Source organism: Juglans microcarpa x Juglans regia, chromosome 5D (genome assembly GCF_004785595.1).
Source record: "Juglans microcarpa x Juglans regia isolate MS1-56 chromosome 5D, Jm3101_v1.0, whole genome shotgun sequence".
Classification (NCBI taxonomy): domain Eukaryota; kingdom Viridiplantae; phylum Streptophyta; class Magnoliopsida; order Fagales; family Juglandaceae; genus Juglans; species Juglans microcarpa x Juglans regia.
In genome coordinates this window covers 6,084,665-6,191,327 of record NC_054602.1, presented here as the reverse complement: position 1 = coordinate 6,191,327, position 106,663 = coordinate 6,084,665, and the positions used below count along the sequence as shown (strand labels likewise).

Genomic DNA, 106,663 nt, shown 5'->3' with positions numbered 1-106,663 from the left:
AAGCATGTCCACGGATTGTTTGGGGGCAAAATCCACTATAACAGGTGATGATTTTACAATGTCTCATGACCTCACATATCGCTCAATATAATAAGAGAATTTAGTCTCAGGAGAGTCCCTCTAAAGAATTGGTGGAGAATGCATGGAGAGTCTCCGAAATTTGTGAGGGAGCTACTCCTTATATAGAGGTTATTTCCTTAGAGTGATAGGATCCAACTTGACTTGTGATACCATTTCCTTTTAGGAGTCTGAGTCAACTTATTTGCTTTATCTTTTTCCTGCCTTATCTCTTGGATTTACCTCTTCCCTTAGTGATAGGTTTCCAAATGGTTTGACCCAATCAATTTAGTCCCTCGCAGATGCCTCGATTCTTAAGGTCAACTTGTTTATCAAGAAAGCCTTGAGAATCTTCAAGTCAACCGTGGTGGAGGTAACTTGCAAAAAAAGAAATTCCAATAGTTGGTTCGTAGTTTTTCACTATTATGCAATGGAGATCTCCATGAGTGGTCCTCAAGAATAAATTGACTGGGCCAAACATTTTGAAAACCTATCACTAAGGGAAGAGATAAAGCCAATAGATAAGGCAGGAAAGAGATAAGGTAAAGAAGTTGGTTCAGACTCCTAAAAAGAAAAGGTATCACAGGTTAAATTAGACTTTATCACTCCAAAGAAATAACCTCTATATAAGGAGCAGCTCCCCCACAAATTTGGGAGACTCTCTCCATGCACTCTCCACCAATTGTCTATAGGGACTCTCCACCAAATCTCTAGAGGGACTCTCCTGAGACTAAATTATCCTATTGTATTGAGCGATATGTGAGGCCATGAGGCCTTGTAAAATCATTACCTGTTATAGTAGATTTTGTCCTCAAACAACCTGTGGACGTAGGATTTTATGCCGAACCACGCAAATTATTGTGTCTCTATTTTATTTATTTTTATTTGCTTATTTATTATTTATTTTATGGATGAACGCGAAAAGCACCATATCGACGTTCGAATCATCTCGTGGATCAGGGATGACTCTTTCCTCCATTCCGATCTGTTGTGCAATTTTTTACATTAACATATCCAATGTAAATTTACAAAAGACTTTTTACCAAGGACTTGTGTACCTCTGAAATTAATTAGAACTTTGTTCTAAACACCCTATGCCTACTTATTCTATACATCAGCCATTGTTCATTAACCCCATACCCCTGACGTGACACTTTTTTTTTCCTTTACTTGAATGAAACGCTCACTCTGTCTTCCATAGAATGAAATTTTGAAAAGTCTCGCATGACCCGTGTTCGCACCTCTGCCCTGCGCCCCACATTTGCCCCCCGCGGCGCTGCTCTGCCCAGCACTCCTATAGGCCCCCACGGTCCTCGCACGATGCTCTTCGCACGAGTTGAAGGTTGGGGACCTCTTCTTCGTAGTTGAAGTTTGGGGACCACTCGGCCCTCGTTGCACGGGTTAGATATTTCCACAGAGAATAGAGAATGTCTTTGCGACAACTATAGGGTAAAATCAATGTTGTGTCATAAATCTTAACTAGTTGTTGAACTCATAATATTGTTGGTTTACCGCTTGCAGGTTCAGCAAGGCTGCATTGCTTGTAGGGTTGTAAATGCACCAGTCTGTTCGATAGCACACTCAGTACTCATTCGGTTAAACTCGAATTGCACTCGACTCGTGAAAAAAAAAACCCATTCATGAAAGCAGATACCCGCTCGATTTTTAAATGATACATACCCGACAAAACTCAACTTAGCTAAGGCTCGTTAAGGCCCACTTGTTTATACTCGAGTCGACTCGTTAGCTCGACTCGATTAAAACTCATTCATATATTGATAAATATATACATACACCTATGTATATATACATATATATGTGTTAGTTAATAATATAAGCATATCACTTTTATAATTAAATATATAATATGTAATCTAATTACTTATGTTTATATAGTGAATATACTTCACAGATATATTTTATAATTTGTATAATATTTAGTCGATAAAATTTAATAATTTCATATACTAGTATGTGAGAACTATATATGAAATAGATATATACTATCATATTAAATGTATATATTAATAATATATATAGGCATATAATATATTGTTATTTTGAATAAATATCACAAGTTAGATATTAATTATTTATAAATTTTTAAAATTTTAAAGTTTTATAATTCAATAGAAGTTCTACTTGTTAATTATATAAATTTAATATTAAATCTTTTATTTATTTTTATTTAATTTATTAATTATTAAATCTTATTCAAAAAATAAAAAATAAAAAATAAAAATAAACAATTTGAGCTCGAGTCGAGCTTGACTCGAACTCGTTTGTGGGATGAGCTCGAACTTTAGTTTATCGAGTTGAGTTTGAACAAAGAATAAAAAAAAATCTCGAACTCGAATATTTCGAGTCAAGCCGAGCTTGACAAGTCAAAGACCGGGTTGGCTCAGCTCGATTACAGCCCTAATTGCTTGCTTTAACAAGGGGTTAAGGAATGTTCTTCCCTTCTCTTTTTAGTATTTTTCTTTTTGGCTGGATCAGATCGGTCCTCCCAAACAACCCGATGCTCCTCCCAAACAACCCGATGCCTTGTCTCTCCTTCGCCCTCCCGAGCAAAATGCGGTTGAAGAAAGTAAAATTCAAGGGGTTTGCTTCCTTTTAGTAAACCGACAATTCAACAAAAGGGTTGGTCAATGATGTTAAAGTTTTATTTTATTTTTATTTATTTTTTATTTTTATTTTTTTGCATAATTTGAAAGTTCCCGAGGACTGAAGATTACCCAAAAAAGAAAAAGGGCAAAGTTTACGATACTTTGGAAAAGCTTTAGGTAACCATCAATTCCTGTTGTAACATTCATAATAATGTTCTCGTTTAATTTTATTACATCCTGATTGAATATATGGAGCAGAAATTGAACATAAAAACTTGTTGCTAGTTCTTTATGGAGAACACTTGTCTGCACAGATCTGAGAGGCAAAACACACGCACACACTGACACACACATAGAGAGAGAGAGAGAGAGAGAGAGAGTGAATTTGTAAAGAGAAATTAACTTTTTTTTTCTAAGAGATGATTTTGGATACTATGACCATAGAAATTAATCAGAGTGGATATCTCATTGCGATATTGATTTCTTTGGGTTTATGGCATTTTGTGGTGAGATACCATTATGATTTGTAGCAGAATATTTCCTTGTTTTTCATCCTATTTGAATGTAATCGTCTTTACATTTTGGTAGGATCATTTTTCTTGAAATCCAAATTCTATGCTTGACTAGTCCTCTTATTGGGGCTCTCAATTTCAATATCATGATGGGGGAAGAGGAAGATAGAATGCCACCCATGCCTTCAACGTCGATTTCACAAACCCAGGAATATTATGGTCCCATAAATCCATAGTACCCGCCATTTATGACTCACCAAAATATATATTGAAATCCAAACTTCTACCATGTGGGTAGCCAGGTTGTTGGCTTGTATTTTTTGAAAAAGTCTGTTTGGCTATAATTGTAGCATCCTTTTGAAGTAAACATGTCGTACCCTCCATGTAAATCTCGAGAGAATTCCAAAGATACGCCACGTCACGAACATTTAATTAGCGAGATAAAGTATACACTGCAAACGGTGAAATCAATATGCAAATATAAGATACACTTAGTTTACCGTGTTATACTTTGGGCATGCAAAAAATTTCATTTCAGAATTTTTCTTAGTGTGACGTCTTTAGTGGTGTTTTCAAACCACACCAACAAGTTGGTGATTCCATCACAAAATCATCAACTACCCACGATGATGATTGGGTTGATGTTATGCATGATTCTGAAAAACCAAATGTTCAAGATTTAAAAGTATAAACTGTATGTACGGGGCATTGTGAGAATTTTGAAGAAGATTCTCCAAAATTTTAATCTGGTCTGTGTTGATAAGCACAGTTTGTGAAGCAAAGTATAAACTGTATGTATAAACTGATAAGCATAGTTTGGTAAGCAAAATTGATAACCACAATTTTTATCTCAGTTGATAAGCAAAGTATAAACTGTATGTATGCAGGGCGAAGAACTGCATATTATCTCGAGTGTAAATCTGATCTGCGTTGGAAAGGGCAGTTTGAATCACCATCTGTACAATTTATTAGGAGAATAAGTGAGGCCTCAAAACGGGTAGCAACACTAACGACAAAAAAGAAGTCATCTCGGTCTTGAGCAGTCTGCATATCCTAACTTACACTCTTCAATAAAAAAAAAATAATAATATTAATGATAATAATAAAAAAGCCTTATATAAGGTGAAAAATGAAAAATGATATGAGATCATGCTGCCCATTCTTGTTTCACCAGCAACAGCTGCTATATAAGAGTCATTCCAAAAGTTCTTTTGAGAGTCTTTTGAGATGTTTAATTTATCTAAGTGGTTCCCTGGATCTCAGGTTAATTTAATATTTTTAAAGCACCAGATTTATTTTCAAAACTCAGTTCCCTCTCTAGAGTACAAAACCAAATATCATTTTATGTGACATGTTTTTAAAGCACCTGGCTTTATATATTTAATGTTGTTTTACAAAATCAAATATTTTCATTGTACATGTTTTCAAAACTTAGTTCCATTTCTAATGGGAACCCATTTTTTGGACCTGTTTTTTATGGGCTTCTCTGAGAAAGAGGGAGAGATTGTTTTCTTGTTTTTTTTTTTTTTTTTTTTTTTCGACCAATCGCTGATTCACCAAAATCTGGATCTAGAACTTCTTCATGATTATTTTCGTCAAAACTTGCAGGCATCAAACCCTGCCATGGGCTGTAGCAGTCTACTGTTTTCTCCCAACTCTAATGATAAACGAGGGGAAAAATGAGTTAGTGCACAAAGGAAGAGCAACATACCCGCCCCCAAGTTAAGAATAACCTAATGAAAACCATCTTGCAACCACAGCCAAACCCCACATACAAATGCTCAAAGTTCACAACGGACCCACCTCAATCGCCAAATGGTGTAGCTTTAAGAATACTAGTATCTGATTTCTAGTGAATTTGAAAGCAAATATTCGAAGAATTATATTATCCTCCATCGCAATCATTAAATGAAACCTCAAAGCAAAAAATGGATACCTATTGAATTCAATATAACCTCAAAGCAAACCTCAGGTAGTACCAAAACAAATGTGCATGTATTTATGAATTAATAATCAATCACCAATCAAGATACGATAGGGTGAATATGTAGTGGGTTATTTATATACCTGCAATTGCAAGAGGGTTTTCGTATGGAGATTCTTAATGATTTCAAGAAGCTTGGCGACGATTAGAGAAGAGGGCTATGATTTGCAAATATTTCATATGAAGAGAGAGATTATTTCGGGAGAAAGAGGGCAACAATTGGAGGGTTTTCATATGGAAAAGAGAGGTTCGGGCAAAAGAGGTGAACGGTTTACTTGTTAGTGAACCCGGTTGGCCACCTAAGGTGTGGGGTGCGAAATAAGAAAACACGTTAAGAATTTATTTTTTTTCTAAATGCATCTTTGCAGAGCCTGCAATTCCAAAGCGGGTTAAAATTGAGCATGCATTCATCTTCAAGGCAGACTTTCAGATGTTTGGTGCAGACTTGTAAAAGCGTCTAAAAATTTATTAACACAACTCAGCCGACCAAACATGCTTCTTTACACATGGCTTAGGGCCACCCGTTTTATAGTTAAAAGCATATATAAACATGAATCGCGTCGGTATGAAGTAACAATTCCTTCTTCCCCTCTCAAAAAAGAAGGGGACACTTTTAACTTTTAAGAGCTATGGTCACCATTCGAGCGATATAGTACAAACCTCATGTAACACCTACTCAGTTCTCACCGTTACAAAGAAATAAAAACTACGCATATATAAGCCTAAAACTTCTCGGAGTCCATATCCTAAAACCAACATCAAGAAGAGCAGGTTTTCTGTTAATTAAGGCACTTTATAAACAGAAATCAATCATGCTGGCAGCTCATTCGTGACTGCATAGTTTCTCAAGATCTATGATTACGATTCCCATATCACGATACCTTGTCTTCATCAACGTAGCACTAGAAGGATCAATGGTCTTCTACATTAACGAGAAATCTTCAAGGCCCAAGGCTAGCTGATACAGGCCATACTAAATTCTTCCCCCTCAGATCCTATTCCTGAATGACTCCAATAGCAAGATCACTGACCAAAAGAGTTCTGCCCATGGTGCTGGTAAAAATGTGGAGCAGCCTCTATTAACCAAGAAGGATCAATGGAGATGACATTCCGCATGTACTGCCGATCAGTTGAGACAAGAGAATGGTATACGACCCACTTCGGGTTTACTCTGCATACAAACAAAAGCTTCAAGATAAAACGTCACAGCTATAATATGTGCACAACCAACTAAATACCGATCAAATGATAAAACATAGTAAGAGCCATAGAGCTGTAGCATGAATAAAAAAACAAACACAGATGAAATATATATCTAGACCAAAAAGAAAAGGCATCGGTTGAAACCAAAGAAAAACCATGAGTGAAGGGGTCTCCCAGTAATTTTGGCACCTTAGCCCAAATAAATGTCAGAGGAATTACTATATTTGAAACAGTAGCAGTGTCTGAGAAGAGAGAATCAAGAAGACTAGTTTCAGTGCCCTATATTACTTTTCACAGTAGGTTGCTGAGACAGGTAATCAAATAGGGATACCTATTCCTGATACTGCAGAATTAAACCTTAACTAATTATGGAAGGAATTATGCAATGACAAAAGATGGGAGTTTCCAACCAACCAATAAACCTAAACGAAGTTATACTACCTACTTCTACCCACCAAATGAGAAAGGCAAACAACCAGCAAAAACTCAAGGTCCCTACTAGAGTAAGGGCATACTCTATAGAAACGGAATGCGTTGAATACAAATTCACAAATATGCATTAACTCTAACATATCTCCCAAGACCATCAGCCCTCTTCCCTCTTCAACTAATCACACAAGTCTCCATCCTGAAAGGTAATTAATTATCAGGTGAAGAGGAAGCACAGACATTTAAATATACTTCTATCAAATTCCATATCGTATAAATCTATTAATTATGAAGATGAAATATAAAACAATGTATAAATGCTTAAAATACAGAAAAAAACTTTAATATAAAAAATGGAAGGAAAAAAAAACAAAAGGTTCTTGCTCACAGTATCTAATCAAATATCAATCCAGTTTCTGTACCAACCTGAACAATACAGATGATGGGTGAATATAAACTTCATGAGAGCCTCTAACAGTCTTGTACATTCCACTGTGACTGAATGCCTTTACACGACAAACCAAAAAATATATCAGGGCATTAGTCAGAAAACTGTTAAAAGGCAACATGAGAATGAATGTGAGCTTCTTCAAAAAGAATGAAGATAAATTCATTTTTTTTTTTCAAAAATATAAAATTCAAGGGGTCAAATTGTGATGCGGAAAATACTCACTTCTAATCGACACGCATTTGCAAAAAAACCAGCAGTAACTGCCTTTCTTACCACCTGGAAGGGATGAAAAATAAATGAAAATTAACCATCACAAACTGCTCAGGATATAGCAAAACAAGTTTTTTTTTTTTAATCCGAAATCAACTACCATTTCAAAGATCTAAGGAAAAAAGTTATGAAACAAGCAATGCCACGGAAGAATGGGGCAACCAACATTAGCAATCCTCATGCACAAACATGCAGAGATGCATATATCTCTTTATAGCTTCTAATCATGCACGGTTAAGGATACCAACAGGATAGGGATTGAGGAACAAAAACGCAGATTTTGCTTAGGCCATGGATGGATTGAAAATGAAATATTTCTTGGTTCTACTGACAATTTTACACTGAGCATAAGACCTCATTTGGTTACACAGATAAGATAAGATGAGATGAAAGTTGAATAAAATATTGTTAGGATATAATTTTTTAATATATTTTTGTTTTGGGATTTGGAAAAGTTGAATAGTTTTTTGTATTTTGTTTGGGAGTTTGGGAAAGTTATAATGATTCGATGAGATGAGATGAAATGAGATGTGAAAACAAACCAGGCCTAAATCTTTTAGAGGGTAGTATCATTACACATCCAGAAGAGTTAGAACTCACCTGCATATCTCTTGCACAAGATTTCAACACGATGCCTAATCTCTGTGCTATTCTTCTTAGTTGTTCTCTAATTTCAACTACTTTTTTCTGCACAACATTAACACCAATATCAACAAAAACAATGCACATGTCGTGTACAGGGCAATACTATTTTAAAGCATGTACAACTAAGTTGGTACGTTGAACCTAGAGTGTCAAATAGTAAACCATTTCTTAAAGAGTGCTGCTAGGGTGCCTCCCAGCAGTAACCGCTGCGCGTGCCCCAGGAAAAATTTCCCTTTTTTATTTTTTCATTTTTCTTATTCATATTTTTTTAGTATTTTTAAACATTTTAAAAAAATATAAAAAAAATATCAATACACTAATAGTCACTTCTTTAATCAGTTAGTAAAAGAAAAAATGTAAAAAAAATTAAATGCATGAGCGGTCAAAATGAGGGTGCAAAATGGGGCAGCATAGTAGCATTATTCTTTCCTAAATTGGCCCCCGGTCAACCAAATGACATCTCCCTGTCCCTTAAATCCTGGGAAAGTGTGAGGTCACAGGTTAAGAGCTTATTGGTGCATGAGCTACATTACCCATAAAAAGACATCTCTTAAATTTTCTAAAGCAGCTAAACAGAGATACGCACCATGGCATGGTAATTCACATGATTCTTATGACACCATTGTGAAGACTTTCCAGATTGAAGAAACCCTTTGTAAACATTTAGGAATGTCACATGGTCACCCTGCATTTATTACTTGACGATTACTGAGCAGAGAAAGATATCATATCCAACCCTCCCCAAAAAGGGGAATTATTGATCCATTCATGGAAGATGTTAGATGCATTGAGTAGAGATCAGTAGTACCATCACACACATGCCAAAGCACCATAAAATAAGCAGATTTAACAAATCTGCACTCATATTTGAGATCATCATTTCAGCTATACTTTAGAGGGTAATATAACCAAAGCATTTGCGAACATGCAATTACACTCGGGTGTAAAAATTTTCAGATTGTTTTTTCCGTCCGCGGGGGGGGGGAAGATAAGATTCGACAGACTTCGTTGGACATGACAGATCAAACAGAGGTGGATTTAGTATAATATTTATCCAGGATAAGAAATTTAAAAATCCAGCAAGGTAAACTTAATCCAGCAATAATACTTAAAGTTGTCCTGGAGAATTGAAAATTAAAACCAAATACCTCAGCAGCAGCAAATCTCAACTTGGCTTCATCCAGTTCCCTATGTACTCCCCTCCCGTACACCCAAATGGACTGTAAAAATAAATGTTAGGTGTGAAATAAAAATTGCATCTTACCTTTTTTTCCCTGTATTAGCTGTAGGGACATCTACTCCTCTATTTACAAGATGCCTCCCTCTGGCCGAGTACTTGGAGGTGGGAAAGGAGTAGAAGGGGTCATTAAGCATAAGCCCCAAGCTCACTCCAAAAGAGTACTCTTAACTCTATGATAGCTTAGGTACTTAATAAAACCATTATCCAATTTCTTCCTTAGCAATATGGACATGCTACCGAGCATGGTTTTTTTTTTTTCCCCTCATTCTTTTGCCACGTGATCAGAGGAAGGAAAAGAATAAATGATAGCTATTATGGCTTCCTCAATTAGAACATTTTTGCCCATGTTTCTAATTCAAAATCCAAAGCCCACCATTAATCATCATAGAGCCTGAGAAAGTGATAAAACTATCAACTCACTTATTAGCGATAAAATGACTTACTTGGACAGAGAGAACAGCAGCAATAGTAAGAATCTCCTCTGAGCACCCAAGTTCATTTGAAGAAAGGATCATTTTCGAGATCATTGGTTCCTACAAAGTACAAAATTTCGACATTTTTTATATACAATGTGAACCATAATAAATGCTAGATTCATAAAGAGATTTCACAAAAGTAAATTCAGAAACTGACGTGGCTTGATGTGATACGTCATATCTACTTTACAGTAGAAGGTACTTTACAATCAATGTACCACATCAAACAATGTCAGTTTGGTCTTTTAATTTTGTGAGATCTCTTTATGGATCTAGCACCTCTCTAAAGTAAAATCAACAAAACCTTGGACATATAATTCAAGAAACACAGGTTAAAAAATGATATTGTAAGAGAATAAATATGTTGGACAGATACGAACAATATATTTCCAAGGCATTTGGCTTCATCGTGTTATTTCCAAATTGATCAATAAATACATGATTCGAATAACAAGAATCAAGAAAGGATAACAGCAATAAAATATTTGACATTAAACAAATGAATAGGCTTTCTTAATCTTGAGGATAAAAAAGAACAAAATAACCAAAACATAACGAGCACAAGATCATTTGACCAAATAAAATCATGAAAGGAGTTATAATCAAGTTTTTTTGACAATTTTTTTAATTAAAAAAAAAAAGAAAAAAGAAAAGAAGGAAGAAAGGAAGGCTGTAAAGTACCAGAGATCTAAGGATTACATGGAGTGCTTATGGGAAAGGTATTACTTTCTTCTTCTTTTTGTTTTTGTTTTTGTTTTCTTTTGGGGGGGAGGGGGGGCCGGGCGGATTTTAGAGACACTATCACATCCATTCCCAAGTCCAGCACTCAGAAAATGCTTAAACGATGTAGAAGAATAAATGCATGAACATTTATATGCCTCCGCTACAAAAAATTAATGTATTGGAAACATACTAATGGAATCTCTGCTACTTGAAACCCAGCTGGTGAAGTAAGCTTGGCATCATCATCCAAGATTCCAAGTGAATAAAGTATTTCAAGAGCTCGAATCATTGCTTCAGGAGATGGAGATGCTGGCCAATCAAAGCCCAGGATATTATCTATACCCAAGGCTTTTAGCTGACATATCAGACAAAATAATTAGCGACTTAACTTTAGTTAAAAAACACAAGCTATCTTTCAATTTTCATCCACACCAAATTAAATACCCTGACCTCAAACAAAGAGTTCATGATTAACGATTACCCTATTAAGTTCTTGCTTGCAGAGAGGCATAAAGACAGCTCACACCAAAATATAACCTACTAAAACTATTTACATGCTTACAGCCATCATAACACCTTTCATTTCAGCCAATTACAAACATTTTTTTTTTTTTTTGAATAAAATCTCTATACAAGTTTCTAACGCAGCATATTTCACAATTCTTAATGAAACAATCCATTAGGAAAATGAAAGGTGTGAACAGATGCCAGCCCTGTAAGATTTGCCTCTTCCTTCCACCATTTTTCATGCTGCAATTTGTGACCTCTACCATAAATCAGATGAATATCATTTTAAGAAATGTAAAAAATGAATGCTTTAAAAAAAGAAAGAAAAAAGCGACTGTTGCAGATACAAAAGTCCATCACCTCATTTGTTTTGGCACCATACAATGGAAGGAGGAAAAAGGTCAGGAGAGGAAACAAATTGCATACACCTTATGAAAATTGTTTCAACAAAACTGCATACCTGAATCACACAGGAAACAAGATTTGATCTTTGCATCTCCGGAATACCCTCAGCAGACATTTCTTTGGAGAAATACTCTTCAGTATATAGCCTGGTTGCAGCCATAGAAGACAATGTCACAATGCAACTCTGTCATAGGTATTTTCTGATAAGTTTAAAAAAAAAAAAATAGGATGCGTGCATAAAAGTTCCCAAAATGATTAATTTCAAGGAAACAATGAATCGCAGCAAAATAGATGTTACAAGTCATACACCATTGTAAACAAACTATTGCATCTTGGGAAAAATGCACAATAAGATGGTTATTAAAGATAAAAAAGGAAACAAACAGTGGGAAATTTAAAGATTACATGGTAAAAGGCATGTGATGTTATGCAGCAGTTTACAAATTGTAGTAAAATGAATTGCTAACAGTAAATTGATGATATGGTTAAATTCTCAAAGATTCAGAGATTCATGAACCAACAAACTTTGTTTTTGATCGGTGGCTCATGAATCAACAAACTGATACAAAATGTGGTTGTGTGCAGTTCAAAATGTGCACCTACAAATCAGAATACACCCATATCATTACAATATGCTCAAACTTTTATTTTAAAGTTCCGTAATGCCACACTAGAGCTGGAAATCAGATATGGATCACTGGACCAAAACTTTGCCAATATGAGAGGTCAGCACCAATTACACTACTGCTTGCACTTAGCAAAGGACAACATTGTTTGATTGGTAAAATAACATTTTATTGAATAATGTAAATAGGCGAAGCTTGAGTACGAAGGAAGTATACAAAGAGAAGGACAAAAAATAAGGTACATACCACATAGTATTTGGAAAAAAAAAAAAACATTTAAAAGGCAACAAAATCAACAGATCTAGCTGGTCAGAGATAACAAAAAAGAAATTTTGCTGAGATAAGCACAATTCACACATACAGTAGTTTCTACAAGTGAAAACTACAACTGAGACACATTTTCAATACTACATTCACAAAAACATAACTGCACCTTATGCATAATATTTATGAGTTTTTGGCATTTCTTCAACGGAAAGGAGATCATTGTTTTTATAAAGGGGATAAATCACAATTTTTGGTAGTTTCAGAGGGTGATTGTCAAAATGATAGTTTAGAGTGATTGTAAAATTAAGTGATAATTTGACTGAGATTTTTGTGTTTTCCCTTAAAAAAAGTAGTAGCCCTTAATCTTAAATATTGCATGTTGGACTGTACCTGTAACACTTCCCAGGTCGAACTCTTCCAGCCCTACCTGCCCTTTGTCTAGCAGATGCCTTCGATATAGGTGCCACTACCAGATTCTCAATGTCTGAAATCTGCAGTGAGGTGAAGAAATGATTAAAAAGGCAAAACATTTGGTAATTAAAAAAAAATAGATAGAAAAAATGAATTAGATGTGAACTGAATCAATAATTATGGACTCAAAATTTTATACGCAACCCATTATACAGGGTAAAAGAAATTAAAAAAATATGATATTGTAATGGCAACTGGCACGTTTAAGAACAATTCAAATTATAGAGAAGATCTAATCCATTTTAAGGACCAATCCACTTTAAAAAACACACTAAAAATAAAGAATAATGCTTGGTCCACAAAAAAAATTACAAAAAAATCATTTTACAAGCTGTGATACCCCATTCCGATAAGTGATAAGGGTAGATGGTGTATGGGATCCCACATTGCTTGGGAAGGAGGAGTTCTTTCTTTTTATAATGTTCCCATGGGACTCCAATTATATCATTGAATAGTACTTTTGGAATATAGACCATGTGACTTGGTCCTTCCATTGGGGAGTTACTAATGGTATCAGAGCCTATCTAAACCATAAATGTGAGACTTAAGCCATGCCACTTACGACAAACGGGCCCGACGAGGACACCGGGAATTTTTTTTTTTTTTTTTTTTTGGGGGGGGGGGGGAGATTGTGATACCCCATTCCGACAAGTGATAAGGGTAGGTGGTGTATGGGATTTCAAATTACTTGGGAAGGAGAAGTTCCTGCTCTTTATAATATTCTAATGAGGCTCCAATTGTATTATTGACTAGTTCTTTTGGAGTATAAGCCATGTGGTCTGGGCCTTCCATTGGGGCGTTACACAAGCTGATGTAGCTTGATGTGTTATGTCAAATTTACTTTACAATCTGACGTAATACATCAACCCACATAGTTCATAAATTAATATTTTGTAATTCTCTTAGTAAACTCAACACTTCTCAAGAATAAAAACAAAATCAAGGGAGCAAATAATACATAGTAACTTGTATTGCGTGAAATTGTTAGGAGATCAACTCTGTAACCAAGAAGTATACCATAAATCTAAGGAAGTATTTTGACGTCAATGATAACATTACACAAGATCAGTATATTTTCAAGAAACAATTTTGGATGGCAAAAACATTTAATACAACATTTGAATATGGTATACAATCATACTACTATATATATTTTTAAGCATCAGACGACAAAGACATTACCGGATTGTAGAATTTCTGTTTTGAGAAGCCACTATCAACAAGATAGACAATTCCCTGCAAGTATCAGAGAAGGAGGATTGGATGCAATGCACTGACTGGTTCCTTTTAACCACTCACACCCAACAAAAATTGCTCGAATGCAGAGATGTTACCTCCAAAGTCAAAGATGTCTCCGCTATATTTGTTGATATCACTACTTTCCTCTTCCCTCTAGGAGTTGGAGAAAAAACCAGCTCCTAAGAGGAAAGCAAGCAGGTGGTCAGTAAATTACAAATTTGATGAAATAAAACTCTGCAAAAAGATCAGTTTAATGCACCTAGATATGATATTAATATATCATTAACCTGTTCCGCACGTGGAAGTCCCGAGTACAGAGGCAAAAGAATCAATCCTGAAAAGTGAAGTTATTCTCAAGATCGTGTCAATACTTTTCCTAACAGGTAAGAATACACCAAATAAAATATGTTGAACACTGCATTGCAAGACAAACAATTTCAACAATTTAACACTGAAACGAGAAATATAGGATCTCAGGTCTTTGCTAATACAAATAAATTAAGGTGGGCCATGAGACATTACATTGTATATGGTAATATCATCATACGAATGCCCAGAAACTAAGAAAAGGGCAGGAAAAAAGGGGACATGCTGACATAGGATCTAAATGAAGTGGATCAGTTGTGAAGTTATCCCACAGAACGTTCAAATACAAAACCAACCACAGACTGGGACCTAATACATCACAACATGCACAAACACGTGCATAGCTATATGAACGCATATAGCCATCAACATATACATGTTACTCACTATAGCAAATTGCAACTCCTTTTGGATGCATGAATGTAGAAAAGTACAAGTCCAGATATAATTGCTTTGTCAGTCAAACCTGAAGAGTGCTTTCTATTGGTTTGAGCTTCTTCATTTAGCAAGTGAATAGCAGCATCAATATCGTCTTGACCGGTAAGAAACACCAGAATATCGCCCATGGGTTCCTATAGGCCGTACATATAACATATGATACATGTTCATGAAACCATAAAACTTGTTTCATATTTAAGCAATGAAAGAAAAACCGCCCAAAGATAGTCTTTGAATTTTTTTTATTTATTTTTTATTATTATTTTTTTTTTTTTATGTCGGGGAACCTCTCCAAGGCAGGGCCCTTCGGACCCACCTCTGCAGAGTAAACTCCGGTCTCGTGCACCGCGCTTTCAAAAGTTTCCCTACACGAAATTAGTTAAATCGTTGGCTTTTCACTAGGGGGCGTGGCCCCAAAGGATTGTTTGCACCCATGAGGTGTTAAACCTTGAACCTTGAACTTTGAAGGGAGTGACACCCCAAGACCATGTAGTCTTCGAATTTTGTAAATAAAAAGGGTAGTCTTACATGAAAGTTTGCTAAAAAATCAAAACATTGTCTATTTGTCTACAAGATCCGAGGGAAAAAATTGTCAAATCACATAGCATTATCCACTTCGTTAATTGCCATGAAAAACGGGTAGTAAGGAAACACACTGACACCAAAAAAAAAAGCAAAAAAAGATGAAGGTAAACTTTCAAGAAAGACGACATAACACCTCAATGTACATCTCGTGCAACCATACCACAGCGGCAAAAATGAAAAGCTCAGAGGAATTATGACCACTTGGTAAAGAAGTCAATCAATGTATCCTTGGTCATGAAAAATAACACCATAGGCACAGTTTATTTTAAGAATTAAAGACTCGATGCTTTTCCTGGAAAAAAAAAACTTGGTTCCTCCCCTATACATTTAGTTATGAACTTACTCATGTAGTTCTTACCATAGGACCATCGCCCTAAGCATGTCACTAGCATAGGTGCCACGTAGATCCAACTTCATATGAGATGCCATGATGAATGCGAGATAAAGCTAATGTCTGAAGAAGCAAGGGTTACACCATATATATTTTGATAAGTTAAGACATTTATTAAAAGAAAAATATGCCAAGGGGGTCACCACCAATGAATGCATGAAGGTAGAAGCAAACAAGGAAGATGCGTAAAAGGCATCGGAAGGGAAAATCCAAAGATAAAAAATGCAAAGAATCAAGGAAATCTAAAGAAAAAAGAAAGATGGTCCAACATCTAAATTGGAAATGTTCGTTTTTTTTTTTTTGGTAACTAAGAAAAACTTCCTTACTAGAAAGAGACGCTCTAGAACACACAGGTGGAAAAGAGATCCCCTTAAAAGTTATAAGTACCTGATCATGAATTAACAATACTGTTGAAACAGCAGCCTGGACATAGTCCTGGACAGGCTCCTCGACAAAATGAATCTGTACATGGAAGCCTCTACCCTGAAAGTTAGGCAGATTACAATGATTCCCCAGATTTGTAATATCCATGTTACATCGTAATGTTACATAAATAAACTTCTATCACAAAAATAATGAGACCACCTCATAAATTTTGAATTACCCCTAATGGAGGGAGCAGAGAGGGAGAGAGAGAGAATTGGCAGAAAACCTACCTCAACTGATAGGATCGCGGGGTCCATCCTTGGTCCAAGCTCCTCACCTTCCAGTGCTCGACGCCTTTTGCTATTTACAATAAAAAGGAAATTACACTAATATTTGACATTTTCTACTGATAAATGGCATTAGGCTGTAGGCAAACTCAAGGTAACAGCCAAAGGAAAATCAAGATAACTTTTACTGGATTCGTAAATGGAAAAAAAAAAAAAAAAAAAACAAAGCTATGCAATAATTAAAAGGTCATAAAGTGAAATCAATTAAATTGAATAAATAATGACAATAAGGGAGCCATGCTTTAAGATAGTGACAATTTGCATGATTATATAACTTTTTGTAAAAGCAAACTAAAATACAATTAAAATTTTTTTACACCAAACATCCTTTCAATTTTCGAAATAATTATTATTTTGTGCCTTTTTATACATGAGAATCATAACATCCAGGAGGAACAGTGCAAAGAGCAAAATTTCCCATTTTAAAAAATAACTCGAAACAAAATTATTTTAAGAAAAAAATTTGATTATTAAATATAAGTTCAACATCAAATTTTTTGTGCCTCAAAAAGAACTTCCACAGGGTCTGCCAAGACCAGAAACATGCCAAAAGGATAAAAAAAACAAAGAAAGTACACAATCCAACTTCCCTAAGAGGCTTGGAAGAGAACCTGGTTTGGAAGAAAGCAGACATTGATTTCGCTTCAATTGTAGCAGAGGATATAATCAGACGCAAGTCAGGCCGACGTCGTTGAATCTAGAAATAAGTGATAAGAATATATACAAGAAGGTCGGAATTAAAAATTTGAGAAAGGTGAAAAAATACATTTCTTTTGTTTCCCAAACCATCTATAATACATCCTGGGGTACCTTTTTTAGTAGGCCAAGTAATATGTCAGTTGAAATAGACCTCTCATGAGCCTCATCAACCATTACGACACTAAAACAGTAGTCAAATTTAAGGAGAATATGTTATAGTTGCAAAGTAATAGAAATCATAATAATGACAAAACTACACTTACAAAAAAATTGACAAAACTACTAGTAGTGGTAGTAACATTAGTATTACTAGTAATAGTATTAATAACAATGACGATGACAGAAAAACAATTATAGTTTCGCAGAATCAATAACCTAACTCTATGAAAAAAAAAAAAACAAAAATAAGTGAACTTACTTTTTGGTCTAAAAACTTAAATTCAGACTACATTGCTTCTTTTAATGAATGACCAATTTGCATGCATGTGCTTCTGCAGACCAGCTAAAACTGAAAAATCTAGTTGGTTTTTAAATTCTTAAGTTTCCAACAGCAGCAATAAAGAAAGAACAAAGGAATGAAAGCAATCAATACCTGTACTTGGTCAAAAGAGGATCATCCATCATTTCCCTAAGTAACACTCCGTCTGTTAGAAACTTTATCATAGTGGTACCCTGTGCTGCCAAAACGGGAAAATTCCCCGTATTCATGATAAGGAACTTAAAAACAATAGATGATGTCACACAAATACTGGCCTATGACAAGAACTCCATAGACATATGATATGTCAATGCTCACAAGTATTCTGACGTAGAATAAGCCCTGACGACAAGAGAAGATATCCTATAAATGAATGAACGATTGATAGATTGAAAAGAAAATAAAAATCTCACCGAATTCGTAAGATCTTCAAATCGAATCGTGTAGCCAACTTCCTCTCCAAGCGTGACCCCCATCTCTTCAGCTACTCTTGCAGCAACTGCCTATGCAGTAATACAGCTATTATTTCTTAGAAAAATAATACACTAATAAGAAAATTGAGCATAGGTATTTGAGACAGAATCAACAGCACCATTGGAGGCTCAGTATTTCTCATCAAAAAAAAAAAAAAAAACAACGAAAAAGGAATACAACTGATATTTAGAATCACCATAGGAAATTCATAACCCCATATCTGTGTCCCAGATGATTACTTGGAAATGTTACAAATCCCTTCCAAAAGGTAAAACTGATAAATCCAATTTTTTTTTACCATAACGTGGACATGATGCAAGTGCACAAAATAGAAAGTGAAAGAATTACTCTTAATGTTATGTATTTGGGCTTACAAGTTCCAATTTATTTATTTTTTTCTCTTTTGGTAAGAAGAACAATTTGGAATAATAAACAATGATACACTATTGTCCTTGAAAGCCTTCCGTTAAAATGGATGCAAAACTTATTTTAGCCTACTCTGCCCATTGAAGCTACTTTGTTACCTCCCACCAGCTGAAGCACATAGTTTTTTTTTTTTATATATATATATATATATAACTGAAGCACAAAGATCAACAGCTGCAATAGCATAATAAGATTAATAGTTTACTCTCCTCTTTAAGTGAAGAAATTATTACTTTTGTTAGTTTTCTCTCCGTACACATCTACGATAGGAAGTTGATTGAGCTGAATTATTGCATATTTTATACATCTAGAACTAATATATTTCAATTATTTCATGACATTATTATTGGTTTTAGATGAAAAATTGGTTAAGAGGCATAAATCCAAGTTGTGATTTAAATTGGTTCATAGCATGGTTTATTTTTTTTTTTTTTTTTTTTTTTTTTTAATGTCGAGGAACCTCTCCAAGGCAAGGCCCTTCAGACTCACCCCTGCAAAGTAAACTCCGGTCCCGTGCACCGCACCTTTGGAAGTTCTCCTATATGAAACTAGTTAAATCGCTGACTTTTCATCAAGGGATGTGGCCTCAAATGATTGTTTGTACTCATGAGGTGTTGAATCTTAGGCCTTAAAGGAAGTGATACCCCAAGACCAAAGCCTTCACCACTTGGGCCAACCCTTGGGGTTAGTTTATGCTTAATTTTTTAACTTGTGATTTAATTGGTCAATATTTCTTCACATGCACAACACATCTTTGATATTTTATTCTTCCTTTTAATTTTTTTCTGGTTTCTACTTTTTTATATAGGCCAAGACATGCACTGATGCTTAAAGACAAAAAAAAAAAAAAAAAGACAAAAAAAAAAAAAAAAGGCTCAGCACCTATCCTCTCTAAAACGCACAGCATAAGACATTAAGAAGAAAAAAGAAAACACATGCACGTTGGGGAGAAAAACAGAAGCACGCAGGGGGGAAAAACACAAGCAGCGCCACCAGCTTTGAAGAGCTCCTCGAGGGGTCCAAACCGCCGCTGTCCAGCCTTCCTTCGCTGCCTGCCGTCTCCATTCGTTTTAGTTTTGGTTTGAATTTTATGGTGTCTTTTTTAGATTTTTGGCTTAGAACCATTCGGTTTTGGGTATTCTATTTCCTACTTATTTAACTTTGATGTTAGTTGTTTTCCTTGCTCCTTTAAGCTTCCGATTAACAGGTATTACAATTGTTATGAATTGATTTTGAGAATTTTATGATTTGAATACAAGGATGAATCCTAGAATCTTGATTTTAGGGCTTTTCAATTTCCAGCTCTTTTATCAATTATTTTCTAATCTAGCTTAGTTCTTAGCTTAGTTTTGTTAATCTCTTAGTTCCATTAGACATTAGATTGAGTAAGGGTTAACTAGGGCTTCATTAATTTTGGTTTTGTTAATTAAGATTGTTTGGCTTAGTTGGTTTCTTGATTGTTTAATTTCAATTTGTTAGATCTAGTTGTTAATTTTGAGTCTTGCAATTAGTTTGGCAATTTTTGTTGGTTAGTAGGTGGGTAATTTAGATTTAATTTTCTGTTTTGCCTCGTTAGCTGGTTAATGTTAGATTAGTTAGCTTGCTTTATAATTTGGTGTTTAATTAGTTTCAGATTTACTGTTTAATGTGCTATTAATTAAATTAGTTTAGTAAGTTGCTTCTTGGTTAATTAATTTCAGCGAGTTTAGTTTAGTTATTAGTTTACTCTTTTGCATCTTAGTCTTTTACTTTTCCTTGCAATACTCAAAAATCCAAAAATATGAACCTGGTCCACGACCAGTGCCCTTTTCATTCCCGTTGCATTCTTTCATTCATTACACATATCACCACTTTTATTTCTCTTTGTGAATATTTTCACCATTTATTTTTTTAATGTCGGGGAACTCTCCAAGGCAGGGCCCTTCGGACCCACCCTTGCAAAATAAACCCCAGTACCGTGCACAGCAACCTTGAAAGTTTCCTTACACGGAACTGGTTAAATCGTTGGCTTTTCACAGGTGTTGAACCTTGGACCTTGAAGGGAGTAATACCCAAGACCAAGGTCTTCACCATTTAGGCCAACCCCTTGGGGTTATTTTCACCATTTTACACGAGTTTGATTTTAAGCAACTTTCCCCGAGGAAACGATCTAGGAATTTTGATTCCTAATTATTACACGACACCCTCCTGCACTTGGGACAGCCTTTGTGCTGCTCATTTTTTAGTGAGTCAAGTTTTTGGTGTCTTTTCCAGGGAATGTTGCTTGACTTAAATTTAAACTCTTTTTTTTCTTTTCATTATTTTTATTTTTATCTTTTTTTTTCTCAATTGTTTCTCGCTATCTTTATCTCTAATTGCACATTTCACTTGTCACCTACTTCTCAGTCGCTTGAACCTTACTTCTACTATTTAGACTGATGTTTCATGTCTTGTGTGAGAGAAAGTTCAAATAGGTTGCTCAGAGTTACATCGAGCACTGAGAATAGTATACATAGCTCAGACATAGATAGCTCTTTTGTATCTTCTACAAGCGAGAACACTGAAACTGAACAATCCATGGCTGCACCTGCACGCACTCTTAAAGATTATTTGCAGCCCACTCGCACCACTACACCTTCACGCATTGTTTTACTCGATAAGGCACCGAATTTTTTTATTAAGCATGGCATGATGTCAGTATTACCTCAGTTCCACAGGATCGATTTTGAGAGTCTTACAAGCACCTGACGAACTTTGAGTTGGCCTACACTACTTTTATCAATAGAACCATTACTAATGAATTTATTAGACTTCGTTTATTTCCTTTCTCTTTAAAGGATAAATCGAAAATTTGGTTTAATTCTTTGAAACCTAATTTCATCTCTAGTTGGTCTGATATGCAGCATGAGTTCTTACAGAATTTTTTTCCTTTTCAGAGGACTCAATTTTTACAAGAGCAAATCAGTCAATTCAATCTGAGACCTGACGAGACTTTCCAGGCTAGTTGGGAAAAGTTTAAGGATTTGGTAAACATCTGTCCGCATCACGGTTTCGAATCTTGGAGTTTGGTAAACGATTTTTACACTGGTCTCACTCCAGAATGCAAGCAATTTGTTCAGACTATGTGCCGAGAGCGCATAGCAATGCAACACTCGGACTAATCGCATTTCGATGACAGCACAGCCACTGAGGGCTATTACTAGTGGGGTAAATATGAGCTAAAGGAGGACAATCTCTGAGGATAGGGAACCACTGGTCAAACAATGGTGGACTTTTTACAATTTCCAAGGCTCTCCAATTTTCATAATGGCAAGAAAGTTGAAAGCGTTGAAACAAGATCTGAAGCAATGGAATGAACAAGTTTTTGGCAATGTGCTTCAGCAGAGGCGCTCTCTCTCGGAGGAGCTACAAGGTTTGGAGGGCGAGAAGGAGGCAAGAACACGCTGAATCTGAGAAAATTCTCAAGAGTTAGGTAGTCGCTGAACTTGAAAGAATAACATTGATGGAGGAGATTTCATGGAAACAAAAATCAAGGGCGCTCTATCTCAAGGAGGGAGATAAGTGTACGAAATTCTTCCATAGGGTGGCTAATTCTCACAGGAGGAACAATGCTATTGATATGCTAATGGTAGATGGGGCAGTTCCTTCAAATCAGATGGTCATCAAGAACCATATCAAGCAGTATTATCAACAACTCTTATCTGAAGAGCCCAACTGGCGACCGAAAGTAAATGGTTTAACATTTTCAGCAATAGATTAGTAGAGTGCATGGTGGCTAGAGAGGCCGTTTGCAGAAGTGGAAGTGTGCAAAGTAATTAGAGGCATGGCTAGTGACAAGGCTCCCAGTTCGGACGGGTTTACTATGGGGTTCTTCCAAGCTTTGTTGGGAAGTGATAAAGGAAGATCTTATGCAGGTCTTTCAAGATTTTCATACTAATGCAAAATTTGAAAAAAGTCTTAATGCTACCTTCTTAGCACTCATTCCCAAAAAGATGGGGTCTGCAGATGTTAGAGACTATTGTCCCATTAGCCTTGTCAATGGGGTGTATAAGATTATTTCCAAAGTGCTAGCGAATAGATTGAGCTCGGTAGTGGAAAAGTTAATTTTGAAGTTGCAAAATGCATTTGTCAAAGGTAGACAAATCCTCGATCCAGTCCTTAGTGCAAATGAAGTTTTGGACGTACGGCTTAAATCTAGAGAACCCGGGTTGCTTTGCAAATTAGACATGGAGAAAGCATATGACCACGTCAACTGGCAGTTCTTACTTTATATACTTGCAAGATGTGGCTTTGGGGGGAAATGGCAGAAATTGGTAGAATTTTGCATCTCTACAGTTTTATTCTCTATCTTAGTGAATGGTTCACCAGTGGGTTTCTTCAATTCCTCTCATGGTTTAAGATAGGGGGGACCCGCTCTCTCTACTTTTTTTATTTGTCATGGAAGCTCTCAGTAAGATGATTGAGGACCTAGTGGACGGTGGGCTACTCTATGGTTTTTAGGTGGGGAATGGTGATCTTAATATTTCTCACCTGCTTTTTGTTGATGATACTCTCATCTTCTGTAGTGCACATCTCAGGCACATTCAATCCTTGAGGGCTCTACTCCTTTGTTTTGAAGCTACATCGGGCTTGAGAATTAATCTTTCAAAGTCTGAATTAGTGCCAGTGGAGGCTGTCCATGAAGCGGAGAATTTAGCTTCACTCTTGGGTTGCAAGGTATCATCTTTGCATCTGAAGTATCTTGGCTTACCATTGGGTGTTTCCTTTAAATTTGAAAGGATTTGGAATGGCATGGTTGAAAAGGTGGAGCGAAGATTGGCTTCTTGGAATAGGTTATATTTGTCGAAAAGTGATAGGTTGACTTTGATTAAAAGTACTCTTTCAAACTTACCCACCTACTTTTTGTCCTTGTTCCCGCTCCCCACAAAGCTCCCTCTCTTGTGTCAGATTTTGGTATGACAAATGGTGTGGTAACCATAAGACACCTTCCTTGCCATTTTTGAGCTCACACGAGAAAAGGATGCGGCAATTGCTGATCTTTTGGTCTTTTCCAATGGCTCCCCTCAATGGAATATTGATTTATTAAGGCAGCCCAAGTTTGGGAGTTGGAGACTATTATAGAGTTCTTTGCAGCATGGTATTCAGTAAGTATGACAGGGCTCACCGGCGATAAGATGCGTTGGAGACATTCCAAGAAATGTAAGTTCACTGTTAGATCATTTTACCAAGTTCTACCAGGTCCTGGAATGAACATGTTCCCGTGGAAGAGTATATGACAGACAAAAGCTCCTTCAAAAACGGCTTTTTTCGTTTGGATAGTATCATTGGACAAGATCCTTACCACAGATAACTTAAAGAAACATCTAATAATAGTGCTGGATTGGTGTTGTATGTGTAAGAAGCATGGAAAATCAGTAGATCATTTGCTTTTACACTGTGAGGTGGCCAGGACCATGTGGAATGACTTTTTCACGAGAATAGGATTGTCATGGGTCATGCCTCTTATATTGGTGGATTTTCTCACAAGCTAGAGAGGCCTTCATGGTACCTCACAAGTGGCGGCCATCTGGCGAATGGTTCCTATATGTATGTGCTCGTGTATTTGGAGAGAGAGAAATACTAGAAGTTTCGAAGATCAAGAGAGAACAATGGATGAGCTAAAAGTTTTCTTTTTTAGGTCATTGTTCTTATGGGTGGGGGCCATAGTTGTAACGGACTAAGCATCCATGACTTTCTATTTTCGATTGTAACCTCTAACTAGGTGCTACTCATGTATACTACTTGTGTACCTTGGTTTTGCCTATTTCTATGAATAAAATTTCTTGATTACCTATAAAAAAAAAAATTAAGATAATCATTCCTTCCTTAGCCCAAAGAAAGGACAGGATGTTATAATGCACTACACACTCTATGTCTCCATTAAGCTCCCTATACCCACCCACATAAAATCTTTATCCAGTTCCTAATTAGGTACATTCTCTTGTATATTATCAATGGTCCTTTCTTTTGTATACTCATTTAAATGAATTGTGAGTCATCTTGTTGTATATATGTGACTGAATCTCCATGGGTTCAACAAGTCAAATTTCAGCTAGAAATCAAATCAATCACCAGGACTGAAAATTACTTGATTCCATTGTAGATCATATCACCACATGGATACAGATTATTAATTAGTAAAATGACACAGGCAACAAAAAAAAAAAACCATAAGCTCAACCCAAGTTATATTCAGGAATCTAATAGAAGGTTCCCAACAGCCATCCCAATTGTTACCCACCCCTGCTTATCTTGTTACTGATATAGAATAAGCAGCCACTGTCAGGACTACACCATACTAGCAGCCCTAACCAGAAGTGCAAACAGAATGCTGAAAGTCAGCATGCGCTGGTTTGATAACCTATTCCTCAAAGGAGACAATAAATATAGATTGACACCATAACCTTTGCTCTTCAATTAATTTGATGCTGAAGAAAAGGTTCAGACATCAAAACAGCCGTCTTTTTTTTTTTATAAGAAAGACATTTTTATTCATCGAATGAAATAGGCGAAGCCCATGTACAGAGGAAGTATGCTCAAAACAGCCGTCTTATGTTTCAGATAGTTGAATAATCAAACATACTTTTCTTTTACAAGTAAAAAGCTTATTAATACTGATAGAAGAATAAGCATAACCCAAGTATACAAGACATATACAAGAGAAAACACAAGGTTAGGAAGAATAAATGGATACAAGGAAATCATGAAACTTAAGCCCATTAAAATCTATAGCTATTGCCCAAAGAAAAAACATATTGAGAAAAAACTTCTAAGTTCCTCCATAAATGACTGGAAAACCCAAACTCACTCAATAAATATAGACTACGAAGATTCCTATCACATCATTTTGGATGGAGAAGGCTTAGGACAGCATTGCCCCAGATAATGGAGTTTGATATTTCCCTATTCTACACTTAGCAGTAGCATAACTACAATGCTCTACCAGATTCCTTTCAACATGATGTCTCCAATAAATAATTGTACTAAAAAGTCACTATCGAAACATAAAAACTTAAATTAGCAATTTTGTAATACTCTTTAATTAAAGTGTGTTTGAAAACATCACAAAAGCTATTATAGCAAGCAAGTTCATATTCAGAGCACTAGAAGCAACTTAAAATAGAATGCAATAAAAAGACACAAGTAAATAAATTACTCTGTCAATATGATGAGGTAAAATTTAAAGCAACAAGTCCTCCTGTTGCACCCCTCTTTTTTACTTATCCCAAAAAAAAATCTAAAGCAGTAGCACAGACTAGAAATTCACCTGAACAGCCAGTCTTCTTGGTTGAGTGCAAGCAATTACACGCCCACCCTCCGCCCAACCTGCTTCTTTGAGGTACTGCAGTTTCAGCAAATAAGGGTCAACATTTTGATTTATTGATATGCTAACTCATTAAAAAAAATCTTAAAATGCTGCCCAAACAAAATCTAAAACTGAAAACACTTTTTTTTTTATGAGTAAGAAGATATTTTATTGATCTAAAACTGAAAATACTTACAAACCCAAGAAGAAAAGTATTAAAGCACATCCAAAACGATTATCATTCAATGGGGTAGGTATCTCTTGGTCATTCAATAGAAATAAACTCACCTATTATTCGTATTCCTTGGAACTGGAAAAGATCAAATCCAAAAAATATCATTTCATGATACGATAATTAGACATGCTGTACTCAAAGAAATCAAGACCTCACTTTCGGTGCCTATATGTTAAACACATTCAAACAACCTAAATTCCACCGCATCAAAGGCACGCCAACGCTTTGTTTGGTTGCCAAACTGCTAAGAAGGGAATTGAGATATAAAGTAAAAGGCTGGAAGTAATTATTAAAAAAAGGAAAAAAAAAAAACCCTGAAAATTATATAGTTTTAACTTTCTTTTCTTTTCCCTTTTTCCGCTTTCTCAGCAATCAAACAAAAAATAAGCAAGTGATGCAAATAATACAAAGACCAACTCCAAAATACTTACAAAATAATAACGAAGAATAAAGTTTACAGGCACTCGGCACCAATAGAAGCATGGTATAGTTTTAAAAAAATAACATTTTCTATAGCTATCTCTCATTTTTCCGAAGAAATAAATAGGTTCGCTTGAGTTTAGAGGTAAGGGAAGTGTGCCTGAGGAATCTGGGTGGTCTTGCCGCTACCGGTCTCGCCAACAATGATGGTAGTTGCGTGATTCTCAACCAAATATAGAATCGCAGTACGGTACTTGTACACTGGAAGCCTCTGCCTCTGCTTCTCTATACTCGCATACCCAAATCTAAACACGCCTAAATCAGCGACAAGAAAAACGAAAATCGAAATAAAATCATAACGAAGAAGAAGAATACCTAGAAGAGGAAGATGAAGAGGCAGAGGCCGAGAAGAACAGGACTCCACCCTCTTCGTCGTCGACCAGGCGAGGCTTTTCGGTGCCAGGCTTCCAGAACTGCGCCATTGTTGCTTACGCGTAACTTTCACTCACGCCGTCGTATTGGACCTATTGGTTCGGTTTGCTGCTACTGCCACTCTTCCAAGTTTTAAGCCAGTTCGTGCTGTAGGTGAGGTAGACTGCGAGAGTCTGGAGACGCAGGATTTTCTGATTAACTGAAGCTATGACCCGTCCCCAACTGGAGTGGGTGTGAGGACAAACGCCAGCCCGGTTTGCAAAGCCTGAAACAGGCCCAAGCTCATCCTTTGTATTTATTTTTTTAAGAAGAAAAATTCTGATTATCATCTTCTTAATCCTATACTACACATCAATATTGACAACATATAATTTATTTTTTTATTTTTTATTTAAACACACATATTAATATGTAAATAAATATATTTAAATAAAATAATAAAAATAATAAATCACATATTAATATATAGTGCATAAATGATAATAGCATCTCTCGAGATGCTTAGAAAAAAAATAATTTTACAAGTTATTTATTTGACTTTATATCATATTATAAATTTTTTATTTATTTAAAAATAACGTTAATTATATTAATTTATAGTTTTGGAATGCAAGCTGGTCATTTCATTTGCAGCACCGGCCATCAACCTCCCTCTACTGTCATTTTGTTAGGTATAAGTGGTATGGTGTACCAAAACCGTATATTAAATTGAAATGATTTTTTTATTGAAAGAAAAATATGAGAAGAAAAATTTTGAGAGAATAAGAAGATCCCGTCTCACGAAAATCATTTTCGTATTTAATTCATACCGTTTCATTAAATGAATACCTTACATGTCAATATTGATACTCGGTTTGATGCACGAATTGTTATAGACTTTTCCAAAAATGATATCAAAGTCATATGAAAGTGATTCCAGCATGTTAGCACTTTTATCCGACGCTCCCCAAAATGTTGGTTCGGAGATTGAATACCGTTTGGTTCTTCCACCTTTATCTTCTGTGTCTGATCCCAACAGTCTTGTCCAACAAGAGCTGATTGCCCTATTCCGAGATTGGCAGTTCTGAATATCTAGATTTCTATGCACAGTTCCGGAAAATATTCAGCCTGAATACCCAGAAGAAGATAACTCCGACCCTGGAATATAATTAGAATTGTTACACAAGCAATATTAGAGAGAATGACTACTTCTCAGGTTTCAGTGGCAAAATACATTTTGAAGAAGGCCAGCTCTCAGATACTCCTATATTGAGTAATGTGGACGTGGTCGGAAAGAGATGCAAAGAAATAGACTTGTGGACGCCAGAGTTTGGCTTCTCGGCTAGCAATTCCATAGATAAAGGTCTGTCCGGTCCAATAATTTGGCCTGGAAACTCAAAACGGAATCCAAGAGGTTGGGAAATGCCTACTCTAACAAATGCGACGGCTTTCGCAATCGAGTTTTCAATAAGGTCCGAGGTCTTTTAGACTATCATCTGCCTTACAAATTTGAGGCACATAATGGCACGTACGATCAGCTGGTTTCGCTTGTCTATAATGAGGTAACAACTTTTCTGTGCCATTTTTCCCAAGTACTAGTTTAATGAACCCCATTCATTCACTTCACCACCATCCACAGTACTTCCAGAGAGACAGAGGTCCCTTAGAAGAGCAACAAATCAATGACTTAAAACTAATCTGACAAGCTAATATTAAACCTTTCCTTTTCTCTTTTACATGGGTACAATTATTTATTTTTTATTATGATTCTATTGTTGTCATGTGGATGGAATACTACGATGCTGTCGTTGGCTTACTTGACCATATTATCCGACCGGATGCAGCAAAACCTGGGAATTGAGTTTGGTGACTATAGTTCCAGCAAAACCTGCAGGGCCAGAGTTGATGTTTACGGAGCCTTTCATCTGGGAATTGTCCATCTTGATTAGGGATATAACCGGTCCGGTCCGGTCTAGTTTTAGACAAAATCTAGGACCGAACCGATATGTACCGATATTTTATTTTTCAAAACCAATTACGTCCCGGTTACCCTCCTAAACCGGTACATCCGGTTTTACTAGTTTCCGGTCCAGTTTTCCGATTTTTTTAAAATGTAAAAAATATATAATAAAATGTTATTTCTTATGATAAAATATTATTAATAATTTAATATATATATTATGTTTAAAACATATGATCAATTAATTTTTTATCTTTAAGATTAAACTTTTATTTTATAAATTATAATAACATGATCTCATATATAATTATATTAATAACATATGATCAAACAAATTACAAATGTTCATATTTAATATTAACATTTTATGTTATAATTTATAAACTATAATATGAAATTATTTCATATATGATATATAACTATATATGATATATAAAAATTTAATATATAATTATATATTATATATAAAACTTATATATATATAAATATTTTGTATAATATATAAAATTAATTTATATATATATTTTCCAATCAGTCCGGTTCGGTCCAGTCCAGTTCTGGAAACTACGGAACCGAAACTGGACCGGTTCTGTCCAGTTTTCATAATATAGGAACCGGTTCCGGATCGAACCGGACCGGTTCAAAACCGGACCTACTGGTCCGGGCCGGTCAGATTTTCCGGTTCAAATTTACACGATTCTTGATGTACACAATGCTGGCAGTTTGGTTCTTGGAACGCTTTATCCAATCCAGAAATTAGCAGGCCCTGGAAGAATCAGATTAGCACTGATCTTTGGTTTACCTTCTCCTCTCTGTCCTTTGCTCATAGTAAGCAATCAATTTCAGTGTAAAAGCTAATGACATTCTATAATATGTTGTGTATAACTAACTATGGACAGCAGTCGTTCCAACACTGTTAGGAGGCAATCTCAAGAGAGTTTTTGGTTTTGCATTACTGGCTTCTGTCCCTAAAATCATTCACCTCACTGCATTACTTTCTAAAAAACTTACAAGAGTTCTCAATTTCATAAGGATGTTTCTGAATGGCTGAATAATCACTGAATGTTGCAGGGCAGAAAATCTGCAACAACTACCCGTTTGGTGATTGTAGTGTGGCTGTTTGTCGTAATGGTCCTAACCTTTTTTTGTCCCTTAAACAAGAGGCCATACCCCAAGTTTTATTGATGTGTTCTTGCTTTTGGTATAAGAATACCTCAGGTCATGCTCCTAACCTAAGCTACGCTGCTAGTCTGTCTTCAATGCTCACCATGCAACAACTAGAACCAAATGTTACACACCTAGTGGTTGAAAAAGAACTTGAAAGCTGGTTGTGGTGGCAATTCGTTTACAAAGAGATATCTGGAGAATAGGCTCGAGTTTAGTCCAGCGAATATCATAAATGTAAGCGATGTATACACACATACCTAGAGGAATTAGAAACCAAACTACAGCTGCGGCCTTTCTGGAACTCCCATATAGGAAAGTCTTCCCGAATAAGTTCTTGCAAGGAATACAATACCACCAAGCCCACCAACAGATATGGAAGATTTGGCTTTGTGAGTAATTACACCACACCATCAATTTCACGAGACTGACCATCCCAAATTGCTGCTTTATTATATTACTAGGTTAAAACCTAAAGAGAATTTTCTGTTGTTTCCCCACCCAGGCCTTCCAGAAAGGGTAGCCAATTGCCAGGGATTTTTCTACAGTCATTCTACAGCTGTCGGAGAAGGGAGAATTTAAGAAACTGGGGGAACAATTGCTGACTCCCTCACATGAGCGCTCAACCAACATTACTTCCAACAAACCCAATAGCCTAGCATCCAGAGCTTTTGGGTTCTATATCCAATATCATTTTTCTACATCTACCATATGTCATCTGCTATCCCTGATTTGTTGTCGAAATCTAGATGCTTTCCGAGGAAATGTTGCTACTCATGATACTCCGAATTGATAAGAGCGTCTGGAAGAAGGCCATTGAACTAATCACAGTTCCATACCAAGAATCAAAGAACTACAAATCTGGCAAGACACATCCAGTACAAATGAAGAAGCTTCAAATCGGATGTAAATGAATACTAGCCTGCCGTTCTGCTATCCCCAATCCGTCACCCCTCGCTTGCATAAACCGAAGCCATGCATTCCTGAATGTTCAAAAGCAGCAAAGAGAAAATTGGCTGAGATCAAAGCTGCGCTTGTTTCAATATAAAGCTTTCTTTCGGACTGTCTTAGATATTCCTTCTCCGTAAATGTAGGCCACGCATGTTATATAACAATTAATGACACTCATCAGAGCAGTATCAGTTTTCTCAAGTTCTCATTCAACCAAACAATTTATATTCTACAAATTTTCAGAATTGTAAAATCATTTTTTCAGAATTGTAAAATCATTTCTCGGAATGCAAGTTATTATATGCATACACGGAGTAACAGGCATGCACAGATTCCATAAAATCCCAGCTGCTGCTTTCATCAGTTGAATTAGAAACGATTAATAACTTCTTAGAGGCACTAAAAGCTACTAGATAAGCTCCAGAGCAATATGATTCCTAGTGTTAGACCACAAAGAAGTCTCCAGATACTCAGCTTCCTCTACGAATCAAATCTAGCTCCAACAGAGAACAAGAATAAACAAATGGCTTCTAGTCGTATACTTCCCGGTGGATGTTGAATTTGTGAATTCACGTCCAGCAAGCACCTAGGCTACCGGTAGCCTCTTCCTCTTCCACGTCCAGCCCACCCCCTGCCTCTGCCCCTAATCCCACCTCTCCCACCATGAGACAAACCTTCTAATGCTCTATTAACTAGCTGGTTTGGTAAACCACCAGCTCCACGGCCCTTTTTGGATGTCACATTGCTGGATCCGTTAGTAGCATTAGCAGGTCGTTTTCCTCTGCACACAAAGTTCATGAAAAGATAAAAATATGTCCACCATCGAAGACATAAAATCCATGCATGCTTATTCTGATTGAATGAACCCATATAGATCTTTCAGCAAAGACAGGAAGATTATCAACGCTAGAAACCATATAATCAAAGGAAGGAATAAAAGATCAAACATTCTATTGTGTGAGAAAAGATGAGGGGGTGACAGAGAGAGTGATGAGAAGAGGAGAGAAGAGGAAGAACAGAACCAGAAATATCTATCCTACCCAGTTGTAGCTGTGGCAGTGGGAATAGAAGGTTTTGTTGCTTCTTTCCAAGACAGGTTGATGCTTTTATCTCCAGTAAATGAAGGTGTTTTTGAATGCAACGGCTGGATATAAGTCATTAAAGATCAGCTTTACATATATAAATAAAGGCCTGTATATTAGAAACACAAAAATAAATCTTTTCCTTTCACCTTTGTCATTGCCAAAATGTTATTACAGGTCCGCAACCCAGTTGTAGTATTCTGCTTTTGAGTTTTCTGTACATTACAGGGAAATAGTCAGAGTAAAATGTTAAGAAAATCAATAAATAAAAGCTCCACCAGAGACTGGGATCTATTGAGAACAGACTCACAATGCCTTCCTTTGCTTCATCAGATTTGGCAGCAGCCATAGCTTTGTTGTGCTCAGCCATCCCCTGAGTTAATTTCTTCATGGTAGCCCTGGTTAACTCCTCGACATTACTCAACCTGAAAGAACAACATAAATTTTCAACAAGCAAACCACACAGTACACACACAACACAAAAGAAGAAAAGAAAGAAAAAAACAAACAAACACAAGACCAAAACGAAAAAGGTTGCAAACTCTAGGGCATGGCCAGTACAGAAATTTTATATTTGCTCCCCATAATAGAGAATGAACCCTCAGGAAAATAAATAGTAAGAGCAAACATCAATTTTAGCTCTCAGAAAATACACGAATTTGGTGCAAGTTCAAAAAGTTACAATCAAGATTTCAAGAAAATCAAAACGCCGTAAACAGGTCCTTGTGTGTTTTTTTTAATTATTACTTTGACGAGTACAAGTAGGTCATTTTGCTAGAGAAGGCTTTTTCTTTTTTTGGTAAATTTAATTATAAAAAAAAAAAACTAAAATGAAGGAAAAAAATATCCACCTCCTCGCTTCCCATAGATGAGGTAACACTCATATGTGTAAGTTGAATTTCATTTTTCATATCAACTGCTGCATGAGAAACTAACATGACACTATCAATTTTTTTTTTATCAGTAAATAAAAAACACGACACTATCAATTATTACTAGTCAAATTGATGCAAGAGTTTAGTTACACTTTTTTAGATTGTTTTTATAAGTACATTTTTTTCGATCATTTATGATACAATCAGAACTTCTTAAGGCCCGGTTTGGATACACAAAGCCATCTCATCACATCATTACAACATTTTCAAACTCCTATACAAAATATAATAAACAATTCAACTTTTTCAAATCTCAAAATAAAAATTATATTGAAAAATTATATTCTAACAATATTTTATTCAACTTTCAACAAAAAATCTCATCTCATCTCATCTGAACTATGTAACCAAACGAGGCCTAAATGTTAAAGGACCAAATCAGAAACTAATGTATTTTACAAGGACTAAAGTGAACATTTACCCAAAAGCTAATAATTTGAAGAAGCAATTTCTTTGTAACATATATAGAAGGAAATAAATTAATAAAAATAAATCAATTACCTTTCAGTGAACTCCTTATATAACTCTGAGAAGTCCTCCCCAAGCCTATCTGATGGTTGACCAGTCACTATCTTATAACCGCATAGACTGTTAGTGGCATTGGGAACCTGAAGAAGAACAAAAAATAGGGTAAGTATTGTCCAATAGTAACAAACAGAAGAGTATTTAACAAAGGTGCATCACTGGAAATCAACCTTGTGAGCTAGATGGTGAAATGTGTACAGCAAGCACTCAACATAAGTAAAGTTCATCTCTTCCCCTGTCTTCCTCCGGGGCATGTACTTCTGAGAAGGGAGAAGGAACATATTATGAGATTGAGGCAAACATATTCTCTAGTCCAAAAACATATTCGTGTACTTCAAGCAAGGCTTCAACATTTGGTACATCGAGTAAAGACAATCCAAGCAGGTATAAACAACAAAAATTCTTGTGTGAATGAACGAATATCAATTCTCTCATTGCCGGTCATAAAGACAAACGCATACATGTATATGTTTTTCTGTCATTTTAAATGTGTACCTTTAATAGCTGAACAACATTAGGAAGAATCTGACGAGAATCCTGTGGTGTTGTATAAGGAGAAATTTCTGCAAGGGCTTTGAGCATGTCTAGCTTTCGCTCCTCAGGAAGCTGGAAGAAATAACTACCAATGAATTAAAAATACAGCTGGTATAAAAGACAATTAGAGCTCATGTAGACATTTGAATTAATTTAAAACAAAAAATAAAATAATGCTCACAGAAGTTATGTAGCTTAAGATCAAAATATACTAGAACATGGTTTATATCTTCAAACTACTTATTTATTTATTTATTTTTATTGGCACTGGGTGTCAGAGAACAAAGCTACGACTAATCCCAGATATCTTGACACTACTTATAAAAAATATAGCTGGTATAAACGACAATTAGATTAAGCATTAGCAAACGCATATTAGAACTGAAAGCAACAAATTTTTAAATGAAAATATCCAAAAGGCCAATGAACTTGCGTCACCTGCTTACTATTTCAAGACAAGGAAGTGATCATTACCTTATCAAATACAGGTTTTTTCATAAGTAATTACCTTATCAAATACAGGTATAATGTGTTTGTTCAAATAATTGAGAAACTTGCTGCTTGAAGCACCCCTCTGTGACAAATTAAAGTCATGGGGTAGTCAGAAATACATACAATGAGCCCTTTAAATTGGAAAGTAATATCACACATAGTCCATACCACAACAAGTGGAAGAGCCATGTACAAGCACGATATCAACCTGTCAATATGGTCCGCATCCGAAACCTGTTTTTTTTTTTTAAATCCATTCAAACAAAATTGTTACAATTTATTCATAGAGCATAAAGCAAAAGATATTATTTACCAAGGCTAGAGGATACAATAAAAGGAGGAAGAAACAAACATTAGTCACAAATACAACCACCAGTGACTAAGTACTCCTCAGAATGATTACTGCAAATTTGGGACAAGAATATACACTACTTGCCATTCACAATATAGGATACTACGTCCCATTTTCAAGATTATAACTGTCAACCTCTTAAAATCTCAAGCAGTACTTATAAATCCCTTGAGAACAATGCATGTCTCCACTTTTGAATCCTTGAACTCTTCCAACATTACATTCTCAAAGCCTTAATGTACCTCTAATACATCCTGGACTTCAAAAGTTACTTCTCTTAAATGCCCCCAGTGTCAACACAAAGAAACAAGTACTCACATTGAACTGTGCATCTAAATCAGCTTGTCCTTCAACAATTCCAATTAATTCTTTCATGCGTTCTGGGGGAGCTTTTTCTCCAAAAGTGTTCAAACTCTTTAAGAAGTCCATAAACATCCTGAATTCTGCGCCGGTTACATCTTCTAAACTCTGATAATGGAACTCAAATCATACTAGTCAGACATATTCCAATTGAACAACAGAACAAAAACTGAGATTAAATAAATTCAAAACTTTGAACTGGGAGAAGGACAAAATGCATTGATCAAAGTAGTAAAACCAAGAAAACACCTTTTTTATCAAATCAGTTATATGTCTTTCCATTTCTTCCTGAGGCTTTAATAGTTCAGCCTTAATGGGAAAAACCTGCAGACCCAATTAATTATCAAAATGAAATGCAGTAAAAAGTTACAATTCAAATAATATGAGTGAGTCTTCTTACCTTATCTCTTATAAATGTTAGAACTTTCTCACGAATAACTTCATCCGTACTTGGTTCATCAACACTCCCAATATGCTTAAATAAGGCCGTCAAAGAAGCTACATCAACAAGAAGATTTAATTACACCAAAAATTAACCCTTAGAAACGCATGCTATAAATAAGACAAGGAATATGCACAATGAATGATATGTATCACACTAGAAGCACATTGACTTGAGATGTTCATACAAAGAATTACTAACAGAAACACATATTTATAAACATTTTCCAGTTGTTATGATTGAATGATACATGTTAAAAGCTCATTCCTTCTGCACATAACAACAGATAATATCTTCCATCGCAATTGTGGCAAAAACTTTTCTTGGACATACTCCAATAGTTTAAAAAGGTATACAAATAAACAAACACATAAAATTCCGGTTTCCAAAGGAATAAAGCTTATGCACTAACTCCTACATGGCACAATTTGCACTCAGGTACCATCACCAAACCAGAAGATAAAGCACAGTACCTTTCACATCCTGCGTCAACAGGGACATAAGGGCTTTATGCACAGCATCACGCTCCACAAATTCCTCTAAAAGACGAAATCTAGTATCAGTTTCATATTAACCCCGGGGAGGAGCCACATGTTGAAATTCTATAAACATAAATGTTTAAGAAAGCTCTAATGAGTGTACTTTCTGGCCCCAGTCCCCCCACCCGAACCCAATCAAGTTTTTCTCCATAGAATAACCATGAATTTATTTCTTTTTAAAACTACAAATTCCTTTTAGTACGTCCCAAAGCATTCACTTTCATTTAACTAAAGTCACAATCCAATTAGTACCAAGCTGTTATCATTTTACTTATATTGATTTTTCACCAAAAAAATTTCCATGACCACCTTATCACTATCCGAATTTTTTTTTCTCTGCTTCTGGGCTTCTCATCACATGGCAAAGAGATAACAATGTTTCAATCTAAGAAAAGGTAAATTGTCAAGGTTTATCTATCTTCTGTAATGGTTTTTTTTTCAAAATCATCGCTTAATTTGATTATGGTTTAAATTCGTTGGCGATATTTTTTTGGTACTAGAAATAGCAAAATAAATAATGTGCATATTTATCATTTTAGTTTAATTTTCCCTACTCTCCCAAATAGTTAGATCATTAGCTCCAATACTGTGTAAAACAAGAAGAATACCAGGAGAACAAGCAAAGCAAAATCCATAATTTACCGGATGCAAGGAGTTGCACAAGAATGTCTACAATCTTTGCAATATGTTCTGGTGTATCCTTGCAGAAAAGGGGAAGTCCCCTAATTGCTTGCACCCGAACCTGTACAATAGATGAGCATTAGAAAACACCATTGAGATTGAAAAATAGTAATAAAAATAAAGCATCACTTCCAACAAATAGAGAGGCGCAAATAAATGACGTGACAATCATGTTCTTTGCTTTCCTTTCTCACATTATATTAGCAAGTAAATAGAACTACAACATATATAAAAAGTCAATAGATAAATTACTGACCCCGAGTTCTTCTTCTTCGATCAAATCGAGATGCGTGTCGATGGCGGGGCCCGAGAGAGTGGGGAAGAACTTGAAGAACCTGGGGATGAACTGAGCGGCCAATTGCTTGGCCTTGATGCTGGACTTGGCAGTGTCGATGATACCCTGGTAGTCCTTCACATTCTGCAAATAACCGAAAAACGAGAACGATCACACACAGGAACGCCAGGCAGGTTGTGGCTGGGGTAAACCCTAGAAACGCAGAAAAGGAGAGTAGAGCGGACCTGGGACTTGTCCGTGGCCTCGTTGAGACGCTCAACGTAAAGGTAGAGCTCCTCGATGTGTTTGGAGTCATCTACGGCCGAGTCACTCATTGTGATAAAGAAAAAAGAAAAATTTAAGAAGGATATGGGAAAGGGATTTAATGAGGGTTTTGCTTTACTAAGTAACTGGATATTGGTGGATTTTGAATGGAGAGAGAGAGAGAGAGAGAGGGCTTTGCGAGGAGTACTTCTACTTCAAGCTCTACTTCTACTTGAACTTGGAAGGAAAAGAGGGCTCTCGTCTCCGCTCCGCAAGGGTTTCGATACTTGGCCAATCGCCAGGAAGAAATAAGAAAAAAAGGACCTTCTTTACAACTCATGTAATCTCATCGCCTGAGTCACGTTTGGATTGAAATCAATTCATTTTATTTTATTATTATAATTTTTTAAAATTTTTATATAAAATATAATAAATAATTTAATTTTTTTTTAATTATAAAATAATAATAATATTAAAAAATAATATTTAATAATATTTTTTTTAATTTTAATTTCAATTCGACTCAATCGACAGTTAAACTTTAGACTTTGCTGTCCCCACTCCCAGGGTCGTCGTGAGTTGCATATTCTTATCCGATCTTCCTAAAACGACGTGGTATTTGTGTTTTTGTCGTGAATTTCCACTCAAGCTTAATCTTGGCTTCCCTCAAAACTTCGCTTGATACGTCGTGTTGAAAAAAATGCAAACAACTGAGATGGATGAAAAACCTTACTTATTTTTTCACTTTAAAAAATCTAATCCATTGCCAACAACCTTTGGGTTTTATTGGCATAATTTTCAGTCTTCAAATAGAGATTGTGGAGTTCGAAACCTTTATCTCCCAACTCAAAAAAAATAAAAAAATAAAATATAATCCATTAATTTTTCAATTGCATAAATCCAATAAATTTTTAATTTTTAAAATAAAGTAAGCCAAACTCGCACCCTCGAATGACTCGCTCTTTTTGAAGCAAGCAACCATTCTTCAAAATCCTTTTTTATGTACAGTTTAGAGCTTGTTTATTTGAGAAGATGAGTTGAAATTAAAGTTAAAAAATTGAATAAAATATTGTTAGAATATATGTTTTAATATTATTTTTATTTTAAAATTTGAAAAAGTTGAATTGTTTATTTTATTTTGTATTGAATGTTAGAAAAGTTGTAATGATTAGATGAGATGAGATAAGATGTTTTTTGAAAACAAATGAGGCCTTAATCAAATTGCACCGCCCTCTCTATTAGGGGTGCTACCCGCCCCCTGCCCCCCGCATGGGAAGGGGGAAAGGATTTCCTCCCCATCCCCCCCTTTAGAATGCGGGCGTGGGGTACCCCGTCCTGGATAATGGGATGCAGGTGGGGGGATCAATCCGTCCACCTCCTTACTGGGCCTTTGGCTCGGAAAATCGCTGAAATAGGCCTAACATGGCCCAGAAGGCTTTTCTTTAAGGCTCAGAAACAGCAAAAGAAAAAGCTTCTGGGCCAATAAAATTAGAAATAAAAAAAAGTTACATAAATAAAAATAATATATACATGATATAAATTCACTAATTTAGAAAAAATAAAGTACTATTACAGACTACTAGTCTACTACCTAATAAACTATTAATAATAACTAAGCTATTACAAAATTACAAACATAAAAGTGTCCAAGAGACATTGTATCAACATTACAAATCATTGAATACATAATACGTACAAATGATTCAAATTTTAATATTCTAATAATAGAGTTGTTTGAGTTTTTGACTGTGACATTTAGATCGGCTTAGGCAGGTAATCCTTTTATTAACTCATTGAGATTTGAGGCTTGAGCACATATTCATATTGCAGCGGAGGTAGACGTTATTTGTGTCGTCTCATATGTTGCTACAACAATTAATACTAAAATTAATACCGTTGAAATCGAAATGAATATAAATAAATCAAAATAATAAAATAAAAATAATAATTACCAGGTGGTTTAGATCCAAACTGATCACCATCTTCCTCCTCGTCGGTCTTCTTAAAATCTAAAATATCTGGAACACGAATATAATTTCCCATCGTCCAACTCTGTGTGCATATCAATGCCTCCATAATTGTAGGAGACAATGAATTATGGAAATGATTTAATATGCGCCCTCTGGTACTAAAGGCTAACTCTAAGGCAACGATGCTAATAGGGATCACCAAAATACAGCGGGTCATCTCAGAAATGATAAGATATTTCTTTGATGCCTCCTTCCACCATCCTAATATATCGAAATCATCATTATCTTGAATAAGATCCATTAACAAATAGTTGTCTAACTCAAAAACCACCTCCGTAGATTGACGGACTAGTGTGAGATTTTGTGCGATGATCTTAGTCCACGCCAATCTATACTTCTTTATTGGTCCGGTGTCTGGAGAAGACGTTGGGGTAGGTGTAGGTGTAGTAGATGCAGTATTACCCTTAATCGCATTAAACTCTTCATACAAGTTAGCCAGAGTATCTCGGGCGATATTACCAATAAGATCAACCCATACCTGATCGTGTGTGAGTCCCAAACCATATAACATGCCTTAAATTTTCAGACGGAGACCGAGAATAACAACCACATAGAACAAAATATTTAGTCTACTCAAATCTCCTAAATACTTGTCATATTTTACCCTCGTGGTCAATGTCATCCCCTTCATCATTAGATTGGAATCCCTACACATGTCGTCTAATTCTTCTTTCATCATACATATTTGTTGACAAAACTCGTGGGATGTAGGGTACAAAGAAACCAGATGACTTCAATGTGACATCGTAAAAAAGCTCGAGAAAATCAACAAAAGTAGAAACTACCTTCCAATCATCATCATTAGGCTTTCCTAATCCCGTACTCATCAAATTATTTGATATATTGAATGTCTTCATACCCAATAATTCAGAGGCTACCTTATATTCTTGGGCCGTCTATAATATTAAGAAGGTTGAGTTCCTTCTAGTAAGAACATCAGTACAAAGACCATTATTTGATGTTATGCCCGCAGTCTTCGTAGCAACCTTAAATTTCTCCAATGTAGAAGAAGAATACCTCACAAATTTCACAGTCATTCTAACTCATGCAACCGAGTCATCAACATTTTTCATCCCCTTAATCGCTATTATATTCAAGATATGTGCAACATATCTAACATGCAAATATTCACCACCATAGAATGTATTATTCTAAGATAAGTTTTCAGATATCCCAAAGCGACATTATTAGACGATGCATTATCAACCGAAACTGTCAAAACCCGTGCCAACCCCCACTTTTATTGTGGCCTCCAAGGCCTTCCCAATCGTCTCACCCTTGTGATCAGTTATTTGACAAAACTTAATAATCTTTTTGTGAACAATCCAATTAGAATCAACAAAATGCACAATTAAAGACATTTAATTCATATTTTGGATAGAAAGTCCAAGTATCGAAAGTGAGGTAAACTACCAAACCCGCCAATTGGCCCCTTAAAACATTTTTATCTTTTCTGTACATCTTTTTAATATCCTTTGGCGGGAAGGAAGCGTAAATCTAGGTTCTAATTCTTGGACAAGTTCTTAGAACCCTCTCCCATCCACAAACTGAAAAGGTAGCTCGTCTATGATAACCATACAAGCTAACTTCATTTTACACTTATCGAGATTATACTTCGTATACCCCTTCAACGTTGGACCCTCATTACTCCTATCCGCCATATGTTTTAGTCTAATATCTATCCTAAATTGTCTCTTCTCCTGTAAGGATCTTAATATTTGACTCTTCTTGTATTGTTCCTCTAAATGAACCTTTAACTGGGATGTACCATATTTCCTATAATGACAATATATAGTTTCCCACAGTAATTATATTTAGCTTGGGGGTTATTGGAGTCATCACCCTCTAGTTTGGTAAAATGAGACAAAACTATGGAAAAATGTTTCTTGCCCTGTGTGGACTTGGGGGCGGGGCAAGGTGTACTCCCAGCGGTTAGAGTTAGGTTCTGGGGCAGGGGTACTGGTAGGTGTAGGAGAGTTATTATTGAAATTCTTTTGGGAATACATTCTTGATTCCCCAACACAATAAAAAATTATAAAATCAAGCAACACAAGACATTAGGAGTTCAATCCGAAACCCTAAATTGATTTAGGGGTTTCGAATTTGGACCCTAAACTAATTTAGGGTTCCAAATTCGAAGACCTACAAACTACAAAAAAAATAAAATAAACACAGTGCACACGCCACACAAATTCATTCAATTTCAAACACATGCACAAATCAGAATCCACAACACACAAATTCACAATCATTCTCATCCTCCATTTCCGATTCAACCCATCATTCCTCCAATCTCCAATCCAAAACTCAAAAGAAAAAAAAAAATCTAGGTTCCAATCGAGGTTCGGAGTAAGGAGTCTTACCTTTGGCGCAGCAAACGACAGACAAAGCGACAACGAGTCTCACTCTTCAGATGTCATGGTCGAGAGAGAGAGAGAGAGAGTATGAGAAAGAGTTCAAGAAGCCAGAAGGATGAACAAGCCAAAAGGGGGACTTAACAGGTAAAATGAAATAGCACCGTTTTGTCATGGACAAAACGATGTTGTTTCACTTATAGAGTGTTTATATATATATAATATAAATATATTATATATTATGCGGGGTGAGGGAAAAACGGAGCGGGACTAGTGGCTTTCGTCCCCATCCTCTGCTGGAGGCCTTTAGTGCAGCCTCTGTTAGCCAAACCGACGCAGTGTAGTGTTTTTATCTTGGAATCTCCGTATTTAAGTTCTAGCATTTTTTTTCTTTTTCCCACAAAGTCGATTCCAAGCAAAGAAATCTCAATATTGAATTCTTGACACTGAGGCATTGAATATTATTTATTCTAAGCTAACAAACAGCAGTATTGTTCGTGAATATTAAGGAAAAAAAGTATGTCCTAAATTGTTGCTCACCATAATCTGTGAAAATGCTAAATGAAACTGCGACTTGTCCCCCTTGCGACCTCGGCGCCTACGTGGCATTAATACTAAACGACGTCGTATAGTGTTTGTTCGGTTCTCTTCTTCCCCCCTAATCCCTTCCCCCGCACACGCAGGAAACCCTAATCTACCCTACCCTTCCCCCGCATCCCATCCCTCTCTTCTTCCCCCATGCACAAACCCTAACCCCTTTCCCCCGCATCCCTTTGTTTTGCACGAACCCTAACCTTAATCAACCCTTCCCCCGCATCCCATCCCTCTCTTCTTCCCCATGCACGAACCCTAACCCCTTCCCCTACATCCCTCTGTTTCGCATGAACCCTAACCCTAATCAACCCTTCCCCCGCATCTCATCCCTCTCTTCTTCCCCCACGCACGAACCCTAACCCTTTCCCCCGCATCCCTCTGTTTTGCACGAACCCTAACCCTAATCTACCCATCTTCTTTACCCTTGAGGCCGCGAACCCACACGAACCCTATTCTTTGGATCGAAGAACCCACAAACCATTCTCTCTTCTCCACGACCCCGCAAAGCTCCATCCCCGTCATCCTCCCTCTCCCCCGAACCTCCATCCCTTTCGTCTTCACCCTTGAGGCCGGGACGGTACACGGTCCTCCCTCTGCTCGATAACCCCCAGGTTTTCTTTGGATTGTTGCTTTTACTTTTATGAATCAAATTTGTGCTTGTGATTTTAAGTATTGATTACTTGATTTCGAGATTTTATTTTATTTTAATTCGGTTTATTTATATATTTTGCAATTTGAATTTTTTGCTTTTTTATTTATCTTTTTACCTTACATTTGTATGTATATAACGTGCATATACATTGCAATTTGGTGATGATCATAACAAGATATTGAATGAAAAAATTCAACCAGTATTGGATGTTTTGGTCTTTGTAAGAAACTGTAAGAGACCATTGACATTCCAATGAACAATAGACCACTAACATTCCAATGAATAAAGCCATCAGTGATTTCTTTATCTATTTACTTTAGCTAATCTTCTTAATGATGTACATGGTTACACATGAATTCTATTTCTTATTTAAATATTGCTGAGAGCTGATTGTGTACATGGTTACGCGTCTGATGATGTACCCCACTTGTACGATGTACCGCACTTGTATGATGTACCCCAACATGCAAGGTGTCTGATTCTGCGCCTTGCATGTTGCATGATATTTTCATGTTAGGGCAAGGCCAGTTAAAATACTTAATTAAAACTTGCTGCTATTCAATTTTATTCCATGATTATTCAACTGTTATTCAATTGTTTTATGGGGGTTCATCTTAGAATGTCATCATCAACTTCATCAATATCTTCTTCACCTTTTCCCAAACGTACTTTGGGAAAATCATTGTGCTTCTGAGAACTCGAAGCCACATTGAAATGGTCAACTACTGCAAAAAATCCTAGACGACCCTTCTTAGGGTGTTCAAAGTACAATACGCAAGTAACTACATTATTTGTTGCCTAAAATATTTTTTTATATATATTAATTTAATATGATGTACAGTTCATTCATTTATAATATATGCATGAAATGAGCAGGGCTTACCATACTGTAAGTTTTTCAAGTGGTTGGATGGTAATGAAGTGATTGAGCTACAAGTTGAAGAAAGAATGAATGAACTGTTAAAGAAAGAGAAAGAGGTCGAAAAGATAATCGAGCTTCTTGAAAAGAGGGAGATTGAGCTGCGTAAGATAGTGGATTGCCTTGAGAGGGTGCAAATGGTACTATCCAACAAAAGCGACGAGGTTATGCAAAAAGAGTTGGTGCTTAATGCACAAGAAGATAAAATAAGGCGTGTAGGCACGCTACTTCAGATTTATTGTTGTTTTGCATTTGTACATGTATTTTACCTAGTGTTATATAAGTAATTTAGGATTGTTGTTAGTTCTATGTTTAGGTATTGGACTTGTACATTTGTTTTAACTTTGTATTGGACTTGTACATTTGTATCTATTAGAATTTTAGTTTCTGAAAAGTCCCGTGATTCAGTTTCAGTTTCTGGAAGCGTGTTGGACTTGTACATGTGTATCTATTAGAATTTGTTTGTCTTATTGTTGGAAGTGTGTTTCCTTAATCTCCTTAATTACTACAATTTTCTGGTATTAGGCATCACTACTCTAATAATTGGCTTTGAGTCAATTTTTTGGGATCTATTATGACCCAAAATTGCAGATCAGAATAGAGTAAAGAAATTCTGGGTAGTGATGCCTTTGTACCTATGTAGTAATTCGGATAAAGCAGTTTAAAGCAGCAGAGTTGGGATACTATATTAAAGCAGTTTAAAGCAACAGAGTTATGCATTATATTAAAGTAGTTTAATAATAACAGTTATTCAAAGTAGATCAAAGTAGTTTAATAATCACAGTACTATATTAAAGCAGCAGAGTTATTCAAAGTAACCAAGCAGCAGATTGCATGAAGCCTTCCACCTGCGCCCCATCACAAATATTTAACCAATCCAATCCACAACAAAGTCTCTCAAATACACAAAATATATTCAATCCACAACAAATTTATCCAACTCAATTATTACAATGAAGTCCCTAAAATACACAAAATATATTCAATCCATAACAAATTTATCCAACTCAAGCATTACAACGAAGTCCCTCAAATACACAAAGTTTATCCAATCCAACTTCAGAACAAAATCCCTCCCTCAAATACATTCAATAAAGAAAAGAACCTGTGCAATACCATTCAATACACAAAAAAGTTTAACTGGAAACCCATCATTGCAACGGTTGTGATTCATCTAATCCAAATTGCATCTGTAAAGAATAAAAAACAAAATATATTATTCAGGTAATATATATTAGTATTAAACTCGAGAAAAAATTTATGAACCACTTACGCTTTCTTGACTCTGCATCACTATTTCTTGAGGTTGGGTTCCAGTAACGTCTATAGCCACGCTTTCTCTTTCTGGAACAGCCTACTGGAAATCAAACGTAAATATATAGCCAAATAATGAAAATTAGTAATAAATATAAACTTATTAATATACCATCTCATAAGGGCCAAATAAATTCATGCATACTTCCACGATCGGTGTATCTCCTCTATCCACGACTTGGGTATCTCCTCCATCCCGCTAATAATTATTTAACAAACAAAATTACATTAAATCATTTTCTTCGTCAACAAAATATAAATAAAAAGTGAATATTAAAATATCATCACCTATTTACGCTTCCCATTTACTGGTGCTTTCTTCGTTTTTGCTTTAGCTTTCCGCATGTCTATCTCCATCCTGGATGCTCTCCTTAGAGATGGAGGTCTGCCTTTGCCTTGCACAACACGCAGACTGCGTACTTCCCTAGAACCACCGACCGTAGTGTCCATTGCCATACTATCAACATTGGAACCAATTTGAGTCATCGATGGGGATTCTTGATTGGCACAATACAAATTAATCATTACATATAATTTAGTTCTCGCATCCTTAGTATGCTCTTTCGAACCCGATGTGTGAGTAATCATCTGATAACAGATATTTAAAAGACTTGAATATTTATTAGAATCTGCCTTTTGTTCCCCTCCATCGTAGCTGTTGTGGATTAATGTGTATCGCATTTTAATATCCGTCCTCCATAGATCTAAAATGTACATTTCTAGCAAAAATTTAATATCATTACACCTGAATACAGCCAAAATATGCCGACATAATATCCCCCTCATCTCAAATAATCCACAATGGCACTTTGCAACTGCATCTTCCTCACTAAAGTCCACAAAATGGGTAACCAGCTTAGTGAACTCTTCCAAACAAACTTCATCATCTAGCATATATATTTTTACTGCACTATCACTTTTATGTAACTTTGGATTCAAGTCAATGATGCCGTTGACTTGTTGCTGAACTTCTTTAAATTTAGCATTCGTGTACAACTCTTGAAACCTCTTTTTGTAGGGTATTGCGACATTAAATGACTGGAAGTCCGCAAGATTTTCATTCTCAATTTTTTTCTTCAACGCGTTATCAAATTGGTCTACAAACTCCATCCTAGAATAAACATAACCATCAAAAAATGCATTCATGCTCTCGCTTCACTGCGTTGTACTCATTCCAGCCCAAAAACACTCATTCAGAAATGCCGGTACCCAATGTTCACGCTCAACATATAGGCTTTGCAACTATGCATTCTCATGCAAGTTGTAAGTGTTAATCAACTAATCCCAACATTTCTCAAACTCATCAACAAGTTGGGTGTCATATACACATTTCATCAATGTATTTTTCATCCTAGATTTGTACGAACCATATGAGCCAAGTTTCTCGGGGACTTTCTTTAGTATATGCCAAAGACAAAATCTATGCCGAGTTTTTGGAAAAACAATTGCGATTGAATTTTTCATCGCTCTATCCTGATCAGTGATAATAACCTTCAGAGCGATACCATCCATGCATTGCAACCATGTCTGAATAACCACACAAAGGTCTCGGTATCCTCACTGGAAATCAGGCTTGCTCCTAACAAAATTGACTGTCCATGGTGATTTACATCAACAAATGGTGCAAAGGGCATCCCATATCGATTCGTTAGGTATGTGGTATCGAATGTGACCACATCACCGAAATCTTGGTACACTACTCTACTACGGGGGTCTGCCCAAAAGACTTTCTTTAACCTCCCGTCATCATCTATATCTATCATATAAAAAACCCAAGATTTTTGTACTGCATCCGTAAAAAGTAATCTTCGAGCGCTCCAGCACCACCTGCGCCAAGTCGTAAATGTCTTGCTTTGTCAATATAATTACAACAATCTTTTTCAAAAAATGGGAGGTTCTCGAATCCACCCGCGCCAACAACAAGAGATCCGTAACTCTTATTCGTTCGGATGCCAGCCAAATCATTTGTATCGAGCACCCTTTTAACGGCATCACTAACTTCTCTATTATATCGGAAGAAGCGGGATTTATTTGAACTGATGCCGTGGTTATGGATATTATATACTGTCGTCAATCGAAGCCATCTTGCCTTAAGGCATTAATTTTTGCCTTACATTCAATTTTCCCTATTGGACATGGGTTGGCAACATTCAACATCCTATTTCGGGCCTTCCCACCGCGGGCACAAGCAAGGGTGACATATCTAACAGACTCATCTTCTCCCCTCTCGGTCCGTTTTGTCATCACCCCAAACCTACATTTCTTATCATATTTCTTATAATAATTTAATAAATCTTCAAAGGAATTAAACTTCATTCTCGACTTTGGCTCCTCAATTTTATCATCATCATCCACTTGGACATTCTGAGATTTCTCAGCACTGCAATCATCAGGTTTCGTAGGACTTTGTCTATCCTCAATACATTCTTCAGCTCTAGGAGATCCACATGGAGCTTCAATTTCCCCACCATCATATCTATTATCCTCTGAACCAACTATTCTGCTTGTGGCGAAGCTTGTATTGCTGATAGGAGTCGGAGGTTCCATGATATGTTGAAATGAGTAACCAACATTCTGTAATAAACACAAAAAGTCTGCAATTAAACTCCTACAAAGAAGCCAACTTATTTTTTTTTATAGGTGCAAAGAAGCCAACTTATTAAGAATAAATCCTTATCAGTTATCACCACCTGTATGTTGATTGGATATTGGTTGCCAACCGGATATGGTAGAAAAGTCGATGACCATGTAGGCACTGGTCCAAAGTAACCAGGCATGCAATTTGGGATGTTTGGACTAGTTGATGGTATGACCTAACATGTTATTAGATGAAGTTATTGATGTATTTTGGAAATAAATATCGACTCAACAATATCAATGTTATAAATATATTAAATCATATAACATACATACCTCGGATTGGGGATTTGAGCTAGATAATGTCTGCGTAGTTGATTGTTATTTCCCGTTTCCCATTCTGAAAATTAGTATAAACTATCAAGATAGCCAATTGACATTCCATTCAGCAGGTGGGTTTTTATAGCTGGAAAAAAAATAAACTATCATGCAAAAGCAACTAAAATGTCATTTAAGCAATTAAAATGTCGAGTGAAAGGACAGTTCGTAGCATAATATATTAATTATCAAATGGTTTTGTACGCTATTAGCAATAATATATTAATTATCAAATGAGAACTACCTCCTTTAAACAAGATGTAAGATGGAAAAACCATGCATGCTCCAGCCCTCGAAATCCATATGGGAAATAAAGCAAAAACTCTTTTTTTTTTTTTTTTTTTTTTTATTGGCTGGTGCTTTTATATTACCTTTCCATGGACATTAATATAATAAAGAACAAAATGATATATATAGTAGGAAAACAATTAATGCCTATTTGCAGTTAAAGTAGCTTCTGAAACTCCATCCCATTAATATAAGACACTACCTGTTACATGACTGTTTGAGCTGTTAAGACCTGCTCTTAGTTCTATTTTTTCATTCAAAATCCATAGAAAAGTGTGGATTATAGGAGAGCCAAAAGGAGAAAGCAAACTGCCCCACATATATATGAAACCAAAAAAAAAAAAAAAAAAACCTAGTGCTAGACAAATCTAGCACATGATCTTTGCAAAGTTATATCCACTTTTTTCAATAGCTGAATGAATGAATTTCCAATATCCATTAAAATACAAAAATGCAAAACAAAAAAAATTTAGAAGAAACACTCGAAAAAAAAGCATAAATAATATCTGCAAATCCATTATTACTTGTCATAGACGACCTTTCAAAGTACACATCTATGACAAATTGGATATTAAATTACACCTATTACATGCTTGACTTCTACTGCTATCGCGATTACTACTACTGCTGCTACTGTTTGCATTACGAAACCAAAGAAGACCCAACAGCTCAATACCCACCATTAAGCATAGATTTTTCACATACAAACAAAAAGGACAAGAGCAACCCAGAGAGAACAACGGTTGAAGACCTCAACCCAGAGAAAACTAAAACCCAACAACAAACAGATGAAGACCTCTTACCCAGAAATGCAGATGAAAGAATTGACTTCAAATCCAGAAGAGAAGATCGCAAGAGAGACCGTGGGAGGAATCGAAGATTGCAGCTCTGATCTGGTTTGGGGCTCTGGTTTCTTCAAACGAAGATGAAATGAATTCCCTCCCTCCCTCCCTCGTAAGTAATGTTTTTTTTTTTTTATGAAAATTATCGACAGCCGCGAGGCCGCAGCGGGGTTACCACCCTGTGGTATGTAGCAGTATTGAGTACGTATAATACTATTTTTCTTATTGAGTAATTATAAATAAAGTGTGCAACTGTCGCATACTCTCATTAAAAAAAAGCGAGGCTCGCCATTAAAAATAGAATTTCTTATATAAATAAAAGTTTTATCTACCTTCTTCAAGGATTGCGGTGAGGCAAGGTCCACGAATAGAACTAAATTTAAATTTTCCTGTTTCTTACTCTCTCCGTAATTATTATTATTATTATTATTTAGTACTTTCAGCGACAGATGATTCCTAAACCCCCTTTGTTGCAACACCTTTTTTTAGGCACGTAACGGAAAAAACGAAAACAAAATCACTCACAAGAGTACAATAATGCTTAAAAAAACAGTTACTATTCTCAGTATGGAAAAATAGAAAAGCAAAATACCAGCACTTCTACTGGTAGAAAAAGGAACTGCATCAAATGCATCAAAAACCAGTACCTTCACTCCGCTCTTTAACATGAACTGCATGCTGACAACGTTCCCGTTGCAATATAAACCATGCCAATTCCTTTACCGTCTAAAATCCTCTCTCTTTCACCCTCTTATTAGCCAAAGTTTGTCTTTTGGCTGATCACATAGTAGGCATGTCTAATGCTTGCAAGACATCCTTGAACTCAAAATCTCGCGTTTCTTTGTTGAAGCGCTCGACCAGCTTGTACCTCATATCATTCAAATAAAAGGATTGGGCAGTCTCCAGAAGCCATTTTGCCTCTGTGTCACTAAGCTTGCTTGTGAACACAACATCACCACGGACAAGTACCAAGTCCTTGCTTTCAGCAAATTCTTTGTGATAAGAAACCGTGAAGTAGGGAGTTGCTTGAGTTCCTCTTGCCTTGTAATCTTCAAGGCCAGTGAAAATAATGTGTGGCATCTGCACTGCAAGAAAGGTTTGAATGAACAGAGGAGCAAATTAGCAAAAACACAGGTAGTCGTGAAGTATTAGTTTTATCACTTTTATTGACGTCGTAAAAATTCATAGCAAGGAACTAAATGCACATTGCCACGGATGCTGATGCAACTTATGAAAACTTTCTTTTTGATATGTACAACTTATGATAACTTTTCACCATAAGAGAAGGGGAGGACTCTCAGTATAAAGATGTCTCTCCTTGCACTTGCATAGTTTTTTACATGGATTGTACCAGATGAAGACATTAACACACAATCTCAATATCCATCACCAATATTTGTAATGATTCTGATCAGCTCCCTTCTACATGCACTGTGCACCACAAGTTACTTAAATATGTGTACATACATACACACACACACACACACACACACACACACACACACACACACACATATATATATATATATTTATATGCATAGTCACGATTATTGCTTTGGATTTTTTTGTCTTAATTGCTACTTTAAATGGCACATTCTCAATTATGTCGAAAATGCCATTAGAGTTGGCTCTTTTCATTGATGTCAAAAGCATTAGTCTAATGGTGCTTCTAAATTATGTGGAAGTCCCACTATAATGGATATGTAGAGGAGAGCTTGTAGCCATCTTCGAAGTACCACGGGAAATATCAATTCTGTAAAGAGTGAAAATGCATTTAGCATTCTTAAACATTTTGAAAGCACCAGTCAAAATAGCAATTTACAAGACTGCTAAAAAAATAGCACTTTACAAGACTGCTAAAAGTATTATCTCAAACAATAACTCCTACATATCCCCTAGAAAGTTTTCGTAATTAAATTTTCTTGGGGAAAAAACACTGGCGAAAGATAAAATAAAGAATTAGGGGCACAACCATGACAGGGAATAGACTAAACAAGTCTGGGAAAGAACTTTGGTAACAAGCAAAGGCAACAGACAATTATAATACTCACTTACAAAAACAAATTTAACTTTTTTCTCTTGTTATTGAGTCTACTAAGGGCCAAATTAATAAATATAAATAATCATTAAAAAAAGGTATATTCTGTCTAGTAGGTTCCTCCAAGGACAGGGACCCAAACTAGAAGATAAGCTCCATTTGCATTAACTAAATAGACCGGTAGTGTGAATAATCATATTACTTCATCTCCAAAGGCACACCACTCCACAAACAAGGTCAAGTGAACAACACATAAATGAATTTTAACCAAGATGCAATCTCTAACAATCATTAACAACGCATGTATGATATAAAGCCAGTGATTAGAAACCAAACCTTGAGCGAACATTGTTGTATAGCCACTTCCTCTCCACAAAGGAATGACAAAATACTGGCTGCAAAAACAGATAGAAGTATGAATAGCCAAAATATAGAAAGGGGACACACGTAAAATGTAAACATCATTTTTTTTTATAAGTAGGAATTTAATTATAAAAAAGGTTCCAAAGGACACAAAAACATCATCAAAATGGATTACCAATCTGCAGCTCTTTGCTCCAACAAGTAATAAAGATTTGCTTTCATAGATGCCCCAATATGGCCTCTTCCCAAGTGATACTGATAGACATAACACATCCAAATATAACTAATTACATACATTGAAAAAAGCATCTATAAGATAAGGTCCTAGAGTTCTATGCTGTTACAGTTTTGCTTCAAAATAACAAAGGTACAATCAATTCACTAATGAAAATGCTAGTTGCCATAAGAGATCTCTTTTTCCCAAAATAACGTGAAGGCATAGTCCAGGCTAAAGAGACTCAAAACGACCATTTGTAGAGATTGACAGCAGAAAGGAAATCCTCAGACGCTACTCCACAGAGTTATATAGCTGTTCGAGGAAACTAGGCGCGTTCAACAAGAACTGTTCTAAGTTTAACCACAATGTGAATAGGCTCAGAAGCAAGCAAATAAGAATCGAAGATGTGTCGTGTACACAAAGATATTTCCTTTCCCAAGAAACAAAAGAGAAACACATTTTCGATTTTTCAAATGTACTTTTGGGATCTCAAAAGGGAAGGTAACGACACCAAAGAGTGTAAAGCTAAAATCTACAGGAAAAAAAATAAAAAATAAAAAATAAAAAAATCTAATCGCACTCTATTAAAGACCCTAAAATGAACATGTACTAGTCTTTTGTCTTAAACCAACACTCTGACCAATTTGCTATAAGAACTCCTTGATATTGAAGTAGAAAATTAGCCAAAGGGGGTAAATGGTCTAAATTTGGCCTAGCCCTCAACCCCTAGAGTAATGGGACACGCCATACTGCACGTAATAAAACTTCCAAAACATACTATAAGTTTGTCCGGATCTTTTTCGTCTCTCTCTATCAGAGTAAGTCGATGAGAACCATATCGGATGCACTTACAGGCATCATTAAAATAAGTTGGATATTATTCCTTCAGAAAGCAAGGTTAGAAAATTCAAGTCATGGTCAATGAAAATATAATTGAGAATATGAGACATTACATCATCCCAAATCGAGGCGATGTCCTCGGCCGAGCGATCCTTGACCCTCTCGATATCCATAATCGAGTCTAACGGCTTCGGCTGTAATGGCGCGAACCCAGTGGCAAACCTAGAAGTCCTAAAGAAACCAAGACAACCCCATTTCACAAAATCTCCCGGGATGGCTCTTTCTTGCAGTTTTCGGAGATTTGGTTGCAAAGACAAGGCACGGGAAAACTGTTTCGGGATAACACAGTTCGATGACGCATGGTTGAGTAAAGTTGTTGACGTAGAATAAGAAGCCGCAGTCCTTAAAATTCTTGATGTCAAGCGTTGCATAGTCAAAGACTCAAAACGTAAACTTCGTCAGAAATGAATTGTTTTTTAGGCTTCAAATGCTAGAGCTTGAAACTGTTATACGATGCTATTGAAATGGTAACCGGACGTGAGTTGGGGCTCAGTCGAAAATGAGCGCGGACGAGTAACTGTGGTCTGAGGTTCTATTTGCGACCGCGACTCGTCGCTCCAGAGCTAGCTAATAAGTTGAGGAAGACAACGTAGGGCCTGTTGAAGAATTTGATCAAACGGGTGGTGTGCGCCACACGAAGGTTGCCTTCGAGGGAGAGTGTCGAGACAAACCGGGCATAGAAGGTAGCAACAACATAAGAGCGGCCAGGTGCGTTTTTAGGAGAACGGCTGGGCTTCGCAAAGAACTGAACAGAGTGGGCTGGACTTTCGAAAATACAGTCCAGGTGCTGATGTTTTTCCTATATGACCAACCATCATTTTTTTCCTATATAGTACGCATCTGAATGAAGTACTTAGAAATCTTTGTTAGATCTGATAAGTTTTCAGTTAAAGAAAGATAGAAAGCTGTAGGTAAATAATAATAATGCTAGTATAAGTTTAAAGCGTGAGGCTCTTGTGAAGGTGCAAGTTTTTTTTTTTTTTTTTTTTTTTTTTTGTGGGATCTACTTTTTATAAGATGATTGTGTGGAGCTTATCTATTTGGGACATGTACAAATAATTACTAAAAAATAAAAATATTTTAGCTACAAATATATTATATAAAAGTAAACTTATGAATTAACGTGGTTTGATGTGATACGTCAAATTGTAAAGTTAATTTTATTATAAAGTAAATCAAATGAATTACATGAGACTACCTCAATTTGTAAGCTTACTTTTTTATAACACTTCTCAAAAAAATATAGACAAAATCAGTAGACTATGAAGGAAATTACGAATGGGTAATGATACTTTTACAATTATTTTACAATTCATTTTCATTTAATCAATATAATCATGTCATTCCACTAAAAATAAATTTCAATATTACAAAATTACTTTTCATTTTCAGTTCTGCTATAGGTACCCAGCGTTGGATACCTGTTGCGGAATCGGCTGACATGGTTAATGCTACGTCAGCCAATATTATTAAAATTAAAAAAAAAAAAAACAAAACGAATTCATTTCCCCAGACTTCCATTTCTTTGTCTTCCCCACAGGCACGTCAGTAACCTTGTGCTTGTGCTTGTGCTTTTTCTCTCTGTAAATCCAGCTTGTACGCTTTTTCTCCTACCCACGATGACGACCACATACTTCTCTCTTCCTTCCTTTTCGCCGCTGCTTCCTTCCTTCTCTATATGTTTCTCAGCTTCCAAATGGTTTCCTCAATTGTATATATTTACATGTTTTCTTCACTTAGAGCGCTGAAGTTTTTAATTTTTCAGATCTGTTTATAATTTTTATTTTCAAGGATCTGATCCGATTGTTAAAATCGTGTCATTTTGGTTTTCAGATACAAATAGAGCTCGAAAGAGTGAAGCACGAAAAAGAGAAATGGCTGAAGAGCATAGATGCCAGGCTTTGACTTCTGAGGGCCACCAACTAATGAACCTCTGCTCTAAATGCTATCGAGACTTACATCACACTAGATCCTCATCCTCCTCCTCCAATCATGACATAAATGTTTTTTCTCCTATTTTGAACCAAAAGCTTTTGTGATTGCCTTGTTCTTTCATTTTTATAATACTATTTGGGTAAAAGGATAAAAAAAAAGCTGCGGATATAAGGAATCAAAGGTCCTTCACCTTCATTTTTTCTTGGGAATCTGTCTAAGATGCAGAAGATTCAATCCCAAGTGCGTCTTCGTGGTCTTCTGTGGGGAAGCTTACTCCCAAAACCGAACTGCTGCGTTACGTGAGAAGAAAATACAAAGAATATGCAAAGAAGAAGATGAGAGGTTGATGAATATGAACGAAACGCATCGTTTTATTTTTACAAGTGGTTAGACGTGTACGCAGGAGATACCCTTCCGGAGTGCAAATAGTTTTTTTGTTTCATTTTATATGGTAAATTTCAATATTACAACTTCTTTTTTTTCATTTTATATTGAGTTGTAAAGTAGTTACAAAATGGTTATAAGTCGATTATTTTCCATTAGGAATATCATAGATGCCCTTGCTTTGATAAAAAATTAAAAAAATACAAAATATCATATATTGATGTCGTGTTTCGCGAGTTTGAGCAACTCCACACTGGCAATACTAGGACTCTTTCCTGTTAGGAGGAGAATGGGAGCTCGGGGCCCGTAGTACCTCCGACGCTCAAGTTAGTTTCAATACTGGAGATGAAGAGAGAAAGTATTAGGAATGTGTGTAGATGTTAACCTCTTTATCATCATGGATGATGTCTATGTATACCCAATGGTCTAGCCTTCATGGTAGTGGGATGTCTCTCGGTAGGAGATCAGACACTCACGTTGCTCATCTGTCACGCTATAGGATGTTCAGGTCTGATGGTACCTGCTTCTGACGCTGGGCCTCTTCTAGTGCGTTCAAAGTTCTGGACTGCATTGAATGCGGTATGTCTTTCTCTCTAAGCTTCTTTCTACCTCATTAATGCGACGTGCCTTCCTCTTTAAGTTTCATATCATCCATTAATGCAGCGTGCCTTCCTCAACTTTTATTCTCTTTCTATCATGTCTGGGTGGCAATATTTTGAGTCAGTGAGTGTACCTGTCCGTCGGCTAGTGGGTTTTCAGACTGTATTCTCTGCCATAGATTTGCCATGATTTACTATCTACCTATCTTCTTTAGTTGGGCCTTTGAAGTATACACAGTCTGGCCCAAACCTCATATTTGGGCTAAGGCCCGGGTCTTCTTAGTGTGCTCGGTTTGGGCAAAACTTCATGTCTAGATTTCTATCTGAACCCTTTCTCCTGGTCTAGCCAGGAGATAACTCCCCTCACATCATAGCTGCCCATTCTTTGCTTTGAACGAAAGATTCATAAGCATTCACCTCATTGTTCCATTAAATAAAAAAATACAATCGGTACCCACGTTCGGTGGATATTCTCAGTAGAGCTAACGTTTTCCTTGTCACAATCCGCATCACAACACGTCGTGATTTTGCTACTTTTTTCAATGGGGTTGGCAGAGACTGTAGAGTAGAGTAGCGTAGCGTAAAGGGAAGTGGTATTGGACGGCCAAAATAGGAGAAAAAGGGTCATGCTACAGTCACAGAAACTTTTTACCGGCTGAGATGGACCCTTACGTGGCATGACCCTTCGTCGTATTTGTCCCTCTTCTTCAAAACAGACTCCTTGCTTAAAAAAGAAAAAAAAGGAAAACAGACCCATCGTGTCTCTTCCGCCGTCCTGAGAAGTCCTCACTGGCAGACCTTGAGATCCGGCCCCGTCGTCTGGATCTGGAACCCCTCCTGTCGGCCAAAACATCCCAGCTCTGGTGCAAGAAATTCTCTTAAGGATAGCCCAAAAATGTTTGTGCAGACTAGAAATTTCCGTCACGAAATAAACAGAAGTAATTAGCATAAAGATGCATAGTTCATAGCTACCATCAGATGGGATCTAACTTTGAGAAGAATACTATGCGATTTTTGCAGTACCCAGAGTTTCAGGTAAGAGACTTTTTTTTTTTGAGAAATCAAGTAATTAAGAGACTTTATTTGAAGTAGAAACCTTAAATGTCAATGCAGCACGTTTGTTCTCCAAAACATTAATTTGAATTTCACATCAAGAATACTAAAACTTTCTTTTGGTAAGCAAATGAAGAAAAGGGAAAAAACAACTCTGAAACTAAAACCTTGCCCAAGAGTCACATATTCAGTTTGGATTCCTTTTTTATTTTCAGTTTGGGTTTGATGCTTTTGAGGGAGACGATTCAGTTTGGTTCGACAGTTTCAGGCTTTCAGCGTGTTGAGGGAGACGAGGGTTCAGGGATATGAGGGTTGGACATTTTCACTTTGTTTTTTTATTTCTATTTCCAGGTGGCAGAAGTCAGGTCAGTCTGTGGAGGATTTCGGTAAGAAATATTTGTGGGGTAACATTTTCCAGGAGAAAAAATAGGAGAGAAGTGGAGAAAAATGTTTCTCAAATCCGAAAATTAACTGCTTGATAAGCTTTAGCTAACACGGAATGACCAGCTTTAGCTGAAAAGGAAAAGGTGAAGGAGGGATTTACAGGGAGGACTTGGTCATGGTGTCGAGAACGTTTAATGAGGAGAGTGAAAGAAGAGTTTCTGCTTTTCGACTTCTTGTTTTGACCCATGATCATTAGTTGATAGGCCCTCAAGGTAGCAGGAAAATAACAAGACAAATGAAATGAACAAGAAGGAAAAACAAAACAAATTGGGAAACACACACACAAAACTCAGAAGTTGACAATGAGCTCGCACATGAACAAAACACGGAAGAATTCTACTTCTTGTTACTCCTTGGCTCTCGTGCGTTTGCAATGCTAAGCAGCACTCTGAGAAAGCCATTACATCGCATTATAAAAATAAAATATACCTGGAAACAAACCCATACGATCAAACATTTATAGCCTTAAAATTGGAGGGTATTTTATGTATTCAGTGAATTAAAAAAATAGTAATTTTTTCAAATGGTTATGAAGTAGATTGATGTTATATGATAAAAATCTCAATGGACATGGATGACAGATTCTTAGAGCCAGTTTAGATTGAGAGACGAATTAAGATATTTTATTATTATTCATTATTATTCATAAATTTTAACTTATAAATCTTACTATTATTTATAAATTATTTCTACTCATTTTATAATCAATCCAAACCGATCCTAAATTCAATCCTTTTACCTATAACAAGATAAAATCCCTCCCAAGTTGAATGGCACTGGAGGAGTTTCGGGCTATAAATCTGGTCCGTACTAATTAATCCTAGGAACGACAGTACGATATAGTCCACCAACTTTTACTGTTCTCACATCAAAAGGCTTGCTCCACATGCTGCCGGCTTAAAAAGGTAAAAGTAAATTAGCCATTCGTCTCCAAGAATCTGTAGCATTTCCCTATTTCTTTGGCTGAGGTCCCCGATGCTGCACATGCCTGCATTTGAGAACTCATGCGTGTAGGCTCACTCTATGACTATTCCCACCTGTTCTTTCTGCACGCCATTCCTTTTAGGGAGTCAAAAACAGAAATATCTCACTTTGATTTTTTTTTTCGTGGATCCAAAACAGAGATTTTTAAGAATAAAAGAGAAAAATGCAACTTTGATATTTAAATTTGATACTTCATTTTGATACATTCTTTATTTTATTTTATTTTTTAATTTATTTTTTCTTATTTTTTAAAAATATTTTAAAATGATAAAAAAATATAAATTAAAAATAAAAAAAATAAAAAATTCAATTCGACCTAATTGTTAAATGTAATGGTCCTACCCAGACGGTAGAGAAGTACTGCTAATAAAAGAAAGCTGTAAGATGCTTGCTAGGTCATAATTTTGTCTAAATTCAAGATTGATTTGGACATGACAATAAATTGGCCATACCCATGAGTAATCTGATCTCGCATCCTAAATAATAAATATTGTTTGGTATACTGTGAGAGAATAAGCATATCTAGAGACCGGATCTCACCTTTTTATTTGACTTAGAAGCCCCCAAACATATACCAATCGTCACCAAACCATATCAGGTTGGATCCAGCTTAAATTTGTTGAAGTAATTCAAAAGGGGCTTTCTTTTGGCTCTTTCTAAATTTTTTCATCATGTTTTTCTCCACGCCGTATCTGGTCTATATCCCCTACAACATCATCTCTCCCTTCCCCCACAGCAACCCCCCTAACCTTTTGGGCTTCACGGGTCTTGATTCTCTCTATTTTTCAACATGGCAATTTGTCCCAAACCTTCACACCCGGTCTTTCTGTTAATACTCCCACTGATTTTTTTTGTCCTAATTTAGCTACCCCATACTCCAAACCATGTCTGTATCTTCTTTTTCTTCCTCTTCTTCTTCTTCTTCTACCTTTGTTTTCACTTGTTTTCTCATCATCTTCTTGCTTACCCCCTACCCTTCAAATTGTGCAGCCAAACTGTCAAATACCACTCGCAAAACCAGGCAACTCTCCGTCGATTATTACGCCAAATCATGCCCTCAACTCGAGCAGCTTATTGGGTCCGTCACCAGCCAACAGTTCAAAGAAGAACCAGTCTCTGGGCCTGCTACCATTCGCCTCTTCTTCCATGACTGCTTTGTAGAAGTGAGCAGAAGGATTCCTCAGAATGCATTGATTTTGCATGCACTCCCGTTTTATCATATCGTACTATAATCATCGCCCTGATGCATATTAGTTGAGAATGTGTGTTCATTCAATGAATTTTGCTTGACATGAAATCGAAGTTTGAGTATTTGTTTTCTCAATTTATGCATGGGTGGATGGAAGGGCTGTGATGCATCAATATTGATATCATCGAAGCCGGGAAGCAAAATGCTGGCGGAGAAGGATGCAGAGGATAACAAGGACCTAAGAGTGGAGGGGTTTGAGACCATAAGCAAGGCCAAAGTCTTGGTAGAGAGCAAGTGCCCTGATGTTGTGTCTTGTGCGGACATTCTGGCAATTGCAGCCAGAGACTACGTGCATTTGGTGAGTGACTCCCTTCTGTTCCCTTTCTTTGTGATCATTTTATTTTCATTTTCCCGATCTCAAAGTTTGCTGCATATGAGTTAATTCAAGTATTCTTCTTGGAGGATAAAAAGGAAAGAGTATTCTTTATGCAGTAGCTGCTTCTTACTTTTGTTTAAAAAAGTTTTAAAATTATAATAATATTTTTTTTTTAAATTATAATATATATATATATTTTTTTATTTATCAATAAAACTATACGCACAGTCTTCCACAAATAAAATTTCTCATGGAAAAAACCTCTTTGAAGACTTCCTTCTCTGTTTTTGGGTCTGTAAACAGCTTTTGCGTGACAAAAGAAAATTTGTCCTCGAGTGCAGCACATTCTGCAACGATATCTCTTGCATTGATTTTTTCCGGTACTTCTTTCATATTTTTTTTCATTTTTCTTCGTTGTCATTATATGTTTTTCGATACGGACGAGGCTAAAGTAGAAAAACGATGGGCTGGTTTTCTAAGAGATAAAATAGGATAATTTTAAATGAAAATTAAAAAATAAAAAATTGTGAGAATATTATTTTTTAATATTATTATTATTTAAAAATTTTAAAAAAATAAATTATTTATTATATTTTATATAAAAATTTAAAAAATATATAATGATGATATAAGATGAGATAAAATATAATGATCTATTTAGCCCTTATCTGTAAGAGTATTCTCAATTCTTTTATTCTATCTTTTAAAATATATCATTAAAACTTATTTTTCCTATTTTAAATATTAATTTTTACAATATGTCATATTTTTTTCATTTTAAATATTTCTTCTAACTATCAATAAATTTATAATATTTTCATATATTTTGATATTTACAATATTTCTTCATATACAATACTATATAATTATGTTATATTTTTTATTAATCCAAATTTAAATTCCAAAACACTAGTACAAGGTTTTGATTTTCCTTGTCAATTGCATTTCATTAGTTTGTATTATGAGATGCAAAAATTTGAAAAACTTCAATCCAATAAGAGGTGTGTGCGCGTGTGTTAGTGTGCGAAGAACTCCATCCTTCGATACCTCAGGAAATCTAAAAAAGATTTCAATGCCCTCGATCGTACAAGAATATTTTACCAATAAGGAGAGAAAATAATTAAAAATGTTTTAAAATTGTGAATAATATTTTCTATATTTAGAAGATTATTTTAATAAAATGTAAAATAAAGATTAAAATATAAAATTTATTGGAAGAGAACTTTCTTTATATTTTATAAAATAAAAAAATAATTTACTGAGTCATAGGAAATATTCTAAAAAAAAAAGAGCTGCATGACCATGTGCCTAATTTCTCGTTGAAAAATAGTAAATACACGTTACTTTTTATAACATATTATACAATTAAATTTTAAAGGTAAGGATAGAAAAATATCTTATTTTTAAATATATATTATAAAATATATAATAAAATATGTTGCGTGATAGCATTACTCTTTGTCGTTATATTTATTTCGTCTTGGTTTTGACAATTTGGGCCTCCAAAACTAGTGAGTGTCAGGCGTTATGAAAGTCTAGATCAATCACTCCTTCCTCACAACATGCCAGCCCGCCTTTATTGGCTTTAAAGTACTAGCAGTAGTCGTGACTCGTGATCTGTATCTGTATCTGTATCTGTATCGTAGGAATGCAAAATGCATCGGTAAAGAACGTAATTGTCTCATAGAAGTTAATTTGTTTTGTTAAGCTCTGTCTAATTTGTTTTCTAACCCAATCACTTCGCCTTCCGTGCTGTAGTTTGACGGCTGAAACATGGTTTTGTTCAGTTCGTGTGCCAAGACTCCATATTAAAGAAGTGGACATACTTCTATCTGTGTGGAGCTTGGTTGCCTTTACTAGACCTAGCCTGGCCGAGCCACTGTGAAGTTGAAACCTTTTTCTTTTCTACACGACTTGAATACTTGATTTTTTTTTTTCTCTATCCCACTTGATAATAAGCACCACATATATTTTATTATTTTTTCCATAAAACAGCACGATCCTAGTACTCTTCTCTCTCGAATGATATCCAATTCATGTGCTGCAGGCAGGGGGTCCTTACTACCAAGTGAAAAAAGGAAGGTGGGATGGAAGAATATCAATGGCATCAAGTGTACCCTCCAATATCCCGCGCGCAAATTCCACGGTCGAGGAGCTGCTCAAACTCTTTAACTCAAAAGGGCTAGCACTAGAGGACCTGGTCGTCCTCTCGGGTGCACATACAATAGGGTTTGCCCACTGTGACAACTTCATAAGCAGGCTGTATGACTATAATGGCACCAAGCAGCCCGACCCAGCCATCGATCCAAGACTCCTCAAGGCACTCAGAATGTCATGCCCCCATTTTGGTGGCAACAAAGACATCGTTGCTCCATTTGATGTTACCACCCCATTCTTGTTCGACCACGCTTACTATGAGAATTTGATCGGTAAACTAGGCTTACTGGCCTCTGACCAAGCTTTATTTTTGGACCCCCGGACCAAACCTATTGTTCAAACTTTGGCAAAGGATAAGCAAAAGTTCTTTCAAGCTTTTGCAGCGGCTATGGATAAAATGGGTTCGATTGGTGTGAAGAGGGGAGAAACACATGGAGAGATAAGGAAAGAGTGCAGTAGTATGCTTTTCTCCTGATGGACTTGGTATTGGGATTAGGTATTGGGGATTAGGTGTGGACGACCCTTTTGTGAAAGATCGGAGAGAGGTAAAAAAAGGATTATTTTTTTCCAAACAACCATTTTTGTTTCAACGAGCTTTATGTTCTAAGGGTTCCGAAAATTCCGAACGGAGAATCCTGTCCTCTCATTCCCACATATAAGCATGAAAGAGTGCCTCCCAAGACGAGGAATTAGTGAAAAGAGTGTACAGCAAGACAATGCAAGAGACATGATATAAAAATGGCTCGATGACCATATATTAAAAATGGCTTGATTATATGAGATTATAGTTAAAAATTAAGGTTGCAGTTTTGATGAGAAGAAATGTTTTGTTAAAAGTTGAATAAAATATTGTTAAAATATAATTTTTTAATATAATTTTTATTTTGTAATTTAAAAAAATTAAATTATTTATTATATTTTATGTAAAAATTTGATTAAAATTGTAATAATGAGATGATATGATTTTGTGTATGCTTAAATAAAATATTATTTTTATTTTAAAATTTAAAATTTAAAATAGAGCTGAAAACAAAACTAAAAACAGAGCTGGAAAAATAAAAGCAAAAAGAAAAAATAATCATAATAAACGCGCGTGTGCAGACAGAGAATTACTTGTTTGGGGTGTTCCACTTTCCGAAGCAATCGAAGCAGCACGAACAGCTTACAGAAAAGCAATCCATGAGCACCGATCAAAATAATGAGGAGACGACAAAACTCAGACCAAGCTTGCCGGTACAATTAACTTTTTTTGTCTGCAAAGAAAATATAGGAAAAGCTGAGAAATTCGAATTCTAGTTTCAAAATCTCTCAAAGAATCTCCACTCAAATATTCCGCAGAACTAGCAGAGTCGGTTCGGTTGAGTTCAGTGATTTGTCCCAGAAGCGTCGAGAATAGCCAAGATGTTCTCTTATTAAGATCCATTGCTCTACGGATTCGATTATCCATTGCTCGGGGACTCGAGAATATCCAAAATGGAAAGGAAAAATAAAGAAATAATTTTTAATATTCCCACCGAGTGACGCCCACGATCAAAAAAATTGCCATTTCCATTGCCGGGACTTGAACCCGGGTCTCTCGGGTGAGAGCCGAGTATCCTAACCAACTAGACTACAACGGAATCATGCCATGATCATTCTACTAATTATAATAATATGAAAAATAATAAATACACGTAACTTCCCATATCACATTACACAATTATTTTTAAAACGAAATGTATTTTTATAAAATATATTATAAAAATAAAATCATTTTACAAAAATACTATCATTTTAAAACATGTGTTATAATTAAGTTGTGTCGATATCATTATTCATGTTAAATTCTAATATTCTATGTTGTCCATTAATTGCATTTTTTAATAAATGAAAAAGCAGAATCTATCATTGTTTTGGGTTTGGTTGTGAAAGCTACATTTTGTTTTGTTTAGACAAGCCACATGGAAAATTTATTAAGGAAAATTGATGTAGGGCATAGTACTAGGAAGAAGAAATTTGCAAAAAGATACAAGAGAATCCATAAATGAGGGAAAGAAAGTGAAAGATAAGAGATTTGTAATCCTAGATTAACTTTGAATGAATTAACCATCTTAAATCTTAGTTGCACTCTGGCAATTAAAAATAAAAACTCTTAATAATCTAAAAAGAAAATTAGCTAAAAGTCAAATAGTAACGATATACTTACAACTTTTTTTATAATATTTATACAATTGTTCTAAATCGAGGGTATTTAAGTAAAGTGATAGTACTTTTATTAATTGTTTTATAAAAATATCTTATATTTAACACATAATTGTATAAAAGTTATAAAAATAGTTATAATTCTATATTTTTTAAATTTTGAAGTTTTTTTTAATGATTACCCCCACATCAAAATGAGAGAGAATAGTTATAATTCACCCTTTTGTTTTGGATGGCAATAAATTATCGTGTGGTTGTAAAATTGAAATTAGGAAAGACCGGGATTGTCTTGCTCAACGAAATAAATAAAAGGGCATAAAAGAAAGAACATAATAAGATATTATCTTTGATTGTTTGGAGGTAGAGCAATGAAATAATAGGGGCACGGGGTTCTAGGTATTGTTTTCTTGCCACGCAGTTTGTATGATAATAATAATAAGATATCATATGTATGCTTTATTAGAGAACAAAAAAAAAAAAAAGAAAAAAAAGAAAAAAAACCAAAGGCATGCAATTATGCCACTTTTCCCTCCTCGGCTAGCCGCTGTACTGATATCCTTATGAAAAAGTCTACCATGCCGGTCCAAATATATTTGATCGTTCCGTATTTTTATTTTTTTGTTACCAAATGGGGAAGAAAATAATTTTAAATATATTAATATATTTTTTTTAAAAAAATATTAAAATATATTAAACAAATGTGAACATAAAAAAAAATAATAATTTTGTAACTAGTGGTAATACCGAACGGTGCTACTCGGACAGCAGAATAGCACCACTCCATCCTTATTATCTCACTACTAATTGTTTACTTTCTAAGCTTATGTGGTTTTTTTTTTCCTATTCTATCTTCTGCCCTTTTGCTCTTCTTCTGTTATAAGTTTTATGTTTGATTATGAGAGATTCAAATCTCTTAGCTTTATGAACGTGCCTCTCAATCCCTCTACCCTTTATGAGACTCAAATCTCTGTCAATTTTGATTTCCTTCTAAAACTCAAAACTACAATCTCAGATCATAACATTTTCACACCTCTCCTCACCATCGTGAATCAGGCAGAGCCTCCTCTCCATCACAGAAGGGCAGAAGGTAGAGTTGAAGAAAAAAATAAAAGTACATAGATTTAAATAGTAAATAGGTAAATAATAAGATAGTAAAGGTATTGTTACCCACTCATGATATGCTTAAATGCTGCGTATGAAAATTTTGAAATGGAATGGACCAGAGTATGTGTAGGACACACCGCAAGCAATCGTGCTCACCTACCGACTCTATATTTAAGAAAAAAAAATTGCAAAAGACTTATACATTTAAGATTTATACTGAAATTACTTGTATATATATATAATATGAACTAAAAATAACCGATCTAGCTAGCTAGCTAGCTCCTAATGATCATTTTCTTGTGTTTGTCAACTTGTTTCGACGTTCGAATTGGAAGTGTTTAGAATTGACAATTCAGCTGTGGCTCGAACCTGGGTTAAATTTCTACTTCTTTTGCATGCAGGGTTTTTACTATGAACGGCCTGACAGTTATTTAATTAGTGGAAAATAGCTCAAAAATGAAAAAAACTAAGACGAAAAACATGTCGAGATTCAGATATACTAGCTAATATTATATAACATATATATATATATATGTAGAGGCAGCACTACCTGATGATGATATATGTTGAAAAAAGTCTTTGATCCATCTATCCATCCATCCATATGTCGAGAGTAAATGCCCTCAACCTCCTCCTCTGCCGGCCTATATAAAAATTTATATTTATAATCTTTGCATCAACATGTGGTTTATTATTATTTTTATTTAAATATATATATTAATATGTTAATATGTATATTTAAATAGAAATATAAAAATAATAAATTTTATATTTAATATATAGTGTGATGATAATAAATAACGTTTATAAACAGTACTGTTTCAAGATCTACGTTTAAGCACGTACTTAGTTAAATTTTAGAATAAATATAGATAAAAATTACTATTGAAAGTATCTATTTTATATACATAATATAATATTATCTAGATTATACATCTATTTAAATAAATATTAAAAATAATTAATTAGAACCAACTATATAATAAGTATAAAATATATAATGTTATAATAACTTCTAGCATTACTCTAAATTTTATATTCTGCGGCCTTTATTCATGTCAACTTTCAGTGGACACCAACGTCCTCAGTACATGACTGGTCCTGCTTTCCAATAAGATCTACAATTTTGTTTTAAGAAACAATAATCAACTGCTAGCTAGGCTCAACTATGCAAATTCTCTTTCTCTCTTGCAATCGCGTGTTAGATGGACAGTTTCTGCTACAATTAATATGATAAGACATATAAAACCTATATAGCTGGCTAGGCTTGGTTCACTTTTATATATATATATACTTGGGCAATGTGTGAGTCACATTCGCCCGGTTGAACGAAAAATAAGTTATTTTATAAAATATAAATATGCTTTGTGTTAAAAAAAAAAAATTTAATTATGAGCAAAATAAGTGGTATATAAAGAATCTTTTATAAATTCAGTTCTTATATCTAACAAGTGAGAAGAGATACAAAGAATCTTTGTAATGATGATAGTATTTCACTGCATAAATTAAAGCAATCAAACCGAGGAAAAAAAAATGAGAAGTGGTAAAATGAAATTTAAAATTAGCAAAACCAAAGCATGGTCTTGGTCACAAAATATAAAATTCTGAATCAATTTTATTGAAGTGCAAAAGAATATGTATCAATAGAAAAAAACACATTATAGTTAGGAAACGAAAAAGAACCCAATTATAAAATTCTGAGTCAATTCCTCTAAAGTAGCAGTCTATATGTAAAGCCACAAAAACTCTTACAGAAATTGCAAAAATAAATATTACAGTAATATGAGTAATATGAAAATTAAAAGATTTTAGATATTCTAGTAATAATTTTCTTAACAAAATATATGAATTGTAGAATTCAAACATACTACTCAATGACTTAGGGAACTCTAAAAAAATACAGTCTTTTATTTCTATTTGTTCTCACCGCCCTTCTACCGGCACCACCTCACTCCGGCGAGTCCCCCCACACTGGTCTCCCTCTCTCTCATTCCCCTCGCACGTTTGCCTAATTTAGTTAATTAAAAATATTATCATATTTAAATTATGTTAAAACTCTAATTATATATATAGTTTTAATTTCTTAAAAATATTTAGTAAACTTTCATCATTTATTTAATGATGGAAGATTAATATTTTATAAATTAAATTTGATAGTTTATGCATGATATGCTATTTATTTAGTTAATTAAGGATATTATCATATTTAAATTATGTTAAAACTCTAATTATTTATATGGTTTGAATTTCTTAAAAATATTTAATAAAATTTCATCATTTATTTAATGATGAAATATTAGTATTTTATAAATTAAATTTGATAATTTTTGTACGATATGCTATTTATATATTAATTATTTAAATTTTGAATTAGTTTAAATTAATATTTAAATTTTTATTGTTAGATCAAATCTAAAGACTTAAAATGAAGAGTTGAAATTAATTTATTAATAATATTTAATAAAATTTCATCATTTATTTAATTTATTTTAATATTTTTAATTAAGTTAATGTTTACGTATTTTTAAATCAGTATTTTAATCTTTCACTGTTAGATCGTTTTGAAAACCTCAATACGAAAGACTTGAGTAAATATCCAGTCCCTCTTCCTTCTCCTTCACTTTTCCCTCCCCTCTCTCTCTCCTCCCTCAGCTCACGGGTACGCGGTACGCTGCCCCTCTCCAAGCTGAATCTTCCTCTGCCCAGCCCGGCGCCGTCGTGCGCCGGTGAGCCTCACCGCCCCTTCCACCGGCACCACCTCACTCCGACGAGTCCCCCCACACTGGTCTCCCTTTCTCACGCTCTCTCTTCCTCTCTCTCGGCTGTGCACTGCCGTAATGGGCTTGATGTTGCTGCGCCGCCGTGCGCTATCCTCCGGCGCCACCACCTCTACGGTAGCCTCCTCTCCCACCGGCCATCCCCCTCCAGCGAGCTCGGCCTCCATCTCCCTGCCGTTTGCCCCCACGAAGTCCACCTCCCTCACGCACGGGTTCTCCCACTTCCACCGCCGTGCGCCGCCACCCACGGTGTCCAGCCACCGTCATGAGCCTCATCTGGCTACCATCGACCTATCCCAACCACCCATGATCCCGATCTACCCCTCATGCATGCCCACTCTCTCTCACTCTCTCACAGACTCTCACAGACTCTCCCTCATTCCCAAGCTCCAGCAAATGATCCTGATTTGTGATTTGTGTGGAAACCTGTGTGTTGATTTGGTGAGTTGTGTGGTGATTTGTGTGATGATTTTTTTATTTTGTGGTATTTTTGTGGTGATTTTATTGTAATTTTGCTGTAGTTTTACTGTGATGATGTAGAGAGGGACGCAGATTGTGGTATTATGTCGCACACTAGCATTCACACGATTTTGTGGTGAATTGTGATTTGTGTGGAAATTTGTTTGGTAATTTTGTGATTTGTGTGGTTATTTTGTGATGAATTTGTGGTGAATTTACAGAAAGGGACAAAGGGGAAATGGTGATTTTGCTGTGAGGTAGAGAGGGACGTGAGGGGAGGGAGAAAACGTAAAATAAATTACTGTTTATTACTGTTTATTTTACTGTTTATAAGGTGATAAGTTCTTTTAAATATAAGGAGATATATATATATATATATATATATATATATATTTATTTATAGCTTCTTGCACGATTAAAATCGATCACTAACAACATATATAGCTGTCCCATGCATCCAGGCCGCTTTCAGCCGCAAATCTTGTTAGCTTACCTAGAAATCTATTGTTTCTTATCCTCCTCTTATTATTCGAAATTCATAAATTTAGTACCCTCGTTCGATTCTAAGTTCCCCAGTACCCTAGCTAGACCAGGAGGTGGACCTATATTCGACTGCTCTTAATTAGTAAGTTGAAATGGTACTTATATTATCAAGATAGGTGAAGATTAATTGTATCTATGATCAATTTAGTTGCCAAGTACGTGTGGAATATATATATATATATATATATATATATATATATATATATTGTGAGGGTCAATTTGCAGATCTCCATCTATATAGTCTTGCAATATTAGATGGAGAAATGAAGGTCCAGTACCTCTTCATGTGGTTAGGTTCTAATTCTTTCACTCTGGCACTAGGCTCCATAAATGAACCATATTTGCAATTATCGTGACGAAGCAGCTCCCAATTAAACTAATTATGTAAAGATGTGGGAGCAGGCGACGTACGTGATAGAAATTCAAGCCTTTATACGCATATATCCAGTACTTATCCATGCCCGGCCACATTAACTGTTACCCTAGCTAGCTGTAGCTTGAATTCAAAGGTCAACCACGAACACTATCTTTCAAAGGTCATCTCAGACATATGATAAATGCTCAACAAACAATACCTATTTCCCACCAGCCTATTTATGGAGAGGTGGGAATTTTATATTCAAGTTCATGCCAGCACATGATCTCAAAACTATAAATTATATTTCTCAGCTCCCCAACAGTAGTACGATCTAGCTAGATTTGATCTTAAATTCGACTAAATTCATGATGATGTCGCTCAATTATATGCAAGCAACGAGCTGTGTGAGAATGCTGATGATTTTGGCATTGGCTTTGTTGCCGTTGCTGTCACGAGCGCTGGGCGTGGGTCAGGTGAGGCAATTGGCAGTTCGCTATAACGTGACAGCAATCCTTGTTTTTGGTGATTCGAGCGTCGATCCCGGCAATAACAACATTCTTCAAACGGCCATGAAGGGCAACTTCGCACCCTACGGGAGGGACTTCTTTAATGGCCGCCCGACGGGAAGGTTTAGTAATGGAAGACTCGCCACGGACTTCATTGGTAATTCACATGAGCCATTGCTAGCTAGCTAGGTGTACCCAATTATCCGATCAATGTTTTTTTTTTCTTCACAACTTGATTTATATATATATATATATATATATATATATATATATATATATAGTACCTTTCACAAGCTAGCTAGTCTTCAGGGCGTTTTTGGAGTTTATTGCTTTTTGGAAAGAAGGGTCCTTGTAACGTACTTGTGTTGTGGGTCATTAGCTCTTGGGATCTTCAAATAGCAAGCTTAAAAAGAGGAACCATTTTCAGTCTTAATTTTCCGTGTCTAAGAATAATTTACAAACTACGTCATAATTATCATTTCCTATAATAGTTACTGATAAAATGAAATGAAAGTTCTGTGAATTATTAGTGAGATGAGATAAGAATTTTTTAAATAATAGTAAAATTATTTAAGTTAAGATATTTTGTTAGATTTTAAGAAATTGAAGAAAAAAAGTTGGATAAAACTATTATAAAATTAAAAAATTGTTTAAATATAACTTTTTAATATAAATTTTGTTTTAAATTTTGAAAAAATATATGGGAAAAGTTATGGGACAAATCACTTCCAGCTAGCTATCCATTTCAGTTGATAATTATGTAAAGAATAAAATATAATTAATGTCATAACTAGCTAGCTACGTTTGCATATTTATTATGCATGTTGCCCCTATATATGATGCATGCCATATATTATTAATCTCAGGACCTTGTCTTTTTTAAATATTATGTCTTGAAATTAAAGCACGCCCTTAATTAATTAGAAGTGTTTGTGTTGCCGAATCCGTATTAATTTTCAGCGGAGGCCATTGGCTTCACAAAACAAGTTCCAGCCTTTCTTGATCTGAATTTAAAGCCAACAGATCTGCTACATGGTGTCAGTTTTGCATCAGCTGCTTCAGGTTACGATGACCTTACTGCCAATCTTTCGGTAAAGTCTTTAGACCATATATAAAGAACTCACCACCTTCGTCTTGATTTCCCACGTACAGCTTATAATTCATGATCTCTTTGTTTTTCATTGGTTTTTGCAGAATGTGTTGCCCGTTTCCAATCAGCTGGAGTATTTTATGCATTACAAGATCCATCTGAGAAAGTTGGTGGGTGAGAAGAAGGCAAACGATATTATCAGACGTGCTGTGTTTGTTTTAAGTATGGGCACAAATGACTTTCTCCAGAACTACTACTTGGAATTAGTCCGCCCTAAGCAATTCACTGTGCAACAGTACCAGGATTTCTTGGTCTCATCCATGTCTCGTGACATTGAGGTGCTGCTCTCTCTCTTGTTTCCTTGCTTACTTCACCCTTTCATAAATATTGCTTTAATTTGAGGGTACTCAGATAATTATTAGTTGGGTTTTTTAATCTATTTGATCGTATTAAATAATATGTGATATATTAAGAATAAAAATATGATAATAATATGATGTAAAGATTCAATTCCTAATCGTAATATTATTTGCTTTTTTCTTCGCCATCAATTCTTTCTCGAGCTTGTTTTATTTTCATTCAGATGTTCCAAATGCTCAGATATTTCGTGATCGACCGACGCTTTGTATTTAATTGCAGTTAATGCACGGACTAGGAGCCACAAGATTGGTTGTTGTCGGGGTACCGCCTATTGGATGCATGCCACTTGTGAAGACAATGATGGGCCAGACAGCATCATGTGTGGAGAGTTATAACAAAGTAGTCGTCTCATTCAATTCCAAGGTACAGAAGAGACTGGCAACCATCAAGGCAGCTTTAAGGATGAAAATCGCTTTTGTTGATGTATATGGTGTCCTACAGAAAGCAGTATCCCATCCCATGTTATACGGTACGTAATTAGTAAATTGCCATCTTGAGCTTGTCTTGCTTTTTTTACATACAAGCTGCTGCATGGGAAATTCATCTCCAATTTTGAGAAAGAAAATGAAATATCTGAAAAAGAATAAAAACCTGCAGATTTAAAGGAAACTGCGAAGGGGTGTTGCGGGACAGGAGCCATAGAATATGGAGAAACATGCAAGGGGTTAACTACATGTACTGATCCAACAAAGTACGTGTTTTGGGATGCTGTTCATCCGACGGAGAAAATGTACAAGATCATAGCAGATGAGGCTGTTAAATCGCTTAGCCAAGAACTCACGAACTAGTTTATTGGGTCGACGTACGTACGTACAACATCATGTTGTGGCTGCATTTTCTATGTACTTTTAGCAAACTAGCTAGCTTGGCACGACGAGTGTCAAATTAAGAGTTTTGTTATGTATAAGTAAATTTGTATTTCAATCTGTATATTAATGTTGTTGCCTTCATATTCTAAATTCAAATTAATACTGTTTTTAATAAAATCTACTTTTTGACTAATCATATTGAATGAGAGTGCGTATTAGTACGCATAATCGTTTACAATTAGATTTTTCCTCAAATTAATTTGTAAGTGTAGGGATAATACGTCGGACTTTAGTTTTTTAACTTAATTTCAATCTTAACTAGATAAATTAAGATTCATATTCTAGAGTTCGACTCTTCGTCTGGATGGGCTGTTTCCTTTGTGGGCTTCGGCCTTCATCTTTGATCATTTGTGTTATGGACTAATCCTGGCGCTGAACCCATGAAAGTTAAGGCCCAAGTTTCACTAACTTCTCCAATTTGCACTCCACGTATTCGAACTAACGTTTCGCATAAAAACACACAAGGATCAAAAGTCAAACTTGGCCGTTATTCCATCAAAAACATTCCTTATAAATTAATCCCCACATTAAAAAAAAACAAGTCAATTTGCGGCCACAGTTTTCAATTTGTTCCGATTATTGAAGTAATTTCTTCTCTCGTATACATTGAATTTAAATGGCTGGCATCCTTGTATGGTAGTATCCCTTGCTTCGATATTAAGCACATAAAAACCTCCTCGTTTTGTCGTTTTGGATACTCTCTTTTTTGTTGTTGTATTCCAAGGCAACGCGTGCGGTTTGTATTCCCAGCTATTCATTCGTATATCCATCCAAAGTCCAAACCATTCTTGAAACTTAAGAAATAACCAGCGCAATGATTGCCATGCAAACTGGTTTAAGGTACCTTTTGAAGAATCATAATCTCTCTCTCTCTCTGTTCGTCATGTTATGGAAGTTCTAATGCACAGAACATTACAATCGCACTGCCAGTAGCAAATCACAGTCTTTGTTCTTTTGGAGCATTAAACATGCACATTAACAACTCCCCCTTGCCTGCACTCGGTTTCGTTAAAAGACGAAGAAAAAGTCCAAAGAAATGCTGCTCGTCAATTCCAAGAACTTGAGAGATGAGAAAAAGAAACAGCCCCTGTTCTCCTCAAGTGTATTCCCAAAGAAACAACGAAGCTTTTAACCTCCCCTCACAACACTCTTTTTCAGAATTACACGTGCATTATCCTTGTTAATCCAGTAACTTCAAGAACTGGTCAATGCGGTTTGCACAAAGTGGGTTTTTGGGCCTACGCCCTTTGTGTTTATAATTATTATGATGTATAGTTGTGCCTATAATTTTTATTTGATTTAATTATTTGTAATTTGGATAATTGTTGTGCAAATTTATTTATTATGCTCATATTTAGTTTGCATGAATTGATTAATTTTGCTCTATATTAATACATACAATTTTGGATGAGTATATAGTTAAAGGCATGATATTAAATGTTAATATTATAGTTTTGATTATGCAATATTTATCCTTATATTATTAGAATATTTGTGCATAATAATAACATGTTAGTATTAGTTAAAATTATGCAATTCATAATATTAAGTTTGTCTTATGTTATTTAATGTCTAGTGATCTATATAATTTTAATTAATTAGAGAATAGCCACAACATCTTTAATTAAATAAAGTTATATATTAGGATTAATTAGGATTACATAAAGAATATTAGACATTAATTGTAATTAATTATACTTAATATAATAAATTTTATCATACATGAATTTTTATTATATTTATATTATTAATTAGGATAAAATATCAAGTTATTCATAAATTACCCACATGAATTATGAATTTAGTAAATAATTTGATAGTTTTATCATAAAAGTTTAATATAAGATAGAATATACATCAAATCATAATATACCATTTAGAATTATGAATTAAGTAAATAATTTGATAAAATTCTATCATAAAGATTAATTGAATCTACTTGAATTAAAATTTTAGCCCACATGCAATTTTTATGTCATTAGATTCAAATTTTAAGCATGATTTACATTGGTAAAACATGATATTTTTTAGGCCTCAGTTTTAACGTAAGCATGTAATTTATAATTTTATGCAGTTGCACAACCTGCAAATTTCTTTGATATTCGTTATGATATCCCTGAACTTAAGGGAGATAACTATAAGGTCTGGAAGGAGAGAGTTTTTCTTCATTCAGGCTGGATGGACATAGAAAAGTTATTAGGAAAGACGAATCACCAGCAGTAACTGATACCAGCACTGTAGTGAACATCGCGCTTTATGAGCGATGAGAGCGATCTAATCGGCTCAGCATGATGTTCATTAAGACTAGAATTTTTGTTGGTATTTGTGGTTCTGTCGATTAGCATGAAAATGTCCGAGACTTGCTAAAAGCCATTGATGAACAATTTGTCACTTCAGACAAGGCACTAGCAAGCATCCTAATCATGAAGTTCTCATCCCTAAGGCTCACCAGTGTGAAAGGTGTGCGTGAGCACATCATGCAAATGAGGGACAATGTGGCTCAATTGAAGAAACTCGAGGTTGAAATGTCGGAGTCCTTCCTGGTGCACTATATCCTGAACACCCTCCCGCATCAATATGGATCCTTCAAAATCTCATACAATACACATAAGGATAAATGGTCAATTAATGAACTCATGACCATGTGTGTTCAAGAGAAATGGAGACTGATGATGGAACAGGGTGAAAGTGCAATGTTGGCAACGCGTGGAAAGGGCAAATCTCAAGCCAATCAGAAATGAAAAGGAAAAATACCTCCTCAAGGTGGTATTAAGAAAGATTCCAGGTGTTTCTTCTGTAAAAAGAAGGAACACATGAAGAAGGAATGCCCTAAATTTCAGAAATGACTTGCAGACAAAGGTAATACAACCTTATTTGTTTGTTATGAATCTAATATAGTTAATGTCAATATTAACACATGGTGGATTGATTCTGGATCAACAATCCACATTTCAAATTCCTTGTAGGGTTTGCAAAACCTAAGAAAGCCAGTGGGAAATGAGCAAAGCATCATAATAGAAAACAAGATGGGCTCGCATGTGGAAGCTATAGGAACTTGCTATTTAATTTTATCTACTGGTTTTGTTTTAAAGTTGGAAAAGACCTTTTATGTTCCAAGTTTCTCTAGAAATTTGATTTCAGTTTCAAGACTCGTACCTTTTGAATATTCCTTTAATTTTTCAAATAAATCATTCAGTTTATTTTATAAATTTGATTGTGTTGGGAATGATACTTTGTCTGATGGTCTTTGCTGCATTAATTTACAAAACAATGCCACTTATGATTCAATGCATGTTCACATCAGTACTAAAAGATATGTTATTAATGAGGATTCCTCTAAATTATAGCACCAGAGATTAGGTCATATCTCCATAGATAAAATTAAAAGATTAGTAAATGAAATTATACTTAATACTCTGAATTTTACTGATTTTGAGACTTGTCTGGACTGCATAAAAGGAAAGCAGACCAACAAGTCAAAGAAATGTGCCAAAAGGAGTTCAGACATATTAGAGATCATACATACTAATATATGTAGTCCAGACATGGACTCACATGGTCAGAAATACTTTATCTTTTTTATAGATGATTACTCACGATATATGTATCTCTACATGCTTCATAACAAGAACGAAGTATTAGATGCCTTTAAGATCTTTAAGACTGAAGTAGAGAAACAATGCGGCAAGCAAATTAAGATCGTGAGATTAGATAGAGGTGGAGAATATTATGGTAGATACACAGAAGATGGACAAGCACCTGGGCCATTTGTAAAGTTTCTTCAAGAGCATGGGATTGTTACCCAATATACCATGCCTGGTTCACCGGACCAGAATGGTGTAGCATAAAGAAGAAACCGAACATTATTGGACATGGTGCAGAGTATGCTTAGCAGTTCCAATCTTCCTAAATCCTTGTGGGCTGAAACACTTAAGATGATAGTGTATATATTAAACTGAGTTCCTACCAAAGCTGTTTCTAAAACGCCATTTGAATTATGGAAAGGTTGGAAACCGAGTTTGCGACATATGCGCGTTTGGGGATACCTGTCTGAGGTGAGAATTTATAATTCACAAGAGAAGAAATTAGACCCAAGGACCATTAGTGGATATTTCATTGGATATGCTGAAAAGTCTAAGGGTTACAGATTTTATTGTCCATCTCACAGTACTAGGATTGTGGAATCAATAAATACAAAGTTTCTTGAAAATGACTTGATCAGTGGGAGCGATCAAACCAGGAACATAGTTTATGAGAATGATCATTCAAAATCTCAACCTTCCACCTCAAGTGATAGATTGGTTATTGTTTACAGCACCCCTCAAGTACAAACTGGTGTTGAACGACCAATCATTGAAGTTCCACAAGCTACTGACGACATTCCAGTAGATCAGGTAGTTCAAGAGTTGCCAATAACTTTTGAACAACAAGTTGAACCACATACTTTTCAGGAAGATGATGGTACAACATTAAGAAGATCTATTAGAGCAAGGAGATGAGCAATTCCTAATGATTATGTTGTGTATCTGCAAGAATCTGACTATAACATTGGAGCCGAAAATGATCCCGAGTTCTTTTCACAAGCCATGAGTTGCAAAGAATCAGAATTATGGTACAATGCCATGAAGAAAAAAATGAATTCTATGAAGAGTAACGCAGTCTGAGATCTTGTTGAGTTGCCTAATGGTGTAAAAGTCATTGGATGTAAATGGGTCTTTAAGACAAAGAAAGAGTCATTGGGCAACATTGAGAGATACAAGACATGACTCGTTGCTAAGGGATTCACTCAGAAAGAAGGAATCGATTACACAGAGACTTTCTCTCCTGTATCTAAGAAAGATTCATTGCGTGTTATTTTGGCATTAGTAACTCATTTTGACTTAAAGTTGCAACAAATAGATGTGAAAAATGCATTTCTCAATAGAGATATAGAGGAGGAGGTTTACATGAAACAGCCTGAAGGATTCCCCTCTAGTGATGGTGAGTAATTGGTTTGCAAGCTCAAGAAATCCATATACGGTTTAAAACAAGCATCCCGCCAGTGGTATTTGAAATTTCATAATGTAATTTCTTCATTCGGTTTTGTAGAAAACATTATGGATCAATGTATATACCAGAAGGTTAGTGAGAGTAAAATCTGTTTTCTTGTTTTATACGTGGATGACATTTTGCTAGCAAATAAGGATAAGGGTTTGCTACATGAGGTAAAACAATTCCTCTCTAAAAATTTTGATAGGAAGGATATGGGTGAGGCATCTTATGTCATTGGCATTAAAATCTATAGAGACAGATTTCGAGGTATCTTTGGTCTGTCTTAGGAAACCTATATTAATAAAGTTTTAGAGAGATTCCGGATGAAGGATTGTTCACCAAGTGTAGCTCCCATTGTGAAGGGTGATAGGTTCAATTTGAACCAATGCCCGAAGAATGACTTTGAAAGGGAACAAATGAAGAACATTCTATATGCTTCTGCTGTCGGAAGCCTAATATATGCTCAGGTCTGTACAAGACCTGACATTGCATTTGTTGTGGGAATGTTGGGACGATATCAGAGTGATCCAGGTTTAGACCACTGGAGAGCTGCAAAGAAAGTAATGAGGTACCTTCAAGGAACCAAAGAATACATGCTTATGTATAGATGGACGGACAATCAGGAAGTAATTGGCTACTCAGATTCTGACTTTGCTGGCTGTATTGATTCACGCAAATCAACATCAGGATACATTTTTTTGATGGCCGGTGGAGCTGTATCATGGAGGAGTGCCAAGCAGACTTTGACTGCCACTTCCACTATGGAAGCCGAGTTCGTCTCTTGTTTTGAGGCTACTTCACATGGTGTATGGCTTAAGAGTTTCATTTCTAAGTTTAGAATTATGGATTCTATCTCTAGTCCATTGAGAATATATTGCGACAATTTAGCTGCTGTTTTTATGGCTAAGAACAACAAAAGTGAGAGTTGAAGTAAACACATCGACATTAAATATTTAGCTATAAGGGAACGTGTTAAAGAAAAGAAAGTGGTCATTGAGCACGTCAGCACTGAGCTAATGATCGCTGATCCTTTGACTAAGGGCATGCTACCGTTGAAATTCAAGGATCATGTAGTGAATATGAGACTTGGTTCCATTATGTAATTTTTCGTTGTATGAACAATGTTATTTTAATGAAATTCTTAAATATTTTGATTTTTTTTCTCATATTGATGTGCACCTGAATTTAATTTTGAGAAAATTCATCTGTGTTGGACCAAGAATAAACATAGGGTTTATTCATTAAGAAATTGTTGCCACATAAATTATAATGTTTAAGAAATAAATACATGGTAATAAATGGAAGATAATACTCGTCATTAGAGAACCTATCGCCATAATTCATGTATTTATTACTTAAATGTAGATTATCAATGGGTTTAAGATGAAATATTAGATTAGAAGTTTGGACCAAGTAGGAGAATGTTGACCGTTTCTCACGGAGGCCATTCGTGAGAACGAGTCTCTAGCTTCCTTAAGTTTAGGAGCCCTTGAAGTGGTCCACTCTGACTTGTTCATCACGTTCATAGAATGTAGAAACTGATCCCATGAAAATCTGAGCACGTGGGACACGCAGCACCGAAGCTTGATGGAGGCTTCGTCTATAAATACTGTGTTTGGTTCCCAAACTTACTCACTCAATCCCCTTCAGTCTTATACCATCTAAATAGAGTGAAGTAGAATTTGGTAGTGCCAACATCAGTGAGAAACCACAGCAAAACAGTGAGGAGTATCAATGGCTGGAGGTACTGTTTTTGTCATTAAACTTATCGATTCTTATTTGTAAAATATTTATTCCGCATTATAGAATCGCTTCAGAGCTTTCACTCGAGAGATGAGAAAAAGAAACTGCCCCTGTTCTCCTCAAGTGTATTCCTAAAGAAACAACGAAGCTTTTAACCTCCCCTCGCAACATTCTTTTTCAGAATTACACGTGCATTATCCTTGTTAATCCAGTAACTTCAAGAACTGGTCAATGCGGTTTGCACAAAGACCCTTAATTATTTAGGTCTTTAGACTATTGCCCTCAAAAACCTTAAATCTTAGAACCTGACCCTGCAATTAACATTTAAATACATCATTCTAAGATTAAAACATAACTAAAATCTGCAGAAAGAACAATTTATAATAGGTCATTGAAGTTGTATACAATTACAGGTAGGCCTGCTTTTTTCGCCCTTTTCTAAGCTGTGTACAGGCAGGCTTGCTATTTGAGGAAGGATAATGACAACTGATGTCTATTGATACAAACTTTAAAATGTATGTAATGTACTCTAGCCCGCTTTCCATTTCTTCTGCTTCTCTTTTTCTTATGTAATTGATCATGAATTGTCGGAAGGTTTTCCAATATTATATGCAAAGTACATAGAATCTATATAGATTAAGCCCAATAGATGATGAGAACAATCACACATGATGTCAACATAGTTGACATATAATATACAACCTGAACTCTGCTCTGCGTTTAAAGTTTTGAACCCTATTCTCCTGCTTGATTTTAGCTGGTCAGTGGATGAAACCATAAGTTTCCGAATGGGTTCCTTCCGTTAATGAAGTAGGATAAAGGCATAGCTGAGCTGTACAGATATCACGCGGCTAGCTCTACAGCTTTTTAATTCTTTATTCCAAGATTTCCCACTTCTCTTCTCCACTTTACTTGGCTTTTGGAAATAGAGCTTGTAATTGGAAATATGTCTAAGAATTGTGAAGACCCTCCAGCACCCGGAGCAATTCTAGAGAACGTGTGGGCGAGCTTTATTAGTGGGGATGGTCCGGGTACAAGATATACACCAGAGTTGTCCAGACCCTGGGAAGAACTTCCTAGTCTTGATAGGAGAGATGGTTCCAAGGAAATTCTAAGACGTTTGCCAAGTCTAGGAAGGTGGATATCAATGGGAGCTGAGGCCTGGGAAGCACTCCTAGATGGGATTGTGGTCCCTGCAAGCAATATGGAACAGTCCTGTAATGACAATTTAGAAAGCAATGGTGCCACAGGCTTGTGCTTACAAAAGCCTAATGCAAGAGCAGAGAAGGCCGCTACAAGGCACTATCGGGGAGTAAGGAGGCGACCGTGGGGGAAGTATGCGGCAGAGATAAGGGACTCTTCAAGAAAAGGGGCACGAGTTTGGCTTGGGACTTTTGACACGGGAGAGGAAGCAGCTTTGGCCTATGACAAGGCGGCTTTGAGAATTAGAGCCCCCAAGGCATATCTCAACTTCCCACTTGAGACGGTTGCCGAGGCTTTAGGACTTGATTACTCAGGAAATGATGTGTCCTGTTCTTCCATATCAAATAAAGGACTAGGAGAGGACCCAGCTTGCACATTTCTTGGGTGCAGTGCTGAGAAAGTTTGCAATCCTTGGAAGAGATCAGCATCGAGGGAGTTTGAACAAGATATTGACATGACTATTGAACAACCTGCGTTGAAGAAAACAACAAGCATGGAAAATATACTAGGGAATGAATTTGATGTTGTTGAGTTTCAGGACCTTGGGACTGATTACTTGGACAGCTTGCTCTCTTCTTTTTGAATAAAGACTGGATGAGTTGCCCACAGAAAGTGAAAAGAGAGAGTTACTTCCAATTACCGGTATTTATGTATAACATTTACAGATGCATGTAGATGATGTATTCTTTGCAATATGCAACATCCCAAATAGGGAATTAGATTGTCTGGGTTATTTTTAGTTAGGCATCCATCTCTTAAAGTTTTGTTGCTCATAGACCAGGATTACTGAGGACAGAACGATGGATTTAAAGTATGTAAATGCACGACAAGACCGAACTGTTAAGTTTTTTCAGTTCACTTTGTCCAAACATAATTTCCTACTAAGGTACATCTCTTGCTGATTTCTCCAACAACACAACTGAATTTACACTTCCTTCTTTACCTTAAGTTCGTAGAGACCAATGATGGTAGGAGAATTCGATTGACAAAATTATGTCCGCCAATATTACCTATTTACACCCCAAATTTATATTGGAATGAAAAATACGAATGGGAAAAATTCTGGTCGAAAAGAAAAGGAGACCCACTTTTCACTCTTTTATTTTTTGTTTTGTAAAAAGTAAATGAAGGAATACTTTTCACTTTCACTAATCGCTAACGATCGATACGCTAAATATCTATGAAGAAATCGGGAAGAAAGTAAACATCTGGGCGGGCATATAGTCACTTAATTAAGTATTAAAAAGCAGGAAAAAGATATATAAATGATTGAATTTAGCCGACTTCTAGTTCTATATAGGTTTTAACGTGGAATAGGTTCCCTCGTACTCATGATTAGTTAAAGATTAAACAACAACAACAACAAAACAAACATGTTACTGGTTACGTGGGAGTAGGTAGCAACAGATAATATCTATATATTCTTTCATTCCTATATATAAGACAAGAAAGTTTATATTTTTCATATAGTATTCTCCAACGTACAGATAATATATACAGAACATAAGTTCAAGTCAAAAATAGTTTTAACGTTTTTATTACTATTGATTTTTCGTAGATATATAAATATATACTTTTAGTACTACTTCTAGAAACTTTATGATCTCTTGATATAAATTTATATAGATAACCCAATTACACCGATTATAAGGAGGTAGTTGATCAAGGTAATTAATTCTCCAACTATTTGACAACCACACGAAATAATATTTCTTGACGTGGCAGATCATCTAGAAGGGATTTTAGGATTTTTTTCTTATTATGAGTATTGGACCAGCCATGATATACATATATATATATATGTACGACTATGTTTTACTGGTAAAATTAATTTTTTGGTATCAAAATTCTAATTCCGCTAGTAGAAAAGTTATGTAGTTCCGTTTAGATATTGAAAGTGTTTCATCTCATCTCATTATTGTAATTTTTTCAAATTTTTATACAAAACATAATAAATAATTCAACTTTTTCAAAATTTAAAAAAATAATAATATTAAAAAATAATATTTTATTCAACTTTCATCTAAAATCATGATATCATCTCATTTCACCATACTGCACCTTAATGTTTAAGCATATCCAATGGCAAAAGCAATTAACATTCATAAATGGCCCTAAGATATGTACCGATCATCTTTTTTTTTTTGAATCAATGTACCGATCATCTAGTTGGTCAATGGAGAGAGAGTTGGAGACAGTCTCATTCGCTATCAAAATATGATAAGATTTAACCAGATAAAACCAGCCACCGTTTGAATAAAAGCATTTTGGGTTGAGATTGGCTTTGGAATTTGATCTTATTACCAAGTAAAGACTTTATTTTTGTCGAAAACCAACTTTTATCACGAACACTTTGCATTGCTCATGTGGCCTTCTTATTACATGATACCAAACAATAATTAGATATATATGACTTTTCTAGTACACTGTTCATTTTTCACTCTGCTAAGCAAATTACAAGGAATACAATCTCTTTGACTAGACCTATTATATACACAAAGAAGGCTAGGACCCGTAAAAAGACGGCAAAATTAAGCAAAACAGACAACAAAGAAAATCAAAAGCATTCACTCAGCTCTATCCTCGTATTGCATGAAATATACTGTGAACTAGTACTATTAAGGTTTCTGACTAAACTCCTTTATTCTGGGTTATCTAACCGGATATGTCTTTTGCCTCCCCACCTGTGCTACAGCTACTTTCCGATTCTGATCGTGAGGTCCCAACGGAATGTGAACCAGAGCTACCAATACTGGAATCTGAATCTTGCTTATTGTTTGAGCTCATCATGCTGGAATTCTGATGGAATATTTGCAAGGTGGAAGATGCATCCACCACTTCGGCAGGAAAGTTCAGAAGGGCCTTGGCGCCACGCATCCTAAAAGCCGCCCTATCATAAGCCAAGGCAGCCTCTTCAGCGGTGGTGAACGTTCCTAGCCATATACGGGCACCATGTCGTGACGAGTCACGAATCTCGGCCGCGTACTTCCCCCACGGTCGACGCCTAACGCCCCTGTAGTGTTTCTTGGCAATGTTCCGGGCCGGTTCTAGGCTAAGGCTGCTGCTGCTGCTTGACGTATTGATTTGGTGCTGCCTTTGGGGTACAAAGGAACCGTTGAGCGACATGGCCTCGTTTAGGACATGGAATATAACCATGTCTTGTGAGTCGTTCTCGTTTAATGGCAGCTCACTTTGGGCGGCTAAAACCATGGCTGCCTCCTTGATTATTTCCTTATTCTACTGATCTAGATGGTGGGGTGGGGGTGGGTATTTCTTGGTACTGGAGTTTTTGAAAACTGAAATTGTGTTGGGCGACTCTAGAAATCTATTTATCTTTGGAATATAATATGGCTTCCTAGCCACACGTACGTACGTGGAACCAAAGAGAACAGTGATTAATTTCCTTTTTTTTTTTTTTTTTTACTTACGTGTTGGTTGGTAGGTAGACTGATAAACATTACTATTTGTTTCCTTGTATATTACGTATCTGGAATTTTCCGTCTTATAGCTAGGCTCGGTGTGGACATGAGTCTCAATCGTGGAAAACAGCTAGAAAATACTTTATACATTCTGCTCTAATAGCCTTCGAGTTCCATTCCTTTTCAATTTTTCTAAATTTTAGCTAAAAGACATCATTTCTATTATTGTAAATTTTACAAATCTTTCCAAGACTTCATTCATCCAACTTTCTATACTTTCTCTATCCCATTAATATAATTTTTTTATTATTTTTTCTCTCACTTCTATTTATAATATTAACTACTCATTCTTTTATTTTTTTCTTATATTAAACAATATCAGCTTCTACATATATTTTAAATACGAAATTGATTTTTTATCCCGATACACTAATAGTTTAGAAATTATTACCATTTTACAAATAATAAATATTCACATTTTTCAATAGAATTTATTTATAACAAATAAACAAAAACCAAGATTATCGTTTTCTTGCTAGATCTAACAATGATCAAAATGATCTAAGCTTTAGGCACACTCGAAAGAAAGGAATAGATAAATATGTTTTTTTCACATGTTAAGAAAAAGTACACCCATGATAAACTTCGCACGGATTCATTCTCAATAATTGAAATTTAAAATTGAAAAGAGGTAAAATATATCTATAATATTTTATTAATTCTACGTAGAAGTACTACTATTGCCCATTCACACTAGTCCCAAAACACGAACACAAATTTAATGTGAGAACAATAAAACTGTATTATAATTACAACTACTGAAAATGTCCATACACCGGGCCCAAAAATTCAATACATGTCGCCATAAGATTGCTCTGAATTTTTCAAAATAAATTACTAAAATAAATAATCACGACATCGAAATTAGAATAATCAAACTGATTTTCTCTAGTTTTCTCTTCCGCCTCTCTAAATCAATTTCTAGTTGATGTTTACTAATTTGGATGTCAATTGAGACTTGTATTTTATGAAGTTCTATTTTTAATTAGTTAATTGTCTTTTGGACGTATGCATCATTTGATATTAGATGCAAACAGATCATAATTAGCTCCTAGTCCGTGGTCTTAGGGTTAAAACTTAGATAAATGATATCTGCAGTCTTAGGACATGTTTGGAAATGAAATGAGATGAAAATTTTGTGAATAATAGAAGATGGTTTTTAAATGAAAAATGATAAACACACATCACTTTTTACAACATTTTACATAACAATATTTTAAAATGAGGGTTATTTTTAAAGTAATATCATTTTATAAAAATATCTTTATTTTAAAACATGTGTTGTGAAATATATTGTGAAATGTATTGTGTGGATATTATTACTTTTGTAAATAGTAGTGAGATAGTTTAAGTTGAATATTTTTTGAGTTTTAGGAAATGAGAGAAAAAAAAATTGAATAAAAAATATTATAAAGTTAAAATATTGTTAAAAAATATTTTTATAATGTTATTTTTGTTTGAAAATTTGAAAAAGCTGAATTATTTTTTATTTTTTGTTTGAAAATTTAGAAAAGTTATAATTAATAGTTTAAAAAAGTTATAATAATTAATTTGAGAGTATTTGTATTTAACTGATATTTGGAAATGAGATGTGATGAGATAAAATAAAAATTTTGAGATAAAAACTTTTTTCAAACAAATTTTTAGAGTTTGAAAGTCTCGTATATTCTATTTAAAAAATATATATATAAAATTTACATAAAAAAAATTAAATTTTTTAGAATAGACTTCACTATTTTTAAAATAAATATGAACGCCTTTGCGAATTTATCAATAATAGACACACCACAAGTTCATAACACGAGAAGAGGAAAGGAAGGCATGATAATTACTGGGCAGTAAATGACGCATGCATGCTGATGATCAACATCTTAAAATATATTTTGATATCTCAACATATGAAATTCAAACATTCAACAAATAAATTTAATGAAATTGAAAAGTTTTACAAGTTGGTAATTTATCATGTACAACGCAAATTAGGCAATTGAAAAATAAATAAATGGAAGACAGTGCTTAGGTGGTAGGCCAGGGTTGTTGTAGGCACCGTGTTAATTGGTAGTTGTCATGTGCATGGTCGACCGCAGGTCGTAGCTAGGAAGAGACGTCGCTTTTATTTGTGCGATGATATGACGCCCGCATTTTGAAAAGTCTCTACAATCTGAGCTCATCACCCTCGTAACCTTCCATTATTCTGACTTTTCAAAGAGACGAAAGCATAAATTAGCCACGAAATTGAAGGGCGTCCCTGTATATTTTTTTGGTTGGAGAAAGAGAGCGTATCCTAATTGAAGACCGAGTAATTCACGTGGTTTGAATTAGACAAAATTAATTAATAAATAAAAGACTGCGTATATCATGAGAGAAAGAGTCACAATCAACCAAACCAACCTCATCAATTTCGTATACTAAACCCCTAAAAGAAAAAAAAAAGGCCAACTTGAATTAGGGCTTGGTCATATAAAAAAAACTGTTTCAGATTTATTAGACTATTAATTTCTTCATATTTTTCTCATTTTATAACATCATAAAAGTTAATTTGTAGTTATTCTAACATTGTATGAGCTATATTAAATATATTATTACTATATTAGAGTGTGTAAGTCTCATGTATTCTCGTGACAAAAATTAAATTTATTATTAAAAAATAAATCTTTTCTATTAAATAGAAATTTGGCAATAGAAAACTTTTAGGCCAGTTAGCAAAAGCAGTGGTTGGTACAAAGATATATATGTAAGTGGGCTGAAGTCACGTAGCACTTAAAAGGAAATTAAAGAGAAATCAAAGTGATGAAAAAGAGTTGTGATCGAAAGTACACAATGCAGGTATGGTGGAAACACAAGCATCGACGCAGATGGGTAATATAATAGCAATTCATAGGAGGAGAATAGAAATGGAAATTTAGTAGAAAAAGCAAGCAATTTAGTGATCCAAATCAGTCAACTTTATAGTCGATCAATGTTGAAATTTCTAATGTATTCATGTGTATTCACGAGATTGTATGCCAATTCACTTGAAAAACTTGGTTAGATCTTAATCTTGTGACTATTTAAGCAATCAAATACTTGAAATAAATAAATAAATTTGCATAACGCAACGATTGGTTACGAAGGAAAACCATTTGAAGAACTCCTCAAAGATAAAACTTTACGGGACAGCTAAACCCAAAAAATAAAATTTTATTATTTGAAAATCAAATTACAAATAAGTTCTCAATTACAAAATCTTTGTCAATTGACTCTCTTACTTGACCAGACAAACGACCCGTTAATCTTCTACCGTAGTAGCAGCTAAAACTTTTGGCAATATTCAAATATTACATTTTCTCCTAGAACTCCAATGGCTAAAATCCAATCAACGATTCTCTAAACTTGGAGCACGATCATACTCAAGGAGAGAAGAAAAATAAGATGAAAATTCTTAAGTGAATTTTCTCTCTTAAGCACACGGAATATCTTCTCTATATGTTCTCACTAAAAACTCATTATATCATTAATTAGCCGAATTCTTTTAAATATAAAGTCTGGAAAGAGTTTCAGTTAAGGCAAGACTTTACTGACGAATTTAGTCTGTCGCAAGGATGTCTCCTGACGGATTGCTAACATTTTGCGATAACTCTTCACTACAATAATTGACTCCAGTTCAACTTCTGTGCTGGATAAGTGCATATCCTTATGGACTTGATTGTCAACTAACTGACTTATCTAAACAGACTCTATGATTTTTGGATAAACTTACTAATGTTATAGATAGAGTTAATAAATATTTTGCATTCATTCATAATTACAAACACAATGATAAGATAAACCTGATCATTTTAGTCACCTAGTTCTAGCCAAAATCTTGTATTTACATATACTTTTTTCAAGCATATTTACTTTTAGGAAACGTTTTCACGAACACATTTATAAGAAATGTTTGCTCTTTTCTCTCTACTCACGCAAATCAACCTTAGTTCAAATTTTGAATTTAATTGATAATTGGGAAGATAAAAAAGAAAGAAAAATCAAGTTGGAGCTATATATATATATATAGATATAGGGCTTACCTTGATAAGATTTGGTGAACACAGGAGATAAGTTGTGTATTTTTATTTTTAAAAAAAAAATCAATTTTGTATTTTCTTTTTATTTGTATTTTTTTTTTTTTGGTTCCTTAATGAAATTCAACAGAACAAAATAAAATATCCTAATATTACAAGGCAAGCAGTAATGTTGTCAAATCTTAAAAATTCAAGATGAGCTGGGTGACAAAAGGCTCCTTTTTATGCGAAAAATATAATATCTTATTATCTATTCAAGGAGTAGGAGTTTTTTTGGGAGGAATCATTAATCTCTTTGTAGAGGTTACTTGCGAAGGCAGTAAATTGATCACTAATTAATTTATTGTTATGTAGCGGCCCAACCTAATGCAATGAATGGCATATATAAGGCCCGTTATATGATCATTTTTCTTCTCTTTCTCTCTTAGTTAATCTTACTTGATAGGTTAATAATTAATTAAAGAGCTAAATAAGTTGAATTCTTTCTCCAGTCACTTTGAAGGATAAGACGTGAAAGGGAAAAAAGCCACTAGAGGGGTGTTTGTTGGAAATTGAAATTAGTACTTGAACCAATTCTAACTTGCAAATTTTTTTGATTTCGAACAAAGAAGTGACAAAATTAAGAAGCTGCCAACTTCACATTTCATAAAATTTTCCAAACACGAAAAATCCAAAACTTAATATACTATTCATTCCGATCCCGCTAGATTGACAAATTAACATCTCATAAGAATTGTCCATTCAATTTGGAAGGACATTTCCCCCTAGTTAGGCCAAGCCCAGAGTATGGTTGGCAAGGCCCATAGTCCGATTACCTCAAGCCCATCATCTGGCATAGAGACAGATGGAGCCACATTAATTGCACCGATTAGGGGTGTCAGCTGGGGATTCTGACCAGTGATCATGTCCCTGACAGGAGCCACTACATTGAATGCGACGGTTCCCCCCTCTGAGGTAGGACTGGATGCTCCAGACACAGAGAGAAGTAAAAATATCCAGTTGCATGTATAATTCGGGATCTTCTTCTTCTCCCCAACTCGATCCAGCTCAAACTAACTTAGGCATTGGAGTGACTCCCTGGCACTTTGGGCCCATCAAACTTCTCTGCCTCAAGTGACTGAGAGAGCATGATGGGGTGTGAAACACTTACTTAAGACGATTCATTGGATTGACATGAAAAAAAATTGTATGAAAAAATTTGGCAATGGAAAACTTTTAGGCCAGTTAGCAAAACAAGTGGTTGGTACAAAGATGTATATGTAAGTGGGCTGATGTCACGTAGCACTTAAAAGGAAAATAAAGAGAAATCAAAGTGATGCAAAAGAGTTGTCATTAAAGTACTTAATGAAAGTATGGTGGAAACACAGGCAACAACGCAGACAGGTAATATAATAGGAATTCATAGGAGGAGAATATGAATGAGAATCGAGTAGAAAAAGCAAGCAATTTAGTGATCCAAATCAGTCAACTTTATAGTCGATCAATGCTGAAATTCCGAATGTACTCCTGTGTATTCACGAGATTGTATACCAATTCACTTAAACAACTTGGTTAAATCTTAATCTTGTGACAATTTAAGCAATCTTGAAGTAAATAAGTAAATTTGCATAACGCATAAATTGGTTACAAAGAGAAACCTTTTTAAGAACTTTTCAAAGATAAAACCCTATGGAGTAGCCAAACCCAGAAAATATAATTTTATTATTTGAAAATCAAATTACAAATAAGTTCTTAATTACAAAACCTTTATCAATTGGCTCTCTTACTTGACCAGACAAACGACTTGTTTGTCTTCTACAGTAGTAGCAGCCAGAAGCTTTAGCGATCTCCAAATATTGTTTTATCTCCTAGAATTCCAATGGCTAAAATCCAATCAACAATCCTCCAAACTTGGAGCACGATCACACTCAAGGAGAGATGAAAAATAAGATGAAAATTCTCAAGTGAATTTTCTCTCTTAAGCACACGAAATATCTTCTCTATATATTCTCACTAAAAACTCCTTAGATCATTAATAAACTGAACCCCTTTAATATAAAGTCTGGAAAGAGTTCCAGTTAAGTTAGGACTCTACTGACGAATGTAGTCTGTTGCAAAGACGTCTCCTGACGGATTGCTAACATTTCACGATAACTCTTCACTGCAATAACTGACTTTCGGTCAACTTTTGTTCTTGATAAGTGCAGAGCCTTACGAATTCGATTTTCACATAACTGACTTATCTAAACAAATTCTATGACTTCTGGATAAACTTAATAACATTATAGATAGAGTCAATAAATATTTTACCTTTATCCTTAATTATAAACACAATGATAGAATAAACCTTATCATTTTAGTCACTCAATCCTAACCAAAATCTTGTATTTACAAATGCCTTTTTCAAGCATCTTTACTTTTGGGAAAACGTTTTCATGAATACATTTATAAGAAGTGTTTGCTCTTTCTCTCTACTCACACAAATCAACCTTAGTTCAAATTTTGAATTTAATTGATAATTGGGAAAAGAAAAAAGAAAGAAAAATCAAGTTGGAGCTATATATATATATATATATATATATATATATATATATAATGTAGAGCTTACCTTGAAAAGATTTGGCGAACACTGGAGATAAGTTGTGTATTTTTATTTTTTTAAAAAAATCAAATTTTTATTTTTTCTTTGTATTTTTTTGTTCCTTAATGAAATTCAACAGAACAAAATAAAATATCCTAGTATTACAAGGCAAGCTGTAACGTTGTCAAGCCTTAAAAATGCAAGATGAGCTAGGTGACAAGAGGCTATTTTTTCCATAAACCATAAGGTGTATGTTTGGTGCAGGGTTTTAGGACTACTCGATTCAGGATGTGATTTGTTGTGTTTACAGCTTCTTCCAAAAAATATAGTGCCATCTTTTTGTTGCTTAATATAGTTCGAGCCATTTCTTGAATAGCACTATTTTTCATTTCCACCACTCCATTTTGTTGTAAAGTAATAGGTGTAGAAAATTCTTGATGTATATCTTGTTTATCACAAAAATATGTGAAATTAGTATTTTGAAATTCTCTACATCATCACTACGTATTCTAGAGATAGAAACTTCCTTCACTATTTGTAATTTCTTGAATAGCTTTTTGGCAAAGTCAAAAATTTCAAATTTTTCCTTTAAGAGGATAGTCTATGTATTCTCGAAAAATCATCTACAATCACCATGATATACTTTTTTCCACCAAGACTCTCAGTTTGTGTTGGACTCATCAAGTCCATATGCAATAGCTCAAGTAGCCGAAAGGTAAGAATATGAGAAGTTTTCTTGTATTGAACTCTAGTTTGCTTTCCTTCTTGACATGCTCCACATACTATTTTCTTGGTTTTAATAGCCTTGGGTAGGGGTGGGCAGCGGGGCCCCGTCCCGCTTCCTTCCGCCCTCGCATGGCGGGGCGGGCAACCCCGCTCCGCCCATGCAGAGGCGGGGCTCCTCGCCCCACATCTAGGGCCCCTAGCAAGGGCAGGTGGCGGGGAGGATCCAACCCCGCCCCGCCTCCGCTTACATTTATATATATATATATTATACATATATATAAACATAAATATATATTACAATTTGTTAGACTTGTTCACAAAATATGTATTGGCAAATTTAAAAACTACATAGTTTAAAAACTAATACACTACAATTTACACAAAATATGTACTAACAAATTTAAAAATTACATAGTTTCTAAATTATAGTCATATTTATAAAATTTAAATTTATAATTTAGGTCTAAAAATGTATTTTTAATTACTTTTGCACTTAGAAATAATTTTTAAACCAAATAAATGTAGTATTTTTTTAAGTGAAAAGAGACGGGGTGGATTGGGAATCCGCCCCACACCCCGCCCCTGCATCCCGGGGGTGGGGGACGGGGGTGAAAACCCCACCCCCCGCCCCATGGCGGCGAGGTGCGGGGAAGGGGCGCCCCTAGCACCCTTAGCCTTGGGTAGTCCTAATACAATTTGTCTTTTTGAGATATTTGATAGATCTCTAAAATTATTGTGTCCTAGGTGTTGACGTCACAACTTAGCTTCATCAAGTAAGACCTTATGACAGCTCAACCTTAACATTGGAGAGACTCCATAACAATTATTTGAGGTTCTTGTGCGCTTTAAGATCCATTTTCCGACTTGATTATAAACATTGAATTCATCTTTTGAAAACTGCACAGAGAAGTTATCATCACAAAATTGACTAATGTTAAGTAGATTAGCTTTAAGACCACTAACAAATAAAACATTATGAAGAATAGGTAATCCAGGTATTTTAATACTCAATTTCCCTTCTATAACAGCCTTGCTACCATCTCCAAAGGTCATGGTGCTTCCATAGCTTGGTTCAACCTTCTTGAATAATGTTTTATCTCCAGACGTGTCTCGAACAAGCGTTGTCCAGGTATCAAAGACAATCTTCCATTATTTAAAGTGCTGTGTGAGCAACAAGACACATAGCATCTTCCTTAATCACCCACTTTGTCTTGAGTTTTGACTTTTTTTTTTCATTTGTACCGCTTTGAATGATCTTTTCTTTATTTTGAAAGCAGAAATCTACTAGTTCACCAAGTTTGAGACTTTTGAAGTTGATTTGTTGACTTATATCAACAATTTGGTTCTCTAGACTTTTCCATTTCTTTTTTGAATTTCTTTCACCTCTAGTTTCCTACACTTGATACAAGTTATAGCAATGTAGCCTTATATGACTAGCAACTCCACAATTATGACAAGTGGAAATAAATTTACCTTCATATTTACCTTTCTTCATCATTTTTGTGACTGATTTTCAATGTAGATTTTTTGAATTAACTTAGATATAACATGATTTTGAACATTTATACCTTGACTTCCTTTAACAAAAACAATATATTTAGATATAGTGGCAGAGGATGATGAGACTTGTTTTTCTTTCCCTTTGGAAGTCGTATATCCTAGGCCAGTTTTATCACTACTCAACTTTTGAAAACTCAACATTTCTTCTAATTTTTGTGTTGCAGTTTTTTGTTTGCACTCCTGAAAATTTTTCAATTCTTTTTCTAGTGTAGCCTTTTGATATTTTAATCGTGATACTTTAACATCAGAATTTTGTAATACCTCAGAGAGGTTATTTTTCTCATTCTCCACAGCGGTAAGTTTATTGTACAACTTCTTGTTAAGTTTCTTTTATTTGACCACTTTTTCACACAAATCATTATATGCCTCTTGTACACTTAGTTCTTGGTCAACATCAACAAGTGTTACATCCAAATCACTATTATCACTTTCACTTTCAAATTTGGTTAGTGTAATCTCAAGAAAATTATTCACAACAGTAGAAAAAGTCGTAAAAGATTTTTCATCATCCGATGATGAGTTTGAACTTTGAGAATCTGAACTGTCACTAAGTGTGACATTCAATACTTTTCATTTACTTTTCTTGAAATTTGGACATTTAATTCTTATATGACCATAACCAGAACATTCATGACACTTCACTTTACCATTTTTCTCAATTTTATCTTTATTCTAATTTTTAGACTCATTTTTCTTAACAGAAGATTCTTTTTCTCGTTTTTGTTTACTACTAGTCTTTTTATTAAACATATTTTTTTTGAACTTTCTCGCAATGAGAGTAATGGCCTCATCGTTCAGATTTTCTTCATCAGAAAAATCCTCACGATTTTCTTTTATAGTCTTTAAAGCAATAAAGTTACATTTCATTGCTTAGGGAAGTGATGATTCGTATGTTTGTAAAGAACCAACCAGCTCTCCAACCCTTATTTCATCCAAATTTTTACTTTCCTCAATAGCAGTCAGTTTAGGCCGAAATCTTCCTCACAACTCTTGAGTCTTCGACTTTTTTACCGAGATTAAATCTGGAATTTACAATGTCATTTAGCTTAGCATAAAAATCATTAAAATTTTCATATTTTAGCATCTTAATGTCTTCAGATTTTGAGGTTAACAATTGTAATTTTGTGTTTTTCACAATCTTTGTTCCCTCATGTGTAACCTCAACGATGTCCCATGCTTTTTTAGCCATCTTGCATATGGAGATTCTCTTAAATTCTTCTGGAGATACAGCCATGAAGATAACATTCAGTCCCGTGCTATTCCAGTTACAATTATTAGTCTCATCTCTCGTCTAAGCATCAATATTCGCTTCGGGTTTATTCCATCCTCGTTCAATTGAGTACCATACTCGTTCATAGAAAAGCTCTCATGCGTACTTTCCAATATGCATAGTTTTCACCATTGAAGTGCGGTAGGACATTCAATGATGACATGTTCTACAGAAGCATGGATCACACTCGGATGAGTGAACCACACTCTGATGCCAATTGAAATGTACACCTGTGTATTCACAAGATTGTATGCCAATTCACTTGAACAATTTGGTTAGATCTCAATCTTGTGACTATTTAAGCAATCAAATACTTGAAGTAAATAAATAAATTTGCATAACACAACGATTGATTACGAAGAGAAACCCTTTGAAGAACTTCTAAAAAGTAAAATTCTAGGGGCAGCCAAATTTATAAAATACAATTTTATTATTTGAAAATCAAACTATAAATAAGTTCTCAATTATAAAACCTTTATCAATTTACTCTCTTATTTGACTAGACAAACGACCTGACCCGTTTGTCTTCTACCGCAGTAGTAGCCAGAATCTCTAGCGATCTTTAAATATTGCATTTTCTCCTGGAACTCCAGTGGCTGAAATCCAATCAATGATTTTCCAAACTTGGAGCACAATCACACTCAAGGAGAGATGAAATATAAAATGAAAATTCTCAAGTGAAGTTTCTCTCTTAAGCACACAGAATATCTTTTTTGTATATTCTCACTAAAAACTCCTTAGATTGTTAATAAACCGAATCTCTTTAAATATAACATCTGGAAAGAGTTCCTCCAAAGGTAGGACTCTGTTGAGGAATTTAGTCTGTCACGAGGACGTCTCCTAACGGATTGCTAACATTTCGCGATAACTCTTCACTGCAGTAACTGACTCTAGTTTAGCTTCTGTTCTGAATAAGTGCAGATCCTTATGGACTTGATTTTTACATAACTGACTTATCTAAACAGACTCTATGACTTTTGGATAAACTTAATAATGTTATAGATAGAGTCAATAAATATTTTACATTAATCCATAATTACAAACACAATGATAAGATAAGCCTTATCATTTTAGTCACCTAGCCCTAACAAAAATCTTGTATTTATAAATGCCTTTTTCAAGCATCTTTACTTTTGTGAAAACGTTTTTATGAACACATTTATAAGAAGTGTTTGTTCTTTCTACTCTCTACTCACGTAAATCAACTTTAGTTTAAATTTTGAATCTAATTGATAATTGGGAAAAGAAAAAAGAAAGAAAAATCAAGTTGGAGCTATATATATATATATACACACACACACATATATATATATATATGTATGTATATATAATGTAGGGCTTACCTTGATAAGATTTGGTGAACACCAGAGATAAGTTGTGTATTTTTATTTAAAAAAAATCAATTTTGTATTTTCTTTTTATTTGTTTTTTTTTTTGGTTCCTTAATGAAATTCAACGGAACAAAATAAAATATCCTAGTATTACAAGGCAAGCAGTAACGTTGTCAAACTTTAAAAATTTAAGATGAGCTAGGTGACAAAGTGCTTCTTTTTATGCGAAAAATATAATATCTTATTATCTATTCAAGGAGTAGGAGTTCTTTTGGGAGGAATCATTAATCACTTTGTGAAGGCAATAAATGGATCACTAATAATTAATTTATTGTTATGTAGCGGCGCAACCCAATGCAACGAATGGCATATATAAGGCTCGTTATATGATCATTTTTCTTCTCTCTCTCTCTCTCTCTCTCTCCTAGTTAATCTTACTCGATCGGTTAATAATTAATTAAAGAGATGAATAAGTTGAACTCTTTCTCTAGTCACTTTGAAGGATAAGACCTAAAAGGGAAAAAAGCCACTCTAGGGGGATGTTTGCTGGAATCAGTACTTGAACCAATTCTAACATGCAAATTTGTTTGATTTCGAACAAAGAAGTGACCAAATTAAGAAGCTGCCAACTTCACATTTCATAGAATTTGCCAAACATGAAAAATCCAAAACTTAATATACTATTCATTATTTCCCTGCTAGATTGACAAATTAACATCTCCTAAGAATTGTCCATTCGATTTGGAGGGACATTCCCCCTAATTGGGCTAGGCCCAAAGTATGGTTGGCAAGGCCCACGATTCGATTATCTCGAGTCCACTATCTGGCATAGAGACAGATGGAGCCACATTAATTGCGTCGACTGGGGGTGTCAGCTGGGGATTCTGACCAGTGATCATGTCCCTGATAGGAGCCACTGCATTGAATGCGACAGTTCCCCCCTCTGAGGTAGGACTGGATGCTCCAGACACAGAGAAGTATAATTGCCCTGTTGCACGAATAATTCGGGATCTTCTAACTTAGGCATTGGAGTGACTCCCTGGCACTCCAGGTCCATCAAGCTTCTCTGTCTCAAGTGATTGACAGAGCACGACGGGGTGTGAAACACATCCTTAACACGATTCATTGGATTGACATGAGAAAAACTTGTATGTTTTTTAATAATCATGAAGTTATTAAATTAGCAGTATATCTTAAAAAAATCAATTAATAGTATAGGCAAAAATTACAATCAACATAGAAGTGTTTGAAATGATACTAAATAGTAGCTAGTAATGCATTGTATATATTTTTCTCTGAATTTCGTAATATTATAATTCGAAGAAAAAAAATCTAAGAGATCCTGGTCAAGTACCCTGCATTAACAGACCCAAGATTTTTACATAGAATGTAAATTTGAGTTCCAGTCTGTGCTCTGCAAATTCCATTGATATCTGAGGCAGTCGAAATCTTTGCTCAAGGGAGGATTCACATGATGATGAGGTGTCAAACCAAATTGTAACATTCCCTTATCTGATCTGTAAGTCATTGCCATATGATTTCCTGCTTGGTTTCTTCTAGGTTACCCTTGTCCCATGCTGCAGGGGCCAACAGCAGGCTGAGGCTGCTGAGCCATTCCAAAGTTACCTACCCCTTGAGTGAATAGAGTTTCAAGACAACCTATTCCATTATTTCCTTTGTTTCCTATAATCATATGATCCTGACATACTGCTTCACATCTTCCTAATTGTCTTGCTCTATCTTGTCCCTGTAGAAGCTTTTCATTACAAAATTCAATTTCACCATGGCTTCGTGACAGTGGCAATGGCTGACAAGATGGCACTGGGACTGTTAGGAATGGAATAAGGCCACCTTCAGTATTGTAAGGAATTCCTTTATAAGGAATTCCAGTGCAAGATACTACTTGGCTTTCAATATCTTGTTCCCCTTGTAAAGAACATGTTAAACCAGAATTTAAACCACCCTCAAAACTGGGTAACATCATTCCAACTTTACTTTGGTTGCTACTATAAATACTCCATTGGTTCAAAATCTTTTCTTGGGTGATCAGTTGCTTCCTGAGCAACTGAAGTTCTTGCTCTAGTTGTCGGTATTTCCCCAAAGGTCTATGAACAGGGTTCTGCCTCCATATCGAGGCTTCCCATTTGATGGACTCAGTAGCCAGTTCCCTGTGCTGCACATCAAGATTCATGAGAATCTTCGACACGTTCCTGACACCAAAAAATCTGTGAACCGTTTGGAAAATCTCGGCCATATGCACTGGGAAGTACGGCGCCATAAGACAGGTGTTGTCGCACTTCTTCCTTTGGTGCCTGCACTTCGCGCATGCATGGCGATAATTGCTGCTACTAGGCTCCTCAGCTCTACCCCTTGGCCTAGACATGGTTAGCTAATATGTACAATGCCCTTCACAAGAAGCAAGAAAACTATATATTAGGAAGGCTCTGATAGATCAGTATTGCAGTAAGAAGGAGGTGGAAGGTAAACTTGTTTGGAAACAGATCAACAGAGTCCCGAATCACATGTAACGCCGTCAGGCATATCGTGGCCATTGGTTTTTAATTTTTAAGGGATATATATGAAGACACGTTTGAAATTTAATAGACTTTTACTTAGGTTAGGAGACAATTAGATAATAAGTCTAAGCCTAATTACAATCAAATGACAAATTGCAATACTTTACTCCGAATTGATGATGTATATTGTATGGACATGTCTTTGGGTATTCGGCCCAAAGTTCCATGAATTCAGGCCTCCGTAACTTCAAATTTGAAAGCTTGTTCTCGGCTAACCTTAAGCAGCAAGAATGGAGTCAACTTGGGCTTTTATTAAAACTAGAACGCATTTTACTGAAACTAATCCAAACCCGAATTTGGTTACTCTTTCACCAATAAACTAATCTTTCAAGTCTGCCTGTAAAGGATACATCCTTGCAACGCAAATCCTAAAAGGAAGCGAGGGTTTATGGGTGGAATCATCTGATTCTAATAGCTGCCCTCTAGGAAATCTGAATTGACAATTTAACTGATCTTCATTCGTTTCATACGTCTACGTGTCTATCTTATGGTTAAGATAAATGATATTTGCATCATTCTTTAAAAAAAAATTGAATAAATGATATTTGTTGTATAGGATCATCTGATTCAGATAGCGAGGGTAGGTAAGTCCCGTATATTTTTTTTAAAAAAAATATAAATTTAAAATTTATATGAAAAAGTTATTTTTTTAAACAGTAAACTCTACTTAAAAAAAAAAAAACAAAAACAAAATTTTCATTTCTTAAAATTATATTTATTATCACTTAAATTAATATTATTTTCCTGGGTCGGAGTGGAGTTGCACTTTAAAGAATGAATAAAGCTGTTTTGCCGCCCGAGGGTTACCGCTATTCTTGACTGCTGGAGAAAAAAATTTTATTTTTTATTTTTTATTTTTACTTAATAATTAAGGAAGTGATTTTAAATATATTAGTGTATTTTTTTATTTTTTAAAAATATTTAAATATAATAAAAAAATGTAAATGAAAAAATAAAAATAAAAATTACAAATCACTTATGGATAACAATAAACGGTACTATTCTGACTATTTAGACAGTAGAATAGCACTACTCTTACAGAATATATAAGTTTATTGGGCTTAGTAATTGTCAGTGGCCCAGAAAAGCACAAACCCGAGCAATAATAACACTTGGGTCCTGCTACAGGGACAGTTGGTTTTATTCCCTGATTCTGACCGTTGGTGCACCCTAACATTTTCAGATCATAACCTTTTTGACTCTTTTTAGGCCCTTAGGCTTACTATCTTATTATTACCCATATATTACTCAAGTATATTTTAAATTTTTTTATTTTTTTATCATTTTTTTTAAGTATTTTTTTAACAACCTTAATCATTAAGAAAAAATAAAAAAATATATAATTTTACTAATACTCACTTCTTTAATCATTAAGTAAAATAAAAAAAAAATCAAATACAAAAAAAATAGTAAATAAGTAGTAGAGTAGTAACCCTATCATTATTCCATTCTTAATCTCAGTCATCATTGTATATTGGTTAACCAACTAAGCAATTCATCTTTCTTCATCATCATCATGCTTTCCCTCCCTTCTCCAACACTTAAACCAACTAACACTAGCACCAAACCTACTTTGCTAACCTCTCTGGCTCTGGCCTTGCACCTGAAGGAAAGAAAAACCCAAAAGCAATCAATTTAAATTGGATGAGTTTCAACCAGGGTGGGACGTGATAGGGCTTGTAGGTAGTTAACTTCCTGCCTCCCCCTTTCATTTCTTTTCATACGTGAAAGTTCCTCTTTTTCTCCTCTTGTTGATTTCCAAGTGATTATAACTGTGGGGGAGTTTTGTTTCTAGATAAGGGAGAAAAAGAATAGGGACCTACGGAAATGAGCACAGCAAGATTTCTCAAGTGTGTGACTGTAGGCGATGGGGCAGTGGGAAAGACATGCATGCTTATTTCCTATACTAGTAATACTTTTCCAATGGTATGATTCTTCCTCCTGGTGCTCACTTTAGAAAGCAGTGATAATAATGATCTGTGTGTAAAGCAATCGTGATGTTTATAATTTTGTTTGTTCTTGTTTCTTGGTAGGATTATGTTCCAACGGTGTTCGACAACTTCAGTGCCAATGTGGTGGTTGATGGTAGTATTGTGAACGTTGGCCTATGGGATACTGCAGGTGATTCCATCATGTCTTTCTAGTATACATTACATTGAAATTCCACACATTTAGAGAGTTAATAGAATCAGTGCATTTGCAGGACAGGAAGATTACAATAGGCTAAGGCCTCTAAGTTACAGAGGAGCCGATGTGTTTCTGTTGGCCTTCTCCCTCATCAGCAAGGCCAGTTTTGAGAACATCTCTAAAAAGGTTTCTGGTTTTTGTCCCTTTTTATTATATTTTATTTCCTAAGATTGTTCATGTCATCCACAATCTGCGAGACATTGAGATGATATCTGGATTCGTGTCTAGCAGTGGATCCCAGAGCTAAAGCATTACGCACCCAATGTGCCAATCATACTCGTGGGGACCAAACTTGGTAAGACAGTCTAATTTTAGAAGCATTACAAGCATGAGTTGTTCCCTAAGTTGCTATCAGCACTGAAGGGAAAAATCCCAAATTGTTAAAGGTGCTGCGTGTTCTGCTTATTTAATGATAATCTGACTGCATTTTCAGCATTTCTAGCAGCATGAAAACTTCTAACTAATGTTTATTAACGCACAGCTTTCTCTGTCGAAATTGTTTTGTTAATTGTGTCAGAAAATTGTAAAACATGCTAGCAACTCAATCTTCTTCTCCTTGTCACTCTCTTCAGGTAGGCATTGATGAGATCGAGCCTGAAAATATTACCTAAGCAATATAAGAGTAGAATTCCTGACAATTTGATCATTTTTCCCCAAATTTTGAAGCAAAATTAATGCCTAAACAAATGAGAATCGATCCGCAATAGATTTAAACAAAGTCAATGAAGTTTTTCTAAGAACTTTGTCATATTCCCCCAATTTGTGCTTCCTCGGCCTTAGGAGCTTCTCATGACTTCTCTGTTGTTTCTTTGACTCCTGGTAGTGCATCTTGGAATTCAGATCTTTCAAGTGAAAACCCATCAAAATCTTTCAAAACTATCCCTCATCCCAAATTTTCCTTTCCTTTTGATGTTCATCAAAGTTTTCAGTGTAATTTCTTCAACTTAAATATCAAGTAGCTCTACATATGGGACAACTTTTAACTGCAGATTTAAAAGAAGACAAGCTGTTCTTGTCTGATCATCCTGGAGCAACACCAATAACAACAGCTCAGGCAAGTCATTCAGGGATGGAATATGGTTAATCACATTACAGCTATATATATATACATATTACATTCAAATATCTGTGGGATTAAAGTGAGATCGATTGATGATGATTAGGGTGAGGAGCTGAAGAAAATGATTGGTGCAGTCGTCTACATAGAGTGCAGTTCTAAAACTCAGCAGGTACCCAAATCTCTTGAAAATCAATCGGATTTATTTATCCCATCTACCATATATCATTGGACACATCCATTTGGTAGGACCTTAATTCAGGTAAAATGCTTTGACCTACAAAGCTATTGATAAACTATTATATGCCTCGCTTCGATTATCTGGTTTTTCAGAACGTGAAGGCCGTGTTTGATAGTGCAATAAAGGTTGCTTTAAGGCCACCAAAACCAGAGAAGAAGCCACGCAAACAAAGAACGTGTGCTTTCCTCAAATGCTAAATCTGCGTCGATATCAAATTCTCTTCTCCAGCATTGTCACTGGTCAATTAGAGCATATTTTTGTTTCTCACATGAATGTTATATATATATATATATATATATATATATATATATGGATTTATATATGTAACTTCCGGCTGGAGTCATGGAAAATCTATAGGGATGGGATTTCAATATAAATCCTTGCCTCATTGTTATGCTGCTATATATATATGAGTTTCGGTATATGCAGTATTAATTAGTTTATTCTTTTATGTTAATGGCAAAACAAGAGCTACTTGATCGACTATTTTTTTTACGTAGTTTATTACCCCTCCGCATGCATTTTCTAGGCCCGTTTAGCTTGTCACAAAGAATGAGTACTTAAGCCTTCTTCATCTATTTAGTCCATAAGATCTACCAGAGACCAGACCAAACTGTGCTCTGCAGTACACACTCGTGGCCTCCCTATGTTCTAATTAAATTATCTTAAAATACTAACATATCCCAAGAAACATTAATAGCATCAACCTTAAACAAATTTTGTCCGTTATTACACATCAGTGGTGAAAAAAAAAAAATCACAATTTCGGGAATGTTGGACCTGGTTTAGGGTTTTGACTCAACTACTGGTTTGTTAATAATAGATTAAAAAGCTCAGATACTTTAACACAAATTGTCAAAGAGAGAGAGCGATCAACGCTAGTACATCGAGTTTCCCATTGCCTGTTTTACCAAAATTCAGAGCATGGTTATCGAAAATAAATGGTCAGATATGGCTCTTAAAGGCAGTTGTTTCTGACTTAGTGTTGGGCTTTTAACCCAGTACTACCAATACAGTGTGAATTACAGTTGACATTCTTTCCTTTCTTTTCCTAAGATCAATTGGGATTCCCAGCATTAAATTAAGCACTTGATAAGTGTTTTTTAATACCCCAAAAAAAAAAAAATCATCCCGAAGGAAGTAGTCCTATATATAGCATGGTTAATTATATTAATGATCAAGCATGATCGTTTTGTTTAAATGGTTTTTATATCCAAGAAGGAGAGCTTAAAGTTAAAAAAAAAAAAAAAACTCCTACATAATTTCAAACAGTCTTCCTTTCGTAGCTAGAATCCCAATTGATCATGATCTTGGATTGAAATTGCTCAAGGGGAGTACAAGTTAACAATCGAATTCAAAGATATCTGCATTCCTCTAGATCTCTCTAGCTAACTCCGCAAGTTTTTGTGCCAAAGTTGTGTCTTAGTTATGAACGGTCCTAAGAATTTCAACGGAAGTTTGCATGTGCACCAAATTCCTGCATTTATTTGCAGCATGTTGTATATTTACTGCTTGCACGTTCTCATATGGTTACTGCATGCTCTTGCTATTGCCGCAATTTTAGCTAAGACGCACACATACCCAGTACTTCCTCTTTGTATCAGACAGATAATATATACCAACTTTAATTGTTGTCAGGAAAGGTCGAAATCCACAGTCAGATCTATATTTTAATTCCAAGTACTCGTATTGTTCCGCTTAGATTAGTGAGGATTCGGTTTGGATTATGGATAGATTTTAAAGATGACCAGAAAATTCATCTTGGGAGTAAGCACGTACGTACAACTTATTGCATTAATTTTAAAGATGACCAGAAAAATGTTTCTATTGTATGTTTTGAATGACCCATAGACCCAAAACTATTTTCAAAGGGGAAGCATCTACCTCCACCCAATGGGCAACGTACACGGCGAGTCGTGCAGAAAAAAAAAATGTCGATGCTTATTGTTGCTGCAGCATGATATCATATATAGTTGATAAGCTTGGACCAGTCAGAAAAATAATAATGATAATGATAATGCCTCTATTCCCATCCAGACAGATTGGTGGGAACAGAAGAGAGGAGGTGATTAATAAGGAAAATGACACTAAAATAGGAAGAAACCAATAAATACAAGGAGTGTACGTACCGAGGAGCAGAAGATCCCACACTCAGTACGTACTGCAAATATTTAAAGCGAGTGATCAGTATGGGGGAATGGGATGGATAGGTGGATTTCACCGTTAATTATAAACAAGAAGCGTACGCACGTTTGCATATATAGCCTATAGGAGTGACATGTTACTGTACTCATTAAAGCCGAAGTGCCAAAACAACTCTATATTACAATATATACATAAATATATATTGAGAAATAATTTGTAGTTAAATAAATCTCGTGTAGATCTTTATAAAAAGGCGAAGTACTCCGCATTGAAAAAATATAAAAAAAGCTATTCTTTTTTAGTGGAATTTACTTTTTATGAAAAACTTGTGTCCAGCTTGTGGACGTTTGTACCTAACATTACACTTGTATATTTTGACGAGTCTACTTCAGTTGCTAGAGATATTTGATGAGTTCGCGTTCCAAACCCTGCCTACTTTCCTTTTTGTCTATCCCACAGAGAGAAATTGATTATTTCAGAATTTAGAGGAGGCAGAGGAAGAAATGGAAAAGGGTCCCCCTTCCGTTTTCCCCTAGGTGAGAAAGGGACTTTACTCTTTGTTGAATGTGAGATTCGGACCTTTTTTTTTTTTTTTTTTTTTTTTTTTTTTTTTTTTTTTTTTTTTGTTTTTGTTTTCCTCCAAGGGAATTAGGGTTTGGTCTCCGTATGTTCGGTCTCAAGCTTGCTCTTTTTTAGCACATCTATGTGTCGCACTATCCCAATCTTGTGCCGATCCTCTAGGTGAGAAAAGGGTCTTTACCCTTTGTTGAATGTGAGATTCGGAGCTTTTTTCTTTTTCATTTTCCTCCAAAGGAATTAGGGTTTGGGCTCCTGTATGTTCGATCTCAAGCTTGCTCTTTTTGAGCACATCTATGTGTCGCACTATCCCAATCTTGTGCCGATCCTCTAGGTGAGAAAAGAGTCTTTACCCTTTGTTGAATGTGAGATTCGGAGCTTTTTTCTTTTTCATTTTCCTCCAAGGGAATTAGGGTTTGGGCTCCTGTATGTTCGGTCTCAAGCTTGCTCTTTTTGAGCACATCTATGTGTCGCACTATCCCAATCTGGCGCCGATTAACTACGTTATATGGAAGGGATAAAAACTCCCGGCCGAGCCCAACGGGCCATAAGAGGCCCATCTAGAGAGTAAGAGATCCATTCGACCCAGCCAAAAGGCTCGCGAGGTGGTAGAAACGGAGATCAAGGGAAACTGGTGTGGGAAAATGATGGGGTACCGACAAAGTTGACAATGTTTGACATGCACAAACCTGTCAGACACCTCAAACACTCATGAGCTGCGATTGTTGGAAGGCGTGTGGAAGAAGCAACTGCCACCCACGCCTTGAGGGAAAAAGTGGGTGTTGCCGACACTGGCCAAGAGGTCGCCGAAGTGTCAGTCATAAAATTGTGGCTGCTGGAAGGTGTGTGAGAGAAGCAACAGTGACCCACGCCCTGAGGGAGAAAAGTGGGTGTTGCCGGCACTGGCCGAAAATTTGCCGAAGTGAAAGTCAGGAACCCACGCCGCATTAATTACTTTTCTCTAATACGCCACGTCACATTAAATGCTTCGAGCAGCCAGAGTATGAAAGTGATGGGACAACTCCTTGACAACAAGTTCAAGTTGCTCTCCCTGGGTATAAAAGCTAACCACAAGGTACATTCGGACTTACACAAAAAATTATATTGACAACACCATTAAAGAAAACTGACTTAGGTATCGAAGGGTCCTCAGATCACCCTCGAGCCTCCTCTGAATTTATGTTTCTACAGGAGAGGGAGCCTACTCCTGATTGTCTGAGGAGACCTGGCTGTGTGTACGAAACATGTCCAAATCACTATTAAGGACAAGAATCTTAGTTTAATTTGTACGCAGCAATTGAACAAGTACTTATGATTAAGGTTTAAAGTTTGCAACAACCTTTTCCGTAGAGCCTCTTCAACCAAACTTGTATGGCTTCCAGGATTAATCAAAGAAATTAAGAAATTAATGGGAATGTTAGAGAAGCCTAAAGATTAAACACGACGACACGTGCATAAGGAAAGGTGCTTATCATGCTGATTTTCTCAAGCCTCGTTTGGAACTTGCTCAGTCTAATTTTAAACTGAGTTAAACACCCAAATACCTAATTCTCATATCTTTTTTTTTTTTAATATAAATTTCCCAAAGGCTTTATTGCAAGTTCCTTCACTTTTGGTGGAGGAATACCTTGGTTACATTATTTCAATATACAATTTTTCATTAAACCAAAAACAACCTTATGACCAAAATTATAATCGGTAAAGAAAACTAACATCCCCAAACTAACAAATATTAGCAAGACCGTAAATAAGGCAACGTTATTTTATCTGTACGAATCAAACCTCTAAAAAACCGAGCCTGACTTAAAGAATTTCACTCGGACGAAACTCCATTTGCTCCCAATTTCGCCAAATAATCCCCCAAAGCATTTCCTTCTCTAAAAAAATGTTGCACAACAACATCCCCACTATGAACAAAATCCATTATTTCATCCCAATAATCTTCTAAATACCACACATCATATCGCTGCTAATGCACCCACTTCACACACACTTGTGAGTCTAATTCCATGTCTACTCTTTGAAAACCCATATCTCGGCAATATCGTAACCCAATAATATTAGTTCATTCACCAAGGTGTTTCGAAAAAGCCAGAACAATATTTCCGTAAGAAACACGTAAAACTCCTCCTGCCCCTGAAGCTCCCAGGTTCCCTTAGCTACTACCGTCTATATTGAGTTTAACTTTTCTAGACATCGGTTTCTTCCAAACTACAGCCCATAGCACCTTCTATTTTACTAGGATGATTGGGACATTGAGCTCATGTAGCCATGCTTCATCCGCACGTGAACATCTTGTAACCTTTGAATTTACATTCTACAATTTACCCACTGTGAAACGGATTAGTTGGCATATTTCCTCAGCTGAAAATAATTTCCTTCCATCCTTGCTTTATATCGATGGAACCATAGCCT

General features: G+C 35.4%; 9 protein-coding genes, 4 long non-coding RNA genes and 1 other non-coding gene across 19 annotated transcripts; 7 read left to right on the top strand and 7 right to left on the bottom strand.

Moving 5' to 3' along the window:
* Positions 1–5,728: 5,728 nt before the first annotated feature.
* Positions 5,729–27,337, bottom strand: LOC121264862 (probable pre-mRNA-splicing factor ATP-dependent RNA helicase DEAH9). 4 transcript variants are annotated; one of them, XM_041168182.1, is made up of 23 exons: positions 27,036–27,334; positions 26,821–26,965; positions 25,967–26,041; positions 18,195–18,284; positions 17,896–17,975; positions 17,415–17,484; positions 17,216–17,301; positions 16,548–16,617; positions 16,279–16,374; positions 14,944–15,049; positions 14,399–14,445; positions 14,207–14,290; positions 14,055–14,108; positions 12,792–12,892; positions 11,564–11,654; positions 10,787–10,951; positions 9,841–9,930; positions 9,306–9,377; positions 8,744–8,842; positions 8,113–8,199; positions 7,465–7,518; positions 7,218–7,297; positions 5,729–6,330 (listed from the first exon to the last, which is right to left on the bottom strand). In XM_041168182.1, exons 1-23 carry the CDS (start codon positions 27,140–27,142, stop codon positions 6,183–6,185), a joined length of 2,097 nt encoding a protein of 698 aa, XP_041024116.1. In that variant the 5' UTR covers positions 27,143–27,334; the 3' UTR covers positions 5,729–6,182. The 4 variants fall into 4 exon arrangements, with proteins under 4 accessions (XP_041024116.1, XP_041024120.1, XP_041024117.1 ...); XM_041168186.1 differs by lacking the exon at positions 27,036–27,334 and having other exon boundaries at positions 18,195–18,280; positions 26,821–26,884; XM_041168183.1 differs by lacking the exons at positions 25,967–26,041; positions 26,821–26,965; positions 27,036–27,334 and adding an exon at positions 19,623–20,694 and having other exon boundaries at positions 18,195–18,280.
* On the top strand, positions 15,056–20,744 carry LOC121264863. Its single transcript, XR_005940567.1, has 2 exons — positions 15,056–15,353; positions 20,700–20,744. It is a non-coding gene; the product is annotated as an uncharacterized LOC121264863 (long non-coding RNA).
* A 3,993-nt stretch (positions 27,338–31,330) lies between the features above and the next one.
* Positions 31,331–37,930, bottom strand: LOC121265609 (apoptosis inhibitor 5-like protein API5). Its single transcript, XM_041169289.1, has 16 exons — positions 37,608–37,930; positions 37,345–37,506; positions 37,050–37,149; positions 36,342–36,407; positions 35,827–35,924; positions 35,676–35,750; positions 35,385–35,534; positions 34,883–34,948; positions 34,731–34,796; positions 34,184–34,294; positions 33,859–33,948; positions 33,665–33,771; positions 32,539–32,653; positions 32,378–32,443; positions 32,187–32,290; positions 31,331–31,927 (listed from the first exon to the last, which is right to left on the bottom strand). The coding sequence occupies exons 1-16, from the start codon at positions 37,695–37,697 to the stop codon at positions 31,738–31,740; spliced, it is 1,656 nt and encodes a 551-aa protein (XP_041025223.1). The 5' UTR covers positions 37,698–37,930; the 3' UTR covers positions 31,331–31,737.
* Positions 37,931–42,783: 4,853 nt separating this feature from the next.
* Positions 42,784–60,061, bottom strand: LOC121265622. The gene is made up of 3 exons (XR_005940705.1): positions 60,048–60,061; positions 47,485–47,487; positions 42,784–43,017 (listed from the first exon to the last, which is right to left on the bottom strand). It is a non-coding gene; the product is annotated as an uncharacterized LOC121265622 (long non-coding RNA).
* On the top strand, positions 43,788–44,532 carry LOC121265620. The gene is made up of 2 exons (XR_005940703.1): positions 43,788–44,034; positions 44,133–44,532. It is a non-coding gene; the product is annotated as an uncharacterized LOC121265620 (long non-coding RNA).
* LOC121265619 (ATP synthase mitochondrial F1 complex assembly factor 1-like) lies at positions 50,074–53,810 on the bottom strand. The gene is made up of 4 exons (XM_041169305.1): positions 53,146–53,810; positions 52,151–52,230; positions 51,949–52,007; positions 50,074–50,659 (listed from the first exon to the last, which is right to left on the bottom strand). Exons 1-4 carry the CDS (start codon positions 53,461–53,463, stop codon positions 50,355–50,357), a joined length of 762 nt encoding a protein of 253 aa, XP_041025239.1. The 5' UTR covers positions 53,464–53,810; the 3' UTR covers positions 50,074–50,354.
* Positions 57,591–68,463, top strand: LOC121265621. Its single transcript, XR_005940704.1, has 2 exons — positions 57,591–57,625; positions 68,185–68,463. It is a non-coding gene; the product is annotated as an uncharacterized LOC121265621 (long non-coding RNA).
* On the top strand, positions 59,159–62,817 carry LOC121265618 (peroxidase 19-like). Its single transcript, XM_041169304.1, has 3 exons — positions 59,159–59,654; positions 59,838–60,038; positions 62,104–62,817. Exons 1-3 carry the CDS (start codon positions 59,376–59,378, stop codon positions 62,686–62,688), a joined length of 1,065 nt encoding a protein of 354 aa, XP_041025238.1. The 5' UTR covers positions 59,159–59,375; the 3' UTR covers positions 62,689–62,817.
* Positions 63,760–63,832, bottom strand: TRNAE-CUC. Its single transcript has one exon. It is a non-coding gene; the product is annotated as a tRNA-Glu (tRNA).
* Positions 68,464–69,883: 1,420 nt separating the features above from the next.
* On the top strand, positions 69,884–72,825 carry LOC121264050 (GDSL esterase/lipase At5g45950). Of its 2 annotated transcripts, XR_005940445.1 has the most exons (7): positions 69,884–70,298; positions 71,102–71,232; positions 71,336–71,569; positions 71,871–72,120; positions 72,249–72,479; positions 72,511–72,535; positions 72,715–72,825. XR_005940445.1 is itself a non-coding variant. In XM_041167095.1 (6 exons), the coding sequence occupies exons 1-5, from the start codon at positions 70,001–70,003 to the stop codon at positions 72,437–72,439; spliced, it is 1,104 nt and encodes a 367-aa protein (XP_041023029.1). In that variant the 5' UTR covers positions 69,884–70,000; the 3' UTR covers positions 72,440–72,482; positions 72,514–72,551. The 2 variants fall into 2 exon arrangements, 1 of the variants encoding a protein (XP_041023029.1); XM_041167095.1 differs by lacking the exon at positions 72,715–72,825 and having other exon boundaries at positions 72,249–72,482; positions 72,514–72,551.
* Positions 72,826–80,068: 7,243 nt separating this feature from the next.
* LOC121266187 (ethylene-response factor C3-like) lies at positions 80,069–81,314 on the top strand. The gene has a single exon (XM_041169935.1). The coding sequence runs from the start codon at positions 80,241–80,243 to the stop codon at positions 81,078–81,080; it is 840 nt and encodes a 279-aa protein (XP_041025869.1). The 5' UTR covers positions 80,069–80,240; the 3' UTR covers positions 81,081–81,314.
* A 1,579-nt stretch (positions 81,315–82,893) lies between these two features.
* On the bottom strand, positions 82,894–83,865 carry LOC121266517 (pathogenesis-related genes transcriptional activator PTI5-like). The gene has a single exon (XM_041170366.1). The coding sequence runs from the start codon at positions 83,705–83,707 to the stop codon at positions 83,153–83,155; it is 555 nt and encodes a 184-aa protein (XP_041026300.1). The 5' UTR covers positions 83,708–83,865; the 3' UTR covers positions 82,894–83,152.
* Positions 83,866–97,027: 13,162 nt separating this feature from the next.
* Positions 97,028–97,968, bottom strand: LOC121264802 (LOB domain-containing protein 22-like). The gene has a single exon (XM_041168102.1). The coding sequence runs from the start codon at positions 97,847–97,849 to the stop codon at positions 97,028–97,030; it is 822 nt and encodes a 273-aa protein (XP_041024036.1). The 5' UTR covers positions 97,850–97,968.
* Positions 97,969–99,689: 1,721 nt separating this feature from the next.
* Positions 99,690–101,933, top strand: LOC121264086 (rac-like GTP-binding protein RAC13). Of its 2 annotated transcripts, none has more exons than XM_041167132.1 (7): positions 99,690–99,968; positions 100,076–100,163; positions 100,246–100,355; positions 100,458–100,524; positions 101,219–101,283; positions 101,393–101,458; positions 101,620–101,933. In XM_041167132.1, exons 1-7 carry the CDS (start codon positions 99,870–99,872, stop codon positions 101,722–101,724), a joined length of 600 nt encoding a protein of 199 aa, XP_041023066.1. In that variant the 5' UTR covers positions 99,690–99,869; the 3' UTR covers positions 101,725–101,933. The 2 variants fall into 2 exon arrangements, with proteins under 2 accessions (XP_041023066.1, XP_041023067.1); XM_041167133.1 differs by having other exon boundaries at positions 99,694–99,968; positions 100,461–100,524; positions 101,620–101,928.
* The last annotated feature ends 4,730 nt before the right edge of the window (positions 101,934–106,663 follow it).

Bases quoted from the DNA above. Each gene is read 5' to 3' on its own strand.
- LOC121266187 (XM_041169935.1), top strand. From the start codon at position 80,241: ATGTCTAAGAATTGTGAAGACCCTCCAGCACCCGGAGCAATTCTAGAG.
- LOC121265619 (XM_041169305.1), bottom strand. From the start codon at position 53,463: ATGCAACGCTTGACATCAAGAATTTTAAGGACTGCGGCTTCTTATTCT. The intron at 52,231-53,145 runs GTAATGTCTCAT...TATGTCTATCAG, and splicing joins TCGCCTCGATTTGGGATGAT to TATCACTTGGGAAGAGGCCA. The intron at 50,660-51,948 runs GTTTGGTTTCTA...CCTTTCTTGCAG, and splicing joins TACAACAATGTTCGCTCAAG to TGCAGATGCCACACATTATT.
- LOC121264802 (XM_041168102.1), bottom strand. From the start codon at position 97,849: ATGTCTAGGCCAAGGGGTAGAGCTGAGGAGCCTAGTAGCAGCAATTAT.
- LOC121264086 (XM_041167132.1), top strand. From the start codon at position 99,870: ATGAGCACAGCAAGATTTCTCAAGTGTGTGACTGTAGGCGATGGGGCA. The intron at 101,284-101,392 runs GCAAGTCATTCA...GATGATGATTAG, and splicing joins CACCAATAACAACAGCTCAG to GGTGAGGAGCTGAAGAAAAT. The intron at 101,459-101,619 runs GTACCCAAATCT...CTGGTTTTTCAG, and splicing joins GCAGTTCTAAAACTCAGCAG to AACGTGAAGGCCGTGTTTGA.
- LOC121264862 (XM_041168182.1), bottom strand. From the start codon at position 27,142: ATGGCGCAGTTCTGGAAGCCTGGCACCGAAAAGCCTCGCCTGGTCGAC. The intron at 14,109-14,206 runs GTAACATCTCTG...TGATACTTGCAG, and splicing joins AGACATCTTTGACTTTGGAG to GGAATTGTCTATCTTGTTGA. The intron at 7,298-7,464 runs GTGAGTATTTTC...TGTCGTGTAAAG, and splicing joins CAAATGCGTGTCGATTAGAA to GCATTCAGTCACAGTGGAAT.
- LOC121266517 (XM_041170366.1), bottom strand. From the start codon at position 83,707: ATGGTTTTAGCCGCCCAAAGTGAGCTGCCATTAAACGAGAACGACTCA.
- LOC121265618 (XM_041169304.1), top strand. From the start codon at position 59,376: ATGTCTGTATCTTCTTTTTCTTCCTCTTCTTCTTCTTCTTCTACCTTT. The intron at 59,655-59,837 runs GTGAGCAGAAGG...GGTGGATGGAAG, and splicing joins TCCATGACTGCTTTGTAGAA to GGCTGTGATGCATCAATATT. The intron at 60,039-62,103 runs GTGAGTGACTCC...CATGTGCTGCAG, and splicing joins CCAGAGACTACGTGCATTTG to GCAGGGGGTCCTTACTACCA.
- LOC121264050 (XM_041167095.1), top strand. From the start codon at position 70,001: ATGATGATGTCGCTCAATTATATGCAAGCAACGAGCTGTGTGAGAATG. The intron at 70,299-71,101 runs GTAATTCACATG...ATTAATTTTCAG, and splicing joins ACTCGCCACGGACTTCATTG to CGGAGGCCATTGGCTTCACA. The intron at 71,570-71,870 runs GTGCTGCTCTCT...ATTTAATTGCAG, and splicing joins CCATGTCTCGTGACATTGAG to TTAATGCACGGACTAGGAGC.
- LOC121265609 (XM_041169289.1), bottom strand. From the start codon at position 37,697: ATGAGTGACTCGGCCGTAGATGACTCCAAACACATCGAGGAGCTCTAC. The intron at 37,507-37,607 runs GTCCGCTCTACT...GGTTATTTGCAG, and splicing joins AGGCCACGGACAAGTCCCAG to AATGTGAAGGACTACCAGGG. The intron at 34,295-34,730 runs GTAATTACTTAT...TATTTCTTCCAG, and splicing joins TTATACCTGTATTTGATAAG to CTTCCTGAGGAGCGAAAGCT.